Below are 144,179 nucleotides of genomic sequence, written 5' to 3' on the forward strand. Positions count from 1 at the left end.
TATTCCTGATTTGGTTGTCTTTTCTAATACCATAAGAAAACTCCGTAAGTCCATACCTGACTTTTTCCTCCTGCCTTCTTTTACAGGGGTTCTTAGCTATGTTACATCAAATATTCTATGCCCCAAACTTGACAAAAGGCATTTTAATTATTCTCTATTTGGAATTCTTCAATTGATCTTGATATTGTTTATACCAACTATTGCCTTTCTTCTTTATTTAATTTATATCCTCAGTCATGACAGAAGACAAAGAGAAAATACCTTGCCACAGTTTTTCATAGGATCTAAGCAGGGGAGGCGGGTATGGTAACTTACGTTGACCAGTTAAAGAGTTTTAAATGATTTTGAAAGCAGATCGGCTTTATCATTTAGGGCTCTCTTGACCATCCTTTACAACTAGCACCATTCCTTAAAAGGTTGCCCAAGGAAGGTTTCCTTTAGGAAGGGAAACTGACACAGGAATAAGTACCCTGGTTAAAACCATGGGTGATAGAAGCAAGAGCAGAAGATTTATCTCGTCCTCCTGGCCATATTGCCTCCATCTGTCTCCAGGGAGAACACGCAGTACACTCTAACATGGGCAGTCTTCACCTAACGGATCCAGAAGAGCTGCGGGGTCAGTGCACACAGTTGCCGAAGCAGCTAACTTAGATCAAGACCCCACAAGGCACAAGGACAGAGGTGTAACAACAGTGTATTTTGGGGAGGGTGCAGAGCAGACAGATCTATAATAACGGTTGTTCACCGCAGCAACCGGGGCCACACAGATGGAGCAGAATAGCCCGAATCTCAGCTTTGATTCAGCAACATGCTCTAACCATGATGCCGTCATTTTTTCCTTCTGAGAAAAAGTGTAATCTAATGGGCTACCCTCTCACAACAGCGCCGGGATACTCAGGCTTTGACCCCTTCAGAGCAGAGGTCTTCCGAAAAATTAGGGGAGCTAGCCCGGCTGTGAAGCGACGTGAGGTCCTGGACAGAGGTTCCCTCTGTGGGCACCAGGCAGCGATGCCTGAGCCAGGCTGGGCTGGGCCGGATGTGAAAGGAGACCCCTGCACCCCCGGCGCATCAGCGGGACTCCTGCACTTCGCAGAGGGCGGAGGAGAGCGCAGTCCTGGGTGGGGGCTGCTCTCCTGCGAGGGGAGAGAGCCGGCCATGGCCCAGGCGGTGCAGACTCAGAGGTGGAGAGAAGGGACCAGAAAGCGGGGTGGAACTGCGTCCCGAAGGTGTGAGGAGGTGGCCTTGAAGGTTGAGGGCTAGGCCGGGACCTGGGCAGCAGGGAAGAGTGAGGGAAAGACCGGCTCTTCAATTCGTTTCTGTCAAAAGATGGCCAAATTCCACGCTGCCCTTCCCCCTCCGCGCCTTTCCTGGCCCCCCCACCCCCCCGGTTGCTCCCAGGGCTGCGCGAGGCGGCGGGAAGGTCCGGGAGAGTGCGCGCGTGGGGAGGAGGGGACGGGAAGAGGAGACCCTCCCGTGCCGAACCTCCCGCCCCGCCGGCCCCTCGGGAGGCTCTGGAGTTGGGGACTAGAGCTCTGCCGCTTTAAGCTGGGGAGTGGGCGTCCCCTCCGGCCGGGTGACGGTCCGGGGCGGGCCCTGGCGGGCGTGCCTATGCAAACCAGGAGGTGGTGCCGGCGGTGGGCGGGCCCGTAGCAAAATACCGGGGGCGGGGCGGCGGGAGGTGCGGCGGCCTGGTGGGCGGGGCCCTGCGGGAAGCTGGGGGCGGGAGGAGGCCGCGGCGGGTTGGTACCATCGCGCGCATCTGGGGAGGGGGACGAGCGACTTTCCCTGGAGGGGCACGAGCGACTTTCCCTGGAGGGGCGGGCCCTTGCCGGTCGCGGGGCCGGACGCTGAGGCGGGGCGGGGCGGTCCCGGTTCCCCGCGGGCGGGACGTCGGGCCGGGGGGGAGGGGGCACCCTCCGCTCGCGTCCGAGGCGGGGCCGGCTGTACCTTTCGTGGCGCGGTGCGGCGGGGGAGGGCCGAAGGGAGGGAAGGGGCGGGACCGGGAGGGGGGAGCCGGAAAGGGGGAGGCGCCGGCGGACAATGGAGCCTATGTGTGCTTGCCGGAGTGGGACGGCGCCGCTGCCGCCGCTGCCGCCGCCGGGGGGAGACGCTGCGCCGCCGCTGCCGCTGGCCCCGGCCCCGGCCCCCCGGGGCTGAGAGCCGCCCCGGACCCAAGCCTCTTTCCCTGCTCCGCACCTCCTCTCCCCTCCCCCACTCCTGCCTCCGGGGTAAGTGGCACCTGGGGGAGGGGGAGGGGAAGGACCGGAGCCGGGGGTAGTGGGGGCCAGGTCCGCGTCCGCGTGTTTTGAGCCGGTTTGGGGGCAGGGGTAGCCACAGCCGCGAAGAGCGGGGTGGAGGGGGGCAGAAAAGGGGCGGGGGCCAGGGTTGCGGATTTAGTGAGGCGAGTCTGGAGGAACCTGTGGGGGGAGGTGGGGGTGCTTCACGGGCGGTGGAGAGAGAGGGCATCTCTTCTTTTTTTCAAAGGTTGTGTCCCAAGCAGTGCTTGGAGAGGTTAAACCAGGAGAGTGAGGACAGTCCCAGGGTCCTGGGATGCAGGAGTGTTGGAGGGGCGAGATGGAGAGCTAAATAAGGGAATTGGGATTGAGTTTGATGGGGTCTGTAAGACCCCTGAGATGGATAGAGGTAAAGGGGACTTTGCAGGCCAGTGACTTGTTGAAGGGTAGGGGGAGGTGGAAGCTAGGAAGAATGTATGAGTAGTTAAGGGCCCAAGCAGGTGAGTTGGTGATGTCTAGGTCACTGAGTCATTGTGGGGGTCTTGGGACACACCAGTGATTTCCAAAGTGGAGCCGGAGTCACTGGCCTTTGAAAGTTGCAAAGACTATTAAGATGTCACTGATGAGTGCTGGGTGAGCCTGGTGAAGTGGAGATATCCTAAGTAAAACAACAGCAGGGTTGGTTATTATGTCCAGAGGGAAGGAGAGGGAGGGGCCAGAGGCCTGTAATAGTATTGCTGGGGGCCTTATGGGAAGGCTACCAAGCATGAAGGAGGAGGCCAGAAATCTGTCCTCCAAGAGGTCTGAAGGAGGGGGAAGGAAAAATGGGTTTTTAGTGATAGGAGAGACTTAGAGCCTAGATTGGAGTCCAGCTGGGGACTAATAAAGTTACTAGATAAGTTAGAGAAATGGACATAACTATCTCTTAGTGGAGAGTCTGTAAGATGGGATAGAATTGATGCAAAATTTGACTTTGATTACAGCAAACATAGGTAAATCCCTGGCAGTGATTTCAGTGGGGAAATGATTTTCTATGTAAAGAGTTACATTTTGGTCAATGATGGGTATTGGAGTATTAGTTAGCACTTGATATATTCAGGAATTAAATGTTCGTTTTGGGGCAGAGATTTGGATTTGTGCACTGAGCAAAGTGATGAATTAGAACTAACAGACAGTAAGGATAAATTGTAAAATCATTGAGAGATGGGAGGAGGGGGCAAAAGGATGTTGGAGGTAAGACTCATGTGGGTTTAGAACCTTTGTGGAAATTGTGCAACATGATTGTCCTGTTTTGTGTTTTCTACTGAATACTAGTGATTGGAAAGCTTTAGCAAGGAAGAGATGTTTGCGTGAATAGTGTGAAGGCCCTACATAAAAATTTAAGAAAGACATCCTTATTCACTATTGAAAAACACCCAAACTATTAAAGACACAGATGGGTTTATAAGAGGAGCTGTTAGTTAAATGGCATAAGGATGCTTTGAGCAATGAAGGTTCCATTAGTTGTTTGAGGGCTTGGATAAAAAGAGAAATTGTATTTTATTTTATTTATTTATATTTTTATTTATTTATTTTTTGAGACGGAGTCTCGCTCTGTTGCCCAGGCTGAAGTTCAGTGGTGCAATATCGGCTCACTGCAACCTCCGCCTCCCAGGTTCAAGCTATTCTCCTGCCTCAGCCTCCCAAGTAGCTGGGATTACAGGCACGTGCCACCACGTCCAGCTAATTTATGTACTTTTAGTAGAGATGGGGTTTCACCATGTTGGCCAGGGTGGTCTCGAGCTCCTGACTTCCGGTGATCCACCCACCTCAGCCTCCCAAAGTGCTGAGATTAACAGGTGTTAGCCACTGCGCCCAGCTAGAAGAGAAATTTTTTTTTTTTTTGAGACGGAGTCTCACTCTGTAGCCCAGGCTGGAGTGCAGTGGCACAATCTCGGCTCACTGCAACCTCCGCCTCCCCATCCCAGTTCAAGTAATTCTCCTGCCTTAGCCTCCACAGTAGCTGGGATTACAGGCACGCACCACCATGCCCAGCTAATTTTTGTATTTTTAGTAGATACAGGGTTTCACCATGTTGGCCAGGCTGGTCTGGAACTCCTGACCTCGTGATCCGCCTGCCTCCGCCTCCCAAAGTGTTGGGATTACAGGTGTGAGCCACTGCGCATGGCCTAGAAGAGAAATTTTAATGTAAATTTGAGAAAAGTTGATATGAGGAATGGGAGTATGAGATTTGGAAGTTTTATGACTTAGAGATTTGGAATTGAACCATTAAAACATTTTGTTAATAACCATGTTGAATATAAGATGATAATGGTTTCAAAAGAGATGGTAGATAGACAGGGAGGTCATTGGCTAAAAGATAAAAGAACAATTTCCATAGAGTTCTCATTGTATAAGGCAAGTGTATGTCACTTGCTTCCTCAGAAGTGTCTGCTCCTGTGAATAAAAGAAAATGCTCTCTTGTTTGTGGGGGGAAAAGAATACAGATGTTTCACAAGCATTATAATAAACTAAATATTTGTTCATGGTGACTTGGTACAGTAGTTAGAGCCTTGGATGTAGAATCAGGAAGTTCGTTCTCCCATTGACTTATGTGTGACTTTGAACAAATCCCTTATATTTCTCCAGTTTTCCCATCTACAAAGTAGTAAAACCACCTGCCCTAACCACTCATAATGGCGTTTCTGCCTAACAGGTTAATGCCTAACTGCAAAGTGCTCTGAACATCTCTTAGAATGAGAGATTATGTAGCCCAACTCTTCCAATTTCTGTAAAACTACAGTCTTACTAACAGACCAAATTCAGCTTTGGTAATGTGCTTGATCAAGGAACAAAAAGGAGTATCTTGTACATCTGTCTTGTTCTGTTGTTTGGGTTTTTGTTTTATATTAGTTTTGAAAGGTAATGCCTCTCTCCCTTTAGTGGCAAGACAGTAATAGTGATGACAATTGTAGAAATGTAAGCAAAGGTCCCCATGGAGATGGAAGATAGATGCTGTTGAGTACTAACCTGGGCTACGCCAACCCCAAATGTCTGAGGCCTTGGATATGTTTCCTGGCTTCCTGGCAGCTTAATTTTCTTCAGCTATGAAATAGTGTTGGCAGAATAACTTCTCTGTCTGCCTTGGTGAAGATTACTTGCTCTAGATCAGGGTTTTTTGTTTTGGTTTTTTTAAATTGAGACAGAGTCTTGCTCTGTTGCCCAGGCTGGAGTGCAGTGGCACAATCTCAGCTCACTGCAACCTCCACCTCCTGGGTTCAAGCAATTCCCCTGCCTCAGCCTCCCAAGTAGCTGGGATTACAGGTACACGCTACCATGCCCAGCTAATTTTTGTAAATTTTTTTTTTTAGTGGAGATGGGGTTTTCACCATGTTGGCCAGGCTGGTCTCGAACTCCTGACCTTGTGATCTGCCTGCCTCATCCTCCCAAAGTGTTGGGATTGCAGGCTTGAGCCACCGTGCCCGGCCAGATCAGGGTTCTTAACCTTATAATGTCCCATGTGCTCCTTTGGCAATCTAGTGAAACAGAGGACCCCCTTCTGAGAATGTTTTTTAAATGCACAAAATAAAATACATTGAATTATAAATCAAATGGAAACAGTCATCAAAATATTAATTGTAACAGTATGTTTATAACACATTAAATAATAAAATATAGCTGCAGGTCTAATGAGACTGTAATTTTTGAAGTAGTGTATATGTTATGCCAAGATATCTGCAACAACTATGTGACATGAAAATGTCTTGTGGTTTCTGTTGGTGACAAGGTCACAGAATTGCTAATAATACCAGGGATGGTTACTTCCATTCGCCATTGAAGGCCATGCAAATTTTTACTTAGAGGTTGGTCAAAATGAACATCTGAGCTTTCCCCAGGAGGTTCACAAACATTTTCCCGTCCCCCAGGTCTATCCACAGACCTCTTGGGAGTCCGTGGGATCCCAAGTTAAGAACTCTTACCCTAGACCAACTGATTTTTGAAGGTTATATTATCTCATGGCCACTTGCATTTTAGGCTTTGCAGTATTTTTTAGCATCTCCACCATGCTAAGAACAGGAGCATAGAGAAGACATGAAACAAAAGTCCATTTCACAACCTGTGATGACTGTTTTTGATTGTGGAAAATGTTAAAAACAATGATTAAAATGAGGCTTTTGTATCTGGTGGCTTTTGCTTTTCTAAATTCCCAGTCATCCATTAGCATGGTTAGGCCTCAGTGGGATGGATTTGGGCTGCAGTGACCCTATCTTGGACTTCTTGTATTTTGAGTTTTAGTGGTTTTGCCTTCCTTCTCCCTTTTTGACCTAATTGTTTTCTTACTGTTTCTTCTTCCAAAGATTGCTTTGGCTGCAGAGCACTGGGGAATGGGTGGTTTTCCTTGGAATCAGCATGAATTGGAGTATGAACTTTTCTTTTTCCTTATCCGTATAGGACTGAATGTGGGCCCAGTTGGCGTCATTCTGCTTTGACCTAAACATTCCCATCTGATTGGGTGGCAGAGATCATTTTTGGAAAGTTCTTCCGTGTCCCGATGTAGAAGAAATAGCAAATTGGACATATTGAAAGGTAAAGAACATCCTGATAAGTCAGTTCCTTTTGTGATTCAATCTGAATATGTTGGATTTTTGTTTCTGTTTCTATAGGGCCTCTTGTAAGTTAAAACTACGTTTATTCATTATTCTAAGAATTCTCAAGGCAAAAGTCATCAAACTAAATGCAAGTCAAAAATATAAGAGCAGTTACACCTTTCTGTGAGCAGGGACTTGTACAATAACTCATTTCATAGGGCCAAGGATAAAGGCAGGTGGTGAGAAGTTAAACAGGTATTTATCATATCATCGTTGTGTGTGAATGCAAGGTAAAGGTAGCAATACACAAGCCCCAAGCTCATTATAATACATGGATCAAACAGCATTGATTGAGTTTCTACCAGGTATCAGGTGCTGAGAGGAGGAATGACAGTGCCCTCAGAGAGTTCCGTGTCTACACATACAGTTTTGTGTTATAATAGTTTGTGATTATAATGCCGGGGGCCATGGAGGACATACAGAGGAGAGTTGGTAATCAAGGAGAATTTCACAGAGAAGGGACATCTGTGCTGAAATAATATTTTGGGTAGCCATTATTCCAGATGGTGATAGTTGAAATTCATTTTGAATGCTTGAATTTTGTCAAAAATCTTTAGCTTGATATAAAATTTAATTTGCTTAAAGTTAGCTATTAAAAGGTGACAGAGGTATTTTTACCCCATGAGTACTAAAATGTACATTAATATTTTGCTTGGACCAAGGTTTTCTCTACATGCCCATTGCATAGTTTACTTTCTCCACATGTTGGGGAAAGATTGGTTTTTCCTATTGTGTACTTTTTCTGAGAGGAAGTCTTTTAGTAGTCGGTATGCCAGAAGTTAAGAATGAGCTAGGAATGGAATCCTGAGGCTTTTTAGTTCCACATTCTAAGTTTGATACTATGCCTTTTATGGAGTAGTCATAACATAGAAATGAAATTTGTTAAACATGACATCGTTCTAATAAACTGGACTTCTTAGAGCAGGGAAATGGGAAAGCATCATTGGAAGAGTTGAAATTGGAATCATAGAGGTGATTCTGAGCTTGGTTAGATTAATTTGTGAATTTAACAACTTGATGGCATGCTTCTCTAGGAATCCTTCTAAAGATTCCTAAATAATTTAGCCCTAAGACAGTCTGCAACTTGCTTCTCCCTTGCCACTTCAAAACTATAAATTCTGGGCAAAGAGGGAGGCTCAGTGTCATAATTCTAGTTTACAAGGACTAATGGTGGAAATTGTTCTGCTTGGCCAGTACTTAGTGTTTTATTGACTTAGCCAGCTCAATTCAGTACCGCACTTTGCACACAGTAGGCACTGAATAAAAGGAAGTCATCTGGCCACATTATTCAGCTCTTAAGTTCCCCACAAGTATATGAAAATAAATGTTCTTGCTGGATGTAGAGTTATGGTGGAGAGCAGGGAGAACTGTGAATGATCTTCACTTTGTAAATTCAGAGACATATCTGGAATTTTGTCTCTTCTCACCTTTACAGTCAGCTTTCAAATCTCTATACTAATAAGGAATGGAAAGAAGCAAAATTATGAGGAGTTTCTTTCTACTAAATTCCCAGAATTCTAAAAAGTAGAAAACTTGATTTGCAGTTTATATTTCTCCAGCCTCTGAAAATAAAATGTGCAGTTGGGAAGGAGGAAAAGCCACAAGAGCCTTGAACTGGCTACAGATCAGATATGATCCTTCAAAAATTGGGAGTTGATTCTATTTGTGTGGGGGATGACAGCTTCCTCTTAAACTGATATTCTGGAATAAATAAGAAACCTGTTTTTCTCTTAAGATATTCATTGACAAATTGATGTTGTTGATTTTTTTAAAAATCTGCTTAGGACTTCTTTTTTTTCTCGTCTACACAAGGGTCATCTTTGAGAAGGGGGTTCCTGGACTCCTCACCTCCAGGATGAGCACTGCAGTGTCGTGACCCTTGGGGTTTTGGTGAGTACACTGATGGCTGATAGCACTGGAGCACACGCCTGGCTTAGAAGAATGAGCTTAGGGAAAAGCTTCAGCTTTTATTTAACGATTTTTTTTTCTTTACATCACCCAACCCTCCCGCTGCCTCCCCATCCAGCTCCTGCCCTTGGTCACCACCATTTTACTGTCTGCTTCTACTACCAACTTTTTTAGATTCCACGTATAAATGAGATCATGTGTTATTTGTGTTTCTGTGCCTGGCTCATTTCACTTGACATACTATCTCCAAGTTCATGTACATTGTTGCAGATGACAGGATTTCCTTCTTTTTAAAGAATAGTATTGCATTGTGCATATATACCACCTTTTCTTTATCCATTCCTCTGTTGATGGATACTTAGTTGATCCCCTGTCTTAGTTACTGTAAATAATGCTGCAGTGAACATGGGAGGGCAAATATCACTTCCATATACTGATTTCATTTCCTTTGATTAACAACGAAAATTTTTTAAAGCAAATACTATGTGCTAGGCACTATAGTAATTGCTGTGTATACAGAGACGAGTAAGTCAGTTGTGGTCCCTACCTTCATGGAGCTTATGGTCTAGTGGGAGAGATGAATGTTACACAGATGATCACATAAATTGCATATGTAATTACAAAGCATGAAAAATGTTGAAAAACCCTAGATGCTTTAAAAAGAATGTAATAGAAAATTTTATGTAGATTGATGGCATTAAGGGATTCTTCTCCTCTGAAAAAGAAACACTTAAGCCAAGACTTCATTCATTCAACAAAACTATTCAAACTTGATATGGGAAAGTTGAAGTTTAGGGAGAGAGGTGTCAAGAATTACTTCCAAATTTCTGGCATGAGCAACTGGGTGGATAAAGGAGCCATTTATTAAGATATGGAAAACTGAAGGAAAAAGGTTTCAGGAGGAAGGCTATACACAGAATTGAAGAATTCATGTTTGATCCTGTTAAGTTTGAGACATCCAGGGAGATGTCAAGCAGGTAGATGTGTATACAGATCTGCTGGACTGGACCTGCAAATTTGGGAGTTGTTGGCATGGAGAGAACTTGCAGCATGAGAAGAGAAGATGACTCAGAGTAGAGTCCAGAGGAACTCTAAAGTTGAGAGATCAGGTAAAAAAGGGACCTGCAAAGGAAGCAGATAAAGAAGGCCTGGAGAGGTGGGAGGAAAGCTAGGAAAATGAGGTGTTATGGAAACCAGGAGAAGAGTTAACAAGAATGAAGTGAGCAACTGGCAGAATCTAAGAGATGGAGTAAGATGAGATTAGCAAAGTGGCCAGTGGTGACCTTAACAAAAATAGTGGTCACTATGATCTGGGGGTGGAAGTTGGTTTAAAATGATTAAAGGTCGAATGGCAAGTGAGGAAGTGAACCCTGTGTCTCGTCAACTCTGTGGAGAAATTTGGCTCTAAGGGGTAATAGAATGCTAGACCTGGGTTTTGTTTTGCTTTTTTTTTTTTTTTTTTTTTTTTTAGCACTGAAAGATTCTACAGCCTGTCTGAATGCTGATTGGAAAGATCCAACAGACAGAGGGGATGGCCAGAGGGGAGAATGAGAGCTCTCAGAAGGCTGGAAGGGATAGGCTTAGTCCACCCGTGGCTGGATTGACTTTTGGGAGAAAGTGGGCTATTTTTTGTTTCAGTAATAGAAAAGAAAGAGGAGATAGATATTGATGAAAATTGGTTTGTGTATTTAGCAGTTAAGAACTTTCTGCCTGGCAACATCTCTTCCTATTAAGTACTGGGCAAGTCCAGGTATTGGGAGTGGGAAGGAAGGGAGGAAACGGGGTACCTAGGAGACGTAGAAGGTATTTTGAAATGGCTTCTGGCATGATAAGCCAGCGTGCTTGCTAGAGAGTGTAGTAGTCATAGTAATACTTAACACTGGAGTGCTTACATTATACTGCTGAGCACTTTATATGAACTAGCTCACCTTGCCCACCAAGGCTCTACTTTAACAGGCACTACAGTGATGAAGAGCATAGACTTTGGGGCCGGAGTGGCCAGAGTGCTGGTTAAATGCCCACTCTACCACTTACTAGGGTGTGAGCTTGGGCAAGTTACTTAACATTGCAGAGCCCGTTTTCCCATCTCTAAAATAGAAATAGTGGTGGCACCTGCCTCCTGGGGTTGTTGTGACTGGGTTAACATGTTTGTATAGTACTCAGAACAATGCATGGCACATAGTAAAAATTTTAAGTACTAATTTAAGAAGAGAAGAGAAAAACATTGTATAAGTAGATCTAAGGTGTTAGGAGATGTAGTTATGTTGGGGGAAAAAAAATCTCTCTGGCTATAATGATTCTGTGGAAGATCCTTTCCAGTCCTTAAAGGTGGTTAAACAATTGAACTCTAACCTCCTGAAGAGCCTAATTTTATTCTTTGGAACTATAGAAGATGTTTGGCAGACTTTTTGCTCAGTCGTTTTTATCATCAGAAAGGCTAAAAGTAGGGACAACTTATTTCCTTGGACTAGGGATTGAAAAACCTAGATTTTGATCCCAGTCACTGGGTGAGCCCACATGCTTATTTCAACCTCTGTGCTGTCTCTCCCTCCATAAAGTAATGGGAAGGAAGATGGCTTCAAGGAAAGAGCCAGGGTCTGAGAGCAGTGATTGGAAACCTGGAAGAAGCCATTCACACCCCATGTGCTCCATTCATTCATCTCTAAAATGCCTGTCAATCAAAGTCAGGCAAATTGTGAGAAAATGAAACTGTATGTAGAAGTACTTCGAAAATAAAAGTGTTTTATGTTCACAGCATTATTATTAGAAATAATCTTTGCTACCAGCTCATCATAAATGCTTGGCAGATTAATGAGGTGATTTGATAATTGTAATGTTTTGAGTTTCTTTGGAAGACGTGTGTAACACAAATGCCAGGTGTTTCTGTTATGGGAGAACTTGAATAAGTCACAGAGGATCTAACTACATGCTTAGTACATCATGCTGAGTATTATAGAAAAACAAAAGAACTTTAAAACAAGGTTCTTGGCTTCTAAGAATATAGTTTTCACAGGGTGATAAAATATACACCTAGTATTATTCAGTACGACATGTGATTGAGTGCTAGAATACGTGATGCAGACAGAAAGTACTAGAAGAAGTTGTGGAGGGGGACTATATAGGTGGTAACTGCTTTTCTTTTCCTGAGGTAAATGTTTTCTGATGGCTTTGTCCATGCAGGATTCATTTTCTACTTCTATTTTCCCAGTGATTTCTAATGTTCATTGAGAGGTTACAAAATGGTTTATGATTATATATGTCCAACTTGACAACCACAATCCATTTCTTAGTCTAAACCAAAAAAAAAAAAAAGCTGGAAGCTGATGGGGATAAAAATAGAACCTTAAATATAATCAAGACCAAAATGTTTTTTAACATGCTGTCTCCTGAGGTCAGCATAGAAACATTCATAATGTTTTTATTCTAGTTCTTTTTCCTGACTTTTTTATTTGAAAAGGAAAAAATTTAATTGAGTGTACTCAGAACTTCCATAAATTTCTTTCACTGTCCCAGGTAAAATAGCTGAGACTATTGCAGATTTCTAAATGAAGAAATAGACCTTTAACATGTGACAGTGATCATAGTGCTACAACCTAGGATATAATTGATCCTCCCAATTTTAGCCCAGTCTCCATTCTCTCAAAGTACATGTAAGCTGCAACACCTGAGCTGTTTCTAACTCCCTTTGGTTCTGTAGTCACTAGTCCTGCACCTAATATTCTCCTCCTTCATTCCTATACTTTGTCAGTAAGATACTAGAAGCTGGAAGGGGGTTGATAAGAGGATAGTGGTTACAAGAAAACCATAATGGAATTACCCTGGGAGGGAGCAGAGACTTAAAAGTATGTCTTGGTTTTACCTGAATTTGTCTAGGCTTCCCTGAATAAAGGACTTTCTCATTTGTTCTCTAGCTAGGTTTGGGAATATTTTCTTGACCTTTATGCTTCAAATTAGCCTTGCAAATTGGCTCAAAAAATATCTTAGCCTTCAAAGATGTTCTTTTACTTTCAGAATTATGGATCATTCCCATGCTTACCCATGCCTGCAGTCCCTGTCATTAAGCAGTGAGAACACTAGACACATACTTGGCATAATTTAATAGAAAGATCATGGAAATCAGGGGGCAGAACTGATTGTATTTGGTGTTGGTTCAATATTTGATTTCAGAAGTACCTCCTTTAAAGTCCCCCCACCCCCAAGGCCCTGAGAGTGTAAACATAGATTAATTTGCATCATGGTTTGAAATTGAGGGGGTTGTTTCATTTCAGTGCTGTTGTTTGCATCAGAACTGAAACACCAGATAGTTACTATGGATCTGCGGTACCTAGGGGTTTCAAAGCATTGTTTTGAAAAAAGAAAGACACAAGTTTTTGAGGGTTTTGTATTCAAAACTACAGAAATGTAAGGGAGAATACATAGCTAAAGAGAAAACTGCCTTTCTCACCTGCTCACCCTTGCCTGGTCCATGCTGCTTGCGGGGGAGGCTTGCATGCTTGGCAGGAAGTCCTAGTCACCCTCCAGCTGGTGTGGCCCCTGAGCCTTTGTCCACAATGGGAGCATCACCCTTTCCTTTCACCCTGATGGAAGTGGAGGCATGGTCTAGCTGCTTCGCTGAGTTGGCTAGTGCTTTCACCTTGATCCTGTTGTGAGGGTGTTTTATGTCTCTGTTTTTGCTCCCAACTTTTTTTGGGTGGCCTTTTCCTGTAGTATGCCCTGGAGATGCGAGATTTTCCTCTGGCAGCAGGAGGCACGCACCCAGAGAATGCTGGAGCTGCAAGGGGAAAGGACCCACTTCCACAGCAGAGAAAAACAAAGAGGAAAAAGGCATACAGGCAGCGAGCGCTAAGGGACGCACCCAGCAAGCAGTGGGCCAGTGCCACTGCCCCCAGCAGCTGTTTCTGCTGCAACCCGAGAGGAACTCGGTGAGCCTGTCCCGTTTGTGACTGCAAGCTCAGGATTTCAATCAATGCATTCCAGTAACCCTAAAGTGAGGAGCTCTCCATCAGGAAACACACAGAGGTAAGGGCTGGGGCCTCTTCCTGCAGCCCCTTGGGGATGCCATAGGCACACCATGAACACTCATTGGTGAAACAGTATGTTGAATTAGAAGTAAATGAAACCCAAATGGGAAAGGAAGAGAAAATAGACTAGTAAATAGTAATATAACAGTAAGCAGGATACAGTGTAATCAAAGCTTATGTTAGAGTTTTCCTTTGTTATTCTTTTGTCCATCATTCCCTGACCTCTCCACGCACCTCCCTGCCAAAGCACAAACGAAAGGACCATAGAGACCAACCAGTACAGTTTGCCCAAGTTGGCAAACAAGGAAACTGAGGCCTGGAATGGTGAGGAAGCCTAATGTCGTAGAACTAAAACGTTATTCCCCGGACTCCCACTATGCTACTTTTTCCTCGGTTTCACAGTAGTTAAATTGTTACTTTAAAAGAATTTTGTCCTCACTCCCTGAGGGCAGTGGTTGGTTTATCTGCTTTGGTGTAATACTGCTTGTTGGGAGGGATTAGTATCCTGGAGGATTTCCCTAACCTGACAGTCACCAGCTCGCGTGCTCTTTGGGACCAGCTTGCATTTTCCAACAGGGAAGTGAGGCTCTCCTACAGCTGTTCCTTGTCATCAGCCTGGGGGTGGGTAGTATTTTGATCTTAACGATGCCTGTTTGTTTACTCTGAGCTAGTCTTAGTGTAAGAGTCACCTCTCTATGTACATAGAAACCGTTGTCCTTTATTGACAGAAGCCCTGGAGATGGGTCCCCATGTGACTCTAGGGTTCCTGAAACCTGGCAGGCCACTCTGCTTGATCCTCCTCTCTGTTGATAGCTCTGAGATGGGATCGGGGTGGCGGGAGCAAGCAAATGGCTGAGGTGAATCATGGGGTGGTTATTTTAGTCCTAAGGGTCTCCTTGACCCCCAATAGAAACTGCCTCTCCCTAATTTGTGCTGACCAGCTGTATCTGGTGTCTGATCTTCCTTTGTTATTTGTTTCTTTTAGTAGCCCTAAGTCAAAGCAGGAGGTGATGGTCCGTCCCCCTACAGTGATGTCCCCATCTGGAAACCCCCAGCTGGATTCCAAATTCTCCAATCAGGGTAAACAGGGGGGCTCAGCCAGCCAATCCCAGCCATCCCCCTGTGACTCCAAGAGTGGGGGCCATACCCCTAAAGCACTCCCTGGCCCAGGTGGGAGCATGGGGCTGAAGAATGGGGCTGGAAATGGTGCCAAGGGCAAGGGGAAAAGGGAGCGAAGTATTTCCGCCGACTCCTTTGATCAGAGAGATCCTGGGACTCCAAACGATGACTCTGACATTAAAGGTATGTCTATAAGATCTTTGAGACTCAGAGGGAAGTAGGTGTTCCTGAGGGAAGGCCTCTGACATTCGACAGAGGCCAGAGAGCCTAATATCAGACAAGTGGGGAGAGTAGGTATCAGATTCATGAGTTCTCACAGTTTATGATGGAACTATTTCTTCTCATTTTGTTACTAACTGAAGAATTGTTTGGAACCTCCTAGTTGAGGAGTTCTTGCCCTTAAGGATGTAACGGTTTAGGGGTTATGGTAGGATGTTTCACAGGCCTATCCCTGTTCGTACACGTTTCTGGCCTCTATGCTGTTTGTACTTTAGTTTCAAGCCAGTCGCTCTAGTTTGTCTGTGCCAGTGGCCCCCACTGGGGCAGTTTTTCTGGTATCCCCTTCTCTTCTCCATCAGAGCAATCCTCCAAGGCTTGGGTCTTGTGTTCTCTAGTTGCCATTTTGCCAGACTTCAGACACAAGAGGAAGCCTTAATGGCCCTGGCAGTAGTCCAGATTTGTTACAGCTGATTTTAGTGTAGCAGGAATGAGTGGCTACCAGATGTGTAGAGATTTGGCAGGCACCAAAATGCAGTGAGCCAAGAAGGGTATGGGACCAACAGCTGTGGTTTTAGGCTTTTTCCTCCTAGTGTAAGACCAAAAGTCTTAACTGTAGGCCAGAACATGAAGTTAGTATTCAAGGAATGGAAGTATGATTTTCCAACCCAAATTAGAAATGGAAACTTGGGTGATTGTTTCTCCCCTCCTTCCTCCCCTCCTCCCTCAAGTATTTTGGCAGGCCTGCTATGAGTGCCAGCACTATGCTGGGGGGCCATGGTCAGCAAGATAGATACAGCTGTTGTCCTCAAAGATTTGAATGCACCTAGAAAGCTGATTATTAGACAGTTACAGTAAAATATGATAAATGCTGAAATAAGAGAAATTAGAGGGCTGTGAGATCCATCCCCAGTTAAGTCTAGGAGGTTTCAAAAAGGTTACCAGAAGAAGGGACATTTACACTAATATATGAAGGAGGTGTAATAGAGAGGTAAGGAAGCTGGGGAAGACTGCTTTATGGTTAGTCATTTGAGAGAGAAGAGTATTTGAAATTTTATAAGTAGAAGAGGTTTCCTCTTAGCAAGGTGGTACTTCCTTGAAATTCTCAAGGTGGGTTTGTGTTGTGATGCTATATATGCTGGCAGAAGAAAGGAAATTTTATTCTTTCTATGACGAGTCATTTTATTCTTTTAGAATGTAATTCTGCTGACCACATAAAGTCCCAGGATTCCCAGCACACACCACACTCGATGACCCCATCAAATGCTACAGCCCCCAGGTCTTCTACCCCCTCCCATGGCCAAACTACTGCCACAGAGCCCACACCTGCTCAGAAGACTCCAGCCAAAGTGGTGTACGTGTTTTCTACTGAGATGGCCAATAAGTAAGTTGATGGCTGTGTCTTGCTGTTGGGCAGGGCTTGTCTGGGGACCTAAGTTCTTATTCCCATTGCAGATTGATCTTTTATTATCACCTAAAGTTAACAGTACAGATAAAACATAAAACCTCCCCAACCCAAACTCCCCCAGAGGCAACCACTGATAATACATCCTTTGCTTCCCTTTCAGAAATTTTTCGTGCTTGTACAAATATACATATATATCTCTTTTTCTTTTTTTTTTTTTTTTTGAGATGGTGTCTGTCTCTGTCGCCTAGGCTGGAGTGCAGTGGCAGATCTCGGCTCACTGCAACCTCCACCTCCTGGGATCAAGCAATTCATCTGCCTCAGCCTCTTGATTAGCTGGGATTATAGGAACCCGTCACTACACCCAGCTAATTTTTTGTATTTTTTAGTAGAGATGGGGTTTCACCATGTTGGCGAGGCTGGTCTTGAACTCCTGGCCTCAGGTGATCTGCCTGCCTCAGCCTCCCAAAATGATGGGATTACAGGCATGAGCCACCACGCCTGGCCATATATACCTCTTTTAAACAGAAGAAATTGATTGCACAATACACACTTTTCTGCAACCTACCTATTATTATTTTCTAAACAGCACAAGTAACAAATGTCCATTCTAGAATAATTAGAAAGTATAACTAAAAATTAATATCTCTGGAATTCACAGAGATAACTACTGTAAACATTTTTATATATAAATTTTTAGTGGATGGATGCATCAATTTTTATTTATCAGAATTGTGATTATACCCTACATATATGGTTTTCTGACTTTTTTTCCACTTAAGATAAAAAGTGAATCTTAACAGCCTTAAACTATCACTAGGTATTGTACGATCTCATCTTCCCCCTTCTTGGGTTGGGATTTTGAACTCGGATTCTCTATAAAACACCTACCACGGCGGATTGGTTTCAGGAGAAAATCTTGGTTTTTGTCTTTTAATGCCTCTTTTGGGATTTGCTAATGGCTGTCTTTTAATTTTAGAAGTTTGATGATAAGTGGTAAATATAAATAATGAAACATGTTTGTCTTGATTTCTTCTTCAACATTTCTGGTGGTTCTTTCTATTCCTTCCTCTCCCTTACAAGTTTATTGTGTGGTTAAAGTGCTTTGGAATTACAGTTAGTGAAATAGAAACAAGTTCTAGTGTGTGCTGTCTCTTCCATCTTTGCAGAGCTGCAGAAGCTGTTTTGAAGGGCCAGGTTGAAACTATCGTCTCTTTCCACATCCAGAACATTTCTAACAACAAGACAGAGAGAAGCACAGCGCCTCTGGTATGTTGTTTCAGAAACTGAGTAATGGTTTAATGATTCTACAGTGACTGCAAAGGAAAGGAGGTGGTGAATTTAATTGATAGGAAGGTAGTCTTGATGGCATGAGTTGCGTTCTTGGCATTTAACCTAATTCTGGCATTGTGGGGCATTAGGCATATCATACTATACTAGCCTTTTCTACGAGAAAGCTGGTAGATTGATGAATTACTAGGGGGAAGAAGATGCAAACTAAAAGAGGAGCTATACAGATATCTTTGGATTTCCTTCATGTAATCGTCTCTGGGAAAATCTAAATTCAGACCCTGTGTACAGAGCAGGTTTTTAAAAAATAACACTCTTGAGCTAGTTGAATAACAAAGAAAGAACAGAAAAAAAGCAACAATTAAAACTTCTAGAGTACATGATGACAGTATCATAATCAGAGCCTCATCGACTTTCAGAGTGATTCATATTTATTTCAAAGTGATAAGACCATTGAATGCTTTTAATTCCTTGATATTTGTAAAATTGTAATAAATGTTAGTCTGTTTTCTATCTGGATCTTAAGCACCTGCTATAAACTCCATTAGAAAAAGCATACAGTGGCCGGGCGTGGTGGCTCATGCCTGTAATCCCAGCACTTCAGGAGGCCAAGGCAGGCGGATCACAAGGTCAGGAGATTGAGACCATCCTGGCTAACCCAGTGAAACCCCGACTCTACTAAAAATACAAAAAATTAGCCGGGCATGCTGGCGGGTGCCTGTAGTCCCAGCTACTTGGGAGGCTGAGGCAGGAGAATGGCCTGAACCTGGGAGGCGGAGCTTGCAGTGAGCCGAGATTGTGCTACTGCACTCCAGCCTGGGTGATAGAGTGAGACTCTGTCTCAAAAAAAAAAAAAAAAAAAAAAGGCATACAGTGGATGTTTTAATGCATGTAGTTTACCAAATTGAACCAAAAGATACTTCTTGTATCTGGCATCGTCAAGCCATTGCACCAAATGCTATGGGGGATACTAAGAAGTTCAAGACACAGTCCCTGCTTTCAGGGAGCATGAAATCTAATACTGGGATGAGTTTTAAACATGGGAAAAGTTAATTGACAATAAATGATCAAAGTGACAATTCAAGATAAAACAGGTGACATCTTTCCAATTTTGTGTATCAGAAAAGTCTCCATCTTTGTAGACATAAGCAGAGCTTAGGCCTTCCTAAACTTAGAAAAGGAATTTCACATTCCCCATGCATCTTGACTACTCAAGGGTAGAAGATGCATACAATTATATTTAAAATGCTTATTGTCCTGGAATGAATATGGTACAGTGTAACTGAAACCAACCTTTTATTGACTTAATGGCAGTTCTTAATACCTACACCTTAATACCTACACCTACACCTTCTCTGTTACTAAAATCAGGAAAGGAGTTAAGGAAGGAATTGAGAATAATCCATTGTTCCACATCTAAATGTTTTCTGCCGTCATGGTTTCGTTATATGAAATCAGTATCCACCCACAACAAACAAAACCTGACCAACAAAACCAAACTTAAAATGGCACTAGAAGGAAAATCAAGGTGACCTCTACACTCCAGTTAGGAGTGTGGATATGAAATATACTTTTAACTGTACAGAATCATACAAGATTCAGCTGATCTTACCCACACAACTCGATACCTATAGGCAGAAGTGCATGGATACCTCAAAATCCAACATTTATATATATATTCACAGAATATAAGTGCTCAAAGATATGTTTTCATGTGTGTACAACACAAATTGTTCATATGCAGAGATACACGTAATTATTTGTTTACATATTTGCACACAGGTAAACATTCCAGAGAGTAGGTGAGGAGGTAAGAGCCTGAAGGGTTTGGAAATACAGACTGGATTAAGCGAACAAGTAGGAGCAAATGAACACGAGAAAAGGGTCTGGAGAAAGGCCTTTGGTGAAAGGTCTCTGAGACAGGGTTTGTAGATCAAGCCCTTCTGTTCATCAGTGCCCTCTTACATTTCAGCAGTGCTCTTGGTTTAGACCCAGAACATACACATCTCTCTTCCAAACATTCAAGGTGTCCATGTCACCTATTGTAGGTGAGTGTGCTTCTACCCTGGACTTAGTATAGCAGTGGTACTTAATAAACAATAATAAGGCAATCATCCAGCATATTAAAAAAGGGCAGTCTACTGCCTGTTGGAAAGAACAGTTCAAGAGACACCATGAGCTAGATAGCCTCAGATTTCTCCACAGAAGCTTCCTGCCTGCAGATTATCTCACTACAGTTAATGTACAAATTCTTATCAAATGTGGAATCAGTGATCACCAACCAAAAACAGAAACCAGAGATGTCAGGCCTCCTGGAAACTCCAGGAGGGGAGTGCCTCAGTAGTCACCCTGCCAGAGGAGACGTTGAAATGGAGCAGCTGCTTCCTCGGCTGGTAGAATAGAGAGCTGCAAGTGACTTACGCTTTCTCTCTCAAGATGGCAACATCAGGCCTTTTGATTGACAATGAGAAGTCTACATACCCAGTTATACTTTCAGGGAAAAGAAAAAGGTGTTAGGTACAGCCTCCCACGTACCAAGAAACTAATCTCTCTCTGAATCAGAAACACATAGTAGACATGTGATATCAAACCTGTTCCTCAAAATAGATACTGAAATGTATTCACTTTGGCAGAGTGGCTCTCCCCTGGCATACTTTTAAAGTTATTGAAACCTAATCTTCAGCAAGGGAAAGAGGATACCATTTGACAGTAAGTTTAAAAAAAAAAAAAATCAAAATGTCTCCATGCCCAAAAGAGGGTTGTACGTGAGCAATTTCTACAGCCAGTGTCAGTTAGATTTATGTGCCTGGGGACAATTCCTTTATAACATATCTTTCTCTTTTAATTGCCCTTCTGTTCAGTTTACTAATGATTTTTAAACTATTTGTTTGTCTTCAGAACACACAGATATCTGCCCTTCGGAATGATCCGAAACCTCTCCCACAACAGCCCCCAGCTCCGGCCAACCAGGACCAGAATTCTTCCCAGAATACCAGACTGCAGCCAACTCCACCCATTCCGGCACCAGCACCCAAGCCTGCCGCACCCCCACGTCCCCTGGACCGGGAGAGTCCTGGGGTAGAAAACAAACTGATTCCTTCTGTAGGAAGTCCTGCCAGCTCCACTCCACTGCCCCCAGATGGTACTGGGCCCAACTCAACTCCCAACAATAGGGCAGTGACCCCTGTCTCCCAGGGGAGCAATAGCTCTTCAGCAGATCCCAAAGCCCCTCCGCCTCCACCAGTGTCCAGTGGCGAGCCCCCCACACTGGGAGAGAATCCCGATGGCCTATCTCAGGAGCAGCTGGAGCACCGGGAGCGCTCCTTACAAACTCTCAGAGATATCCAGCGCATGCTTTTTCCTGATGAGAAAGAATTCACAGGAGCACAAAGTGGGGGACCCCAGCAGAATCCTGGGGTATTAGATGGGCCTCAGAAAAAACCAGAAGGGCCAATACAGGCCATGATGGCCCAATCCCAAAGCCTAGGTAAGGGACCTGGGCCCCGGACAGACGTGGGAGCTCCATTTGGCCCTCAAGGACATAGAGATGTACCCTTTTCTCCAGATGAAATGGTTCCACCTTCTATGAACTCCCAGTCTGGGACCATAGGACCCGACCACCTTGACCATATGACTCCCGAGCAGATAGCGTGGCTGAAACTGCAGCAGGAGTTTTATGAAGAAAAGAGGAGGAAGCAGGAACAAGTGGTTGTCCAGCAGTGTTCCCTCCAGGACATGATGGTCCATCAGCACGGGCCTCGGGGAGTGGTCCGAGGACCCCCCCCTCCATACCAGATGACCCCTAGTGAAGGCTGGGCACCTGGGGGTACAGAGCCATTTTCTGATGGTATCAACATGCCACATTCTCTGCCCCCGAGGGGCATGGCTCCCCACCCCAACATGCCAGGGAGCCAGATGCGCCTCCCTGGATTTGCAGGCATGATAAACTCTGAAATGGAAGGGCCGAATGTCCCCAACCCTGCATCTAGACCAGGTCTTTCTGGAGTCAGTTGGCCAGATGATGTGCCAAAAATCCCAGATGGTCGAAATTTTCCTCCTGGCCAGGGCGTTTTCAGCGGTCCTGGCCGAGGGGAACGCTTCCCAAACCCCCAAGGATTGTCTGAAGAGATGTTTCAGCAGCAGCTGGCAGAGAAACAGCTGGGTCTTCCCCCAGGGATGGCCATGGAAGGCATCAGGCCCAGCATGGAGATGAACAGGATGATTCCAGGCTCCCAGCGCCACATGGAGCCTGGGAATAACCCCATTTTCCCTCGAATACCAGTTGAGGGCCCTCTGAGTCCTTCTAGGGGTGACTTTCCAAAAGGAATTCCCCCACAGATGGGCCCTGGTCGGGAACTTGAGTTTGGGATGGTTCCTAGTGGGATGAAGGGAGATGTCAATCTAAATGTCAACATGGGATCCAACTCTCAGATGATACCTCAGAAGATGAGAGAGGCTGGGGCGGGCCCTGAGGAGATGCTGAAATTACGCCCAGGTGGCTCAGACATACTGCCTGCTCAGCAGAAGATGGTGCCACTGCCATTTGGTGAGCACCCCCAGCAGGAGTATGGCATGGGCCCCAGACCATTCCTTCCCATGTCTCAGGGTCCAGGCAGCAACAGTGGCTTGCGGAATCTCAGAGAACCAATTGGGCCCGACCAGAGGACTAACAGCCGGCTCAGTCATATGCCACCACTACCTCTCAACCCTTCCAGTAACCCCACCAGCCTCAACACAGCTCCTCCAGTTCAGCGCGGCCTGGGGCGGAAGCCCTTGGATATATCTGTGGCAGGCAGCCAGGTGCATTCCCCAGGCATTAACCCTCTGAAGTCTCCCACGATGCACCAAGTCCAGTCACCAATGCTGGGCTCGCCCTCGGGGAACCTCAAGTCCCCCCAGACTCCATCGCAGCTGGCAGGCATGCTGGCGGGCCCAGCTGCTGCTGCTTCCATTAAGTCCCCCCCTGTTTTGGGGTCTGCTGCTGCTTCACCTGTCCACCTCAAGTCTCCATCACTTCCTGCCCCGTCACCGGGATGGACCTCTTCTCCAAAACCTCCCCTTCAGAGTCCTGGGATCCCTCCAAACCATAAAGCACCCCTCACCATGGCCTCCCCAGCCATGCTGGGAAATGTAGAGTCAGGTCAGTATGCTTGCATCCTCACAGTTGCACCTAGTAGCTGGAGACTGCTAGACCTGATAGTTACTTTAAGAAAACTGGTGTCTTGAGTACACAGACAGAGGAGGCAGTCTTTGTTGAAATGGCCATATTTGTGGCAAGGTGCATAATCAGTGCTTCCATGGGGTTATGCAGAAGTGTCCAATCTCAGCAAAAAATACGTATGTCAGAGAGACTGTTAAAAGGAAGAGGGGAAATGGGGAATATGTGTTGGGTTCACAGAATAATTTACATTCGCACAATGAACAAATGCAATAAAATGTCTTAACAGTGGATGAATGTGGCTTCTTTAAATACTGGACCCACTGCAAGGGGCTGCCCTTGAATCGAGATTCTGGGTATAATCCTAAGCAGAGAGAGGGGAAGCTGCTGTAAGACTTGTGTGGTTCTTGTAAATACCTGTTGACCACAGAAACAGTTACCAAAACCTTCTCCTTGATAGACCACTGTTTTCACAGATCAGCTACAATTTAGGAGGATTTTCTTCCTGGGAGAGATTCTTGCTGATGATGATGGTTTTGTGAGTGGGACTAGAGGTGGTCAGTGGAAGTAGTGCCAAGGTGTAAATACTAGGTTGGTGCTGTCTCCACCTGAGAAAGACTAGAATCAGAGCAAGATAGAAGATTTATCCTACCAGCCTAAAGTGCCTCTCTGTGGGGTAGCAGTTCACTGAAGCAGTACAGTGGAACAGCCCCCTCAGACCTTCTTGGTTCAAACATCTTGGTTGTGGAAATTAATCAAGAATGCGTGTAGGGTGATGTCGTTAGTACCTGGGATCATATCACTAGTCTGGCTTCATAGCATACTAATACCTGAGTCGAATTCTAAACTGTGATTGGCAAGGGAAAGAGATCCACTTATTTCACATTCTATTCAGTGAAATGGTTGTCTGTAAACCATATTTTCCCCAAGCTTGAACTAATATTTCTAACACATTCCTGGTGTGTTTGTCTTCACATCTGCTGATCGGTCATGTCACCTCCATATCACACCGCAGTCTCCCTCTGCACTCACACAGAGCTTGACTAGAAGATTGATGATTTGTGTCTGGGATCTAATAACACTGTCCTGTTCATCTGTCTCATTCCTGGCCTTGCTAGTTCATAATCATAGGGCCCAATACCCTTCAAAAGGAATCTAATTCCCTGCCCGTTTTGTTTTATTTTGCTTCCTTTTAGGTGGCCCCCCACCTCCTACAGCCAGCCAGCCTGCCTCTGTGAATATCCCTGGAAGTCTTCCCTCTAGTACACCTTATACCATGCCTCCAGAGCCAACCCTTTCCCAGAACCCACTCTCTATTATGATGTCTCGAATGTCCAAGTTTGCAATGCCCAGTTCCACCCCGTTATACCATGATGCTATCAAGACTGTGGCCAGCTCAGATGACGACTCCCCTCCAGCTCGTTCTCCCAACTTGCCATCAATGAATAATATGCCAGGTAAGAAATCAGAAAGGCAGGTTGTGGAGTGAGTGCTAGACCAAAGAGAAACCTCTTGAAGCGTTTTCTCAATGGCTATACACCTGAATAGGTGGAAGTTCAACAAGTAGAAAAAATCTTCCATCTAAGGTAGTTTCAGTGGAATGAAAGTGTCTTGACTAGAGGAAGATAATTTCTTATTAGCTTGATTCCTTATTTGTTTGTAAGAAAGCAGGTTTCTTTATAGTTCTGATGCTTCTGTGTACCTGGATGGTTTTGAGGGTTTGTTATTTTTGTTTTTCTCTTTGGGTCCTCATGTAGCAATATAGAGAGCAGTTTCTAACAGGCTGGTTGGAATGTCTTTAGTTCTCAAGTATTTTTTTCTGGAAGAACAGCCTCAAACCACAAGCAGCCACAGGATTTCAGACAGTGGAAAGCCCCTGTTTCCTAGACAAGCCTTTTTTTTTTTTTTAGGACTAGGGAGATAGTAAAATCCTTCCCTTCCCTACACATTTGGTACACCTTCATTCCTATACCCACCCCTCACCTCGACTCCTGCCACCTGACTAACAGAAAATGATCAGGATGGTGAAAGCAATCAGCAAAGAGACCATGACTTTTCAGCCATGAGTTTCTGGTTCCAGTTCTATTCTGATTGTTACAAATGCTCTTTATTTATCAGTAACTCTAATTAACTGGGTTAGTACATGTACCAGGAACAGCATAAGCCCCCTGCCACACTCGGTGGTAATTCCACAGAGACACCAAATACTTCAATGTCCCAGGGACTGTATTAGAATATGTTACTTTCCTTTTCTATTAAAAGTTATTTCTTGAACATTTCATGGAATCTCGAGTTTTAAATACTTTCTCTATAAGGCACTTATAAAATAATGCCAAATGCCAATTGAAAAATTACCTGTTTAGTTTCTTTGTTATGATTCCTGATCATTGGGATTGTAGTACTGATTTCTCCAAAAGGACCGTACTTGAGTCATTCAGGTAAATTGTTTTCTTCTGTATTAAATATCTCCAATGAGGAAGGCGAAACTCATTTGTGTGCTAATTTATAACTTTTCACACATGACAATTTCTCCCTTGCTATCTTCTACACACAGTTTAAGACTCAATAATATATTGTCCTGTAGAGCTCTTGGTTTGTATGTCCCCAGATGTATTATGATCTTATTGATGGCAGGGATTGTGTGTTGTATGTTTTCCCAGCATTATACTATGCACATTGGATGCACAATAGTTTTTTTGTTAATTTATTATAGTTTTTCTGAGTTGATTTTTGGTTAAGTTGATTCCTTTGATATCTTTATTTTTCTAGGAATGGGCATTAATACACAGAATCCTCGAATTTCAGGTCCAAACCCCGTGGTTCCGATGCCAACCCTCAGCCCAATGGGAATGACCCAGCCACTTTCTCACTCCAATCAGATGCCCTCTCCAAATGCCATGGGACCCAACATACCTCCTCATGGGGTCCCAATGGGGCCTGGCTTGATGTCACACAATCCTATCATGGGGCATGGGTCCCAGGAGCCACCGATGGTACCTCAAGGACGGATGGGCTTCCCCCAGGGCTTCCCTCCAGTACAGTCTCCCCCACAGCAGGTTCCATTCCCTCACAATGGCCCCAGTGGGGGGCAGGGCAGCTTCCCAGGAGGGATGGGTTTCCCAGGAGAAGGCCCCCTTGGCCGCCCCAGCAACCTGCCCCAAAGTTCAGCAGATGCAGCACTTTGCAAGCCTGGAGGCCCCGGGGGTCCTGACTCCTTCACTGTCCTGGGGAACAGCATGCCTTCGGTGTTTACAGACCCAGATCTGCAGGAGGTCATCCGACCTGGAGCCACCGGAATACCTGAGTTTGATCTATCCCGCATTATTCCATCTGAGAAGCCCAGCCAGACGCTGCAATATTTCCCTCGAGGGGAAGTTCCAGGCCGTAAACAGCCCCAGGGTCCTGGACCTGGGTTTTCACACATGCAGGGGATGATGGGCGAACAAGCCCCCAGAATGGGACTAGCATTACCTGGCATGGGAGGTCCAGGGCCAGTGGGAACTCCGGACATCCCTCTTGGTACAGCTCCATCCATGCCAGGCCACAACCCCATGAGACCACCAGCCTTTCTCCAACAAGGCATGATGGGACCTCACCATCGGATGATGTCACCAGCACAATCTACAATGCCCGGCCAGCCCACCCTGATGAGCAATCCAGCTGCTGCCGTGGGCATGATTCCTGGCAAGGATCGGGGGCCTGCCGGGCTCTACACCCACCCTGGGCCTGTGGGCTCTCCAGGCATGATGATGTCCATGCAGGGCATGATGGGACCCCAACAGAACATCATGATCCCCCCACAGATGAGGCCCCGGGGCATGGCTGCTGACGTGGGCATGGGTGGATTTAGCCAAGGACCTGGCAACCCAGGAAACATGATGTTTTAAGCTGCTAAGATTGGATGTGCCGATCCTTGTCAAGATGAGATTCCAGGTCCTGAGAGCTGCTTTGAGGGAGTTCCAGGAGTACTTACTATTGGTCATGCAATAGGAGAACAGAGACCCGAGGGCTGCTTTGGGGGAGGGGGGAACTCGAGAATGTATGGATTTACCTGAAAACAAATTATTCATTTAATCAACAGGTGTGTTTTTTTTAAGATTTATTTTTTAAAAATTATTTTTGTGGACTTGGGTATCCATGATGGCACCTACTTTTGGGAATCTGTAGCTGTGCTTTGAGAATTGCCATCGGTCATGTGTTGCACCGTTCTCTGTATGTTTACGTCCTTTGGACTGGCTTCTCCCAGGATTCTTTTCTGTTTTTGTTTTTTTGATTTGGGCTTTATTTTTTTCTGTGTACTGTACTATATTGTAAAAGGGATTTTAGCAGAGACTTTAGTCTTTGGGGCAAGAGGAGAACAGGAATGCTGGGCTGTTTACTTTAGGTGGAGAATCCATCTTCAGACCTTTGGACTATTTTCTTTCAACTGCAGTGTATAGAAAAACCAAACTACGACCTCAGAGCAGAGTATTAATGAAAAGCACAAAAAAAGGAACTAAGTTCAGCGAGGGGTGGGGGGAGGGGGGAGATTTTTCTTTTGAAAAATAATGACTCTTAGGACATTTGTTTTTCAGTTCAAGTGCTCTTCAGCACTGTCTTGTCTCCCAATATACCAACCCACTGGCACATTTTTCTCTTGTTTTCTCTCTCCGATTTTGCTCTGTCTCCTCAGTTAAGTGTTTCCTTCCTTTGTGCCCCCCGCTGGTGACCCTCTGCTTCCCTCTGTCTTTCCCTTTGGCAGCTGCAATACACAGTGTTATTTTGGGGAAATAAATCTAGCAAAGCCTCGCCTTCCATGCCGAGCGTCCTCTTGGCTCTGAGAGGGAAAGGTCTGTCCTTGGGATGCTCTCTGGTCTTTTTTTCCCCTAAGTCTTTCTCTTTCCCATCATACCCTTCCCTGCCCACCTTGTTTTCTGTTCTCCTTTTATTAGGAATTCCCAAGTGAATTTTATTAATGTGGGAGTGGAACAGATGCTAAAAGCTATCCAGGATTTTGTTTCTGTTTGTTATAAATTTTGTGGTTCCTTCCCTTTCCTCCCCCTCCCATGCGTAAGACGTTCTGTGTAACCTCCATTAAATTTGGTACAAAACCACTCGCCAGAGCTGTGGTGTCAGAAAAATAAAATATATTGTTTCTTACAAAATTGAACTGCCTTTTTTGTTCATTTGGATTCCTGATTGTTTAGTATTGGGCATGCCGGTTGCCATGTGACCCAGAAGCGTAGACTCTTTGTATTGGAGTTGATCAGTAAGGTGATGGTTAGGGAAACCAAATAAAAGTACCTTCTCAAAGCACATTCCATGCTGTTAGGGAATAACTACTCATGTAGGTTTATTCTGTACTGTTCCTATCTCAGTCATGAAATCCTAGTTATAAGCAGAAGAGCAACCCTGGTCCCATTGCTGAACTTTACCTTTAGGGCAATTAATGGTCTTTATTAGGAATGTTTGTGAGAGCCAGTTTAGTGGTATGAAGTAATTAAGAAGGCCAAAGGTTGTATGTTTAGTTATTTGAATAAGCTATGAGATGTCCCTTGGTCTTGTTAAGGTAGAATATTATTACTATACCTGCAAATTATGGGTTTCCACAGTCCGTGGGTTTCTGTGGTCCTTTCTGGCTCCCCACCTCCCCCCTACCCCATCACCTCTGCTAACACTGCTCAGTCTTTGTGCACGGTTCACTTCTCACCACACACATCTTCAGCAGATCAGTGTGTATCCTGCAAGGTATGTGTCTAATGGACTTGCTGTTGTGCTTCTGTGCAGTTAATTCTGTTCTGGTGTGTGTATTTCTTTGAGTTGTAGGTGTTTTTAGCTCAGTGAGTGGGCGTCTGTGTGTGTTCTTAGGTGAGAGAATCTAAGCGAGGAGCGGCAGGTGCAGAGTCATCTGCAGACAAACTTGTACAAATTGGGCTCTGCTGGTGTTTCACAGTCTGAGCTTTTCTCTCCGACAATTGTTTTGGAGAGCCATTTTCTCTTCCTTTTCAGCAGCCCTGTCTTCTCAGTAACACAAGTGCCCCAGACAACAAAAAATGTGGAGATGAACATTTGAGTACCTACTCTACCAGTCGCCTCCCTGCACTTTATCTTGCTGATTTTTAAGGGGCCCTGTGAAGTGAGTGGTAATGATCTCATTTGCAGATGAGAAAACTGAGCTCACAAGTTTAAGAATTCTGATTCAATCTGATGTATTCTGTTGGTGCTGGGTAGTGAAACTTTCATGTTGTAGAGAAATTAGGATAGTAAAATGAAGATTTTGTTTCACAAACTTAGCCATGTTTCTGGGTTCTCTGGCTTTAAAGTATATAGATGAGAACAGACTAACAGCCAAGCATGGGCAGCACAAGATGAGAACCTGAAGGAAGGGTCCCACCTGGCATTTGTCTACTGGTCTGGCTTCTTGGGTTGCTCCCCTCCTTGCTGTACCCAACAGTGTTGCAGTCACTAATGGTGTGTGGTCCTGTTGTTACTCTCACAGGCAGGGAGTCAAGGCATAAAAGGTACCCACATAGGAGAGCAGGTACTCACTTAGAGGGCTAGCAAGAGACCGGTGGGTCTGGCTGCTGTGGGCAGCTGGATGTGTGGCACTCCTCTCGCAGCCCCCTGCTGGAGAACTTGGGGCAGTGCAGATCAACTTCCCCACCTGAGTTTTTAAAATACCCCATCATACAACTTCATTCACTTTATCAGCACATGCCATTTCATCACGATAATGTCTGACAAGCCAAATTTAGGGTCTAAATACAACAATTTATCATTTACTAAGATTGTTATAAAATAAAATTACCTTTAGAGAGACTGGATGCTACTGCATGGAGAACTGATGCAAGATTTTTAAAAAATCAGTGGAAGAGTGATGAAAGGTGATGTTTCATATTAACATATTCCTGTGAAAGCCCAGCCAATCTTCTCTCTTTCCTCTCCTGAAGTTTGGGACTGAATGGAGAAAATGCAGTAGTGACTTGTTCACTTCAGGGGAAAGTGGTGGAGTGTGTGTGGCTCATAGCATTTGTTAAGGACTAACCAGAAGTATGTAGCATTTTCCCTGAAACAATGTAAAATAAAATAATTTACTTTAGAAACGATTCTGCACTTATACATGAAAACAGACATAATTATAGGGGTCTTATGAAGGAGGTGGCATGAGAAAATAAATTGAAAACAATTTTACATATTTAAAGCTACTCCTTAAAAAATGGATCCAACATTTCTCCCAGCCTCCCTGCGCTCTATACTTCTTGATATTATCATCACAACGCAACTGTGGTCATCTGTGCCACCTGTGCAGTTGGACAGGACTCCGGCTTGGTTTAATGCTCCACTGTCACTGTTTGGAGTTCTTAATTATTGAATAGGGGCTCCACATTTCCATTTCGCCCTGGGTCCCACAGATTGCTTAGCCAGGCTGTTGTAAACAGAAATCACAACAGCTCCACAGAGGTGCTGGGACCTCAGTCTCCCTATTTATTCTTTCTCCTTAACTAGTGGCCAGGAGCACCTCAGGCAGGGTACTTGCTGTGTTCCGCTTAAACTGTCTACACTTCAGTCATTTCCTTTTCCTTTTCTGAGTAATTTCAGGGTGTTGAAAGGAGACGGAAGTTGCATTTTAACCCGAGGACTCATTATTTAGCAAATATTTACAGAGCACCTACTGTGTATCAAGAACTGTGCAAAGGCTGGGATGTGGAAACAGGTGTGTAAACCAGTTATTGCGATGTAATATGATGATTGCTACAGTGAAGGTGTGGACAGGGTGCGATGGGCCAGAAAGGAAAATTCAATGAATCCTCAAAGGAAAGGTGATTTTTTGAACTGACTCTTAAAGGAGAGAGCATTCCTGGAGGATGGTGGTGAGCACTGAAGCAGAGGAAATGGGAACAGCAAGGGCTTGCTGATGGGATGGCCTCTTTAAGGGAGGAAGAGGTAAAGAATTAAGAAATAAGCCTAGGCCGGGCGCGGTGGCGCACGCCTGGAATCCCAGCACTTTGGGAGGCCGAGGCGGGCGGATCATGAGGTCAGGAGATCGAGACCATCCTGGCTAACATAGTGAAACCCCATCTCTACTAAAAATACAAAAAATTAGCCGGGCGTGGTGGCGGGCGCCTGTAGTCCCAGCTACTCGGGAGGCTGAGGCAGGAGAATGGTGTGAACCTGGGAGGCGGAGCTTGCAGTGAGCCGAGATTGCGCCACTGTACTCCAGCCTGGGTGACAGAGCAAGACTCCGTCTCAAAAAAAAAAGAAAAAGAAAAAGAAAAAAAAGAAAAGAAATAAGCCTAGAGAGAGAGTGGGTCACAGAGAGCCCAGTGTGGCCCACTAAAGAGTTTGAACTTCAAAGTTTTAAGCAAAGGATCAGGTGATCAGATTGTGGAAGATAGCCTGGGGGCGGGGTGAGAGAACCACAGGAAGATCACTTGCAAAAATTTGCTTATTCTACAAAATCCTCAGACTCATCTCTTTTGCTTGAAATAACATTAAATTGTATCATATTTCCCATGCTGTTTAGGCAACTTGAGCCTCACTGCCACTTTCTTTTCTCTAACTCAGACCTGTAATTTTTTTCAAAGTCACAAACCCTTACATTTAAGAAAAGTCATGGAATCCTAATTTGGTGGTAAGATTTTAATAACACATTTAAAGCAATAAGTATATAAAGCACAAAACCAGTGGGTGGCCAAACATTTCCTATTGGAGGGAGCTAAATCATAAAAATAATGTTAAAAGGAAGGTATGCTATAAGGATTGTAATAAAAGTTGTCTCTATTTAACATGGCTTCTTATTTGGGTTACTGTTAAACAGACACGAATCTATTTTCTGCCTATAGGTGACCCCGCTTCAGCTGTTAACTTTCTGTCTCAGTGCTTAATTGTGCTTGGTAATCAATACTGTCAGAGGAAGACGGTGAGTGTATGTATGACCACAGAAAGAGAAAATAAACAGAAGAACCAGAAATTATTTCCTCACACATAGTTAAAGCATGGGAAAATTCAGTTATTTCACCAAACACGAAAGAAACCAGATTTCTCTTGCAAAATACCTGCTTAGTGTCCACGAACAATTATGTGGGTACCCTGGGGTTCCAAAGAACAGGTTAAAGAGACCCAGCCCTAGGAAACTGCATGTCTTCACCGGGGCCAGCTGGGCGTGTTGCTGTGTGGCTCTGGGCGGCTGGGTTTCTCATACCTCAGCACCTGCACCTAGACCAGCAACTCCCTCTCATGAGGGGCTGACCCGCAGCTCTGTGCTAGCCACACTCTTCCATTCTCCAGAGGCTGGAGCCAGGGTCAAGGGCAGAAACAGCTTACAAATCTCAGTTATATCCAGTGTCCAATTAATTAGTGTTGAGGGTGAATTTAGTTTTCAATAATCTTTTTGTTTTCTACAGCCAAAGTTCTCTTTATTAAAGACCCCAGGAGCTCATGTTTGTTTCTCATCTTTACCAAGCTTCCAGGAGCTTTCATTTTCCTCACTTCCCACATAGAAGCTCAACAGCTACCCCATGAGCTGTTTTCCCTGGAGACTCCTGCCCGTCCCCATGAATCAATCTGTGATCTAAGGCCACGCTTTTGGCGGTGCTTTACGGGCTCTGGAGTACTGGCTTCTGGCTGCTCGGTTCTCAGCGTCAAATGAAGACAAGGGCTGCGTCTGGCACCTTGCTAGAAACTGAGTCATTGTTATTGGGTTCAGTCAAAATGTATTTGATTACAGGGGATGGTGGATTACTGTGATTTATTTTGTTCTCCAAACTGCAGAAGATCTCCTGGGCTTTGGTAAAATTCTCTAGGATAGCTGTGAGTAGTCGAGCTATTGAAAACTTTTATACACACATATACGCATACAGATTTACTTATACACATGTATATGTACCTTTAATATATGAAAGTATGTAAATAATTAAATGCCAGTTTTGAAATGTCAACACTGCAATGAAGAGTAGTTTGCTTTTTCCTTGTCAATGAGGCTGGAAAAGCCCTAGAATTTTCTTCATTCCTGTTATGCTTGGTACCTGCAAGTCCTTTAAAATAAAATCATCATTATTTAAAAGTGTGATAATACCAATGAGGAAATACAAGGATCACTTCCATACAAAGGAAGAACCAGGCCCAGGAGAGAAATTATCTGACAGGCACCTCAAACTTAACATGTCTTAAACTTAACCTCTGAATTTCTCTCACATCTTATCTCCATACCCCACTTCCCCATCACAGTAAATGACATTATATCCATCCCCTAGTTTTCATATCAGACACCTGGGACTCATTCCTAATTCTTTACTCCTCATGTAAAACCATCAGCAAATCCTTTCATGCCAATTTCCAAAACATATCTTAAATCCATGCACTTTTCTTCATCACTCTAGATGAAGTTACTATCTTTCACCTCATTTATTACGTGTTTGTTGTTTTTTAACCAGTATTTTCACTCTAGCTCTTCAGTCTATTCTCCACAATATAAACAAAGTAACCTTAAAAAGTATGAATTGGCTGGGCACTGTGGCTCACGCCTGTAATCCCTGCACTTTGGGAGGCCGAGGTGGGTGGGTCACAAGGTCAAGAGATCGAGACCATCCTGGCCAACATGGTGAAACCCCGTCTCTACTAAAAATACAAAAATTAGCGGGGCTTGGTGGCACGCACCGGCAGTCCCAGCTACTCAGGAGGCTAAGGCAGGAGAATCGCTTGAACCCAGGAGGCGGAGGCTGCAGTGAGCTGAGATCGTGCCACTGCACTCCAGCCTGGGCGACAGAGTGAGACTCTGTCTTAAAACAACAACAACAACAAAAAAAAAACCAGTATGAATCACACCACTTTCTTCCTTAAGACCCTTTCATGGCTTCCTTATGTAATTAGTATGAAACCCAAGATTTTTGGCAGGACTGCCAGGCCCCAGCGCCTCTCCAGTTTTGCTTCATGCCCTTCCCCCACCCACTGTGCTCCAGCCGAACCACGCTAATTTCAGTATCTCCAGCATGCCAAGGCCTTCTTGCCACAGGACCTTACCCACACCAGTTCTTTGGCCTGGCATACTTGACTCCAGGCTTTCCCAATGGCTGGCTTCTCCATGCCCCTCAGGTCTCAGCTTATTTGTCATCTCCTCAGAGAGGTCTTCTCTGAGTACCCTGTCAAATACCTACCTATGCCCAACACACACACACACACACACACACACACACACCATCATTTTATATCACAACTCTGTTTGTATCCTTCATAGCAATTATGTATTTTATCTTGCCCACTGTGTGAAGTCAGGAGCCAAATTTTTCTTGCTCATCACTTGTTCACCAGCATCTGGCATAGTGTCTGCACTCTATCAAAGATCAGTAAATAGCTGTTAAATAAATGAGAGGGAAGAAGGATCCATATGAGCTTGGGTGGCCAGGAAAGATTTCATGCTGGTTGTGGTACATGAGGTGGACCCTATAATGAGGCTGGGGGTGGAGGACACACAGAGAACAACACGAATGAGGAAATGGCAGTGGGAATGGACGGATAAAGAAAAGCAGGCCAGATGACAGTGAAGGGAACAGCTTAAACAAAATTGATCATGTGCACAATAGAATGTGAAACTGAAAAGGGAGGGAAGAATGAATAGCCCCAAAAGCCAAGAAAAGGAATTTCATCTTGATATGGGAAACAATTGGGACCCACTCTTTGGTCTTAATCAGAGGACTTACATGCTAAGTGTTTTATCAAGTGAGTGGCAGGGGCAAGCAGGATGGATTGAAGCAAGGACAGGCGGGAAGAGCTGACTGGAAGCACGCACCTATTCTGGGGTTGAGGAGGTGAGGCTCCTGGCGATTCAGTGGAGAGTAAAGGGTGAAGCAAAGACAGCTGTGAAGGAAGAACCCCTAAGACTTCATTGGATAATGGGGACAATCACTGGAGAAGAGGTAGGAATCAAACACGATGTGGTGATTTTGAGACTGAGAAGCTGAAAGAAAGGTAGAATCGTGGTGTTGGAAGGGGCCATCCTACTGCCCTAAGTATCCCTGACAGGTGGCCAGCACCTCCACTTGAGCCGTCCGATAATGGGAGCCCATTCTATTGAACATCATTAGCTCTAATATTTAGAAAATTCTGCTGCCTAATCAATCAGGCTTCTTTTAGTTTTTTGCCCATTCATCCCAATTCTGACTGTAGGAGTAAATACAGAATAAGAGCAGTCCTTCTTTCTCATCCCAGCCCTTCAGATAGTTGAAAACAGTTATTACTTCCCTCCTAATTTTCTTTTTCCCAAGCTAAATGCCCTGGTCCATCAATTAAGACCAAGGAGATCAGGTTTTGAGTTCCCTAACTGCCCTCATAGTTTTATCTTGTTTTATCACAGTTTACACATACCTTGAAAGAAGAAATAAAGTGTTTGGTGCCCCAGTACTATCTGATCAGCAGAGAGCACAGTGAGACTATTACTTTCTTTTATCTGAGCACAGTTTCACTAATAGGCAAAAGTTTCTTCTTTTTTTTTTTTTTAACTGCTATGGAGTTATATTGGAATTTTAGGAAATGAAAACCCCAAGATCTTTTTCATGTAAAAAAGTCATCACTCCTAATCCTGTGCATTATTTTGCTTATTTTTATCCTATATTCAGAATTCGTTATTCCTATTTAATTTCAATATTCATTCTGATCTGTTGTTCCACAGTCTGAAAGTCCTTAGAAACTTATTCTAACAATCTTTATATTGGTTCTAACTTTTCTATCAAAAGCAAAGCTGGTAATATTTTCATCAAAGTGATACAAGAACCCAGGATAAAAACCTGGAGCTCATAACTGAGGTGCTTTTTTCACCCATTTAAAAAAATTGTGGTAAAAAATACAGCAAAAAATTGACCATTTTAACCATTTTTAAGTATACATTAATGTGTTATGGCTTTAAGTACATTCACATTGTTGTGCAATCATAATCGCCATCCATCTCCACAACTTTTTCATCATGTAAAATTCTAACTTTGTACCCATTAAACAATAACCCCATTTCTCCCTCTGAAGTTTTTGAGGAATTGCCATACTGTTGTCCACAAGTGCCGCACCATTTTGCATTCCCACTAAGAATGTACAAGGGTTCCAATTTCTCTACATTCTTATCAACATTTATTATTTTTGTTTGTTTTCTCATTGTGGTTTTGGTTTGCATTTCTCTGATGAGTGACGTTGAGCATCTTTTCATGCGCTTACTGGCCATTTGTGTATCCTCCATGGAGAAATGTGTATTCAAGTCCTTGGCCCGTTTTTTGATGAGGATTTTTGGTGGTGGTTGTGTTGTAGGAGTTCTTTAAATCTTCTGGATATTAATTCCTCATCAGATAAATGATTTTCAAATATTTTCTCCCATTCCATGGGGTGCCTTTTCACTCTGTTGATTGTGTCCTTTGATGCCTAAAAGTTTTTTTTTTAATTTTGATAAAATCCAACTTATCTATATTTTCTTTCCTTGCCTGGGCTTTTGGTATCATATCCAAGAAATCACTGTGAAATATAATGTCATAAAGCTTTTCCCCTGTGTTGTCTTCTAAGATTTTATAGTTAGAGCTAATCTTTAGAGTGACATCAATTCAGAAATTTTTAAATGTTTTAAATATACTTGTGTAATCACTTATAATTCTACCTCTTATCATCTAGCTCACATTCTCCATCTACCTATTGAGTAATTGGCTCTTTGATTGATTCATCAGTCTCTACAAGGCTAGGAACTGTGGATGCAGCAGTGAACTGGTCAGGAGTGGTCCCACCCTGAGCTCATCAAACCCAGAGTCTATTGAAGAAGTCGAACACTGAATAAGCAATTATAAGCACAGTCATGGCATGAAAGAAAAGGAAGCTGCCCACATTGAAGACAGGGAAGTGCAACCTAAAATATTTTATCAAATTTCCTGAGAATCTTCTATCTACTGGTCTGTTAACCCAAAGGAGAAAGGAAATAGTTCAGCCAAGTACTAATAATGATTGCTGCTTTCTTTCCTAAGTGCTCCACAGACTTTTCCTTTGTTTAAAAGTCCACTCTAGACCAAGGAGCTCTCCAGTCCTTAAATTCTGGAGTCTATCATTTTATGGGTTTTAAAAACTAGGGCCACATTTGCCTTTGTATTTTGGTTCTTTGAGACTAGAAATCTGAGAGTATCTTCATTTCTCATAGATTACTGTCTGAAGTGACATCTATAACTTAACTTTATCTACTCCAGGGTATTACCTACCAAATAGGAAGATCCGAACTCATTGACATCAACCAGGTGCTGTCCTCACTGCTCTAAGATTTCAATCCCTCCCAGCAATCTTGGGCCATTTGTGGCTTAAAGGTAGATTCTGTTGTTAGGAAAGACTTACTAGGAAAGAGAGGGATTTGGATTTAACTGCTTTCATTTTCTCTCTCTCCTCTATTAAATCTTCTCCCCCAGACGCTGAGCCTATCTTTTACTTCTTCATTACTTTTTTTCTCAGAATACAGCTTAAGAGCCCTTAGCTTCCTCTTCCTGTCCCAATCTTGCCCAAGCTTCTAGTATTATCATGAGTAAAAATTGGGGAAGTTGGGGAGAAGTCCTTGTTGGGGTTGAGGGAGTGTTGAGTATGAAATGATGAAGTGGTGTCTATGTGTGGACAGTTGGAAATAAGAGACAGGGATGAATGAGCAGTTTGGACTAGATATGGAGATGTGAATTCCTCCACATGGAGATGAATATAGATTATTTCTCTATGGGAGTGAGAGAAAAGAGAGCCAAGTGGAGGGCCAAGAACTCAGTCATGAGGGATTGGCACAGTCCGCAGGCAGGAAGAAGTTCCAGCAAAAGAAACGGAAATTCACAGAATAGGAAGAAAACAGAAATGATCTAGCCCACCTCTCCCATCTAACTGATGAGGAAATGGTTGTCCAGATAAAAATGAATCAGTGACTAAGGCAGCTATGAAAATATAGAGTTGCATAAGTCCTGAGGGGTTGGGGGAGTGGCTTTCGAGAAATAGGAGGTGGTCCACAGGGCCAAATACTTCTGATCAATCAAAAAAGGTGAGGAAACTAACGATGGTACTTGAAATTGATTAATGTATTGGTCTCCCAGAGTGTAGCTGTGGTAAAGCAGAAGAAAGAGAAACCTAAGCATGTGGGGGAAAGGGTGTAAGTGTGAAAGAGGCAAAGAGATACTGAGTTATACATGCTCAGTAGGTTTGGCAGTACCAGGCAAGAGAAATAGGATGGTTAGATAGAAGAAAAATATAAACAAGCGAAGTTTAAGACAACAGAAGTACTACTAATTTAAGACAGAAAGGAAGGAACCAATTGAGTGGGAAGGATTGAGGACACAAAAGAAGTCCTGCCATCTTTGGCAGGAAGATCACAAGAAGCAGGACAGGAACTGAAGCACAGGTAGCGGTAAGCTTTGGGGAAAGAAAGATACCAGAAGTGAAAGGAGAAAGGTGCCATGTGTGATGAAGCAGATAAAGCAAAGAGACAAAGGGACACATCCTGGAAGCCAGATGTGCAGATATGGAAGGAAAACATGCTGATCCTCAGGTCAAAGGTGAAAGTTTGAGTCCTGCCTCTGCCTCTCCCTGGATATTTGACTTTGATCTCTTTGAGCTGGCTGCTTCACATTTGGATGTCATAGGCTTTTTGTGAAACTGTTATCGGACAACATGTGTGTATGCCTAGTATGAGTTATCAGAGCATTTTTGAGAGATGCCTTAGGCTGTAATGCAAAAAGATATGAAATGGCTGCTCTGGTAAATTAGAAAGCTCACAAGATACACCAGCTGGGCAGTAAGAGGGTTCTAGCTGAAGCAGAAAATCATGATTCTTCTTTCAGAAGGGACACCCAGGGACCCCTCTTGCTGCCCTCCTGGGCACTGAAAGGTAGCACAGAAAAGCCATAGAGAAAGAAGCACCACAGTGGAAATTCCATGATGGGATGGTGGTGGCCACAGCAGGAAGGCATTTTCAAGAGCTACTGGAGTCCCCAGGCCCAGCCAGCCCAAGGTGGGGATAACAGCAACACTTTAATAGGGTTACACTGGGGTCACCAGATTCTCAAGCACTTCTCTCCTCCTGCTTTTAAAGTTCAGAATCATCCAATTAGAGGACCAAACTCCATCCCTGACCACATGAAAAGCAAAATGAGGCCTGACTCTGACTCAAACTGTTCACAGAGAATGAAGGATGCTGTGGAATCCTAGAACTTCAGATTCTCATGGTAGGCAGGGACTGGCCCGTGTGTGACCCTCTACAATACTTTGGCTAATGCCAGTGTAAGCTTATAAAAGAACCCTCTAAGGTAGCCCAATTCATCCATGGTCAGCTCTGATTATTTCAAAGGTTTTCCTTATGTTGATCTCAAGTCTATACATCCCTGCAACTCACACAATACTGTTCTGCGTGTGGTCCTCAGTGCCCACATAAATCAAATATTTGATATGCCCTCTGTCTCTTTGATCCCTTCCTCTTGATGGTCTTTCTCCAATTGACAAGCTTGTCTAGCTCTGCTACCAAGTCTGGCTCTCAGATCTGAGCACAGTTCCCTGGCTGTGCTCTGAACTGTGCAGGGTGGAACATCACTTCCTTCATTCCAGTACCAGGATAGCCATTGCACATTTAGGATTTGAGGAACACATCATACTATGGATTCACACTGAACAAATCCCTCACTAAAACCCCTCTTCAGTTGTGGGCAACTGATTTTGAGGCCCCAAGATCAGAACTCTGCATTTGTCTCCATTAAGTTCCATCTTAAAATATTTGGCCTAGGATCTAAAACTGATATCAGCACAAACATATCTAAGACATCTATCATTTATTCATTCATTCTATTAGTCATCCAGTAAGTGATTTTCCCCAGTTGTATGTCTTCAGTAAATGTGGCCAGTTCTGCACCCTGTATCTTTACTCAGTTGTATTTTATGCAAATCTTTGAAAAAAACGTGTCCAACAGGGCAAAGGCCTATCATACAACATGGAGCACTTCCCTGAAGAACAGCTGACCACTGAATTAGTTTCTTTATTAATTCAGCAAATTCATTCAGTAAGTACAAATTGAGTCCCTACTACATGCCAGGTTATGATCTACAGATAGCATCCAGCATGTTCACTGCATACAGCAGTGAACCAACCAGACAAGGTTCCTGCTTTTTGCAGAGAAGGTTACAAGGGATAATAAACACTTAAAAACAAATAATCACTAATATTTTTTAGCTTGCCTATGTGCCAGCCATTGTTCTAAATGCTTTATGTGTTTATTCCTCACAAAGCCTTATGAGGTAAATACTCTTCTTGTTCCCATTTTATAGATTAAAATGCAGAGAAGTTGTCACTTGCTCAAGGTCATATGGATCCTAAAGGATGGAGCATCAACCTGGGTAGTCTATCTGTAGAGCCTGTGTGTTTAACCACTGGGCTTCTACTCTGTCTCTGTAGAAATAAACACTCAATTAAATATATACGTATATACATATATTCCCATGTGAGAGAGGGTGATATTTAAGCTGAGATCTAAAATGACAAGAGGCAGCCAACTCCTTGAGATCTAGCGGGAGAGCAAAAGGGAGTGTGGTGGAGGATGAGGCTGGAGAGGTGGGCAGGGGGCCTATTCCATGAGGCCTTGTATACCAGGGATTGGGGCTCCAGTAATTTAACCAGTGGTGAACATGCCTAGTTGCTTCAGTATCCAGCCCATACATACCCATCTTGTCCATAAATATAACGCGAACAATTTCCTTTCCTGATCCCCATACATGATCAAAGGACATTCCCTTTATACTCCAAACCATTACCTTCCAGTCTTCACCATCAGTGTGGCACAGAAAAATACACTGGTTTTTGCTTTTGTTTTTGTTTTTTTGAGACAGAGTCTTGCTCTGCCACCCAGGCGAGAGTGCAGTGGCACGAACACGGGCCACCACAGCCTTGACTTCCCATGCCCAAGCGATCCTCCCACCTCAGCCTCATGAGTAGCTGAGACTACAGGCACTTGCCACCATGTAAAGCTAAATTTTAAATTTTTTGTAGAGATGAGGTTTTGCCATGTTGCTCAGGCTAGCCTCGAACTCCTGGGCTCAAGCGATCCTCTGACCTCAGCCTCTCAGAGTGCTAGGATTACAGGTGTGAGCCACCTGGCCAAGATGTACAATCGCAGTTCAGAATCCCTTAAATCTCCATGGTGCTATATGACCTTGGCCAAGCCACAGGCGCTCTGATCTTCAGTTTCCAGGGATATTTCCCCATTGTTCCATAATGTTACCTTACTCCTAGAACTGAACCCCTGAGGTATTCAGCATTTTGGAATTTTTGACCTAGAGAACAACCATTCCTTCAACCTTTCCCCTTCCTGATCTCTTCCATTCTTCTCTGTGCAAGGCCCAGGTAAGCTGTGCCTACCTTTATGCAGCTGGCTTCAGTTACTAACAGCTCCAGGGACTGCTCTCTCATCTCCCAAAAGCCCTGCTGGTTTGACCCCATCAAGTTCTACTTACCCAAGTGTTATACAACCCTCCCCTTAATTACACACTCAATCAGTTCCTCCCAAGCTCAGCAATTTGTGGTCTCTGGGCATCCCCCAGCTGCTTTTCCGGAGGTAGCTCCCAGGCTGGGTCCTGGCAAGCCTCTGAAGCACTGCTTGGGTTTTTAAGGCCATGGTACCCAGAGTTGAAAGCCTTGCTGTTATTTCACACTCTATTTCCTTCCAAATTAATTCTCTGATGAATACTGTCCTTTGCAGTGATTCAGTGCAGGCCATTTCCTTACATCTCTCCCCTACCTTTGAGACTTTTAATCTCTCTCAAATCCAGATTTTCCTTTGTGAAAGGCTTGCCTCAGAGAAAAATGCCCTGCTTTCCTACCAATATAAACAGCTCTACCAACACTGGCCCCAGCCTCCCGGCACACTCCCTTTACTGCTTGACTTAGCTATACCTTTGATTTCAAAGCACACATACTTGCCTTCTCTAAAAATCTCTGTACAACACAGAGCGACTCAAACTTCTTGGCTTACAGTAAGCTGCTGGACCCTAGTTTCCTTAAGCCCCAAATACAAGAAGATGCAGGTTCAAAATTTGTATCTGAGGAGGTAGCACCTTCCATACCCTTTCACATGGTTATTTTGCTTACATCCCCCTCCCCTAACCCCAGCAGATAGTATCACCATCCTTCCATGTGGATAAACAGAAACTCTGCCATGCTAAAGGAGTTGCCCAAGGTCACAGGGCCCAGGAAAGTGGTAAAACTGGAATCCAAATCCCTGGCTCTTATCTCCAAGGTAGGTGCTTCTTTCAGCATCCTTCATGTGGCTTAAACACCCCTGAAACAGCCTAGTCTTCAGCCACCAAGATCTTACCACCCAGGGGCAAGCCATCTAGGTCCCCAGGCACCCACTGCCCACAGCCCTGAGGAATGCTCCGGAGGAGCCACAAAGAGGCTCCTCTGGCATAGCAGGAGCAATGGCTTATATTTGTATAACACTTTTCATATTAGGAAGTGCTTTCCATACCTAATCTGTGATTCCTAGGATAATTCCATGAGGGAGATGCTATATTAGAGTCCCATTGCACAAATAAAGATATACAGGCTTATCAACAGGAAATTAATGGACTTGCCCAAAGTCACACAGGTAGTAGGTACAGAGCAGGACTTGAAGTCAGAGCACATGACTCCAAGATCAGTGGTCTCTTGAGTTCTCAGACATGGTGACTGTGGGCCACTGCCCCCCTCCCAATTTCTTCAGGAAAAGGTACATTTTATTTAAAGGCCAAACGGAGAGCGGAATCCTGAGAAGACCAGCTTTTTGCTGGGGAAAGTGTTTTTCAGTTCTCTCCAGCCAGCCTTAGACAGGGGTCAGGTTTCTAGAGGCTGGCAGGGTGGACTGGGAGGGGCCGGGCTGCAAAGTCCCCTTGGCCACTAGAGGGCAGGGTCTGAAGAGAGCACACAGCCATCTCCCCGGGGAATTCCCCACCCAGCAGAAGAGACTCATCGCTGCCTAGCAGCCCCAGGACACGCTCTAGCCCAAAGCCGAAGAATGATCCCTTCCTGGCATGTAGTAGACAGGGTAGGTGCCCTTAGCCCACCCCTCCCCCCACAGCCCGCCCAGCCTCCTCTGCAGGTAGATGGCGGTGCCCTAGAGGATTCCAGCTGAGGAAAAGGGGTGCCAGGTGCCACTGACGAAGACCTGAGTTTCCTACAATGAAAATAAACAGGTCAGCACTCCAGGTCCCGGTGCTTCGAGGACTAGGGGAGGGTGGGACGGGAACTCTCTCCTCCTCCCTCTTCAGTTGGGCCCTTCAGGGTTTCTGTCCCCTTGCTGTAGTTTTTAACGATCCACGTGGAACTAACTGTTACAGGGGAATAGGCACATGGCAGTGAAGGGTCTTGTCTAATGACAGTCCTTCATCCCAGGGCCTGCCAGAGCCAAGAGCTCTGTAAGATAAGCCACGAGGCCCTCGGGAAGAGCTATCAGGGGAGCCGCAGATGAAGTCGGCCTTCCCTGGCAAGCCTGGCTCTCCTCCGTCCTGGGAAGCCTTTCACTTTGCCATACACGGGTGAGAGCCTCCTGTGGGAATTCTTTAAACCTCAACAGCACTCTGAGGCCCCTTAGAGAAAGGAGTCAAGGCAGGGACAGGTTAGGAATTTATGAAGAGCTTTTCACACCCTATTTTCCATCCTCAGGACAAATCATCAGGTAGATAAACATTAACTTCCCCGCTTTATAGTTGGGAAAATGGAAGCTCAGAGAAATTAAGTGACATGCCCACAGTCACACAACTGGTGAGTGAGGGAGCCAGGGTTCTGTACAAATCTCCTGCACACACAGGCACAGTGCCCCGGGAAGGGCAGGCAGAGGCGGGGCGCTGCCTGCAGAGGAGCATCCCCAAAGGCTCCCTTGGCTTGCGAAACCTACCACAGTTAAGAATCTCGTGGGAAGTGAGATGAAAGAGAAAAGGGAAAATAAGAATACTTGAAGGCACTTATACGTTTCCTTAATTGATTCTCACAACAACCCTAATTAGTACGTATCATTATGCCCATTTTTACATGAGAGGAAAAACAGGCTCAGAAACACCCGTCCAAGCGTTGCAAGGAAATAAATACGCTGTCAGAATTTGAACCCAGCGAAAGCCTTGGTGTTTTCCTTTACTCCATGCTTCCCCCTAGTGGTGAGTGGAAGGAGAGTGCATAGAAGCCACCTGGGTGCCAACAGAAGAGTTAAGTCAGCGTTCTGAACTCATTTATTCATTCAGTAAATCTTTGCTGAGGTCCACTTTGTACAGTCTCTGCACTTGGTTCTAGAAATACAATAAAAGACAAGACAAACAACCTTCTATTGAAGGACAAACAGAAACACGGGAGGCCTAGAGATAATTGGATTACACAGGAAAAGGGAGTGTGGGTCAGGGGTCAGGTGATGGAAAAATGTGTGCCAAGGTAAAGAGGCCAGAGGAGTGCGATTTCCTTTTTTTTTTTAAACATACTATAGGTCTGGCTAGGGAGATATGTGAGGGGTGAAGCTGGAGAGGTAGGCAGGGGCCAGGTCTCGGGGGTGATGGAAAGCAAGTGAGGGTATGGCCCATTAGGAAGCCACTGTGGTAACCTAGGAGGGTGGCCTTGGGCCCCGGAGAGAAGTGACAGAGGGGATATGTCATTCAAATGTCCAAGTGTCTGAGCACTGGCATGCACTAGGCACTATTCCAGGTGCTGGGGACACATCAGTGAACAAGAGGAAATCTGCCTTCATGGAGCTTCCATTTTAGTCAGGGAAATAAGCATATAGATACACAAATATGTAATATCCAGCACTGATAAATATCGCAGGGCGGGGGAAAGACAAGACAAAGTGTATTCATTTGCTAGGGCCTGCCGTAGCAACGTATCACAGACTAGGTGGCTTAAACAACAGAAATTTATTTCCTCACAGTGCTAGAGGCTAGAAGTCCAAGATCGTGGTGTCAGCAGCATTGGTTTCTTCTGAGGCCTCTCTCCTTGACTTGTAGATAGTCATCTTCCCTCTGTGTCTGTGTCCTCATTTCCTCTTCTTATAAGGATTCCAGTCATATTGGATTACAGCCTACCCATATGACCTCATTTACTTTACCTCTTAAAAGGCCCTATCTCCAAATACATTACACCTGAGGTACATTCAGTCCTCAACATCATTGATAGGTTCTTGGAAACTGTAGCTTTAAGTAAAACAACATATTAGAGAACCAACTGTTTTGCTCATCAGTGTTACAAGGCAACGATGTTGAACAAAACACAATGTTATTCAAGGACCTGCTATATGTCCTTTCACTGAAAGCCGACATTTCCAAGAGCCTATTGATAGCATCAAGTGAGGACTTACTGTACTAGGGGTTAAGATGTCAACATATGGATTTAGGGGGGACACAATTCAGCCCATGACAGAAGGTGGCAGAGTATACCTAAGGCAGGAGGTAGAAGGAGGGCAAGGAGGGCCTCTCTGAGATGACAATGAGCTGAGATCTGAATGAAAAGAGGGAGCTAGCCACGCAAATGTCTAGGAGAGCATTCCAGGCACAGGAACAACAGGTGCTCACCCCGAGGTGAGGACATGGCTCAGGGCTACTTGGCATACTCCATCTTCAACGATAGTAAGAATGGGATGGGATGATGGGAAAAAGGGAGATGTTAGTCAAAATGTACAAAGTTTCAGTTAAACAGTAGAAATAAGTTTTTGTGATCTAGTGCACAGCATGGTGACCATAGTTCATAACAGTATACTGTTGTCTTAGTCCATTTTGTGTTGCTATAACAGAATACCACAGATGGGGTAATTTGTAATGAACAGAAATTTATTCTCTCACAGTTCTGGAAGCTGAGAAGTCCAAGATCAAGGCACCAGAAGGTTAGGGCCTGGTCTCTCTGCTTCAAAGATGGTGCCTGTTGCTGCATCCTCCAGAGAGGAGGAACACTTTGTCATCATATGGCAGAAAAGCAAAAGAGAAGGAACCCATTCCTGCAAGCCCTTTTTATAATGGCATTAATCCATTAAACATCCCCATTAGGCTCCACCTCCCAGTAACATTGTACTGGGCACTAAGTGTCAACATCAAATTTAGAGAAGACAAAAGCACTCAAACCACAGCGACTGTACACCTGAAAACTACTAAAGAGTATATCTGAAACATTTTCACCACAAGAAAGTGATGAGTAGATGAAGTGATGAATATGTTAATTAGCTTGATTTAATCATTCCCTCATGCATACATATATCAAAACATCACATTGTACTCCATAAATATACGCAATTATTATCTGTCAACTAAAAAGAAAGTAAAAAGTTTTTATTACAAAAAAGAAGAAGAATGGTAAGATGGCGAGTATGGCTAGGGTGCAGTGAGATGTCATAGGACCGTGAGGGCATTATGACTGGCCCTTAGTTTGAGATGAGAAACCAATGGGGAATTTAGAGCAGAAGAGTGGCACGATCTTACTTTGTTTTAAAAGCAACACTGTGTTAAGAATAGATGGGCAGAGAAGGGAAGGGCAGAAACAGGAAGACTAGTTACGAGGCCTTTACAATAATCCAGGTAAAAGATGACACTGGGACTAAGACAGTAGCAATGGAAGTATTGGGACATGGTCAATTCTGGATATAGTTTGAAGAGAGATACAACAGGAGTTACTGATGTAGCAGAGGTAGGATATGAGAAAAAGAGGGGAGTCAAGGGCAGTTCTAAAGTTCTTGGCCAAAGCAACAGGGCGAATGGTGGTGTCATTTACCTAGATGGGAAAGCCTGTGGAAGGAGTAAGTTTGAAAAGGCACAGAAATTGAGAGTTTATTGTGGACAATGGGAAGTTTGATACCTATTGTATATCTTAAACATCCAAATAGAGACATTGATTAGACTGTTGGAAATGAGACTGGGATTCACAGGGAAAGGTCTAGGTTGAAGGTATAAACTTAGGAGACATTGTGTAAATATTTAAAACTGGAAATTCTTTTTTTTTTTTTTTTTTTGAGATGTTATTTCTCTCTTGTTGCCCAGGCTGGAGTGCAATGGCACGATCTTGGCTCACCACAACCTCTGCCTCCTAGGTTGAAGTGATTCTCCTGCCTCAGCCTCCCAAGTAGCTGGGATTACAGGCACATTGCACTCCATAAATAGACACATACAGCCTTCTGAGTAGCTGGGATTACATCACATTGTACCCCATAAATATAATAATTTTATAAAATTATAATAATTTTATAAAATTATAATAATTTTATAAAATTATAATAATTTTATAAAAATATAATAATTTTTGTATTTTTAGTAGAGGCAGGTTTAGTGGAGACAGGGTTTTGCCATGTTGGCCAGGCTGGTCTCGAACTCCTGGCCTCAGGTGATCTGCCTGCCTTGGCCTCCCAAAGTGCTGGGATTACAGGCGTGAGCCACCGCGCCCGGCCTCAAACTGGAAATTCTTGAGATCACCTAGTGGGTGAGTGTAGGGGAAAAGGTGGAAAAAAGGTCCAAGGAGTAAGCCCTGGGACACCCCAACACTTACAGATTAGAAAAAGGTAGATTCAGCAGGAACAAAGTCGAGAAATTGGAGGAAAACCAAGAAAGCATTTGTCGAAGCCAGTGAAGGAAATAGTCTAGGAATACTGATGAGAAGCTTAGTAAGAAGAATGAAAACTGGCTATTGGATTCACCACACAAAGGCTATTGATGATTTTGACAAGAGCAGTTTCCATGGAGTGGTGGGGGTGAATACTTAATTGTAGCTGGTTCATGAGAGAACTGGAAGGGAAGAATCAGAGGTAGCAACTCTTTTGAGGAGTTCTGCTATAAAGGGGGAAGGAAAAGAGAACAACAGTTCAAAGATGCAGAGAAAAAAGTTTAAGAGATTTTACAGCATATTTGTATTGCTAATAGAATAATTGGTCAGGAAAAAAATTGACAATCCAGAAAAAAGACACTAGGAGTCAATGTAAAGCTAGAGGGTTGGGCTTTGATAGGAATAGTGTTGGTTCATTCTTAGTAAGAGGGAGGAAGGAAGGCTATAAAAGCACCAATGCAACTGGGTTAGCAGATTTGGTGGTTGGGTGTTGGGGGATGTGGAAGTTTTCTTCTGATCTCTTTTAGATTCTTAGTAAAATAAGAAATACAGTAACCAGCAGACTGAGGATGGGAAGGGGATGCTGAAGATTGAGGATAAAGATATGTGAATAGATTAAAGAAATAAACAGGTAGTATTGATAAAAATTAACTGATTAGACATAGGAAAATGTGAGACAAAGAAAACAAAGACAGATTTCTGATTTGGCAACTGGGTGGAGAGTGGAGGTGTCTTTCATTCAGATAGGGAAGTGTGTGGGAGAAGCAGGTCTGGGAGGAGAGGGGTTTGATTCTAACATGGAAAGTTTTGTGCCAGTGAAATCCAAGTGGATAAAAGTGTCTGAAGCTCAGAAGAGAAACCTGAGCTTGAGATATCTCAGCTCCCTGATCTGGAAGTTGTCAATATTAAGATAGTAGGAAGTGGAGAGGCTTTTGTGGTTGCTGTTTTCTCTGAGAGGTAAAGGGACTGGTGGTTTGAAATCAGAGAAGGGTTGAAATAGATTCTGGAGAAGAACAGCAACATTGACAAGGAGATAGGGGGATCATCAGGTACTCTTAGGGGGCACAGTTAAAGGTGGAGCTCTTATGTTGAGTAGTTCCAGCCTTACCATTGCAGAGCCCTGGGGCCCACATTTGTTTCTGGAACTAAAACCACCAGGGGCCCAGTGTCCTTCCTGCTTCTTCCTGCTGAGCCTCCACATCAGGGTTCCATCTCACCACCCAGCAACGTTCCCTGACCTTGAAGCCTATCCTTTACCTAAACGCAACACGCTTTCGTCCTTGCTTTCCTGGTTAACTCCTACCCACCTTTCTCTACTCAGATCAGGCCAGGACTTTTTCAGAAGCCTTCCTTGACTGTTCCCCACATCCCCTGCCATATGAGCAGGAAGTTTCTTCTCTATACCCAAATAGCCCCTCAAATACCTATGACAGCATAAAACACACAGCACTGTATCACTGATTTACTCGGCTGCCTCTCCCACTGGACTGCAACAACTTAAGGGCAGAATGTTTTCACCTTTATAATGATCACTACTTAGTAGGTAGCTCAATACATGTGAAATTAATATAGGAGAAAAGAACTAAAGTCCAAAACCAACACAATTCTACAGGGTCATGATGTCCCCAGCCCGTGTCACACAAAGATGCTTCTAACCTTAGAAACCAACTCACAAAATAGAGAAATATCCTTTTGGTCTCAATATTATACCCCTTTTCCATTCAGGAAGAAATCTTAGTAAACCCACAGAAAGGAAATACCCTTACCTTATATTAAAGTACATTACCCCTTGCTCTCTCCTCTTCCCAAACACACAAAGCAGGAGGCATTGTATAAAGGCACTTTATTTTAAAATCAACACATCCTGCTTTTATAAATCAGTTACTCTTCATTTCCAACTTCCATCACCTGAGTTTGAGAGCAGAGTGCGTGGTATTTTTCTGGGCTTAAGGTATAAACTGACATGGCATTCAAGAACATGTCCAGCGGGCAGAGCCCATCAGGGCAACCTCTCGGCACCTGCTCCTGCAGAAGAAACATAACTCAGCAGGTCCGCCGAGGAACCTGCCCTTCTGCTATTTCCAGCTAAGCCCAGAGATCTGAGAGGCTCTGATCCATGTGGTATACATGTGCATACATATTACAGACAGGAAGGCCCCACTACCCGGTGAGTTTCCAGAATAAAAGCACTATGCTCTGCTTGTAAAAGTCACTCAAAAAGTGTTGAATTGACTGGGAAGAAAGAGTCGAGTTACATCCCCGAGCTGGGAGAGCCAACAGGCTCATCCCTGGGGCGTGCTCTGGCCTCTGCCCTGGACCCCAGCCCTGATGAAGCAGCCAACACCATGAGTGCTAACAGCAGCACACATCACCTCCCAAAGATACCACCAACAATCTCCAAAACAGGTCTCACAGCCAGGAGGCGACATCCTGACAGGGACGCTCAGGAGAAGAGGAGGGGGACCCTGTTCCTAGGAGTCTGTAACAGAACTGGGATAAGGCTCAAGCCCCATCCTGCCACCATCTGTCAAGTTCTGCCTGACCCCTGGGCCATAGCCAGGAGTTGCCCTATAGGATTCAGAGAGCTGACTGTGCCAAGAGAGACTCCACTGGGCCTGAGGAGGGAGACTTGGTGCTAACTCAGGTAGGTGGGTTTTGCAGGAGGGTGCCTCACCACCACCCAACCCCACCTCAGGGGTATTACCTTCCCGTGGTAATAGAGCTGCACAAACCACTCCTTAGATTCCAGGTGCTGGTAAAGTTCCATGGTCAGGTCAACAGCAAACGGTGGCCATTTGTGGTCAAAAATCCCCAGGGTCATTAAGAGCGGTATGAAGGTCACATCATGAGCCGCATAGAGATACAGCTTTCTGCAAGAGGAAACAGCTCTCCACAATTCTCTGCCTCAGGACTCTGAAGGTCAGGATGTGGCCTGCCTCCTTTACTAAGACACACTTGCCTCAGAAACTAGGTGACATCTAGAAATCAGCTGAGCCTGGTATAAAAGTCCTTTGCAGTAGATCGTGGGAAGAACCCTTGTTCCCACTCCCCGTGTCTTCATGAGGAGGGTCCCCACCAGAGAAATTCTCCTGGCCTCCTTGCCACCTACTCACTCCTCCCTGGTGAGTTTCAAAGAAGAAACTGAGCGTGTGTGGCTTAGACCCTACCTCTCTTCTCTCTTTGGGTCCTGCCAGCCAACATGAATGCCCTTCCTACTCTCAGCCATGGGATGAGTTTAGTAGGGCTCCTTGTTGGGGAAGCTTGAAGTTTTGGGGTATTAAGTTTATTTCAAAATAATATTCACAAGCCCATTTGGCCCTCAGCACATTCTCCAAATGGCTTTAATCTGTAATAAGAATGCCATTTTAATCTACATCTGCCTGACACCAGTATCCATCTCTTAGGAAAGACCAAGGATTTTATTTATGGACCCCCATCCTAGAAGACTAGCATTGGATCCTGTGGTGTTCTAAAGATCCAAGGCAGAAGGTGGCAAGGTGGCAAAAGCCAGAAAAAATGTACTGTCATTGCAGGTACTGTGAAGGATAGGAAATGGTATTCACAAGATTTGCTATTACAAATCTTGGCCCAAAATTCCTGTTTCAACTCACTGTCCCCTATTCCTCTTACGCCATCATGAGTTTCTAGCTGTAATACCACAACAGTGCTTCTCCAAAATTCAGGTGACTATCAATCACCTGGGGATCTTGTTAAACTGCAGATGCTGATTCAGTAGATCAGGCTGGAGCCTGAGAACCAGATGAGTTCTTGGGCAACGGTGAAGCTGTTTTCCTGCAGAACGCACTTAGCAAGTGCCTAGGACACATAGTATTCCACAGCCGTAGTCCCAACCTTGGATTCAAGGCTCCAAAAGTGGCAATGGAGGCTCATGAGCTACTTCCAACATTTTTTTTTTTTTTTTTTTTGAGACAGAGCCTGGCTCTGTCACCAGGCTGGAGTACAGTGGTGTGATCTTGGCTAACTGCAACCTCCGCCTCCTGGGTTCAAGCAACTCTCCTGACTCAACCTCCCGAGTAGCTGAGACTAAAGGTGTGTGCCACCATGCCCGGATAATTTTTGTATTTTTAGTAGAGCAGGGTTTCACCATGTTGGCCAGGATGTTTTCAATCTCCTGACCTCGTGATCCACTCACCTTGGCCTCCCAAAGTGCTGGGATTACAGGTGTGAGCCACTGCACCTGGCCACTTCCAATATTTTTAAATGCCTTATGGATATCATACCTTCTTTACACTCAATGAAAGTGGTTCAAACTACACAATCCATTAAGCAATTTATCTTTGTTTTGGACTATTATCATATCAAATCAGTGTGACATCATAATTGGCTACTGTTTGACATATCTTCAATTAATAAAAAAAAGAGAGAGAAAGCAAAAATAAAATTTTCAAAACATGGTAGGAGGGGTGCAGCAGGAAGAAAGGTTAAAAGATTGTGAACCTCTTTGAGACTTGAGGCCTGTTAAACATCTACCTTCGGTCACTGACAGCCTGGTTCTTGCCTCACTAAGATTTGGGTTCCCTCCCTACAGCCAGAAGTTCCCACGGCCCTTAGCTTCACAAAGCAGAGTTGCTGTGCCAGGTACCTGATCTTGTCGGGGGCAGTGGCAGAGTCCATGGCTTTCAGCAGGTTGCTCTCTAGGATGTGGAGGAATGGGCCTACTGCCATCTGAAGACTTTCCCTGTGAAAAGTGAACAACATTTAAGCACCTAGAGGGCACTCAGCATTCAGGGGACACAGACTGATTCTGCCCCCAGGACCTCATGAGTCCAGACAGAGCTGAGAAAAAGGCAAGTAATGCATAAGGGCCAGCAACGGGCCAGAAGGAGAGAAATGGCACCGAGTCCGGTTTTGGGGTCCTCTGCGAATAAAGACTCCCAACAACACAGGCACCAGCACACAGACCTGTTGTGAACACAACTGAGATGGGAGGGGCTGAGGGAGCAGGAGAGTGGTAACCTGGATAAGCCGTGACCAACTAGGCCTTGGGGAATCAAAGAACAAAGCTGACAAGCTGGGAAGAAGAAGGGGTAATAATTTCCAGGAATTCTAGAAGGCCCTTAGAAAAATAATCAGAAGGAACAAGAACATCCTTAATTTTGTTTCCTATGTGCCAGCCTTCCTTCTTTCGGAGTTTGGGCCATAAGGACATTTCTTATTTATGTCTTATTTATTTTACAGAAGAAGTTCAGTGGTCGTGCTCCCAGGCTTGGCTGTGTGGCTCCACCACTTTCATTCTCAGGCCTGTCACATCACGGCCACAGGTGACTACTGCAGCTTAAAGCATGTTCACTCACAGTAGTGAACAAAGTCCACTTACTATAGAAGAAAGAAATGTTTCTCATCTACTCATCCTAGCAGCTGATCAGCTTCCATGGAGACTTCAGAGACTGGTCTTCTCCTTGTTTTTGTGCTTCTCACTTTTTATCAAAGAGAAAAAAACACCCCTCCTAGAATTCCCAGAACCCAGTCACTGACAAATGAAAACAAGGTTGCCATGATTGGCTTAGACAAATCCTTATTTGTGGTGATTGGGTAAATGACCATCTTTATAAGTCAAGGAATGTTGCAGCAATGGATGAAGAGCAGGCAACCAACACTGTATGCAACACATACTTTTCAGAAGAATGTATACAGGCAAAGCCAAGTTGGATGGCCTTGTGAGGTTGTAACCATTTGTCCTTGAAGAAATGTTAGTTTTACAAAACCAGGGCTAATTGGAATGGAATAGACAAGGTCCTGTTTAAAATGATTTACACCAGAATAAAGCAAACTATACCATTGGCCAAATCTGACCAGTTTTGGTAAATAAATTTTACTGGCACACAGCCATGTCTATTTGTTTGCATATTGTCTTTGGTTGCTTCATGTTACAAGGGCAGAGATGAGTAGTTGTAACAGAAATTGCATGATCCTGACAGCTTAAAATATTTACTAGATATGTGTTTGTGTGTTGATAAAGGAGAGGGAAGTAAGTAACAATTTAGGTACGGTGGCACCCCTTCACAAGCAGAAAAGGGAAGCTGGCAAGTCCCAGGGAGTGGCAGCAAGCTGTGTGGCTTGGCAGGAACCTTCTAGATGCCCTAGGCTTGCACAGAAGTGGACACACTGACCCTGAGTGGAAGGAATGCAGTCAGGGGCTCTTATCCTTGGGCACCCAACCGTGCAAATTCTTGAACTGTTAGATGCCTTTTCCCCCTACTCATCTTTCCCAGGGCTACTTCCTACCTCCCCTCCTCTATCAAGTCACCTATTTTTAGTGCAAGTTGAATGCTCTCAACCAATCAGAAAAAAAGGTGTCTTCTGAAATTTGGTGAGAGAAAAACTTTCCATTCTGGTAGTCAGGAAACAGACCTAGAAACAGAACCCTAACTGCTAGTAATATAGCGAAAACACAGAATAGGCAGTCAGTGGATCTGGGTCCAAGTTCTGGCTCCATCACTTGCTAGCTGGGCCTAGACCAGGTAGGCAATATCTCCCAGCCTCAGTTTCTTTATCTATAAAGCCAGGGAGAAAGGTATCTCTCTCACCTCACAGTGAGAATGTGAAGATGGTTTGCAAATTGTAACATGATGACTAAAGACAGAAATGAATATTCTTTCTTCAGCTCCCCCCACCCAAATCCTTTAAACCTTAAAGCAAAAGGAAAAGGCAAGTGATAAAGTCATGAGGGTGGTGGCTCCTGGTTCTGCATAACAGGGAACAGAAGCACTAGGCCACCAGTCCCAGCTGTAGAAGTGCGAGGACCTAGGGCCTACTGGTAGGTGGGCAGAATGGGGTTCAGCCTCCTTACACGAGGAGACATCAGCTGTCAGGTGTGAGTGGGCCTGATGAGCTCCTCTTCCCCATACACTTGGATGTCTGACCAAGCGTGACTTCATGCCAGCAGTGAGAGCCCCTCACCTGTCTTCCTTGGGCAGTATGTACAAGGATGTGTCCACAGCTCTCTGTTCGATCATCCGTGCAAATCTCTTCAGCATGGGGCAGCTTGGGAGGCTGTGTGCCTGAAAGGGCCACATGTAGTTTTAGAAAAAAATGCTTCTCACCTACTGATTTTGGCAGCTGATCAGCTTCCATGGAACCTGCAGGAGCCCATCTTCTCCTGGGGAAGAGAAGACGGGCTCAAGAACAGCTATGTCTGTTAACAGGTCAAGAAGCTATGTCTCTAAAGCTCTTCCAAAGCTATTACTAGATACCTGAAGGCCAGGAAAAAAAAAAAAAAAAGAAAGGGTTTCTTCCCTTTCTGATGACTCCCCATCCACTCAAAAATGAAAAGCATTTTTGTTGTTTTTTTGGGTTTTTTTGAGACGGAGTCCCGCTCTGTCGCCCAGGCTGGAGTGCAGTGGCACGATCTCGGCTCACTGCAAGCTCCGCCTCCCGGGTTCACGCCATTTTCCTGTCTCAGCCTCCTGAGTAGCTGGGACTACAGGTGCCCGCCACCACGCCCGGCTAATTTTTTTTGTATTTTTAGTAGAGACGGGGTTTCACCGTGTTAGCCAGGATGGTCTCGATCTCCTGACCTCGTGATCCACCCTTCTCGGCCTCCCAAATTGCTGGGATTACAGGTGTGAGCCACCGCGCCCGGCCTGTTTTACTGGTTTTTTTTTTTTTGAGATGGAGTCTTGCCCTGTCGCCCAGGTTGGAATGCAGTGGCGTGATCTCGGCTCACTGCAACCCCTGCCTCCCAGGTTCAAGCAAGTATTCTGCCTCAGCCTCCTGAGTGGCTGGGACTACAGACGTGCACCACCACACCCGGCTAAATTTTGTATTTTTAGTAGAGACAGGGTTTCTCCATATTGGCCAGGCTGGTCTCGAACTCCTGACCTTGTGATCCTCCCACCTCAGCCTCCCAAAGTGCTGGGATTACAGGCATGAGCCGCCATGCCTGGCCTGTATTTTTTAACTTAAAAAAAAAAAAAGATGAATAAAATACAAAGCAAGGAATTCATAAATTCCTACTTGATCTTCATTTTCCCAAAATGACGTCTAAAAAATACGCCATACAAATACATGATATGAACTCTTGCCTTCTAACCTTAAACCTATTTTACACATAAAAGCAAGGTGCGTTTCTGCCTTTAGGGTACACTGTCATTTTATTTTCACAAGAGTGGGGAGGATCCTATATAACTTTGGATGTCCAACTTTTAAATCTAGAGAAACCTTTCCCATTGTTAGTCTTCTTTATGTATTTATTACAGAAAAAAAGATCCTATGGCTAAATAAGCTTAAGGAAAACAGATTTAAAGATTAACCAGCTTTCTTTATGAAGGGCATCTCAGATTTTTTTAATATGCTGATGTACATATAGTACTCTCAAGAAGTGATGCAATAAATAAGGATTCCAAAATTTTTAGACCCTACTCATCCCTCCCTACCCATTGCCCCCGCCTGCCCAAACACACACTGCATATTGGGTGTTCTGGGGAACATGCCTCAAGAAGCTCTGGTCTAGAGTTCAGTGTCTGTGTTCCTACCTGGGTAAGGAGTCTTCCTCGATTGCTCCCTATCCCTCAGTCCCCACATCCATTCTATCTGTAGGTCTTATCACAGTTGCCTTCAAACCAGGTGGCCTCCACCCACTTCTCTCCACCCGGTTCTAACTCCGGAGCCAGCCCACCAAGGCTATTATCCCAGGCTCCCCAACCCCAGGACTCACCTGCTCGGCAGCCACGTTGTCCAGGAGGATGAAGAAGTCCACTTTATCACTACTGTCAATGCCCATCCTGTCCTTCACCTTTTTCAAATCCTCTGAGATTCCTGGCTGTAAAGAGGCAGTCTGCCTCCGGCCTCTGACAAAAAATAAAAAGTAATGCCTTATATTCTATAGTGATTAACAGTTTACAAAGTGTGCTTCACACTTGGGTTATCATTTGGGATATCATTTAATCCCCACAACCCAATGGGGTTAGCTGGTATTATCCCAATTTTATAGATGAATAAACTAAGGCTCTATAAGGTCAAATGACTTATAACGTTAAGTTAGCAAGTACCAGGGTTAGGATAACAGGATGAAATTTTCCAAATCTCACTCTAGCATTTGCATTGCATCAAAAATGATGCAAGCATGGCCCAGGTCTGTCTGAAAACAGCATTTTCTTTTCTTTACGGAATAAATACCATATAGTCTTAGTGCAGCCTAGAGATACCTGAAAAGTGTCATCAGCCCAAACCGATCTATCTTACATAGAAACATATTGGTAAGAGAAGAAAAATCTGTGTCTTGTTGGGCTTGTACAACTGGATTTGCCGGTTAAAGACAGTCTCAATCATCTTTTATTTAACCTGTTGGTTTTCTCATTTGCCCCACCTGAGAGACCGGGGTTGTCAGAAGGATCATACTTTGTAAATGGCAAAGGCCATTGTGGCTGTATGTATCATCTCGCTAGCCCAGTGTGCGGCTCTTCCCAGAATTCCTGGCCTTCACCATGGGTCTGTCATTGTGAACAAGACTTCTTCGCTTCCTAGACAGCTGATGTCACACTTAAGTGTAATTTAAACCTTCCCATCCATTATTCGCCAGTAGGGTAAGCCTGGACAGGCCCTCAGTACAGACAGAGTTCTGCCAGCAAAGGTTGTAAAAGGTTGTCCCCAACTGGTGAGCAAGAACCCAGGGGCAGTTACCTGGTTCTCTGCCTCAGGCTCCAGCAGCTTTGGTAGTTGGGATACAAGACTTCTGAATCTGCTTCATCAGTGTGGATGATGATGGGTCCTGGAAGAAAGGTAGGAAGCACAGGCAGGCAGAGGCTTCAGCTTGTTCTTCTCAGCATCTCCACCCCCTTCTCTTTGTCTACAGAGATGGAGCAGAGATCTGCTCTGAGAGGCAGATCATCAAGGTTACTCCTTAAGGACAGAAAATGCCTTCAACATGCCCTGGCCCTGCCAAAGGAGGCTCTCCTATAATCTGAGCAATGAAAAAAGTTAGTGGCAGCAGCCTTGTTCTGTCTAGCGCAAGCCCTCCTATTGGGCCACAAATAGACTAGAGCAGGTAATAGACCTGAAACAGACTGGCAACTCCCTGACGCCTTCCAAAAAGTCCCTGCTGTAAAGCACTACCAGCATTTGGGCATTCTAATAAAGAATAGCGTTATCAGAACTAAGTTGCTTCCTGAAGCCTGATCCTATAGGCCACTGTGGTGACTTATCACATAACAAACTGAGAAAAGTGGACACAAGGCCACAGATCCTCTCAGAGACCCCATAGCCTTGCCCAAAATAAAAAGCCAGGCTTTTAGATGAATTGCTGGTCTAACCAAAGATCTAACCAAAGAAACTACAAACAATGTTTCTCATATATCTCATGGCAGCTCACTGCTATTCAGACCCCCTCAGTACCATTGTCCCCTCCCGTCAATGCCCAAAGAAAGTGTCCTAACGCCTTCCCATGCTTTGCTCTGTGCCAGAGATGGCAAGTGCCATCTCTGTGTGGTAGGTTCTTTTTCCACACTGCTCAAGCCTGATGGCAAAAGAAGGAGCTCCCCAGCAGCAATTTGGGATTCACTGAGGTCCATCTACAGAGTGATCAGCTGAATCAAAGTCCCAAAGGGGTATTTATTCCCAAATTATTGATAGTCAGAACCAAGGACTTTAAAAATAGCCTATAACTTTACTAGAATATCAGAATTCACACACACATCGTTGGTCTGGACAGAAGAAGAAACCACACTGAAAGTCATGAGTTTAGTCTTCAGTCCAGAACTAACCAGCAGTTGTCCTGGGAAGTCACTACCATTCTCTGGGGTTCATCTGTAAATCGAAGGGGTAGGACTATATCAGCCACAGAACCTCCTCCAACCTACGGCTATTATGTAAAGTATAATAATAAAAGAAGAGGTGCTGATGGCTGCAAGGTGGAGATCGAAAGCATAGTCCACTTGCATGTCCCATCCCCTCCTTTTCTGTGCTTCCTCAGACCCCTCTGAAGAATCCTGGGGTTCTGCAAGATTTGTTGTGAAAAGGACAAACCAAATGATCCGATGCCGCCTCCAGATATACATGTCCTCAAATAAACAGTTGAGCATAAAAGGAAAAAGTAGGATTCTGAACCAAGACTGCCAGAGTTTGAATCCTAATTCCACCATTTACCAGTTTTGTGTCCCTGGGCAAGTCATTGAGCCTCTCTGTGTCTTGGTTCTCTTATCTGTAAAAGGGGATAATGACACCTATCTTATAGGGTTACTACAAGAATTAAACAAGTTAATATGTGCGAAGTTCTTAGAACAAAGTTTGCTGCATACAATTGGTCCTCCATGTCCTTGGATTCTACATCTATGGATTCAATCAACCATGGATTAACAATATTTGAGTAAAAAAGAACAATACAAAATAACACAATAAAAATAACATAAATTAGAAAATAGTACAGGATAATACACAGCATTTACATTGTATTGGGTATTATGTCATCTACAGATGATTTGAAGTACATGGGAGGATGGGCATAGGTTATATGCAAAGCTATGCCATTTTATAAAAGGGACTTGAGCATCTGTAGATTTTGGTATCTGCCCGGGGAGAGGGTTGTCCTGGAATCAATCCCTTTTGGATACTGTGGAATGACTGTACTAAGTCCTTTATGTGTTAGAATAACTATGACTTAAACTTATAATATATAACACTAATAATATTATAAACCTCTAATATTTCCATCTGGAGCCTGATATTGGTGTCTGGATTTTGGACCCACAGTTTATGATAAATAAGGCACACTTGAGTAGACAAATGTACATTGAGCAAATGACTTGGCCAGTGGGCAGACCAACAATCTCCAGCTTTCCCCACAGCCTGATTCTCTGTAGCCTATACGTAACCTCTGGGATTTTTCTAGGATTTTACTCCTAAAGCAATATCCCAAAGTTGCACCATTTCCATCAACAGTGCCACCTTCTGGGATTCTTTTTTTGTTTGTTTGTTTTTTGAGATGGAGTCTCGCTGTCACTCAGGCTGGAGTGCAGTGGTGCGATCTCGGCTCACTGCAACCTCCGCCTCCCGAGTTCAAACGATTCTCCTGCCTCAGCCTTCTGAATAGCTGGGATTACAGGCGCCCACCACCACGCCTGGCTAATTTTTGTATTTTTAGTAGAGATGGGGTTTCACCATCTTGGCCAGGCTGGTCTTGAACTCCTGATCTCATGATCCACCCGCCTCGGCCTCCCAAAGTGCTAGGATTACAAGCGTGAACCACTGTGCCTGGCCCCTTCTGGGATTCTTTGTTCAAGTCCCTTCATATAGGAAAGGCATGGAAGTAGCTACAAAAGAAGCCAATCTGGAGTCCCAACAACTGTGGGTCCAGCGCAGGGAGCTGCTACCCAGACACCTGCACCTGAGGCTAGTGATTTCCTTCCTTGATGGAAACCTGGGACATTCCCAGCCTGGGACCTGCCTAAAGAGAATGTTGCCACCAATAAACATCTTTCCTTCTCAGTACCACTTCTGATGTTTCTGAGAAGATCTTTGCCTTTTAGAAGCTGAGCAGTTGAGAGCTTTCAGAAGATCAGGTGCTGTGGATCATTCCTAAACTCAAGGCTTCCCAAGAAGTAAGGGGCAGCCCATCCTGCTTTATGTGACCTAGACACGTACTGTTTGTGTGCAGCAGCCAACTACAGCCAGAACTAGCAGCAGTATCCAACCCAGTTGGGGGCAAGACCAGATTCCTCTTTCCTGAAGGTTCCATTATTTTACATATTTCTTAAAAAATGTGATGGAAATTTTGTTTCTATTTGAGATACTGCCAAAAAGCTAAACAAAGTAACAAGAACCTTTGCTTTTTGGCACCTTTTTAGTAAGGTCATGATGATCTGAAACTCAGACCAGTAATTAAATGTAAATTTGAGCCAATAACAAATGACAAAATGCAGCTTCATGTGATGGCCAAAGGCTCTCAACACATGGGATCCATGAGGGAAAATAATTAATGCAGTCCTTGGGGATGAAAAGGTTGGGAACCACTGACTGCAACCATTCAGGGGCTGAATGTATCAAAACCCAAACTCGATGGACTTTCTCAACTAGGAAAGGCTAGACGGAACAGTGTTCATGCTGTGGATTATCACCAAGATTAGGGCAGTAGCAGCAGTGTTGGGTCCCAGTGTCCTTCCTTTCCAGCAATGTCTCACCTAAATAAAAAGCCCCCTCGATTGTTCACAAAACATGGTTAGGACTGCCTTGTGCAGCTTGTGTAGAAGCTTGAGGGGAGAAGCCAGGAGCCAGAGGCAGATCACAGCAGCTGCTGCACTGCTGCTGCTGTGGAGGTCAGGCTGGCAGGGGCACCATAAGGCCAGACAGGGAAAGACCCACTGGACTAGGTACACACTGGAAGTCACACATGCAGGAGAAAAAAAGTGAAGGGAACAGGCACCAAGAAAGAGATAGGGGCTTCGGAAGTGAGAAGCAAGACCCCTCAGGGACAGGGACTGACTGGGACCCCAAATACGAACCTTCTTTCTGACACTGGAAAAGCCCAGCCAGCAAACAACGGGTGGACTCCAGATTCCGAAAAATGTTAGTGGAACGAATACTGAAAAAAATGAGAAAATAGTGACACTCATAAAAGGAATATTTAATTATATACACTCTATTTTATTCCACATAGGCTCCAGGGGTCTTTCAAGAGTACATAAGGAGAGCTATGGAACTAGGAAGAATGCTTCACTTTTCTGTGGGATGTCAGCCCCCGAGAGACTCGAAGTGCAATGAATGCGACCTCCAGGAATGACCTGTTCACCAGATCCTGTGACATAAGGGTATGCAGCATGACAAGTTGTCCCCCAAACTACCTTGGGTGACAGTGGGAACCATCTTGGGGAGTCAGGACAGGTATCCTCATGCTCAAGACCTTAAATTAAGTGCAACATCCCCTTTCAAGTGACTCACAAGACCTCCTGTGGGTTGAAGGTTGGTGAAAGAAAGGGAATGTCTTCCACATAGTTCTTCCTCAGTCTCTCTCCCAAGGCAAACATTTGCTGCATGCCCACCTTGGTCAGCTGCCCAGCAAACATGCCCCCCTAAAGTAGGGAAGAAAGAGAAAGAAGAATGAAAACACCTGACAGCCTGCTGAACTCAGCCCAGAGAAAACAACCCAACCTTTGCAGTGGGGCTCCCCAGAGCAAGGAAGCATTGCTTACCTTCAGGGTGGTCTCATGGTATTGAGAGTCGTAAGAAGAATATGGTTTCGGACCACCAGCTAGATTGGTGACTGTGTAATCAAACTGAGTTTGGGGTGGGACCTCTAATAGCTGGGGGTTCCACTCTACCTGTTAGTACAAAAAAAACACACCACATTGTTTAAAAATGGTTCTTGAAATGTACAGCATTAACATCTCAAGCACTGAGAACACATGGCTGGAATCACTGACACTAGGCCTGCAACCTTCCTATGGGATGGAAGGAAAGAAATGTTAGCTAAAATTAAGGGAAGAAAAGATGGTGATTTATTATTCCAGGTGTCCTTAGCCTATGTCCTGTTATTGCTACACTAGTAATGACTGCTAAGGGGCTGCTCTGGCACTTAGCCCACACTGAAGTGAAGGGGAGAAGTGACCAGAATGCCTGGCATGCGGATACGTGGTGAATGAATGAATAGATGGATGAAAGAAATAAGATGTCAGTGACCATATGTAAGAATTTATAAGGAATTAATCTGGAGGTTTATATGCCCTATCCCAGCTTAAGGATTCTACTTAATGTCCCTTGTAACTAATATACTTTTTTCCTCCTTTCATGCAATTCGTGAAACAAGCAGCTGCCATCTCAGAAGATGTTGCTTTTTCATCATCTTCCATTATTCCTTGCAATCTGGCTCCTGCCCCAACTGTGCTGTAATGATTTCAAAACATCACTAGTGGCCACAGGTCTCATAGCTCCAACTGTCCATAAAACTCTGACACTCATTGAGTCAGATGTGAATACTTCAATTTTAAAAACAAGTCTAATCCCATGGACCAGTTCCCCTTCCCAATCTACTATGTCCCTCTCAATGTTACCACAGTTCTCCTAGGCCCCAAACCTCAAACCTTTGGCTCCCTGTGGATCCACTATCCCCACACCAAGCCCTGTTGATCACTGCCTAGAAGAAAAGTCCCTCCCAATGGTCCTTCCATTATCTTATTGTAGAATGTAAACCTTATTACTGCCTGTGACAAACTCCTCCCTTTGACCTGCACAATCCATCCATCCATAGCCAACTAATTAATCTTTTTGGAAAAAATATTTTTATTGCATTTAAATATTTTGTTTTATTTTTAATTGACAAATAATTGTATATTGTATATATTTATGGAGTACAATGTGACGTTTTCATATATATTTACATTTGATATATGATTAACTAATGTAAACAAAATCCATCAGCTCACATACTTTCATCTTTACGTGATGCAAATAAGTAAAGTTAACCTTTTAGTAACATAGGCATACATCATTTTATTGCTCTTTACAGAGATTGCATTTTTCACAAATTGAAGGTTTGGAGAACTCTGCATTGAGCAAGTCTATCAGTACCACTTTTCCAACAGCATGTGCTCATTCATGTCTCTGTGTAAAATCTGGTAATTCTCATAATATTCCAAACTTTTTCATTACTATTAAATCTGTCAAGGTGATCTATGATTTATGATTTGTTTTTCTTTTTGAAATGGGGTCTGGCTCTGTTGCCCAGGCTGGAGTACAGTGGCATGATCTTGGCTCACTGAAACCTCTGCCTCCTGGAGTGCAGTGGCATTACCTTGGCTCATCCTCCCACCTCAGCCTCCCGAGCAGCTGGGACTACAGGCATATACCATCATGCCCAGCTAATTTTTTTTTTTTTTTTGAGAGACAGGGTTTTGCCATGTTTCCCAGGCTGATCCTGAACTCTGTGATCTTTGATGTTACTATTTTAACTATTTGGGAGCGCCACAAACCGCCCCCATATAAGATGGCAAACTTAATCAATAAATGTTGTGTGTTTTCTGAGTGCTCTGCTGACTGGTATTTCCCCCATCTCTCTCCCTCTCCTTGAGCCTCCTTATTTCCTGAGACACAACAATATTAAAATTAGTCCAGTTAATAACCCTACAATGGCCTCTAAGTGTTCAAGTGAAAGGAAAAGTTTCAAGTTTCTCACTTTAAATCCAAAGCTAGAAATGATTAAGCTTAGTAAGGAAGGCATGTAGAAAGCTAAGATAAGCCAAAACCTATGCCTCTTGCACCAAACAGCCAAGTTATGAATGCAAAGGAAAAGTTCTTGGAGGAAACTAAAAGTACTACTCTGGTGAACACACAAACAATGAGAAAGTGAAACAACCTTATTGATAACATGGAGATATTCAATGCAGAAGAAACAGCCTATATAGGAAGAAGATCCCAGCTAAGACTTTCATAGCTAGAGAGAAAGTCAATGCCTGGCTTCAAAGCTTCAAAGGACAGGCTGATTCTCATTAGGGATTAATGCAGCTGGTTTCCTTAAGGTGAAGCCAAGGCTCATTTACTATTCTGCAAATCCTACAGCCCTTAAGAATTATGCTAAATGTACTCTGACTGTGCTGTATAAATGGAACAACAAAGCCTGCATGGCAGGACATCTGTTTACAGCATGGTCTACTTAATATTTTAAGCCCACTGTTGAGACCTACTGCTCAAAAGAAAAAATTGATTCCTTTCCAAATATTACTGCTCATTGACAATGCACCTAGTCACCCAAAGGCGCTAATGGAGATGTACAAAATTAATATTGTTTTTTTTTTCCTTTTTTTTATTATACTTTAAGTTTTAGGGTACATGTGCACATTGTGCAGGTTAGTTACATATGTATACATGTGCCATACTGGTGCACTGCACCCACTAACTCGTCATCTAGCATTAGGTATATCTCCCAGTGCTATCCCTCCCCCCTCCCCCCACCCCACCACAGTCCCCAGAGTGTGATATTCCCCTTCCTGTGTCCATGTGATCTCATTGTTCAATTCCCACCTATGAGTGAGAATATGCGGTGTTTGGTTTTTTGTTCTTGCGATAGTTTACTGAGAATGATGATTTCCAATTTCATCCATGTCCCTACAAAGGACATGAACTCATCATTTTTTATGGCTGCATAGTATTCCATGGTGTATATGTGCCACATTTTCTTAATCCAGTCTATCATTGTTGGACATTTGGGTTGGTTCCAAGTCTTTGCTATTGTGAATAATGCCGCAATAAACATACGTGTGCATGTCTCTTTATAGCAGCATGATTTATAGTCATTTGGGTATATACACAGTAATGGGATGGCTGGGTCAAATGGTATTTCTAGTTCTAGATCCCTGAGGAATCGCCACACTGACTTCCACAATGGTTGAACTAGTTTACAGTCCCACCAACAGTGTAAAAGTGTTCCTGTTTCTCCACATCCTCTCCAGCACCTGTTGTTTCCTGACTTTTTAATGATTGCCATTCTAACTGGTGTGAGATGGTATCTCATAGTGGTTTTGATTTGCATTTCTCTGATGGCCAGTGATGATGAGCATTTTTTCATGTGTTTTTTGGCTACATAAATGTCTTCTTTTGAGAAGTGTCTGTTCATGTCCTTCGCCCACTTTTTGATGGGGTCGTTTGTTTTTTTCTTGTAAATTTGTTTGAGTTCATTGTAGATTCTGGATATTAGCCCTTTGTCAGATGAGTAGGTTGTGAAAATTTTCTCCCATTTTGTAGGTTGCCTGTTCACTCTGATGGTAGTTTCTTTTGCTGTGCAGAAGCTCTTTAGTTTAATTAGATCCCATTTGTCAATTTTGGCTTTTGTTGCCATTGCTTTTGGTGTTTTAGACATGAAGTCCTTGCCCATGCCTATGTCCTGAATGGTAATGCCTAGGTTTTCTTCTAGGGTTTTTATGGTTTTAGGTCTAACGTTTAAATCTTTAATCCATCTTGAATTGATTTTTGTATAAGGTGTAAGGAAGGGATCCAGTTTCAGCTTTCTACATATGGCTAGCCAGTTTTCCCAGCACCATTTATTAAATAGGGAATCCTTTCCCCATCGCTTGTTTTTCTCAGGTTTGTCAAAGATCAGACAGTTGTAGGTATGCGGCGTTATTTCTGAGGGCTCTGTTCTGTTCCATTGGTCTATATCTCTGTTTTGGTACCAGTACCATGCTGTTTTGGTTACTGTATACTTGTAGTATAGTTTGAAGTCAGGTAGTGTGATGCCTCCAGCTTTGTTCTTTTGGCTTAGGATTGACTTGGCGATGCGGGCTCTTTTTTGGTTCCATATGAACTTTAAAGTAGTTTTTTCCAATTCTGTGAAGAAAGTCATTGGTAGCTTGATGGGGATGGCATTGAATCTGTAAATTACCTTGGGCAGTATGGCCATTTTCACGATATTGATTCTTCCTACCCATGAGCATGGAATGTTCTTCCATTTGTTTGTATCCTCTTTTATTTCCTTGAGCAGTGGTTTGTAGTTCTCCTTGAAGAGGTCCTTAATTCTACCAGAGGTACAAGGAGGAACTGGTACCATTCCTTCTGAAACTATTCCAATCAATAGAAAAAGAGGGAATCCTCCCTAACTCATTTTATGAGGCCAGCATCTTTCTGATACCAAAGCCAGGCAGAGACACAACAAAAAAAGAGAATTTTAGACCAATATCCTTGATGAACATTGATGCAAAAATCCTCAATAAAATACTGGCAAACCGAATCCAGCAGCACATCAAAAAGCTTATCCACCATGATCAAGTGGGCTTCATCCCTGGGATGCAAGGCTGGTTCAATATACGCAAATCAATAAATGTAATCCAGCATATAAACAGAGCCAAAGACAAAAACCACATGATTATCTCAATAGATGCAGAAAAAGCCTTTGACAAAATTCAACAACCTTCATGTTAAAAACTCTCAATAAATTAGGTATTGATGGGACGTATTTCAAAATAATAAGAGCTATCTATGACAAACCCACAGCCAATATCATACTGAATGGGCAAAAACTGGAAGCATTCCCTTTGAAAAATGGCACAAGACAGGGATGCCCTCTCTCACCACTCCTATTCAACATAGTGTTGGAAGTTCTGGCCAGGGCAATTAGGCAGGAGAAGGAAATAAAGGGTATTCAATTAGGAAAAGAGGAAGTCAAATTGTCCCTGTTTGCAGACGACATGATTGTATATCTAGAAAACCCCATCGTCTCAGCCCAAAATCTCCTTAAGCTGATAAGCAACTTCAGCAAAGTCTCAGGATACAAAATCAATGTACAAAAATCACAAGCATTCTTATACACCAACAACAGACAAACAGAGAGCCAAATCATGAGTGAACTCCCATTCACAATTGCTTCAAAGAGAATAAAATACCTAGGAATCCAACTTACAAGGGATGTGAAGGACCTCTTCAAAATTAATATTGTTTTTGTGCCTGCTAACACATGTCTTTCTGCAGCCCATGCCCCAAGGAGTAATTTTGACTTTCAAGTCTTTATTATTTAAGAAATACATTTTGTAATGCTATTGTTGCCCTAGATAGTGATTCCTCTGATGAATCTGGGCAAAGTAAATTGAAAACCTTATGGAAAGAATTCACCATTCTAGATGTCATTAAGAACATTTATAAGGAGGAGGTCAAAATAGCAACATTAAGAGAAGTTTGGAAGATTTGACTCCAACCCTCATGGATGACTTTGAAGATTCAAGGCTTCCGTGGAAGAAGTAACTGCAGATGTGATGGAAATAGCAAGAGAACTAGAATTAGATGTGGAACCTTAAGTTCTGACTGAATTGCTGCAATCTCATGATAAAACTTGAATGCATGAGAAGTTACTACAAGAAGTGGTTCCTTGAGAGGGAATCTAGTCCTGGTGAAGATAGTGTGAATACTGTTGAAATTACAACAATGGATTTATTACATAAACTTAATTGATAAAGCAGTGGCAGAGTTTGAGAAGATTGACTCCAATTTCAAAAGATGTTCTATTGTGGGTAAAATGCTATTAAACTGTGTCATAAGCTACAGAGAAATCTTTCATGAAAGGAAGAGTCTATCAATGTGGCAAACTTTACTGTTGTCTTATTTTTAGAAATTGCCACAGCCACCCCAACCTTTAGCAACTACTACCCTGATCAGTCAGCAGCCATCAACATCAAGGCAAGACCCTCTACTGGCAAAAAGATCATGACTCACTGAAGGCTCAGGTAATCACTAGCACTTTTTAGGAATAAAGCATTTTTAAATTAAGGTATGTACATTTTTAGACATGCTATTGCATAATAGGATACAGAAGAGTGTAAACACAACTTTTATATGCACTGGGAAACAAAAAACAATTGTGGGTCTCACTTTATTGCGATATTTGCTTTATTGTGGTGGTCTAGACCTGAATCTGCAATATCTTCAAGGTATGCTTGTATGTGTAGAATCTAAAGAGGTCAAACTCACAGAATTAGAGAGTAGAGTGATGGTTATCAGAGGCTGGGGGGGTGCAGTAAACGGGGAAAGAGAGATTTTTATCAATGGGTACAAAATTTCAGTTACACAGGAAGAATAAGCTTTAGTGATCTATTGTACAGGATGGTGACTACAATAAATAATAATGCATTGTATGTTTCAAAATCACCTAATTAATCTTGCTAAGCCAGTGTCATCATATCAGTAGCTTTTTCCTAATGTCTCAGAGGAAAGCATCTGTCCTTCAAGGACTTCTACATCATGGCTGGGTGCAGTGGCTCATACCTGTAATCCTAGCACTTTGGGAGGCTGAGGTGGGAGCATCACTTGAGGCCAGGAGTTCAAGATCAGCCTGGGCAACACAGCAAGACCCCATCTCTTAAAAAAATTTAAAAAAAGGACTTCTACCCCCTTTGTCCAGCCCCTGTACTCAGCTTCACTGCCTCTTTCCTCCCCTCCAACCTAGACCCTGCCCACTGTTTCTGCATCTTCTTCCAGCTTGCTTCTCTTGCTTGGAGGGACTCCTGTTCCTATCTGCCCATCACCTTGTCTTCAATGTTCAAGGATAGCTCAAGTCTTACTTCCCTATCACTGACCACTCTGGCTTTTGATGGTTATCTTTTAAATCTGAATTCCTATAACATTGATAACAAAAAAAATATTTAACTCAATTTCCTACTACTTTGTTTAGTTTTAAAACTAACATTTGGAAACCTACTATGTCACATATCGTCATATTTATCTTCTACCCTCCCCGAACTATCCCAGGAGAATGGTACTGGGAGCCTCAGATTCTCTTTACATCTAGGGAGCCCTCCATTCTTCCCAAAGGCATGTGTCAGTCCCACTGGCACCTGGTCTCCAACACCTGAACCTCCTTCTGACACATCAGAGGACCAGGTGTTCACAGAGAGGCCTTCTTCCTTCTTTCACAGTTAATCACTGCTCCCTCTTTCTGACCCTCTAACCCCTCTGGATAAAAAAAAACCCTTCGAGGGTTCATGGCTCATGTGGCCCCACCTCCTCTCTAGCAGCCCCCTTACCACTTCTTCCCTATTCTACACACTTACTCACTAGCCACGCAACTTCCTTTCCTTTCTCATATTTCATGGCCTTTCAGTATCATGTTTCTTATGCCTGGAATTTTCTCTCCTCATTCATTTAGAAAGACTTTTGTTCATTCCTTAAGACTCAGCTTAAGTGTTCCCAGAAACCTTGGTCATGGCCTTATGCTTTCACAGTAGCTTCAGTGGCTCTCTTTAGTAGCCTTTACCAAAGTGTATTAAACGAGCTCCTTTACTGGTCTGTCCTGTTCAGTAGACTTGGCTTCCTGAGAACAGAGACTCGGTCATCTATTGACTTCTGTTTCCCAGCAAAGGGCCTCACACACAGTAGGTACAATTAATAGCTCCAACAATTTGCCAGCTCCTGTGGAAGATACCCATCTTGAGAAAACTTGACCCTGCCTTTCCTGGGTGTTCAAGTTAGTCAAGAAAAAAGGCCAGCTGTGAATGTAAATGACAGCAATACCATAATAGAAGCTGACATGTGCTGCAAGAAACCATATGAAGGCCATAGCAGTTTAAAGGCAAGACAGACCTTCTCTTCTGGCTGGGGATTCAGGAGAAGTTTCATTGAGGGAATAGCATTTTAAATGAATAGTATTTAGACAGGCAAATACCTGTACTTATAAAGGGTGACATTCAGAATTCCAAAAATAACTAGAAAGCTTGCGCAAAGCAGAGATGGTAAAGAATGTGTATGGCAAAGAAGTGGTTTGGTTTGCCTCAACCTGGGAATGGTTTTCCAATTTTTAAATCAGAAAATACCACATAAAGTTTAACTTTAGATTTGTACGTATAAAGGCAAAAACTCGAATTTCTCTAGTTGAAGTAGGAGGGAATCCCACAGCTCCAGCCGCTCAACATCCTCTTAGCCCACAGGCTCCACAGAATAAATCTGAAACCTGGCAGCATACATCACAATTGGAATGGGAAGACTAGATGCAGAAAAGCCCATTTTGAGATGTTAGCAATAGTCCACATGAGAGCCTAAGGCCTCATCTAAGCCAGTAACAATAGAAGAGGTAGATGTAAGACATTTGAGTTAGACTTGGCAAGTGAGTAAATAAAAGCTTTATGTGGGGACTGTGTTGGGAGGTAAACACAGAAGAACAAAAAAGAGACTACTTTGATTTTTGAGCCTTGTAATGGAGATATTCCTTGACTAAAACTAAGACCAAGACAGAAAAACAGGTGGAAAGCTGATTTCAGTTTTGGACATTTGGAGACACCTCCTTTGTGTTCCCAGTGCTCCCAGCATATTGCCTTAATTGATATCTGTTGTCTCTGCTTTATCACATTGAAACTCCTTTAAAGGCAAGACTGAATTATCCATCCTTGTAGTTCCAGTGTCCACCACAGGGCCTGACACAAAGCTCCACAGGGCCATTCAGCCTCACTAAGAAATCTGTTAGGCACATTCACCAAGAGAGGACCCTTGGCATCTCCTAGGAGACTGGAGTCCAGGTCACGTCAAGTCTAAAGTACAGTTTTCAGATTTTTAAGAATGGATGATACATCAGTTTCATATAATAGTGTCCACCCCACATACACACTCTCATTCTCATTCCTGCTCTTAAGCTTCCCAGTTAGTGGCAAAGACTAACTTGATAATTTTACTTATTTTGTGTATACCCCTCTTCAAGGGGTAATAAAGTAGATATAGCAAAAATTAAAATATAGTAAGACAACCAATTCAAAGTAGGCAAGAAAGACAAAAGCAAACAAATGTAGGGACAAAGAAATGGATGCAGTAACACGGTTACTAAAATATGTACACCATGAAGATCTGTTTACTTACTATAGGTGGGCCACAGACTTGGCACCCAGCTTCCTGACTTTTACATAAAGAAACAAACTTGATCAGCTAGACTAGTTTAAAGAAAAAAGCAAGCCAATTGTTCAGGAGAAGCACACCATTCCTAATGCTAACAGACAGATTCCTCCCAAGGGTCCTCATAAAGAGGATAGAGTAATATAATGAACATCTTTTCAGCAGTCACAGCAATGAGTTCTGTGGGATTGTTTCTCCTAGTTCTCTCAACACAGAAAGATAACCTCTTACCAAAGCACATTTCAGCGAAGGCAATTCTGTACTGGGATTGATATACTACATTCCAGGTAAAAGAACAAATCTACATAAAAGTAAACAAAAACCTTCCAGGTGTAGATTTTAAAATAAAGCAATCATATTAAACCTTGTCTGTACACTGGTATTACCCGGACATTTTTTAAAAGTTACTGATGCCTGAGTCCCAACCTGGGATAACCGCATTTGGATTATCCCCCAAAAAAGTGGGGCCTCCACTTTTTTAATGCTCTTCAGTCCAGATAATTCTCAAGCTTCACCAGAGAGTCTTTTACATTATCTGGATACCCTGGAACAATTAAATTAGAATCCTTCGGAGGGAGACCCTGGCATGTGTATTTTTTAAAGCTTCCCAGTTGACTCCAATGTTCCACCACGGTTAAGAACCATCGATCCTGAAGAATGGGTGGACCTCATGTAATGCTTCTTGAATACCGCTTCTTTTAGCTGAGTTTTGGAAAGGTACTAAGCAATAACAGATTCTTACATTATGCTTCCCAGCTCATCTATATTGTCAAATAAATAGGGACCCAAATGTCTTAATCAACAGTGAAGCTGGGGTAGGTTGGACTTTATTTTATAAAAACTGAGGAATCTCCCTGGGTGGAGGCCATCTTGACACCCAGGGGAGTTGAGGGAAGCCTGGAAGCAGTGCCAAATCTTTTCTTTTGATAGTGCGTTTGGATCTGCTCTAATGATCAGGAAAAAAAATGGCCAATCAAGTTCTATATTTTTATTTCCAAAGCACAATCTTTTAGCAAAACAGGTTAAACCAACAGCCATTCAAGCCATAAGAAAACAACCCAATAAAACATCTAGTTTTTTGTTTTTTGTTTTTGAGATGGAGTCTTGCTCTATCACCCAGGGTAGAGTGCAGTGACTCAATCTTGGCTCACTGCAACCTCCGCCTCCCGGGTTCAAGCAATTCTCCTGCCTCAGCCTCCCGAGTAGCTGGAATTACAGGCGCCCACCACCACACCGGGCTAATTTTTGTATTTTTAGTAGAGATGGGGTTTCACCATCTTGGCCGGGCTGATCTCGAACTCCTGACCTCTTGATCCACCTGCCTCAGCCTCCCAAAGTGCTGAGATTACAGGCATGAGCCACCACACCCAGCCAAAACATCTAGTTTTAAATCATGCTACTTTCTGAGAATTTGTGAGATGGCTGAATGAAGTGACTTGTCACATATATTAATCTATAAACCAGTCAGAAATCAGGAAACATGTACCAAAGACAAAAAATTTTTGCCAGGCAGTCCCTTCTGACTATAAGTAATAGAAGAACCAAGAAGATTAAAAAATCCCAATAACGGCCGGGTGCTGGCTCACGCCTGTAATCCCAGCACTTTGGGAGACTTGAAGCAGGCGGATGGATCATGAGATCAAGATATCGAGACCATCCTGGCCAACATGATGAAACCTCGTCTCTAGTAAAAATACAAAAATTAGTCGGGCCTGGTGGTGTGCACCTATAGTCCCAGCTACTCGGGAGGCTGAGGCAAGAGAATTGCTTAAACCCGAGAGGCAGAGGTTGCAGTGAGCCGAGATCGCGTCACTGCACTCCAGCCTTGCAACAGAACAAGATTCTGTCTCAAAAAAAAAAAAAATCCCAATAACAACCTCTATCAAATTGGATCTTGAAATGAACACTGGACAGAGACTATCCAGAAACAAGTTTTAAGAGGCTAATATTTGCTCATAGCCTAAATTGAAAGAGAGTTGGTTCACCCCTGATTTTCATGCACACAACTTTATACTAGAGAGCCGAAGATGTTTAAAGCATCTGTCTAAAGTCTGGAGAATATGAGCAGAAAGGAGAGGTAATATGCCTTCTCTAATTGCAAAGTCAGGCCATGGATTCAGATGCTATTTTGTGGCTACACAGATTGAAGATGAATGAAGCTGGTCTCCTAAGCTACAACGGACCTTTCAACCATAAAGGCAGAAGATATCCATCACACACCCACTCTCCCTTAGGGATAAAGCCCTAAAAGAATCTAAATCTTTTCCTAGGGCCTTCAGGAGATATATATATATATATATATATATATGGTACATACTAGGTCTAGGCCTACACATTCAAAGTTTTACTCTCCATTACCACTGATAATTTTTTGTCTTCTACGTGAATATAATATATATTCCTACATGTGATTCCCCAGTCCTTCTGTACCAAGAATAAATAGAGAAGAATTGGGGGAAGGGGAGCATCAGAGATGGGCTGCATACAAAATCATAAGGAAAATTTAGTGATCTAATATAAAAAGGCAAAGTAAGAGACTGAAAAAAAAATCAAAGAATCAAAATGAAAGAAGAAATCCCGGTTCCAGAGAGCAAGTGGTAAAGCCAGAGTAAGGCTAACTAGAAACCTGGTAATAGAATTAAGTGCCTTCCAAATGTATTTATTTATGTGGAAAATGCTTTAGAAGTTTAATTTCATGTGCGGCCAACCTTGAAAAATGGGTTTCCAGTTGTACAATGTAAAGACACAATCCTGAAGGTTTCTAGAAAGCAACTGTTATTATGAAGAGTATACCTAACATCAATTTTGGACAATCTTTTCGACCTCCTCCAACATCAACCTGGAAGACCAACGATACAAAAGCACTCCACAGGTGTAATACCTGGGAGTTTGGGGATTTCAGGTTGCCTGTTCCTCTTCACTAGGCCTTTCTGCTATAAAAAGTCACATCCAGGAAAGATAATCATTTTTTTAAAACTATTTGTGCTTTAGTCATAATTATCCTGACAAAACCAGACAGATTTTTAAAACATTACTGCCACAGACTAGCCCATTTTAAATTTGTTCCGACCTCAAATCCCTCCCACTATAGGTTTAGTAACCTTAAATAGAAAAGGAGAACCCTAGAATACAACACTTGTTACAAAAAAAAAAAACTTCAGGAGATCTCAAATGGCCTCCAGCAAACCCTGAGAAAAAGCAGTTATAAAGTTTGTTTCCAAAGGCAACGACCTCTTATCCACTGTAATCTCAGTTAAGAGTGGTTCCTATCACTAAAGTCCCTTCAGCCCTTCAGCTCTGACAAACCACCTTCAAAATGGTCACACAGAAGTGCACTGCACCCTTGTATTCAAGTTCACCTAGACCCTTAATAGAAATGCTGACCTGGGGCACTACTCCACACCTGCTGAATCAGAATCTGCAACGTAGCAGGATCCCCAGGCGACTCCCATGCGTCTTAAGCAGCGCTTACTGATGGCTGCGCCATCAGGGCAAAACTGGAAGTTCCGGTGCTGTCCTAACCCCAGCAGGTCCTTTGCTCAAGAGCCTGGGGAGTCACTGGCTACTGCTGTTTTCCCTTCTTCTGGACCCAACCCGAGCCCCGCTCCGCGCGAGTAAAGCTCTGAAGATGTGTGTCAGGGCGAGACTCCTGGCCTGGCACACGGTCCTCGCCCCATCAGCCCCAGCCCGGGCCGACCTCTCACCTGCTCCTCCAGCGGGAGCGGCTTGAGAGGACTCCGAGCCCCGTGTCGAAACACGACCTGCACCATTTTCAACTTCAGCAGGCTGCGGTCGACCGGACGCTGGCCATCGGCCTCCTGCAGCTCGGCCAGGGCCACCCGCCGCTGGTGCAGGCAGTACGCCAGCGAGGTCAGGACGCCCACTGGGGTCCACAAGCGCATGCTGAACACACCAGTGATCATGGTGGTAGGCCCTCGCTGCCCTCCGGGTTGAGGCTGCAGGAGGCAAACACAAGTCTTCTGCGGGCGCCGGGGCTCAGCGGGCGCCCCCAAGTCCGCGGGAACCTGCGGATGCGTACATCCAGCCCCTCAGCAAGCAGGGACCGCTGTGCCTCCCGGCCCTGAGGGAGACCCCGAGTGGGAACGGGGAAGAGAACAAGAGGTGGCAGCAGCGAAGAGTCCCTGGGAGTTTTAACCCGGGTCGGGGTTGGTCGCTCCTGCTGCACACCGGGCCGGGGGAGATCGGATCCTTATCTTTTGCCCGATGAGGAACATTAAACTTGTATTTCAAGTTTGGCCTCCAGCACTCTTGAAGGAACAGGAGCCGGCCCTGAGTTCCCTGGCGGCAGCGGCTCCACCAGCAAGGACTACTCGATTCCACTTTTCTATAAGCAAGCTCCTACCCACCTTCTCACCTACTCAGGGACCCGTCCCAAGTGGACCCGCGCACAGGAGCACGGGAAAACGAGTCCTGTAGTGACACCTCGCCTGGAGACTCAGAGCTGCGGAAACTACAACTCCCACAAGGCTGCGCGTACCGCGGCTCCCAAGAAGTGGCTTGTACCCGCCCCCCTCGCCTGCGGGCCTCGCCCCTCCGGCCCAGCCAGCCGTTTTCCAGGCGTGGATGGCCCACGGACGTGCCTGGTCCGGTAGTGGAGTGGTAGTGAATCTGTCGGGCCATGGAGTTTGCCAGGCAGGAGGATCGCGAGCGCAGGAGTAGAATTGGGTGGTGGAGGGGAGTAGTTTGAGTCTAGTTTTGAATGTAGAAGACTTCCTTCCAGTCCTGGAAGCCTGGTTGCTGCAGCGAGGAGCTGAGACACCTGCCGAGTGATTGCCATTTGCGAAACACAGCACTAGGTGCTTTATATTTAGTCATTTACTACTCCCTTCTCTGTTTTTAAAAAAATTCTCAAGCTTAAGTCATTGTAATCATGTAGAACTTTAAGCTCACTGATGTGTTTACTTCCATCCAGAATACTTCTTGTGGAAAAAGCCAGGCCTTGCCTGTGGGTGTCCCAGTGATTAAGAACCTAAGAGGCGCCATGGCTCACGCCTGTAATCCCAGCACTTTGGGAGGCCGAGGCGGGCAGATCATGAGGTCAGGAGATCGAGACCATCCTGGCTAACACGGTGAAACCACGTCTCTACTAAAAATACAAAAAAAAAAAAAAAAAAAAAAAAAAAAAATTAGCCAGGCGTGGTGGCGGGCACCTGTAGTCCCAGCTACTCGGGAGGCTGAGGCAGGAGAACGGCGTGAACCCGGGAGGCGGAGCTTGCAGTGAGCCGAGATCGCGCCACACGACTCCAGCTTGGGCAACAGCGCAAGACTCCGTCTCAAAAAAAAAAAAAAAAAAAAAAAACACCTAGGAACACAGAACAATGCCAGCCTTACCACCTGCTAGTCTGGTTTCTGTTGATATACAGGTATCCCAAGCCTGTGTTTCCAGATCTTTGCAACAGGACACAATCTGGGACCCACTATGTGTCTATCTCCAAAGATCAAACTGGGCCAGATGTAAAGACAACATACTTACAGAGCATGGCTCCTGGCCTGAGAACAAATTCTGTTCACCAAGCTGGAAGGTTCTGAGTGCTCCCTGATGCAGGGAGGAGGGTCATTTTGGAACACTACATATTGTCACAATTTTCTCCCTAGCCCAGCCAAGGGACTCACTTTTCAGAGTCTTATTGTGTGTGCTGATGTGATTAAAAATCGAATACTGTTTGCTATGGACTCAGTTGTGTCCCCCGCCAAATTCGTACCCACTAAGTGACTGCATTTGGACATAGGACTTTTAGAAGGTGATTCTGTCAGAGGCATTTGAACCATAGTGACTCCATCTTGAATAGCGGCTGGGTAAAATGAGGCTGAGACCTACTGGGCTGCATTCCCAGGAGGTTAGGCATTCTCAGTCACAGGATGAGCGGGGAGGTCAGCAGGACTGGTATCACAAGAAACCAGTCAAAAAGACCCTGCTGATAAAACAGGAAGTGGTAAAGAAGCTGGCCAACACCAACCAAATGCATGATGTTGATGGAAGTGACCTATGGTCAAACTTACTGCTCATTTTACGTTAATTATAATGCATTAGCATGCTAAAAGACACTCCCATCAGCACTATGACAATTTACGAATGTCGGGGCCAGCAGTTACCCTATATGACCTAAAGTGGGGAGGAACCCTCAGTTCCAGGAAATCCCACTCCTTTCCCAGAAAATTCATGAATAATCCACCCCTTGTTTGGCATATAATTAAGAAATAACCATAAGTATTTTCAGTTGAGCAGCCCATGCCCCTGCTCTGTCTATGGAGTAGCCATTCTTTTGTTTCTCTTTTTCTCTAATAAACTTGCTTTCACTTTATGGACTCACCCCAAATTCTTTCTTGCCCGAGGTCCAAGAACTCTCTCTTGGAGTCTGGATCAGGACCCCTTTCCAGTAGCAATTTTGGTTAAGTGAAGATATAAATGTGAGGTCCTAATCCAGTAGGATTGATGGCTGTATAAGAAGAGAAAGAAGGATCTCTCTCTCCACACAGGAGATCTGATGGTTTTATAAGTTTTTGGAAATTCCTCCTTCTTTCTCCTCTCTGGTCTGCCAACTTGTGAAAAAGGTGCCTGCTTCCCCTTCTGCCATGATTATAAGTTTCCTGAGGCCTCCCCCTGTCCCCAGCCATGCAGAACTGTGAGTAAATTTACTCCTTTGTTTATAAATTGTAGTATCTTTATAGCAGTGTGAAAACGGACTAATACAGCAATGGTCCTGTCAGGGCTCACGTGTTCTGTTGGAGGGGGAGTGTGGGGAAGTGTGGGGAACAACTTAGCAGCAGATCTCCAAAAGAAACCAGAGTGAGGGTGGAAAATAGCAGATTTCATGTGGTTGTTAAAAGCACTGTTTGTCAACACATGTGAGACAAACCATGGGGAGTCCAGACGTATCTTGTGTGTGATAGTAGTGGCAGTGAGCTGCAATTTAAAAGAGGCTGGGCCGGGCGCGGTGGCTCACGCCTGTAATCCCAGCACTTTGGGAGGCTAAGGCAGGCAGATCACCTGAGGTCAGGAGTTTGAAACCACCCTGGGCAACATGGTGAAACGCTGTCTCTACCAAAAATACAAAAATTAGCCAGGTGTGGTGGCACACATCTGTAATCCCAGCTACTCGAGAGGCTGAGGCAGGAGAATCGCTTGAACCTGGGGGCAGAGGTTGTAGTGAGCCGAGATTGCACCACTGCCCTCCAGCCTGGGCGGCAAAGTGAGATTCCATCTCAAAAAAAAAAAAAAAAAAAAAAAAGAGAGAGAGAAAGAGAGAGACTGGAAGTCCTGACCCAGGGTAGGACCGTGTGGGTGGGGGTGTTAGGGTGGTTGCAGGAAGCAGGGGAACACTGAGTAGCTGTTATTTTGACCCTGGTTTTAAACTACCAGGCAGGGATGGCTCGGGAAATAAGCCCTTTCCCAGCCAAATTGTCTTCAGAGGATTGCATTTAATATTATGTAAAAACTCATTTTTAATAATGAGATTAGATAAGAAACAACCACATTCATATTTTTTTCCCCAGTGGTGAGCACAGTGCCTGGCTTGTAGTAAGTACTCCATAAATACTTGCCAAATGAAATTATAGGATATATCATAGGAATGTTGTTGAGCCATTGCTCATTACATCATTTATTGCTTCCTTTATAAATCTCCTCCTGAGAAATTTGGTTTAGAGTGTTAGAATTAGAACAAGCATTAAGAAGTATGAAGATTACTTTTCCTTCAATTTTGTCTTGGTTGTCAGGAAGCTTGGTGCCTAATTTTCAAACTTACCTATAGCAAATATTTAGAATCTAGTGGCCAGTATAACTATGATCTTTCCCTCCAGAGTATTACTCTGGATTGGATGGGAGCAAAACTGGAGAAAGGACCGTTAGGAGCTGTTGCAGCAATCCAGCTATGAAACATGTAAGAGGTAGTTAACAAGTGAGAAGGAGGAAGGAGTCAAGGATGACTACGTTTCTGGCTTGGACAACCTGCAGATGATGCCATGCACCTGGGAAGGAGGTTAAGCAGAAATTACCAAGTTAATTTTGAATATGTAGATCATAAGGTACTTAGGTATCAAGGAAGCCAAGAGAAAAAAGGTTTTTTTAAAAAAGAGAATGGACAATAGTGTCAAATGGAACTGAGAAGCCAAGTAATGTAAGGTCCAGTGTCCAATGGATTTAACAACAAAGTAATCTTCTGTTAGTTAAGTGAGAGCAGTCTCAGTGAAATAGTGGAATCCTAATCCAATAATGGGGCAGAAATGGAATGCAAGTGGGAAGTAAGTGTAGACATCTTTAAGAAGCTTAGCTGAGAAGAGGGAATGAAAAAATGCAGTAGCTGGAGGTGTTTGATTCATGAAATTAAGGGAGAATTGTCTTTTGAAGATGAGAGAAGCTTGTATATATGTTTAAATGTTGATAGAAATAAGTTTCCAGATAAGGAGAGACAGGATAATAGATCTGATTAAGTGCTTAGGAGGGCAGGATAAAATCAGAAATGAGCTTAAGTGGCATAATTAGCTTCAGAAAGAAAAAGTATGTATTTTCCATGTTTATAGGAGGGAAATAAGAAAGAATAGGCATGGGTGAAATACATTCATGGCATGGAGATTCATGGGGCTTTTTTCTTTTTTTTTTTTTTTTTCTGCAAAATCAGAGTATGAGTTAGAGGGGTGGTGATTGGTGCTCTTGACAATTTGAGGAATGTGAGAAAGTAAGATACCCACAGTATACACAAGAGAGAGGGTCACAGCTAGGTAACCAGAGGTTTGCCAGGTACCATGGAGAGCCCAATAGAGAACAGTTTTCTCCAACTTTATGGTACATCATAATCACTTGGCTTATTTGTTAGAATGTAGGTACAGAAGCACCAATATGTCTTACTATAGCCGAGTGGAGTCTGGAACTCTGTGTTTTAAACAAGCATCCAGGTGATTCTGATACAGAAGCTCTTCAGATCACACATTGAAAACTATGGATACAGAGTCAAAGAGGGGTTAGTTTTAGTTTTAGTATGGAGGTGTTTTTTATAAAATGGGTGCTATAGTTTGGATGTTTGTCCCCTCTAAACCTCATGCTGAGATTTGATCCAGTGTTAGAAGTGGGGCCTAATGGGAAGTGTTGGGTCATGGCAGTAGATCCCTCATGAGTAATAGATTGATGCCCTCCCTCAGAAGTGAATAAATTCTCACTCTCCAAAAGCTAGTTGTTAAAAAGAACCTGGCACCTCCCCACCTCCTTGCTTCATTTCTCATCATGTTATCTCTGCACTCACTGGCTCTCCTTCATCTTCCACCATGAGTGGAAGCAGCCTGTAGCCATCACCTAATGCATATGCCCAACCTTGAATTTTCCAGCCATCCAGAATTATGAGCCAAATAAACTTGTTTCTTTATAAATTATCCAGCTTCAGATATTCCCTTATAGCAACACAAAATGAACTAAGACAATGAGGACAATTCCCAATGGAGGGGAAACAAGAAGACAAAAAGAAATAATTGGTAGAGAAAAATTCCTAAGGAGTTGAGAGAATGTGTGATAAAGAAGAAAATAGGAAGGGTCACCCTCGGACAGGAGAGAAGGGTTGCATCTTTCATTAAGGGTCGTCACTTCTATTAAAATGAAGAGGAGGAGGTAAAGATAGATGGTGAAGCAGGGAAGATTGGTAGTTTCACCTCCAACAAATTATTTCCCCCAGTTATATCTCCAGGAAGCTTGGAAAAAGGAAAAACATCAATAATAGTAATTGAATTAAGTGCTTACCATAACCATATACATGGCATTATGTAATGTGACATTTAATCCTTATAGTAACTCCAGTTGTAGGTACTATCACCATTTTGTAAAGGAAGAAATTGAAATTAGAGAACAGAGAAGTAACTTGCCCAGGAATGCACAGATCTTAAGTGGCAGAAACTGAGTAAACTAAATTTGAACCCATGTTTGTCTGGCATCTGGGCCCACACTATGAGTCACAGATATTACAGATATTATAATGCTTAACTTATATTACGGAGGGGATAGCAATTTGTGTGATATTTAGCATGGATAATACCCCTGTAAGATGAGAGATTAAAACTTTCCTTTGTGACTTCTCTCCAATAGGTCTCTTTTTTCCTACCATTTCCTCAATCCTGATGGATGGCTTCCTGTTTTTTCCTTAATATCACTTAGGTTCTTTCTGTTGCAAGTGGCAGAAGACCTGATTCAAGCTGGTTTAACAGGAAAAAAGACAAAAGAATTGATTAGCCCACACAATTGAAAATTTCAGGAGAACTGCCTTCAGGCTTAGCTGGATAGAAGCTCAGTTAATATTGATTTTTTATTTCTTTTGTAGCCTCCAGCTCCATCTTCTACTGTTTTGCCTTTGTCCTCAAACTTTTTCTGGTGACTCAGAGCTCACCCCTTCATTACACAATGACTCAAGCAGTCTAACTGGAAATAAAGAGCTCTTTTCCCCACACAAGCAGAAATTCTGGGCCTCAGAATTTTTTGCCAGATTTGAGATATATGCTTAATGCTTGAACCAGTCATTTCCAACCATCCCTGAAGTTGAAGGGGAAGTCAAACCCACCCAAACTAAATGAGCTACTAGGGGGTACAGGCGATTCTTCAAAAGAGGTTCAGATAACTGTTTTTACTTTAAAAAGAGTGAATGAATGATGAGGGGAGAATAATAGATGTCTTTCATGCCTTTCTCCAATCTCTTCTTTCCTCATTAATCAACTTCCTGTATGCATTGTTGGTGACTCATGCTGAAGTTGATGACCTTTCGACAGAGGGACAGAGGGAGGTGGGCTTAATACTCTCTACAACTCCTACAACTCTAACAGAGTACGTCTGTGTCTATACATCTTTGTGACTTCCTTGTTTAAACATCTTTATTGGCTCCCCATTGCCCACAGAAGAGTGACTTACAATACCAGTTTTCAATGTTCCACCACTCTGATATTCCATGCTGTTTTCAAAGGTACTAGAATACTGGTATTTCTGTTGGTATGATACTGTTAGTTTGAAGTTTAAAAAAATCTGAAATCTGAAACATTTATGTTCTGAGACATACCAGAGACACGTTTCATTAAAATTTGGGAATCATGTATAGGTGACTGTATTTAGAAAGCTGTCTTATATGCCTTTATAATCCTCAAGAAAAAAGAAAACAAAGCAAAGCTTCTAATACAAGAATAATTATTATCTATCACAAAGACTTTCCAACACATGGACATGAATGGAATACTATTGGTATTAACAAGGTGTCTGTATTAGAATCTTCATTTATGGAAGATGAGATGGAAAAATAAAGACAAACCAGAAATACTTTCTTTGAAGCAAAAAAAAAAAAAAGTTTGTTACTGTCTTAGTCCATTCAGGATGCTGTAACAAAATATCTAAGACTAGATAATTTATAAATAATAGAAATTTACTTTTCACAGTTCTGAAGTCTGGGTTATCAAAGATCAAGGTGCCAGCAGATTTCTCATCTGGTGAAAGTTTGCTCTCTGCTCCACAGATGGTCCTGTTGTTGCATGATCATATGATGAAAGGGCAGAAGGGCAATAAAGGGCTAAATAGGGAGAACTCACTCCCTCAAGCCCTTTTTTATGGGCACTAATCCCACCCATGAGAGTGGAGCCCTCCTGAACTAATCACCTTCTAAAGACCCCACCTCTTAATACTGTTGCACTGTGTTAGAAATGCTTGTTTCCCGGTGCCATAAAGAAATAGCACTTGAACATAAATTTAATTTTCTCAGCAAGGCCATTTTTACTTTCTGCAGAAAGGGTACACTCACCAGCAGTTTTGCCATGAGAGTACACCAAACAAAGGAGACAAGGTTATTTATAACCTCATGCGTCCACCCTACTGCTGTGTCTGGTTTCCATTGGTTGGAACAGGACCTCACATTCTGTATTTGTCCCAATTGGCTTGCAACTTAGAACTTTTTAAAAGAGGCAAAGGCAGTGGAGAACAAAGGAAGGAGGAGGTAACTTGTGGAATGCTGAGAAAGGTAAAAAACACCTCCAAATAAAGAAGAGGAACAGGCGATGACCTAACGCTTGCTTGGACCAGTATAAGCATGCCAGGGCAAATATTTAGGCTAAATTGTGGGAGCGAAGAACACAAAGTACATTGATTTCTTTATTACGGCTAGCAGATATCTAAGAATGTTAGCACAGGTCTTTGAATAAATTTGCTTCTAAGTGAAATCACTATTTATTCCTAATTAGATGGGGAGGAAAGTCTTTTTGAAGAGGAACCTTTACTTTACTTTTTACAATTGGAATTATGTTTCAACACGAATTTTTCAGGGATACAAACATTCAAACCATAGCAGTTAGAAATTAAAAAAACTGTTCTTGCAAAGAAATGTAACCTTGGCCCCTGAAAAAAATCTCCTCAAAGTTGTTAACCAAGAGATAGGATTGTTGGTAGATAATGGGTGTCTTAGTCTATTTTGTACTGCTACAGCATTAATACCTGAGACCGGGTCATTTATAATGAACAGAAATGTATTGGCTCACAGTTCTGGAGGTTGAGAAGTCCAAGATTGAGGCACTGGCATCTGGTGAAGGCCTTCTTGCTGCATCATCCCATGGCAGAAGGCACAGGGGTGAGAGAGAGAAAAGGGGGCTGAACTTGTCCTTTTATAAGGAACAGGTTCCTGCAATAATGGCATTCATCATTCATGAGAATGGTGCTCTCATGGCCTAATCACCTCTTAAAGGTCCCACCTGTCAACATACTTGCACTGAGGATTAAGATTCCAATGCATGAACTTTGGGGGACACATTAAAACCATGGCAGTGGATTAGAGAAAAATATTTAAGAGCAGTTTATAACAAGATCTTTATCATTCTCTTAACTAGCATAGATTCAGAAAGAGGTTTTCAGCACTGGAAAGCTTTACACAGCTCAGTGATGACATCATTGATGGACTAAGTACACATTAAAAATTATAATTCTATTTTATTTTTAAGCTCAAACTTTATGTAGTATGTGGCCAGGTGTGGTGGTTCACGCCTGTAATCCCAGCACTTTGGGAGGCCGAGGCGGGTGGATCATGAGGTCAGGAGATCGAGACCATCCTGGCTAACACGGTGAAACCCCGTCTCTACTAAAAAATACAAAAAATTAGCCGGGCGCGGTGGCAGGCACCTGTAGTCCCAGCTACTCGGGAGGCTGAGGCAGGAGAATGGCGTGAACCCAGCAGGTGGAGCTTGCAGTGAGCCGAGATCGCACCACTACACTCCAGCCTGGGCGACAGACTGAGACTCCACCTCAAAAAAAAAAAAAAAAAAAAAAAAGTTCAAGTATATTTACATTTTACTTATGGTTATTAATTTTTGTATTTGAAAAGTGTTGTGTCTTAATCAGCAAGATGGCAGAAAATAACTTTCCAGTGCTAGTCTCTCCACAGAAACATCAATTTGAAAAACTATCCATGCATAAAAATACCTTCACAAGAGTGAAGAAAACCAAATGAGAGATTACAGCACCTGAGTGTAGCACAGAAATAAGAAAAGACACATTGAAGAGGATAGGAAGGACAACTTTACATTACCCACATCACCCTTACCTCCATACCAGGCAGCACAGTCCACAGAGAGATACCTTTCACTTCGGGGAAGATGAGGAAAATAAGTACCAGACTTTGCCTCAAACCCCAATACTGGGCCCACCAATAAAACCCAGCACTGGGAAGGCCCCCACAGCCCCAGATTCTAGGCCCATGATGTGTCCAGAATTGGTGGGTTCTTGGTCTCACTGACTTCAAGAATGAAGCTGCGGACCCTGCGGTGAGTGTTACAGCTCTTAAGGTGGCGCGTCTGGAGTTTGTTCCTTCTGACATTCGGATGTGTTCGCAGTTTCTTCCTTCTGGTGGGGTTCGCCGTCTCCCCGGCTCAGGAGGGAAGCTGCGGACCTTCGCGGTGAGTGTTACAGCTCTTAAGGCGGCGCATCTGGAGTTGTTCTTTCCTCCCAGTGGGCTCGTGGTCTCGCTGGCTTCAGGAGTGAAGCTGCAGATCTTCGCGGTGAGTGTTACAACTCATAAAAGCAGTGTGGACCCAAAGAGTGAGCAGTAGCAAGATTTATTGCAAAGAGCTAAAGAACAAAGCTTCCACAGTTGTGGAAGGGGACTGGAGCGGGTTGCCACTGCTGGCTTGGGCAGCCTGCTTTTATTCTCTTATCTGGCCCCACCCACATCCTGCTGATTGGTAGAGCTGAGTGGTCTGTTTTGACAGGGCACTGATTGGTGCATTTACAATCCCTGAGCTAGACACAAAGGTTCTCCACTTCCCCACCAGATTAGCTAGATACAGATTGTCAACACAAAGGTTCTCCAAGTCCCCACCAGAGTAGCTAGATACAGCGTGTCAACACAAAGGTTCTCCAAATCTCCACCAGAGTAGCTAGATACAGAGTGTCAATTGGTGCATTCACAAACCCTGAGCTAGATACAGGGTGCTAATTGGTGTGTTTACAAACCTTGAGCTAGACACAGAGTGCCAATTGGTGTATTTACAATCCCTGAGCTAGACATAAAGGTTCTCCACCTCCCCACCAGACTCAGGAGCCCAGCCGGCTTCACCCAGTGGATCCCACACCAGGGCTGCAGGTGGAGCTGCCTGCCAGTCCCGCGCCATGCGCCGGCACTCCTCACCTCTTGGGTGGTCGATGGGACTGGGCGCCATGGAGCAGGGGGCGGCACTCATCGGGGAGGCTCGGGCCCCACAGGAGTCCACGGAGGGGGTGGGAGGCTCAGGCATGGCGAGCTGCAGGTCCCGAGCCCTGCCCCGCGGGAAGGCAGCTAAGGCCCGGCGAGAAATCAAGCGCAGCGCCAGTGGGCTGGCACTACTGGGGGACCCAGTACACCCTCCGCAGCTGCTGGACCGGGTGCTAAGCCCGTCATTGCCCGGGGCCGGCAGGGCCAGCCGGCTGCTCCGAGTGTGGGGCCTGCCAAGCCCACGCCCACCCAGAACTCCAGCTGGCCTGCAAGCGTGGCGCGCAGCACCGGTTCCCGCTGGCACCTCTCTCTCCACACCTCCCTGCAAGCTGAGGGAGCCGGCTCCGGCCTTGGCCAGCCCAGAAAGGGGCTCCCACAGTGCAGCGGTGCGCTGAAGGGCTCCTCAAGTGCCGCCAAAGTGGGAGCCCAGGCAGAGGAGGCACTGAGAGCAAGAGAGGGCTGTGAGGACTGCCAGCATGCTGTCACCTCTCACTGACACCAGGCCAGATCCTACATTCCCAGGCTCCAGGTCTGCTCCCCAGTCTCAATCTCCAAGCCAACCCTAACATCCCTATGCTCCAGTCTGACCCCAGCATCTAGCTGGCCCCCATGCCTCAGGCTTTGAGCTCACTATAGTGCCAGGCCAGCCCTCACAGATCAGGCTCCAGGCCTACCCTGAAGATTCCATCTTCAGGTTTACTCCAGGGTCAGACCAGTCCCAGTGGTCTCAGGCTCTGGATGCCCCCCAACCCAGCATCAGGCTGGGCCCCATAGCATCAGGCTTCATGCCTATCTCAGAACTAGGCCAACCCCTACAGCCCTAATCATCAGGCCAGCACTCAGCCTTCAGGCTGGCCTGCAGATATAGGTTCCAGGCCTGCTCAAGATAAGGCTAGCTCCTGCAGCTCCAAGCTACAGGCCCGCCCTAGTTTAAGATCAGCCCAAAGCCACATCAGCCCACACAGCCTGATGCCTTAGGCCCATCTCAGTGCCAGGTCAGTACATCTCAGGCACAAGGCTGATACCACAGACACAGGTTTCAGTCCTGCCTAGTGCCAGGCTGATCCCTGTGGCCCCACACTCCAGGCTGGCCCCTGCAGTCCCATGTTCCAGCAGATGTAAGGGCCAGATTTGTCCCAGCTGACCTCAGTGCTAAGCTGACCCTCATGGACCTAGGTTCCAGGACTACTCCTAAATACCCAGGTTCTAGGCCAGCCCCCATAGACCCAAAACTCCATGAACTCAGGATACAGGTCTACCCCAGTGTCAGGTCAGTCCCCATGGACACAGGCTCTGGGCTTATCCTAGTGGACCCAGTCTCTGACCCATTCCAGGGCCTAGCCAGCCCCTACAGACTCAGGCTTAAGGCTCAACCTAGTTTCAGATCAGCTACTATGGAACCAGGCTTCAGGCCACCCCCAATGGATATAGGCTCTAGATCTGCCCTTGGACCTAGGCTCCAGGCTCACCTCTGCAGACCCAATCAATACATCTACCTCAGTGGATCCAGGATCCAAGCTCAACCTTATGAACCCAGGCACCAGGTCTTCCCACTTGCTAACCCAGGCACAAGGCCCACTCACCCAAGGACTCCAGCAGCAAGTACGCCAACAGGCCACGCTAGATGGACTGCCCAGAATCTCTGGACATGCTGACTGGTGAAGGATTTCCCAAACAAACCTAGTTTGCAAAGACTGGAATAAGTCTCCACTTCTTAAAATAAGCAGACACCAGCAAATGGCCACAAAGATCAAGAATAATCAGGGAAACATGTCATCACCAATGGAAGAAAATAAAACATGAGTAACTGACACTAAAGAAATGGAGATATATAAACTGCCTGATAAATAATTCAAAATAATAGTTGTATAGCAAACTTCAATAAAATACAGAGAAATAATTCATTGAAATCAAGAAAACAATAAATGACCAAAACAAGAAATTTAACAGAGATTGACATTATGAAAAAGTAACCAAATTCTGGAGCTGGAAAATACAATGAATTAAATTATAAAATGCAATAGAAAGCATTGACAGCAGAATTGATAGACAGAAGAAAGAACCTGCAAACTCAAAGACAATTATTTGAAAATATGCAACAAGAAGAGAAAAAGGAAAAAAGAATGAAAAGGAATGATGAAAGCTTATGGGATTTATGGAACAGTATCAAAAAAGCAAATGTTCAAGTTATAGGAGTTAAAGTAGAAGAAAGAGAGAGAGAAATTTATGTTTATTTAAAGAAATAATAACAGAAAATAAATTAAATCTGAGAAAGAAATATCCAGGTACAGGAAGGTCAAAGGACTCTGATTAGACTCAAGCCAAACAAGACTGCAAGACATATTACAATCAAACTGTCAAAAATCAAAAATAAAAAGAAGACACTGAAAACAGGAAGAGGAAAGAAGCAAATCATCTATAAAGGAATTCCTAAAAGGCTATCAGTGGATTCCTCAGCAGAAACGCTGCAGGCCAAGAAATATTGGGATAATATATTAAATGTGCTGAAGGGAAAAAAACCCTATCAACCAAAAATACTATACACAGCAAAGCTGTCCTTCAGAAATAAAAGAATGATGAAAACTTTTCCAGATAAACAAAAGCTGAGTGAGTTCATTCCACATGGTCTGTCTTACAGGAAATGCTAAAGGGAATTCTTCATGCAGAGCAAAAAGGATGCTAATTATTAATAGTAACACAACATATGAAAGAATAAAGCTTCCTGGTAAAATTAAGTACACAGTCAAATTCAGAACACTATAAAACTGTGATGGTGGTATGTAAATCACTTATATCTTTAGTATGAATGTTAAAAAACAAGTATTAAAAATAATAATAGTCACAATAATTTTTAAGGGATATACAGTATAAAAAATGTAAATTGTGACCTCAAAAACAGAATGTGGGAGTGGATAAAGTAAAAGTGTAGTTATTTTATGTAGTTAATATTAACTTCTTATTAGCTTAAAATTGCCTGTTACGACTATAAGATGTTTTATGTAAGCCTCTTGGTAGCCACAAAGCAAAAAATTATAGTAGATACATAAAAGATAAAAAGGAATCAAAGCATACCATTGGAGAAAATCATCTAATCACAAAAGAAGACATCAAGGGAGAAAAAAGAAACAAAGGATCTATAAAACAACCAGAAAACAATTAACAAAATGGAAGTAGTAAGTTTTTACCTATTGTTAATTACCTTGAATGTAAATGGAGTAAATTACCCAATCAAAAGACATAGAGTGGCTGAATGGATAAGAAAAGAAGACCAAATATACACACCCTACAAGAAACTCACTTCACCTGTAAGGACACACATGAATTGAAAGTAAAGGGATGGAAAAAAATATTCCATGCAAATGGAAGCCAAAAGAGAGTGAGAGTAGCTATACTTATATCAGATAAAATAGACTTTAAGTCAAAAGCTGTAAAAGGAGACAATGAAAGTCAATATACAATAATAAAAGGGTCATCAAATATGTAACAATTGTAAATATGTATGTTCCAACATTGGAGCACCTAAATATATAAGGCAAATATATTAATAAATCTGAAGAGAGAGATGGATTGCAATACAGTAATAGCAGGGGACTTAAATACCCTACTTTCAACAATGGATAGATCATCCAGGCAGAAAATCAATAAGGAAACATTGAACTTGAACTACACTTTAGACCAAATGGACCTAATAGACATTTATAGAATATTCCATACAATAGCAGCAGAACACACATTCTTCTCAAGTGCATTGCAATATTCTCCAGGATAGATCATATGTTTGGCTATAAAACATGTCTTAGCAAATTTAAGAGGATAGAAGCATATCAAGTAGCTTTTCCAGTGACAATGGTATGAAACTAGAAATCAGTAAGAGAAGAAATTTCAGAAAATTCACAAATATGTGGAAATTAAGCAACATGCTTCTAAATAACCAATTGGTCAAAGGAGAAATTAAAATAGAAATTGAAAAATATCTCGAGACAAATGAAAATGGACATGCAATATACCAAAATTTATAGATGCAGCAAAAGCAGTTCAAAGAGGGACTTTTATGGCAATAAATGCCTACATCAAAAAAGAAGAAATACATAACCTAATGTTACACCTCAAGGAACTACAAAGAAAAAGAATAAACCAATCCCAAAATTAGTAAAAGGAAGGAAATGATCAGATCAGAAATAAATGAAATAGAGACTAGAAAACAATGGAAAAGATAAACTAAGAGCTGGTTTTTTGCAAACAGAAAAGAAACTAACAAACCATTAGCTAGACTAGCTAAGATAAAAAGACTCAAATAAATAGAATTAGGAATAAAAGAGGAGACATTACAATTGATATTATACCATAGAAATGCACAGTATCATAAGAGACTGCTATGTGCAATTATATGCCTACAAATGGTATAACCTAGAAAAAATTGATAATTATTGGACATATATAACCTATTAAGACTAAATCTTGAGGAAATAGAAAATCTGAACAGAATAATGAGTAAGGAGATTGAATCAGTAATAAAAAGTCTTCCATTAAAGAAAAGCCCAAAACCTGATGGCTTCATTGCTGAATTTTACTTAACATTTATAGAAGAACTAATAACAATCCTTTTCAAACTCGTCCAAAAAATTAAATAGAAGGGTGCTATGGTCTGAATGTTGGCTTCCCTGAAAATTTATACCTTTAAATGTAATCCCAATGTGATAGTATTAAGAGGTAGGGCCTTTGGGGACGTGGTTAAGTCATGAGGGCTCTGCTCTTGTGAGTGGAAGTAGTGCCCTTATAAAAGAGATGAAGGGATCATGTTTGCCCCTTCTGCCATATGAGAATGTGACAAAAGGCACCATCTTTAAAGCAGAGCAAGTTCTTACCAGACATCAAGTCTGCTGACATCTTGATTTTGGACTTCCTAGCATCCAGAACTATAAGCAATACATTTCTATTGTTTATTAATCACCCAGTCTAAGGTATTTTGCTATAGGAGCCTGAACAGACTATGACAGAGGGACAACTTCCAGAGTCATTTTACAAGGCCAGCAATACCCTGATACCAAAGTCAGACAAGACCACCACGAGAAAAAAAGTTACAAGCCAATATCCCTGCTGAGCATAGTTATAAAAGTTCTCAACAAAATACTGGCAAACTGAATTCAGCAGCATGTTAAAAGGATCATTAATCACTTTGGGAGGCCAAAGCTGGTGGATCACCCGAGGTCAGGAGTTTGAGACCAGACTGGCCAACATGTTAAAACCCTGTCTCTACTAAAAATACAAAAAAGTAGCTGGGCGTGGTGGCCCATGCCTGTACTCCCAGCTACTTGGGAGGCTGAGGCAGAAGAATCACTTGAACCTGGGAGAGGGAGGTTGCAGTGAGCCAAGATCGCGCCACTGCACTCCAGCCTGGGTGACAGAGCAAGACTCTATCTCAAATAAATAAATAAATAAAAGGATCATTTACCATGATCAAGTGGGATTTATCCCTGGGATGCAGGAAGGGTTCAACATATATGAATCAATAACAGATGAAGGATAAAAACCATAATGATCATCTCAATAGATGCAGAAAAGGAATTTGACAAAATTCAATATTGCTTTATGATAAAAAACATTCAACAAATTAGAAATAGAAGGAATGTACCTCAATACAATAAAGATCATATACAATAATCCTGTAGATAACATATTCAATGGTGAGAAGTTGAAAGCTTTTTCTCTGAGATCAGGACTAAGACAGGGATGCCCACTCTCACCACTTTTATTCAATATGGTACTAGAAGTCCTAGTCAGAGCAACTAGGCAAGAAAAAGAAATAAAATGTATCCAAATTGGGAAAAAATAAGTTAAATTGTCTCTGTTTACATGTGATATGATCTTATATAAAGAAAACCTTGAAGACTACTAAAAACTGTTAGAACTAGTAAACAAATTCAATAAAGTTGCAGGATACAAAATCAACATACAAAAGTCAGCAGGTTTCTATATACTAATAACAAACTATTCAAAAAAAGAAATCAAGAAAACAATCCCATTTACAATAGCTAGAAAAGATAAAATACTTTGGAATGAATTTAACTAAGGAGGTGAAATACCTGTACACTGAAAATTATATAACATTGATGAAAGAAACAGAAGAAAACACAAATAAATGAAAAGATATTCTGTGTTCATGGATTGGAAGAATTAATATTATTAATTCTATACTGCCTGCTAGAGTTTGAGTGTTTGTCTCCTCCAAATCTCATGTTGAAATTTAATCCCCAAAGATGGAGGTGGGGCCTAATGGGAGGTGTTTGGGTCATGAGGGTAGATCCCTCAGGAATAGATTAATGCCCTCCCTATGGGGATATAAGATCATGTTATAGGCAAACAGTGAGTGCATTCTCACTCTGTTAGTTCCCATAAGAGCTAATTGTGAAAAAGAGGCTGTCGCCTCCTGCCTCTCTCTCTTGCTTCCTCTCTTGCCATGTGATCTCTGCACACACTGGCTCCTCTTCACCTTCAACCATGAATGAAAGCATCCGGATGCCCTCATCAGAAGCAGATGTTATCACTATGCTTCTTGTACAGCCTGCAGAACTATGAGCCAAATAAACCTCTTTTCTTCATAAATTACCAGCCTCAGGTATTCCTTTATAGCAACACAAATGGATGAAGACACCACCCAAAGCAATCCACAGATTCAGTGCAGTCTCTATTAAAATTTTAATGACATTTTTCACAGAAATAGGAAAAAAACCTAAAATGTATTTGGAACCATAAAAGACCCCAAGACCCCAAGACCCCAAATAGCCAAACCAATTCTGAGTGAAACGAACAAAGCCAGAGGCATCACACTACTTGCTTTGAAAATTTACTACCAAACTAGAAGAATCAAAAGTGTATTGTGCTGGTATAAAAACAGACACATAGACCAATGAAATGGAATAGAGAGCTCAAAAATAAATCCATGCATTTATAGTCAATTGATTTTTGACAAAGTTGCCAAGAACACAAAATGGAGAAAGAATATCTTCTTCGATAAATGGTGCTAGGGAAACTGGATATCCACATGCAGAAGAATAAAATTAGATCCTCATCTCACACCATATATTTATACAAAATTAACTCAAAATGAATTAAAATCTTAAATGTAAAACTTGAGACTGTAAAATCAGCAGACCAAAATCTCCATGACATTGGTCTGGGCAAAGATTATTTTGATATGACCCCAAAAGCAAAAGCAACAAAAGTGAAAGTAGACAGATGAAATTACATCAAACTAAAAAACTTCTACATAGCAAAGGAAACAATCAACAGAGTGAAGAGACAACATATAGAATGACAGAATATATTTGCAAGCCATACATCCAATAAGAGGTACAAAATATAAAATATAAAAGCAACAAATACAAAGCAAAAAAATACAAAATATAAAAGCAAAAAAATACAAAATATAAAAGCAACTCAAACAACTCAATAGTAAGAAAACAAATAACTCAAATAAAAAATGGGCAAGGGACCTGAATAGACATTTTTCAAAAGAAGACATATAGATATCCAATAGTATATGAAAAAATGCTCAATAACACTAATCAGGCTGGGCGTGGTGGCTCACGCCTGTAATCCCAACACTTTGGGAGTCTGAGGCGGGTGGATCACAAGGTCAGGAGCTTGAGACCAGTGTGGCCAATACGGTGAAACCCAGTCTCTACTAAAAATACAAAAATTAGCTGGGTGTGGTGGCGGGCACCTGTAGTCCCAGCTACTCGGGAGACTGAAGCAGAAGAATCCCTTGAACCCAGGAGGCAGAGGTTGCAGTGAGCCAAGATCACACCACTGCACTCCAGCCTGGGTGACAGACCGAGACTCCGTCTCAAGAAAAAAAAAAACAAAAAACAAAAACCACTAATCACCAGGGAAACGCAAATCAAAACCACAATGAGATATATCACACTTGTTAGAATGACTACTATCAAAAAAGATGAAAGATAAGTGTTGAGGATGTGAAGAAAAGGAAACCCTTGTACACTGTTGGTGGGCATGTAAATTGGTACAGCCATTACAGAAAGCAGTATGAAGCTTCCTCAAAAAATTAAAAATTGGACTACAGTACCATATGATCCTGCAATCCCACTCCTGGGTCTATATCCAAAAGAAATAAAATCTGTATGTTGAAGGGACACCTACAATCCCATGTTCACTGTAGCATTATTCACAATGTTCAAGATATGGAACAACCTAAGTGTCCATCAAAGGATGACTGGATAAAGAAAATGTGTTATATATACATAATGGAATACTAATCAGCCTTAGAAAATAAAAAAAAATCCTCTCATTTATGACAACATGGATGAACTTGGAGGACATTTTGTTAAGTGAAATAAGTCGGGCACAGAATGACAAATACCACATAATCTCGTATGTGGAGTATTTAAAAACTCAAACTTAGCCAGTGGTTAAGTGGCACATGCCTGTAGTCCATCTACTCCAGGGGCTGAGGCAGGATGATTGCTTAAGTCCAGGAGTTCTGGGCTGTAGTGTGCTATGCCAATAGGGTGTCTACACTAAGTTCAGCATCAGTAGTAGGTGACCTTTTTGAGAGCAGGGGACCGCTAGGTTTTCTAAGGAGGGGTGAACCAGCCCAGGTCAGAAATGGAGCAGGTCAAATATCCCATGCTTATCAGTGGTAGGATAAGCACTCCAGCCTGGGCAACATAGTGAGATCCCATCTCTTTAAAAAAAAAAACAAAAAAACCTCAAACTTAACAGAAATAAGGAATAAAGTGGTACTTACCAGAGGCTGAGGGATGGGAGGATTGGGGAGATATTAGTCAAATGACACAAAATTTCAGGTAGACAGGAGGAGTAAGTTCAGAAGATATATTGTTCACTTTGTTGACTATAGTTAATGACAATATATTATATATTTGAAAATTGCTGAGAGTAGATTTTAAATATTCTCACCATAAAAAAGTATCTTAGATTATAGACATTTAGATGATGGTTAATTAGCTTGATTTATCCATTTCACAATGTATACACATATTAAAACATCATGTTGTTGTATACCACAAATACATACAATTTTTACTGGTCAATTAAAGTAAAGAAATAAATAATTACAAGTATTGAATACTTAGTTTTACTGATCTCAAGTACTGAAAATATGTCAATACAAAACATACTGAAATACCAAAATATACTGAAATTATACTCCAGTATTTAAATGACCCTTCAGTTTGGTACTGGAGGCCCTTTCAATCAGCTTCCCGTCTACATTTTCCACTATTTCCATCCCAGAGATAGATGTTTTTCTCTATGTGTCCTTTTCCAAATAGACCTTGGATCTGGCTACCTCGATTCCTTTTATCAAGACCCATTTTCCTATTTCTATCTGTAATGTTTATATGAAACGAACACAACTGGTAGAATGGAATCTTAAAGCAAATTCATTTTTGACTGTCTCTTTACATCTCCACTGAGGGGCTGTTCTCCTTGACCCTAGGAAAAAACAGAGGTTGCCCCTCAGAGATATTAAAGGTACTCAGCCATTTTTAAAGTCACAAAACATGATGGAAATCAGGAATTAAAATGGCAGTCATAGGTAAGAATGATAATTCTTAACCTTGAAGTTTCTCCTCCTCTCCTCCAGTTTGTACTGGCCACAGGCTAGAAGTCTGAAATTTGAAAGTGGGGTAGGGGATAATCTCATGATTCTTCTCCTTTTACCATCTTTCTAAAGCTGATTCTGACCACTCTAGGATCTGGAGCTTAGGAAGGGAGATCAATGAAGGAGTACTAGCAAAGTTCTTAGTTGACTGGTGCTGTGCAGGTGATCAAGTTGGTGCTCTCTGGCCTTTGCAGATGTTTAAAGCTGATTGCTCTTTTAAGGGATTTTCATGGGTTGCTCTGAGACTCTTCCGTTTCCCCACTTTTCTGCAGCCTTAGGTATCCAGCAGCAGTTCATCTCCAGCTTTCCTGTATTGAGGCTCCTCACTCCTGCAGGAGGTCATTATAAACAGGGGCTAAGCAACACCACACAACTCCCTTTCCCTCATGGGCCACATCTGGTCCATAGGAAACATGTTTGTCCAGGAAAACTCTGGGAATGCAGCCCCTTCCCCACAACTCAGCACTCTGGATTTAGATTTCTCAAGCGTGAACCAGTCAGAAGTCCCCTGTGTCCCTCAAACTTTAGAAGACACATATTAAGCTCCACGGATGGTTCCATAAAAGTTCTGTCCTTTGGTTTGATTTAAGGAGCAGATATCCCTCCTTCCCACCCCCACCCTCTTTCTCCCCCTTTCTCCTCTCCTCTCCTCTCCTGTCCTTTCCTCTCTTCTTCTCTCCCCTTTTTCCCCCATAATGAGAAGGATAGAATTCTTGGAACCCAATACTTCCCTCCAAAGAAATCCTTTTCAAAAGTCTTCCTGATCTCCAATTCAGCATCCCTTTACGCCATCAGTGTGGGTAATCATTTAAGAGTTACCAACCCAGGGCTAGGCACGGTGGCTCACGCCTGTAATCCCAGCACTTTGGGGGATCAAGGCTGGCAGATCATGAGGTCAAGAGATCGAGATCATCCTGGCCAACATGGTGAAACCCCGTCTCTACTGAAAATACAAAAATTAGCCAGGTGTGGTGGCACGCGCCTGTAGTCTCAGCTACTTGGAAGCTGAGGCAGGAGAATCGCTTGAACCCAGGAGATGGAGGTTGCATGGAGCTGAGACCACGCCACTACACTCCAGTCTGATGACAGAGAGGGACTCCATCTCAGAGAAAAAAATAATAAAAAAAGAGTTACCAACCCTTCCACCCCTTTTTACCACCTACTTTGAAAGTGTTTGCGTTTTGGTCCAACACATAGCTCTAGAATGTGCCTTAGCTGAAGCTTTCCTTTTAACATCTTGTTACATCCCTAAAGCTCACTTTTATACAACTATCTTTTAAAAAAATCTTCCCCATCACACTCAGGTAGTAATTTTTACTTCTTTGAACTATTAGGTGTCGATCATTATGCCGTTTACATAGCAGTTATTTTCTTCCTTGCTTTGTAGGTATTTAAGTCTACTTATTTTTGTCAAAAATATATAAGTTCCTCAAAGGTAGAGACTATGCCTCTTTCATTTTTATATCACAAAAAACTTACACACAGTTTATATGTACTATTTATTATATTTATAAATAGATTGCTCAGTATTACTGCAGATTGTAAAAGTCTTGGAAAATATCTTCAATTCAACATATATTTATTGAATATGTGCTGAATTTCAAGCACTGTGCCCATTTGAGGATACGGACATAGACAAGACATAATCCTGCTTCTGAAGAGCTTACTATTATCAGAGGAGGCTGGCATACATGAAAAATTGCATTAGTCCACAATGAAAGTGTGCTCTAAAGGTTGTGCACAGGAGGGACTGGTTAGTTCTAACCACGAGGCTCAGGGATATCTTCATGAAGTTGGATCTGTCTGAATTGTTTTGTATGTTAAATGAGCTAAAATTCATGTACCATAAAATTCACCCTTTTGAAGACTACAATTCACTGATTTTTAGTATGTTCACAAAATTGCACAATCATCACCACTATCTAATTCCAGAACTCATTTATTACCCCAAGCCCATTTGCAGTCACTCTTTATTCTTCCCTCCCCTGAACCCCTAGCAACCAGTAACCTACTTTCTGTCGCTATGGATTCCCTAATTCTAGGCATTTCATATAAATGGAATCATCCAATATATGCATTTTGTGTCTGACTTCTTTCATTTAGCATAATGTTTTTAAGCTTTATTTGTGTTGTAGCATGAATCAGTGCTTCATTTTTATGACAGAGTAATATTCCACAGTATAATATACATTTTATTTATCCATTTATCTGTTGATAGACATTGTGAATAATGTGCTATGTGAATAATGCTATTCACGTAACACATTATTCTATGCTATTCACATAGCATTCACATAGCATTATATAATGCTATGTGAATAAAGGCTATTATGAATAATGCTGCTATGAACATCTGTGTACAAGTCTTTTAGGAACATGTTTTCAGTTCTCTTGGGTACATACCTAGGAGTAGAATTGGCAGGTCATATGGTACTGAATTGATTTTTGAGGGATCCATAGTTTGCTGGTAACTAGACTAATAAGAGAAAATGGCAGCATTATTACATCAAGACACTCAGACTCTCAGTCCAAGTATTTCTAAGTTCAGGAGCCCTCTCTACCTTCCTGTCAGCTAATGTTATTTTAGTACCTTGTGGTTTTAAATCCATGAAATCACTCTACCTCTTTGGTAGGAAATATGGCTTTTTCCTTAATGAAATACTCTTTCTGCAGCTATGGCTCATTCAAGGTGAGATGTGGTGGTTTTAAGGATCCAATCCACTGTTACTCATCTAACCCCACAGTCACTGCTTCATGGACAAGCCCAGAGCTTTTGGCAGGATAAACCAATGGGACATTGGTCTTGGAAAGGCTAGTTCTCCCTGAGCCCTAGAAACAGCTGTGTTATAGCTATGTGCTCAGGATCCCTTAAATTACCTGGAAAGCAATCCATATCCCTCCTCCAACTGCAGAGCTTAGTTTATTAAACTATTTTTCAAATAATTACAAGCGACATACTTTGATATGATTTTTTAACTAACATTATGTTGTTTGTTATAGGGGAAGATTTTTTTTTTCCCCAAAAGAGGAAGTGGGTAGAATTGGTGGAAAAAACAAACTAAAATAAACTAATGCCTAATTTCTCAAGCCCCTTTCAGAGGCTAATTTATATAGGAGTGCTAAATGAGCCCACTCTCCTGCAATCCTAAAACAGGACAGGCTATATCTGCTCATAGGTATTCTTTTCCTAGACAATGTTAGTGTATGTGCATACTCATTTTCGAGACCCAGCTCATTTTCGAGGCCACCTTTCCTGAGAAATGCCTTTCCTGGTCCCATAGGCAGAGTGACAGACTTCCATTTACTACACTCCAATCCTTTAGGTGCTGTCTTGTTCTCCTTTAGGTTGGTATTACAGAATGCCACATACTGGTTAATTTATAAAGACAGGGAATTTATTTCTCACAGTTGTGTAGGCTGGGAAGTCCAGTATCAAGACACTGGCATCTGGGAAGAGCCTTTGTGCTGCATCATCCCCTGGTGGAAGGCTGAAGGGCAAGAGAGAGCAGGAGAGGAAAGTTCCTTTATATCAGGAACCTACTCCTAATGACATTAATCTGTCAGTTAGAGCAAAGCACTCATGACTTAATCACCTCTTAAAGATCTCATCTCTCAACATAGTTCAACTGGGGATTAAGTTGCAATATGTGAACTTTGAATGATACATTCAAACCATGGCAGGTGATCGTCTCTAATAAACCTTATCTTGTGTTTGATTCCATTTGTCTGTTTGTGTTCACCGTTCTTTTCATCAGTGCTTTGCTCATAGTAAGCACTAAATAAGTGTTCAATTTAATTATTCTGAAGTGATGACCCTATACTGGTAGAGTGTTAGTCTGCCAGCACATCATGCCAGTTTCAGCTTCGTGAAAGAAGGAACTCACTACCCAGGGAAGCACAATGCTTTGCTAGGTTTATGCTCATACTCTGAGTTTGCACAATGCAGGTAAGATACACAATTCCCAATTTTGTGTTCTCGTCCAGCAAAATTTGTTGGGCACTTACCGTGTTCTGGGTGGGATTCAGAGGTGAATAGGACAGAGTACAATGTGCCAGGCTGCTGTATAATTATTACATTTACTTCCTCCAGTAACAAAGAAAGGTAAGTGTGTTAGTCAGGATTTTTCTGGTTGCAAAAGATAAAAAGACAACTTAATGATATAAAACAAACAAAAAATCAAATGTATTGGCTCATATATCCAAAATATACAGATGTGGACTTCAGGTGCTGCTGGATCCAGGAACTAGATGATCCTATCTTGATGCTATCTCACTCTCCATCTCTTGGCTCTATTTTTCCTGTGTCTTCTTTATTCTCTGGTAGGCTTTCCCTTCATAGTCATTAGTGGCTCCCAGTACCTCCACAATTACCTTCTATCTTGTTGGCAGCCCTTGTCAAAAGAGAAAAATTCTTTCTAGCTGCTCCAGCAAAAGTTTTGGGATTACCTCTGTTGAACTTTCTCAGATCTCAAGCCCATTCCCGAACCAATGGCTGTGCCCAGAGGGAGGAAATACACTGATTGACTAAACCTAGATCATATGTCCTCTTTACTTTTTAAAAAAAATTATTTATATATTTTTTGAGATGGAGTCTGTCACCAGGCTGGAGTGCAGTGGCGTGATCTTGGCTCACTGCAACCTCTGCCTCCCGGGTTCAAGTGATTCTCCTGCCGCAGCCTCCTGAGTAGCTGAGATTACAGGTGCACACCACCACACCTGGCTAATTTTTGTATTTTTAGTAGAGACAGGGTTTCAACATGTTGGTTATGCTGATCTTGAACTTCTGACCTCGTGATCCACTCACCTTGGCCTCCCAAAGTGCTGGGATTACAGGCGTGAGCCACTGTGCCCAGCTGCCCTCTTTAATTTCTAGAGTGGACTCAGACGATTAAACCTTATGGGCGAAGGGTGAAGAAAGGGTAGCTCTCTAGGGTGATTTGGCATCCTATTATGTGAAAGGAAAATGGATACTGGACAGACAGAGACCATTTTGATAGTTATAATAAACTCCACTTTAGAGATAAGGAAATTATGGCTTGGGAAGTTGGCATATGTTACTCAAATTCTCATTGCTAACATGTATTAGTAGAGAGAGGACTAGGACTCATGTCTGTCTGATTTCAAATTCTGGGTAACATGCCATGTAGCCCATGCTTTCAAAGAGCTTATACACCAATGGCCTTACAGCCTTGCCAGTCAGTGGGAATCACTTAAAAAAAATTGTGGTAAAATATACATAACATCAAATTTACCATTTTAACCATTTTTGAAAGTAAAGTTTTGTGATATTAAATACCTCCACCATGTTGTGCAACTGGCACCACCATCCATCTCCAGAAATTTCCATCATATCAAACAAGAACCACCGACTCCTTCCTCCCTCAGACCCTGGCAGCCACCTTTCTGTGTTCTGTCTTTATGAGTTTGACTACTCTAGGTATCTCATATAAGTGCAATCATATAATATTTGTCCTTTTGTGTTTAGATTATTTCATGTAGCAGAATGTCTTCAAGTTTCATCCATGCTGTAGCATGTATCAGAATTTATTTCCCTTTTAAGGCAGAATAATATTCTGCTGTGTGTACATATCACATTTTGTTGATGGACATTTGGGATTTTTTTCCTATCTTTTGGCTATTGTAAGTAATGTTGCTATGAACATGGGTGTACAAATGACTGAGTTCTTGTTTTCTATTCTTTTGGGTACATACCCAGAAGTGGGATTGCTGGATCATGTGGTAATTCTACGTTTAACTTTTTAAAGGAGCAACCATAATGTTTTCCACAGTGGCTACACCATTTCACATTCCCACCAGCAATGCACAAGGCCTCCAGTTATTCCACATCCTTGTCAACACTTGTTATTTTCTGTTTTTTTTTTTAATAACAGCCATCCTAATGGGTATGATGTGGTATCTCGTTGGCTTTGATTAGCTATTTTCCTAATGATTAGCGATGCTGAGCTTCTTTTCATGTGATTTTTGGCCATTTGTATATCTTTTTTGGAGAAATGTCTATTCAAGTCCCTTGCCCAGTGTTGAATTGGGTTGTGTGAGTGTTTTGTTGTTGAGTTGCAGGAGCTCTTTATATAGTCCAGGTATCAATCTCTTATCAAGTACTTTATGTATGACTTGCAAATATTTCTGCCATTCTGTGAGTTGCCTTTTCACTCTGTTAAAATAGTGTCCTTTGAGACACAAGTTTTTAATTTTGAAGTTCAATTCACCATTTTTTTCTTCTGTTGCCGGTGCTTTTGGTGTTATATCCAGAAATTACTTTTGAAAAGCAAAAAGGACATGTTTAAAAGAATAGCACATGGTCGTTAGTCATAGAACATGTATGCATAAATGTATTGGTCATTTTCTAATTTCAGCCAGTTGAAGTTTAGTTGTAGAAAAGAGAGTGAGCTACCTGAAGGAGCATTTGGGGTAGGATGCTACAATGAGCAAAGAGACTTTTACCAATATTAGAGCAATAACTGTCTGACAGGGAAAGGGAGAAGAGTTGCTAGGAGGGGGAGAGTGATATGTTGAGAAGAAGCAGCACAAATGTTACGTGTTTCACAATTTTAACTACACTGATGAAATGGTCTTACTGAAGTGTGGTGAAAGCAAATGTCATTAAAAATCTGTACAGTACTTTAAAAAAATAGCCTTCAGACTCCTTGGTTCAGTACTGTGAATTAGGGAAGCATGCCATACATGAAAGCATTATAAAAGTGCTACGTAAGATTATATTATTATTGCTAATGTGTTTGTTCAACAAATAAGCATATGAAATTGGAGCACAAGAACACGGACCTAGGAGGGAGGTAACAGACATGGAAAGGCCCCACTCAGATCTCCTTCCCAGGAAAGACTTATAGCCCCACCTGTGGGGAGTGTAATGAGCACACGTCCTCTAGCTGTAGCTCCCTCAGATTTGGTCTCATCACAGAAAGCACCTCACCTCAGGTCATGACCTTTTGAGTGCATTTGGTGTCTAAGTGAGGTGAGAATATAAAAGCCAGGCCATTTTGACCCAATGTAGGACACCCTTGTTGGTAGTGTTTGTTCTAAAGCTCCCTCAGGTCTGTACTGCAGTTTAACTTCTTCCTCTGCTTAATCCTCCCTCTGCCTTCTTCCTTTCACAGGTGTTGATCCTGAATAAACATCTTACACCCAAACTTCAACTCAATATCTGCCTCCAAAGAACCCAACCTGTGACAAGTGATTTTAGAGATTACCTAACCCAAACTCTTTCTGAAATAATAAAGTTTATTTTTTCCAAATTCAAAATTATTCTTCTTTTAGAATGAGGTGATTATTCAAGTAGAAAGAAAAACATCGCTAACAATGTTGGCAGCCATCTTTGGAGACCACTTGCCATAACTGTAAGTAACGGTTTTAACCTTTGGGTGTATCATAATATACTTATGCCTTGAACAATTAATACTTTTTCTAGTAGTTTTTTCTAGTTTTTCACTAGTTTAAGTAGTGCTCTGATAAATATCTTTGTGCAATAAAGGTTTTTATGTATTCTAAATTATTTTCTTAGGATAGATTCCCAGGTGTAGAATTCTGGTTTGCAGAGTATGATTTTTTTTTTTTTTTTTTTTTTTTTTTTTTTTTTGAGACGGAGTCTTGCTCTGTTGCTCAGGCTGGAGTGCAGTGGTGCGATCTCGGCTCACTGCAAGCTCCACCTCCCAGGTTCGTGCCATTCTCCTGCCTCAGCCTCCCGAGTAGCTGGGACTACAGGTGCCCGCCACCATGCCCTGCTAATTTTTTGTATTTTTAGTAGAGACGGGGTTTCACCATATTAGCCAGGATGGTCTCGATCTCCTGACCTCATGATCCGCCCACCTCAGCCTCCCAAAGTACTGGGATTACAGGTATGAGCCACCGCACCCGGCCCAGAGTTTGATTTTTTGTTGTTGTTGTTGTTGAGACGGTCTCACTCTGACACCCAGGCTGGGGTGCAGTAACATGATCATAGCTCACTGCAGCCTCATATTCCTTGGCTTAAGCAATCCTCCTGCCTGAGTCTCCCAAGTAGTTGGGACTACAGACACATGCCACCATGCCTGGCTAATTTTTTTTTCTTTTTCTAGAGGCAGAGTCTTGCTATGTTGCCCAGACTGGTCTCAAACTCCTGGGCTCAAGCAATTCTCCTGCCTCAGCCTCCCAAAGTGTTGAGATTACAGGCATGTGTAACTGTGCCCACCCAGGTATGCCATTTTCAGTGCTCTTGATGGATAGTTTTCCAAAGGCTTGAATCAGTTTTTACTGTCAACAGAGTACAGCAGGGCATCAGGAGGCCCATTTCAATACATTTTTCTATCATTTTATAGAAGAGATAATTACTGGTTAAATATTAATTTGTGACAGTGTTGAGTCTTTTGCTTCTTAGGTGAGATTAATTCCCTTTGGTCCATATGTGTAGAAAACCTGAAACTGTAAAGTGTAAAGCTCTTCTCATCAGCTTACCAGTATTCCTTACTCTCAGGCATGGAATGCCAACCCCCAAAGGATGCTTTTGTGAGGAAAAAAGTGAGCAGGTGGTGACGGTAAAAGATACAGAGATTCCTCCCTGGAGAGCAATAGAAATCAGGAGGCAGTGGTCTCGATGAAAACCAGCAGAAGTGAATAGGGACCCATGTACTAGTTGAATCCATGTATTTCCAACATGGTGCGATGTGTATGTGGTAGCAGTGGACCCAAACACCACAGAAAACTTGGGGCAGCCACACAATGGTGTTATTTCAGTCTATAACAATGTTCCATAACCACCTTTTTTTTTACTTAATATGTCATACATTTTCCATGTTATTAAATGTCTATGTGTGATTTAAATCATTTATATTATGTTAAATAAAGCATATAGATTCTGAGATAAGTACTAATACTTTCATTTTAAAGATGGGCAAACTGATGTGCAGAAAGTTTAAAAACGTCTACCATTCCCACAACTAGTAAGTGAGGGGCTCATATTGAAATCCAGTCGGGTCTGACTCCAAAAGCCAGGATTTTCTCACTACACTATGTTGATCCTCAGGGCAGAAAAAAACCAGGCCCAGCACATACCCTCTTCTTTTGATATCTGACAGAAGGCCTGGGGAGCGAGGTGTCTGTATGAGAAAGCAGAGTGGTCGAAATACAGCCCCTACCACCATCTTCTTGAAATTGTTCTATTATTTTGCAGTTAACAAGCTGATGGCAATTTAAATTCAGTTCAGGTGTTTAAATACTAGACACTGGGAACACACAGATAAACAGGGATGCCAGTTTAAACAGCTGTATCTGCTTCAACACATTTCAGAAGCAGGAGCAACAGGGAGACCAAATTAAGGCCTGGCACCTTGTGTGCTAGAGACAGATTCTCAGAGTGAGCCCGTGGAGCCCACCACACTCATACCCCACTGCTAGTTCTGCCATGTGCACTGCTTCTGCCACAGAAATGTAGCCTAATTTGAATGGCACAGTCTGTTAGAATCCTCTTGATACCAAAGGAAGCCTTCTCTCTGTCTTTTAGTGATGAAGACACCAGTTGCCCCGCTTTTCTTTTCTTTCCTTTTTTTTCCCCCCATTGGCATCATTTGCTAAGCCCCTCTAAGTACCCAATTCAGGCAGGACATTAGAATTTGCCTCTCAGAGAGGATGCCTCTGACTCCCTCTAGAGGGCACTTGCTGCCAGTTATGGGCTAAGTGCCATTGCTGGGAGGATTCTGTGATCAGCCGGCTGTCAGATTCACGGAAGGCTCCTGGCACTTGTTGGTTGGTTTGTTCTAGAGAAACAGTTGGAGAGTGTTTCCTTGGGCAGCTGGGAGAGGTGGGGGGACTCCCTGCCCACCTCAATCTCCTCAACACCCCTCCATCCCTCCCCTCCCTGACTGGGCCTTCACTCAGCAGGCCCTTCTAGAGGGCGGAGGCCAAAGGGTGTCACCCGCTTTCATGAACAATGCTGCCTGGAGCCTGTGGTGTTTAGAGGAGTAGATTTAACCACAGAGGGTTTGTGGGAACTCCTAGTTCAGAACACAAGGGAGGAGAGAACAGAACATTGAGATGCAAAGATTTATGAGGGAGAAAGACTCATGTAAGAAAAGGAAATTAGAAACCAAGCAAGCAGAATATTCCAAAGACAGCCACATACCATGCATAATAATGAAGTTTCCATGACTCTCTTTGGCTCAGATAGGTCTGCTTAATAATTAATATGGCAACTCTCCCTCTCTCTGCAAACAGGTGGCTGTACAGGGCTTGGCAAATATTTCCTTATTGCTCCCTTTACTTTCTCCGAGAGGAAGGTTGGGTGGTCCAGAGGATTTCCCAGATGGAGCAACAGGCTTCCCATGCCTGCCATTTGCATAAGGTAACAGAGTGAGACAAGAGCAGTTCTGGGACTGGCAGGCAGAGTTCCTTAGTGCCATGCGCACAGTGGCAAGATCCCTCAGGCACCTCAGGAGAGTGGGATCAAGGCCGAGAGGGTAGGCGAATGTCGGTACATGAATGGATTTTGAAATGGAGGCAGCACTTGTCATGTGCCAGCTTCCTTTGGAAAATGATGCTACAGAGATCCCATCACTGGTTGGGTCTTGTCCAGCTGCTTTGTGGAGGGAAGGATGAACAGGACATGCTCTCCTTTGTGCCACCACCCCAGTCAGGTTTGTTCCTCTCCATCTCTGGACTTGTTGCTAGTCTTCCCTGGCTTCACCTTCTCCTCTTCAGTCTAGACTGTACATACTGCTGCCAGAAATATCTTCCCAAAATACTGCTTCTGCCATGTCCCTCCCCAGATAGAAAACCTATGGAGGAAGTCACAAACAAGTCGTATCAGTCCTGTAGATATGCTTTGTTTCAAGTATGTGATGTTTTAAGAAATATTTTGAATTTGTTTCCAACACGGAAAAAAGGAAAATCTTAGATAAAAATCTGAATTTCTAACTTTTGGTGGGGGGAAAACTAGGTGATCTGGCAATTCTATACCTGTATTTCCACATTGCAGTTGACTGGAGTGAAGTAGCAACTGCTGCCTTCAGACAGGGCACTGATGATGTTGAGCATCTTTTCATGCACTTATTAGTCATTCATATATCTTCTTTGGTGAAATATCTGTTCAAATCTTTTGTCTATTTTTTAAAAAATGAATTATTTGTCTTCTTATCATTGAGTTATCAGAGCTCTCCTTCACTTTTTACTAGATAATTCTTCTTTACTCCAATTCTCTGTTATGGTGAATAATTCCTTATATTACACTTTCCCTGCTCATATTACTATGTGGTATCTCTCTTTATTGGATTCCAATTTATACACATGGCTACTAATATTTATACTCTGTTAAGCCAGCAAGAAATGCTCAGAACGTAAGTAAGAAAAAGTGTTTGAGCTAGACAGATTTGCGTTTGGATCCCAGTTTTGTCACCTCTATGTGGCTATAGACAAGACATTTCATCTTTCTGAACTTGCCTGTTATTACCTTTAAAATATGAAAATAATGGCCACCTCGCAGGATTTTCTTAAAGATTAGAGATAATATACGAAAGTAGCTTATCACAGAGATTGGCAGTTAGTAACAACTCAAAAAATGATAGCCAAAAATAGCAGCAGCAAGTGACCAAGAGCTGAAAATAAGTCTTAGGGTTTCTACAGGTGAGAGTAATATTCACTTAAGCTACATTTGATAACAAGGTCCTTGTTATTTAGCAAAAAGTACCCCTTAACTGGCACCTGTGTGCCACTATAGCTAAAGAGATGCCAAAGAGAAGCTGGATGATGATGGGCCCAGGAAGGTCCTCATGCCATGACCACGCTTTGGGAGCTCATCATAAATATGAAGACTGGTATTCAGCTTCATAGGATCCATTTTATCAGTACCCCAGGAGTGTCCAAGCTTTAGAAGGCTGATGTGTGTCAACTAAACTCACGTAGTTAGTCTTCAGGATAACTGGAGTGACTCTCTTTTAGGGATTGATTCATTATTCAGTTGCTGCCTATTATGAAAGTTAAAAAAAATTACTTATTCTTATATTCAACCCAACTATTTATGGAGACACAACCTCAAACTAAAATGATCAAGTTGCTATTGAAAAAAACATAAATTACAAGATACCACAGGCACTGTGATATCACTAAAATGCAATGACAATAATTATTTAGCTTACCAGCTGATTTGGACATTTTATATATTTAAGTTTTGTGCATGATTAGAACCAGAATCAGGAATAGACACAATGAAGGTGTCATAGAGTGGTAATTCATAGGTTTTCAAGTAGTGGCTTGATCTTTGCATGAATGGAGTGGGAAAACTGCCAACTAGAGGCCTGTAAACAGCATCTGCACTCAGATGAGGATACTGGAGTGTGTTAAGATCCTTCTCTTGTTTTGAGACCCTTTTGTTCTGAGAGAGTCTTGTAAGTGATCTCTTTGGTCAGGCAGATGTAAGGTAAGAATCCACTTGTCCTTGGGGAAACCTGCTAAGTATTCTATTTGGATCTATTATCTGGAGTGTGACCTCAGATTTAGGACATTTTTTTCTACACATGGATTTGAGCTGTGGTATTCTGAGCATTCTATGTGTATGAAATGCATAGGGGTTTTGCTCAAGCATTTGCACACTGAACGCAGGAGCCAAGGTTATGGCAGCTGTGATGCACAGGACTTATTGTCTCTTTACTGCACACAAGATAACAGACTGGAGAGGATGTGGACTGTTTGTTGTGCCACATGGTTTTATTTAGTACAGAATAGGCCATTTTTGTTACAGAATAGGGCCTCACTGTGCCCTGTAAGAGAATGGAAGACAATAGATGCTCTACAGAGACAGAGAAATGAGGTGGGCTTTGGACTGAAAATGAGGGAGATCTTTGGGTCTGGTGGAAATTAAGCCTAGATTCTGGGCATGGAGATATAATGGCATTTGTCAGCTACTCTCTGTTGTATGTCTTTGTTCCAAGGGCATTTATTGCACACCCAGATTAGATTCAGATTAGCCACATTTGGGGAGCTAAGGAACATGGCTATATGCATATTTAAGGCACTACATGTAGAGGGAGTTGGTATTCCTGGAGTTACAAGACAACAAGAGGTGAAAGCAGGAGCATGGCACCTCAATATTCTGGGGGGCAAGGGCTCGGACTGAGATGGCACGTGACAAGCAGAGAGGGTTTATGGAACCGGGGAGCTTTTCTCAGTGACCACTGGAGGTACTTGAGGAGGTGAACCTGATAAAAGGCACTTTCTGCAGCCCTAGAGGATGGTTGATAGGGATTTAGCTATTGTTATTTGTGTATTAAAAGGCCAGAGAATTTGAGTACTTCTGTGCTACATAAATATACATATTTTAACACCATAGGTATAACAAGATCACTGACACTATTAGAAGCAGAAGCTCAATTCTAGGACAATGTTATGAACTGGCTTTCCAAATCATTCCTAATAATGAGTAGCAACACAGAAAAGACCTTTTTTCCCCTCTATTTTCCTTCCTTTTCTCTTGCTGAGCTTGGAAATCTGGGTGAGGATCAAACAGTCCTTGCTTATGGTTCATACGGGGCTCTGCTCTCTGGAGCTCCTCCTAACAGCATATCATGCTTCATGACTCCTGCAACCGACTAGCTCTGATGCTCTGATCTGACAGGTTTCTATTCTTGATGTTTGTTTTGCTATGCATTATTCATTACCCCATGCTTATGAAGAACTGGCCATTCTATCTGACTTAGGCCTTCGTGGTTTCCTTGGACTTTTAGTAGTCTCTGACCTTCTTTACCTTCTTTTTTTCTTCTTTCCTCCTCTTCCTTATTCTAGAAAAGATTTTCCTTCCTGTAAGGGATAGCTTTAAAAAAATTTAAAGTGCTTATACAGATATAGTTAATCAAGATTAAATTAAAGGTAGATGAATAAAAGAAAGGAAAAACAAGGACGAGGAACAAGGGGGATACAAAAATGTATCCCTAATGATTCCAACTCTTGATTACTCGTGGGCCACCAATCGATGCCAAGCTTCCCGGAGATCACTTGAAAAGATGGGAGCTTATTAAGTGCCCAAGCCACAGGGGTCACGAGGTGAAAACCAGCATAACAACTTATTCCTAATATTAAAACCAGAAAGAAAATTATCTTAAGACACGCCATAAGGAAGATCTTGTGTAATATCATGAAAAGGGTCTTCAGTAACAACTCTTTACGGCAGGCACTGGGATGGAACTCATTAGGGGTAACCACACCAAAGCTCAAGAAAAGCAATTCTCTGCTAGGTGCAGTGGCTCACACCTGTAATCCCAGTACTTTGGGAGGCCAAGGTGGGCAGATCACTTGAGGTCAGGAGTTTGAGACCAGCCTGGCCAACGTGGTGAAGCCCTGTCTCTACCAAAAAATACAAAAATTAGCCGGGTGTGGTGGTATGCACCTGTAATCCCAGCTACTGGGAAAGCTGAGGTGGGAGAATTGCTTGAATCCGGGAGGTGGAGGTTGCAGTTAGTGGAGATCAAGCCACTGTACTCCAGCCTGGGCAACAGAGCAAGACCCTGTCTCAAAAAAAAAAAAAGAATTTTTTTTTCCTTTTTTTAAAATTATACTTTAAATTCTAGGGTACATGTGCACAACATGCAAGTTTTTACATAGGTATACATGTGCCATGTTGGTTTGCTGCACCCATTAACTCGTCATTTACGTTAGGTATTTCTCCTAACGCTATCCCTCCCCCTGCCCCCAACCCCACAACAGGCCCCTGGGTGTGATGCTCTCCGCCCTGTGTCCAAGTCTTCTCATTATTCAATTCCCACCTATGAGTGAGAACATGAGGTGTTTGGTTTTCTGTCCTTGTGACAGTTTGCTCAGAATGATGGTTTCCAGCCACATCCATGTCCCTGCAAAGGACATGGATGCATCCTTTTTTATGGCTGCATAGTATTCCATGGTGTATATGTGCCACATTTTCTTAATCCAGTCTATCATTGATGGACATTTGGGTTGGTTCCAAGTCTTTGCTATTGTGAATAGTGCTGCAATAAACATACGTGTGCATGTGTCTTTATAGCAGCATGATTTATAATCCTTTGGGTGTATACCCAATAATGAGATCGCTGGGTCAAGTGGGATTTCTAGTTCTAGATCCTTGAGGAATCACCACACTGTCTTCCACAATGGTTGAACTAGTTTACACTCCCACCAACAGTGTAAAAGCATCCCTATTTCTCCAAGTCCTCTCCAGCATCTGCTGTTTCTTGACTTTTTAATGATCGCCATTCTAACTGGTGTGAAATGGTATTTCATTGTGGTTTTGATTTGCATTTCTCTGATGACTGTGATGATGATCATTTTTTCATCTGTCTGTTGGCAGCATAAATGTCTTCTTTTGAGAAGTGTCTGTTCATATCCTTTGCCCGCTTTTTGATGGGGTTGTTTGTTTTTTTCTTGTAAATTTGTTTAAGTTCCTTGTAGATTCTGGATATTAGCCCTTTGTCAGATGGATAGATTGCAAAGATTTTCTCCCATGCTCTAGGTTGCCTGTTCACTCTGATGGTAGTTTCTTTTGCTGTGCAGAAGCTCTTTAGTTCAATTAGATTCCATTTGTCTATTTTGACTTTTGTTGCCATTGCTTTTGTTGTTTTAGACATGAAGTCCTTGCCCATGCCTATGTCCTGAATGGTATTGCCTAGGTTTTCTTCTAGGGTTTTTATGGTTTTAGGTCTAACATTTAAGTCTTTAATCCATCTTGAATTAATTTTTGTATAAGGTTTAAGGAAGGGATCCGGTTTCAGCTTTCTACATATGGCTAGCCCATTTCCCCAGCACCATTTATTAAATAGGGAATCCTTTCCCTATTTCTTGTTTTTGTCAGGTTTGTCAAAGATCAGACAGTTGTAGATGTGTGGTGTGGTGTTATTTCTGAGGCCTCTGTTCTGTTCCATTGATCTATATCTCTGTTTTGGTACGAGTACCATGCTGTTTTGGTTACTGTAGCCTTGAAGTATAGTTTGAAGTCAGGTAGCATGATGCCTCCAGCTTTGTTCTTTTTGCTTAGGATTTTCTGGGCAATGTGGGCTCTTTTTTGGCTCCATATGAACTTTAAAGTAGTTTTTCCCAATTCTGTGAAGAAAGTCATTGGTAGCTTTATGGGGATGGCATTGAATCTATAAATTACCTTGGGCAGTATGGCCATTTTCATGATATTGATTCTTCCTATCCATGAGCCTGGAATGTTCTTCCATTTGTTTGTGTCCTCTTTTATTTTGTTGAGCAGTGGTTTGTAGTTCTCCTTGAATGGTTCCTTCACATCCCTTGTAAGTTGGATTCCTAGGTATTTTATTCTCTTTGTAGCAACTGTGAATGGGAGTTCACTCATGATTTGACTCTCTGTTTGTCTGTTATTGGGGTATAGGAATGCTTGTGATTTTTGCACATTGATTTTGTATCCTGAGATTTTGCTGAAGTTGCTTATCAGCTTAAGGAGATTTTGGGCTGAGACGATGGGGTTTTGTAAATATACAATCATGTCATCTGCAAACAATTTGGGACAGTTTGACTTCTTCTTTTCCTAATTGGATACTCTTTATTTCTTTCTCTTGTCTGATTGCCCTGGCCAGAACTTCCAACACTATGTTGAATAGGAGTGGCGAAAGAGGGCATCCTTGTCTTGTGCCAGTTTTCAAAGGAAATGCTTCCAGTTTTTGCCCAATCAGTATTATATTGGCTGTGGCTTCATCATAAATAGCTCTTATTATTTTGAGATACATTCCATCAATACCTATTTTATTGAGAGTTTTTAGCATGAAGGGCTGTTGAATTTTGTCAAAGGCCTTTTCTGCATCTATTAAGATAATCATGTGGTTTTTGTTGTTTGTTCTGTTTCTGTGATGGATTATGTTTATTGATTTGCATATGTTGAACCAGCCTTGCACCCCAGGGAGGAAGCCAACTTGATCGTGGTGGATAAGCTTTTTGATGTGCTGCTGGATTCGGTTTGCCAGTATTTTATTGAGGATTTTCGCATCAATATTCATCAGGGATATTGTTCTAAAATTCTCTTATTTTGTTGTGTCTCTGCCAGGCTTTGGTATCAGGATGATGCTGGCCTCATAAAATGAGTTAGGGAAGATTTCCTCTTTTTCTGTTGATTTTCCGGAATAGTTTCAGAAGGAATGGTACCAGCTCCTCTTTGTACCTCTGGTAGAATTCAGCTGTGAATCTGTCAGGTCCTGGACTTTTTTTGGTTGGTAGGCTATTAATTATTGCCTCAATTTCAGAGCCTGTTATTAGTCTATTCAGAGATTCAAATTCTTCCTGATTTAGTCTTGGGAGGGTGTATGTGTCCAGGAATTTATCCATTTCTTCTACATTTTCTAGTTTATTTGCGTAGAGGTGTGTATACTTTCTCTGATGGTAGTTTGTATTCCTGTGGCATTGGTGGTGATATCCCCTTTATCCTTTTTTATTGCATCTATTTGATTCTTTTCTCTTTTCTTCTTTATTAGTCTTGCTAGAAGTCTATCAATTTTGTTGATCTTTTCAAAAAACCAGCTCCTGGATTCATTGATTTTTTTGAAGTGTTTTTTTGTGTCTCTGTCTCCTTCAGTTCTACTCTGATCTTAGTTATTTCTTGCTTTCTGCTAGCTTTTGAATTTGTTTGCTCTTACTTCTCTAGTTCTTTTCATTGTGATTCTAGGATGTTGATTTTAGATCTTTCCTGCTTTCTCTTGTGGGCATTTAGTGCTATAAATTTTCCTCTACACCCTGCTTTAAATGTGTCCCAGAGATTCTGGTACAATGTGTCTTTGTTCTCATTAGTTTCAAAGAACATCTTTATTTCTGCCTTCATTTCACTATTTACCCAGTAGTCATTCAGGAGCAGGTTGTTCAGTTTCCATGTAGTTGTGTGGTTTTGAGTGAGTTTCTTGATCCTGAGTTCTAATTTGATTGCACTGTGGACTGAGAGACAGTTTGTTGTGATTTCTGTTCTTTTACATTTGCTGAGGAGTTCTTTACTTCCAACTATGTGGTAAATTTTGGAATAAGTACGATGTGGTGCTGAGAAGAATGTTTATTCTGTTGATTTGGGATGGAGAGTTCTGTAGATGTCTATTAGGTCTGCTTTCCTGGATATCCTTGTTAACCTTCTGTCTTGTTGATCTGTCTAATATTGACAGTGGGGTGTTAAAGTCTCCCATTATGATTGTGTGGGAGTCTAAGTCTCTTTGTAGGTCTCTAAGGACTTGCTTTATGAATGTGGGTGCTCCTGTATTGGGTGCATATATATTTAGGATAGTTAGCTCTTCTTGTTGAATTGATCCCTTTACCATTATATAATGGCTTTCTTTGTCTCTTTTTATCTTTGTTGGTTTAAAGTCTGTTTTATCAGAGACTAAGATTGCAACCCCTGCCATTTTTTGTTTTCCATTTGCTTGGTAGATCTTCCTCCATCCCTTTATTTTGAGCCTATGTGTGTCTCTGCACGTGAGATGGGTCTCCTGAATACAGCCAACTGATGGGTCTTTATCCAATTTTCCAGTCTGTGTCTTTTAATTGGGGCATTTAGCCCATTTACATTTAAGGTTAATATTGTTATGTGTGAAATTGATCCTCTCATTATGATGTTAGTTGCTTATTTTGCTCATTAGTTGATGCAGTTTCTTCCTAGCATCGATGGTCTTTACAATTTGGCTTGTTTTTGCAGTGGCTGGTACCAGTTGTTCCTTTCCATGTTTAGTGCTTCCTTCAGGAGCTCTTGTAAGGCAGGACTCGTGTTGACAAATTCTCTCAGCATTTGCTTGTCTGTAAAAGATTTTATTTCTTCTTCACGTATGAAGCTTAGTTTGGCTGGATATGAAATTCCGGGTTAAAAATTCTTTTCTTTAAGAATGTTGAATATTGGCCCCCGCTCTCTTCTGGCTTATAGAGTTTCTGCTGAGAGATCTGCTGTTATAGAGTTTCTGCTGAGAGATGTGCTGTTAATCTGATGGGCTTCCCTTTGTAGGAAGGGGTGGCCTGCCCCTCCACACCTGTGGGTATTTCTAGTCGGGTGGGACAAGAGACTGAGAAAAGAAATAAGACACAGAGACAAAGTGTAGAGAAACAAGAGTGGGTCCAGGGGACCGGCGCTCAGCATACTAAGGACCTGCACCGGCACTGGTCTCTGAGTTCCCTCAGTTTTTATTGATAATTATTTTCATTATTTCAGCAAAAAGGAATGTAGTAGGAGAGCAGGGTGATAATAAGGAGAAGGTCAGCAAAAAACATGTGAGCAAAAGAATCTATGTCATAATGAAGTTCAAGAGAAGGTACTATGACTGGACGTGCACGTAAGCCAGATTTATGTTTCTCTCCACCCAAACATCTCAGCGGAGTAAAGAATAACAAGGCAACATTGCTGCAAACATGTCTCGCCTCCCACCATAGGGCGGTTTTTCTCCTATCTCAGAATTGAACAAATGTACAATCGGGTTTTATACCGAGACATTCAGTTCCCAGGCAGGCAGGAGACAGTGGTCTTCCTCTATCTCAACTGCAAGAGGCTTTCCTCTTTTACTAATCCACCTCAGCACAGACCTTTTATGGGTGTCGGGCTGGGGGACGGTCAGGTCTTTCTCATCCCACAAGGCCATATTTCAGACTATCACATGGGGAGAAACCTTGGACAATACCCTGCTTTCAAGGGCAGAAGTCCCTGTGGCTTTCCGCAGTGCATTGTACCCTGGTTTATTGAGACTAGAGAATGGCGATGACTTTTACCAAGCATACTGCTTGTAAACATTTTGTTAACAAGGCATGTCCTGCATAGCCCTAGATCCCTTAAACCTTGATTTCATACAACACATGTTTTTGTGAGTTCCAGATTGGAACAAAGTGGTTGGCTCAAAGTGGCTGGGGCAAAGCTACAAATTAACAATATCTCAGCAAAGCAGTTGTTCAAAGTACAGGTCTTTTTCAAAATGGAGTCTCTTATGTCTTTCCTTTCTACATAGACACAGTAACAGTCTGATCTCTCTTTCTTTTCCCTACAGTGGGTAACCTGACCTTTCTCTCTGGCTGCCCTTAACATTTTTTCCTTCATTTCAACCTTGGAGAATCTGATAATTATGTGTCTTGGGATTGCTCTTCTCAAGGAGTATCTTTGTGGTGGTCTCTGTATTTCCTGAATTTGAATGTTGGCCTGCCTTGCTAGGTTCGGGAAGTTCTACTGGATTATATCCTGAAGAGTGTTTTCCAACTTGGTTCCGTTCTCTCCATCACTTTCAGGTACACCCATCAAATGTAGGTTTGGTCTTTTCACATAGTCCCATATTTCTTGGAGGCTTTGTTCATTTCTTTTTACTCTTTTTTCTCTAAACTTCTCTTCTCACTTTATTTCATTAATTTGATCTTCAATCATTGATACCCTTTCTTCCACTTGATCGAATCAGCTATTGAAGCTTGTGCATGCGTCATGTAGTTCTCATGCTATGGTTTTCAGCTCCATGAGGTCATTTAAAATCTTCTCTACACTGTTTATTCTAGTTAGCCATTCGTCTAATCTTTTTTCAAGGATTTAGCTTCCCTGCGATGGGTTTGAACATCCTCCTTTAGCTCAGAGAAGTTTGTTATTACCAACCTTCTGAAGCCTACTTCTGTCAGCTCATCAAAGTCATTCTCCATCCAGCTTTGTTCCATTGCTGGCGAGGAGCTGCAGCCCTTTGGAGGAGAAGAGGTGCTATGGTTTTTAGAATTTTCAGCTTTTCTGCTCTGGTTTCTCCCCATCTTTGTGGTTTTATCTACCTTTGGTCTTTGATGTTGGTGACCTACAGATGGGGTTTTGGTGTGGATGTCCTTTTTGTTGATGTTGGTGCTTTTCCTTTCTGTTTGTTAGTTTTCCTTCTAACAGTCACATCCCTTAGCTGCAGGTCTATTGGAGTTTGCTGGAGGTCCACTCCAGACCCTGTCTGCCTGGGTATCACCAGCAGAGGCTGCAGAACAGCAAATATTGCTGCCTGATCCTTCCACTGGAAGCTTCATCACAGAGGGGCACCCGCCTGTATGAGGTGTCAGTTGGCCCCTACTGGGAGGGGGTCAGTCTACACGGGGGTCAGGGACCCACTTGATGAGGCAGTCTGTCCATTCTCCGAGCTCAACCGCTGTGCTGGAGAACCACTGCTCTCTTCAGAGCTCTCAGACAGAGACGTTTAAGTCTGCAGAAGTTTCTGCTGCCTTTTGTACAGCTATGCCCTGCCCTCAGAGGTGGAGTCTACAGAGACACAGGCCTTGCTGAACTGTGGTGGGCTCTGCCCAGTTCAAGCTTCCTGGCCACTTTGTTTACCTACTCAAGCCTCAGCAATGGCGGATGCCCCTCTCCCTGCTGGGCTGCTGCCTCGCAGGTGGATCTCAGACTGCTGCACTAGCAGTGAGCAAGGCTGTGTGGGTGTGGGACCACCGAGCCTGGGTAACCATAGTGAGACCTCATCTCTACAAAAAATAAATTTTAAAAAACTGGCCAGGTGTGGCACACACCTAAAGTCCTAGCTAATTGGGAGTCTGAGGCAGGAGGATTGCTTGAGCCCAGCAGTTCAAGGCTGCAGTGAGCCAAGATTGCACCACTGCACTCAAGCCTGGGTAACAGAGCAAGACCCTGTCTCTAAAGAGATGGGTGGGTTCTGTATCTGTATCATGTTTTGGAGAGTACATGAGAAATCATATGTGAATCCTCTAGCACAGTGTGCCTGGCAAATAGGAGGCAATTTATAAATCTTAGTTCTTCTCCATCCCTCTTTCTTCCCTTCTCCTTTAACACAATATGGTGTTTATACTTAAAGACTTGTTAAATCTGGTGCAGTACTTATTTCACATATGATTTCTCTTTATAAAGAGACTATTGTCTTCAACTCTTTAAGCCTCTCCTCTCAAATTATAGATCATAGTGCTTTGGACATAGTAGGAATGCAGTGCCTATGGGCTGAGTGATTCCAATTGGAATGTCATGAAAAGGAGGAGTAGAACAGGGTCCTCATGGCAGTCACTTAAAGTCGTGGCAGGACCCTGTTCCCAAGGGCCCCTCGTGCCATTCTCCAAAAGCTATTTCCCCTGTCAGAGTAGGACTGAGAGAGAGACAGAGAGAGTGAAGGTGACAGAAAGAGAGAGAGGGAGGGGGAGAGAGAAGCAAGGTAGTGGGTAGGAGGTAGGGGGAAGCTGGAACAGTCTTTTTTTCCTCCTCACTCAACTTCAGTAAATAACTCAAATATTTTAATAGCTTGATTTTCTCAGTTCTCTTATAATTTAATTTGAGGGCTTTGGTAACGCACAGTGTTAGTACAATAAGGATTTTTTCTTAAATAAAGAGAAGCTTTGTGTTTGAATGAAAATCACATACAGAAGGAATCTAATTTTTTAAGGAAATCTCTTTATTGTAGTACATTTCTCAAACATTAGTCAAAACACTCCCTCTGCCACTTTCTCCACCAACCTCCCCCAGTGCCACCTAAAGAGACTTGAAAATAACTCATGATGTTTAGGGAAAATCAGCAGGCTATTTAACTTTTCCTAGATGGGTCATAATAAAAAAAAAAAAGAGAGAGAAATAGTCTCCCCTCAGTTTATGGAACAAAGGGGAGGTAGGGAGAGCCTAGGGTGGAGGAGCTAAGTCAGCCTTCCTGTTTAGGGAGCTCAAGCATATCAAAGCATGTCGGAGTATGCAGGGTACCCCGCCACTGTTTCTGTTTGAATAGGGGTCTTATAAGCCTCAAGGGAGACGAGACCAATTGGAGCTAATGACTGCCTGCTGTAATAATTGTAGATAGTAAGAGAGATGCCATTTTTAAAAATTATACTTTAAGTTCTAGGGTACATGTGCACAACGTGCAGGTTTGTTACATATGTATGCATGTGCCATGTTATTGTGCTGCACCCATTAACTCATCATTTACATTAGGTATTTCTCCTAATGCTATCCCTCTCCCCTCCCCCCACCCCACAACAGGCCCTGGTGTGTGATGTTCCCCCACCCTGCGTCCAAGTGTTCTCATTATTCAGTTCCCACCTATGAGTGAGAACATGCAGTGTTTGGTTTTCTGTCCTTGCGGTCTTTTGCTAACCATCATTCTGAACCATCGTTCTGAGAGATGCCTTTTAAAGTTCCACACTGAAACATTTTACCTGGAGGAAAGGGATAGACACATGTACCAATTCAATTTAGGGACACTGGGTATAAGTGGAGGAATGATTTTGAATATAACATTGAGTGATGATATACAATATAGTATGCCCTCCTGGAAAAACCTCAAGGGATTCTCTGTCTTTGCTGGTTCTGACCACTTTGGGCGCCTTTGAACCACTTCGAAAGTTGTGTAAGGTCCATCCAATCCAGATCCCTCTCTATAAGAAAAGTATCTTTTTACCTTGGAACCTTATGAAGATGGCTGAATTAATTAAGACTAATTGAGCCCATATTCTGGAGTTAGAATTTTATATCTTTACCATATGGCTAAGTCACACATAAATGCATACACAAATTATAAAAGATATAAACTAGACATGCTAAAGAACTGATAAAAATCCTTAGGTCTGACAAGAGAATTACCAGTGTTCTGGTCAAATTCATAATTCTCTTATTCTAGTTCTATAGATTCCCTCCTGTGTGCCATGCCATTTTTTCTAAACAACAGGCTATGCTGAGGTACGTTTTTCCTCTCCTGGGACTTTTATTTTCTGTCTTTTTTATGTACTGGCTAGAAGTTCATTTTATGCACAGTTTTTATCAGTATATTGCCAGGAAAATCTTTGACTTCCTCCAATAAGCAAAGATAAATAATCAGACAAGAACTGCCATAGCCTCCTACCGCTACATCTACTCTCCTACAATATCTGTCCCATATACTCTTGCCTTTCTGCTTCTAACACAGATGAACCCTCTGTCTCCTCTTTAAGTCTGACTCTTCTGCTGCTGTCTTCAATCCCATCCCCTTTCACCTACTCAAGGATATTGCTTAGCAATTTTCCTTATCTTTGTCTCTTTATCATCTATCATCACTGCATCGTTCTCATTAGCTTGCCCACATGCTATTATTTCTCCCGTCTGAAAAATAAATCTTTTCTTGACCCCACTTTCTTCTGTAGCTGCATCTGATTTCTCTTTTCTTTACAGCAAAACTCCTTGAAAGAGTGGCTGCCTTCAATTCCTTTTTTCCATTATGTTGTAAACCCACTCCAAGCAGGCATTCTTCTCCTTCATTTCACTGAAACTACTTTTGTCAAGGTCAACAGTGACTTCTATGGAGCTCAATCCAATAGCCATTTCTCATGATTGGCCACTGTCCTTCCCCTCATGACCTCTTCAGACTCATCTCTGACTTTTCTCCCTCCTTTCTTCACTCCAGCACACTGTCCTTACTGTTCCTCAAATCTAGGCAGGCTGTCTCCTCAGGGCTTTGCACTGGCTTTTTCCTTTGCCTGGGATGCTTTCCCCCGGATATGGGCATGCCTAGCTCCCAGACCGCTATTAAATCTCTGCTCATGTCACCTTTTAAGTGAGGACCACTCTGATCATCCAATTTAAAATTTCACCCCCCACCTCACCTCGTTGTCACTCCTGGTCCCTTTTGTATTCATTAACTATTGCTGTATAACATATTACCCTCAAACTTAATAGCTTAAATAACAACAGACATTTATTATCTTGCACAGTTTCTGTGGGTTAGGAATTAGGGAGTGCTTTAGCTGAATGGTTCTGGCTCAGGATCTCCTATCAGGTTATAGTCACATGTCAGCCAGGAGAGAGGATTGGCTTCCAAGATGGCTTATTCACATGGCTGTTGGCAGAAGGCCTCAGTTCTCCCCACACAGACCTCTCCCAAGAATGCTTGAGTGTGCCTCATGACATGGCAGCTGGCTTTCCCCAGAACAAACAATCTAAGACAGCTAGGCAGAAGCTGCAATATCTTTTATAATCTAGCCTTGGAAGTCATATACCGTTACTTCTGCCATATCCTGTTGTTCTCACAGGCCAGCTCCATTAAATGTGGGAAGAAGTACAAGGTGTGTTTCCAGGAAGTGAGGAACTGGGGGCCATCTTGGAGGTTGGCTACCACATCTTTACTTGATTTTCTCCGTAGTACTTATCACCTTCTAATACATTATACAAGTTACTTATTTAAGATTGTAAACCAAAAATATCTGAGACAGGTCTCAATAAATTTAGAAAGTTTTCTTTGCCATGGTTAAGGATGTGTGCCTGGGAGGCAGCTCTGTGCCTTTCTCTGAAGATGACCTTGAGGGCTTCCATATTTAAAGGGGAACTGGCAGCTATTGGGGAAAGAGGAAGAAAATTCTTAAAGGTGTGGATAAATAAGAGACAAACAGTTGTGTTCTTTTGATTTTTGAGCAGCCTTTCACCGAATACAAAATTTACACATGATGAGGGTGGGGGTAGAAAAAGAGTCTAGCTCAGTAAATCTGCATTTTTACATCAGAGGAAGCAATCAGATATGCATTTGTCTCAGGTGAGCAGAGCGATGACTTAGAGTTCTGTCCTTCGTCCTACCTGTGAGGATAAGCTATCAATTTACATTGTCAGGGTAAAACTCAACAGAACCCTTTTAGGGTAAAGATCTTGAGGCTCACAAGGAATTTCGTAGTGGTCAAATCATGAAGGAAGTATGTGGCTTTTTTATCTTTGTAACTATCTTATTTAGGAATAAAATGGGAGGCAGGTTTGCCTGATGCAGTTCCCAGCTTGACTTTTCCCTTTGGCTTAGTGATCTTGGGATCCTGAGATTTATTTTTCCTTCACAAGATGTTTATTTTTAGTCTCCTTGTTCCTGGAAAGGGGTCCCAATCCAGACCCCAAGAGAGGGTTCTTGGATCTCACTCAAGAAAGAATTCGAGGCAAATCCATAGAGTAAGATGAAAGCAAGTTTATTAAGAAAGTAAAGAAATGAAGAATGGCTATTCCATAGGGAGAACAGTCCCAAGGGCTGCTGGTTGCCCATTTTTATGGTTATTTCTTGATTATATGCTAAACAAGGGATGGATTATTCATGAGTTTTCTGGGAAAGGGTTGGGCAATTCCTGTAGCTGAGGGTTCCTCCTCTTTTTAGACCATATAGGGTAACTTCTTGGTGTTGCCATGGCATCTGTAAACTGTCATGGCGCTGGTGGGAGTGTAGCAGTGGACTATCAGAAGTCACTCTTGTCACCCTTTTGATTTTGGTGGGTTTGGGCCGGCTTCTTTAATGCAGCCTGTTTTATCAGCAAGGTCTTTATGACCTGTATCTTGTGCCGACATCCTGTCTCATCCTGTGACTTAGAATGTCTTAACCTCCTGGGAATGCATCCTCGTAGATCTCAGCCCTATTTTATCCAGGGCCTATTCAAGATGGAATTGCTCTGGTTTAAACACCTCTGACATCATCATGCTAGGTGGTTAAGCTCCTCGAGGGCAGTGATTTTGTCTATTTTATTGACTGTTCTATGTTTAGTGTCCAGCACAGTATTTGACACATAGCAAGACTCAAATATTTGTTAAATAAATATTTGAATATAAACCTCTGCAAAATTCTGTCTACCTTCCCTGATTATTAATCTGGAGCAGCTTCTATCTCTTAAATTGCAAAGAGCTGCAGCTCCAGTCAACTATTTTCACTGCTCTGAGCCTTCAGTGACCCATATTTGTTTTCTGACTCAATATATATAGTGCATTTGCTGGAGTGAAGAACTTCCTGATTGAAATCTGATCTTGTAAGGTACCTGGATGTGCTCTGGTGAACAGTAGGCTGAGGCAGACATCCGGGCTAGAGTGACTCAGAGAGTTTAGGGTGCAGGCGCTTACTCCACCTGTTATATAACCTGTTTGTGTAAGCTCATACCTGGCTTGGAGCCACTGTTGTTTGAAAAGGTATAATTGTCCTGCTGATGCTGTACACAGGGGACATGGCTTGGCTCAGCTCTTGGGCATGGCTCAACATGGCTCAGCACACTGGCACCCAGAGAAAGAGAGAGAGAGCCAAAGATGTCTGTCTTGCAGGCAGGCAGGTGGGAGCCAGGAACCAGCTTTTGCCCAGAGAAAGAGTTAAGCTGCTGACCCTGAAAGCAAGGGAGAGTCAGCCGTGCAGCTCTGCATGGAAGTGGCCGGCTCAAGCAGCTGAAACAGAGCATACAGTGTAAGAGAGCTGCTGATGAGAGAGCTACTGAATAAAGCCATATTTCACCTACACATGGCCGCCCGAAGTGTTCTTTCAGCTATCCACCCACTCCCCTCAGACCTAAGCATGGGCTGGACCCTGACCCTGGATCTAACAATTGGTGACATCGGCAGGATGAGGTGTGGTACCCAGTGGCAGTGGTGCTGCTTGGATGGGCCCTAGTGGAAATGTGAGAGGCAATGGACAGGGCCCCCATGAGTATGGGGAAGGCCCTGAAGTACCTGGAGGTGCACAACACCAAGGAGGAACATGCCTTTGCCAGCAGAGTCAGATGGGCGTTCATGACTGTGCTGCAGGAAGTGCACACCCAATCCCTGTGAGATACAGTGCAGGGAGGAGGAAGAACTTCTGTTGCAGGCTTGCCCAGTGATCCGTCAGAAAATAGAGCATGGACAGCTGTTGGGCCCCAAGGGTGAGCCCAGGGACCCTCCCCAGTTGTGTTGAAACACATTTCCTATAGTCCCGGTGCCCCTACTGAGTTGTGGGAGTTAAGCAAGTAATGTCGGCAGTCATGTACAGACTTAGTGCAAGTCATTCAGGAGAAGGACGTTGCTGTGCAACCCAGTCCCACCCAAGTGCTCCGGTTCAAAAAATACCTGCTGCAGTCAGGCAAAAGTGTAAAGCCTTTTCTGTTTGATAAGAGAACTGGCCAAAGTGCCAGGATGGGTACATTCATGGGTAACAACCCCCCGGACTGGGAAAGTGGTTAGCAACTGCATATGCTGCCCTTCGGGCTCATAAGAGTGTGGCAGGATGGGCTACAGTCATCGTCTGGATGACTTACCCAATAGTGGGATGGGTGCATTCATGGGTAACTACCCCTGCCAGACAGGAATGGCACAGACATCCACTTTAGTGAAGTGGGGTGTCTACTTAGCAGTAGAGGTTTTAGGGCCTGTAGTCCTAATGCAAGATGAGGCCATGGGGCCTGAGGCACCCCTAGACCCTGAGCCATCACTGTTTAAGGCAGGGTGCCCTCCCATTCCTGATAGGGCATGGTACATAGCTAGGTCTAGCCAGGGTGCTACTGCTGCCTGGACTGCTGGTGCAGTCCAGCCTAGTTCTGACACCACATGGTTTGAAATCAGGTGTAGACAGAGTAGCTAATGAGCTGAACTCAGGGCAATGTAAATGGTAATCACCAAGGAGGTGACACCTAAGGTAGTCTGCACCAATAGCTGGGCAGTTTATCAGGGCCTATGTATGCAATGGGCCTGTGTGCCCAGAAGCCTATGTTTATGTATCAGGCCTGTGTGTCAGGCCTGTGTTCCCAGGCTTATGTATCAAGTCTATGTGTGTATATTGGGCCTGCATGCCCAAAGCCTATGTGCCAGGCTTATGTGTCAAGCATATGTGTATGTATCGGGCCTGTGGGCCGAAAGCTTATGTGTCAGATGTGTGAATCAGGGGCTTATGTGCCAAACCCGTGTATTGGACCTATGTGTCTAAAATCTAGGTCTCCCTCAGCTTAGGGGGTGGAGTGTAAAGTACATGGATGTGCTTTGGTCAACAATAGACTGAGGTGGACATCTGGACCAGAATGACTCAGCAAGTTTAGGGTGCAGGCGCATACTCCAGTTTTTATACAACCTGTTTGTGTAAGTTCGTACTTGCCTTGGAGCCACTATTGTTTGAAAAGGTATAACTGCCCTGCTGATGCTGTGCATGGGGAACATGGATCCGCTCAGCTTCTGGACATAGCTCGACATGCCTCAGCAAACTGGTGCTCAGAGAGAGAGAGAGAGAGCCAAAGCTGTCTGTCTTGCAAGCAGGCAGGGGAGAGCCAGGAACCAGCTTGTGCCCAGAGGAAAAAAGAGTTAAGCTACTGACCCTGGAGGCAAAGGAGAGCCGGCTACACAGCTGTGCATGGGAGTGGCTGGCTCAAGCAGCTGAAACAAAGCAAACAATGTAAGAGAGCTGCTGATGAGAGAGCTACTGAATAAAGCTGTATTTCACCTACCTATGGCCCCCACAAGTGTTCTTCCAGCTATCCACCCAGTCCCCTTGCATGGGCTGGACCCTGACCCTGGACCTAACAGATCTAAAAACAAGTTTCCCTCATTGGAACCACCACCACCAACACACACATAAAGTTAGAGTCATTTTTTGTTTGTGTTTTTTTGGATCATTTTATGCCCACTGCAGATACTCCAGTATATACAAAAATAATAGTGTCAGAGGTGTTTGAGCCAGAGCAACTCCATTTTGAATAGGGGCTGGGTAAAATAAGGCTGAGACCTACTGGGCTGCAGTCCCAGGAGGTTAAGGCATTCTTAGTTACACAATGAGATAGGAGGTTGGCACAAGATGTAGGTCACAAAGACCTTGCTGATAAAACAGTTTGCGGTAAAGAAGCCAGCCAAAATCCACCAAAACCAAGATGCTGATGAGCGTGACCTCTGGTCGTCCTCATTGCTCATTATATGCTAATTATAATGCATCAGCATGCTAAAAGACACTCCCACCAGCCCCGTGAGGGTTTACAAATACTGTGGCAATGTCAGGAAGTTACCCTCTATGGTCTAAAAAGGGGAGGAACCCTCAGTTCTGGGAATTGCCCACCCCTTTTCTAGAAAACTCACAAAAAATTTACCTTTTGTTTAGCATATAATCAAGAAGTAACAATAAGTATAAGTAGCTGAGTGGCCCATGCTGCTGCTCTGCCTATGGAGTATACATTTTTTCTTCCTTTACTTTCTTAATAAACTTGCTATCACTTTACTCTATGGACTCGCCCTGAATTCCTTCTTGTGTGAGATCCAAGAACCCTCTCTTGGGGTCTGGATCGGGACCCATTTCTGGTAACAACAGGGTCTCACCCACAGTGTCTTCTGGCCCTGCCAGGCCCTCCAGCTAAGCAGGGAATTATACTAAGCAAGAGGAGCAAGTCAGCGAAGGAGCTCTGGGCCTAGGGCGGCTGTAAGGGCTCTAGGGGCACATGGCGGCTCTATGCTGTGGCCTAAGAGAGGCATTTTTAACATCTGGGTGGTGACCCTGCTGCCATCAGAGTTCAGGAATTACTGAGAGGAGAAGCAGCACCTGTTCCCTGGGTCTCTGCAGTGGCAGCAGCTGAGATGGTAATAGGTGTGTTGATGCCTGAGGAAGTGGAATCCCAGCTGAGGGAGTGGTCAAGCGCTGGCAGCAGCTGCGAAGGGCAGGGGCCCAGCTGGTTAAGGAGAGAGCCCTGGCTTCTCTGCCTTCACAGTAATCCCTTCACCTGTGCTCTTGGGCCCATCCTGACTTTTCCTCACAGTCTCTTGCTTCAACCACTTCCCCCACTCATTTCAGGCTTCCTCCTATTCCATGGTCTTTCTCCCCTCAGCCTGCAAATATGCTTTGCTCTCCCCTTTTCTAAAAACCTCTTCTGTCTCCTGGGACCACTTCTCTTAGGTCTTAGCCATCCCTCAAAAAAACAAACACACAAAACCATACTCTTCTACCATTTAGTCCTGTTTCCAACCAACAGCTATAGTTGCATTTGTCTTTCCTTAGCAAACATGTTAAATGAGCTATCCATATACCTGGCCTTCCTCAGCAATTTACCCATTTATGAATTTACGCAATAGGCAATGTATTGAGGACCTACTATGAATAATAGACTGGGAATAGAGGATAGATTACGGTTTCTTCCCTCAGAGGAGTTCTCTGCCTAATAGAGGACATAAATGGGTTAAAAAATTTACAGTATAATGTGATAAGTACAGCAAAGAAGGGAAGTACAGTGTTCAGAGGTATAATAACACAAAAGAGAGAGTCATCGACTAGAGAGAAGACAGGCAGAGATCGAAGATGGTTTCCTGAGGGATGTGGAGTCTGAACTAGATTTCGAAGGACAACAGGAAAATGTAGGGGAAAACACAGTTCCTTGGAAGCTGAATAAGAGATATCAGTCACCTTCATCTACTGCCACAGAGAGATGACATAAAATGAGGGAAACACACAGATAAATTAGCAGCATGGAGGTCATTATGGGACTTTGCCGATACGATCAAAATAGAGAGGATTGCAGTGGGATGAGAAGCAAACAAGGTGTGAGAAGGTAGAGGTTTTGGCAGAAGCCTAGCTGAGATGGGAGAGCATTGTAAGGCAGCAGCTAGAGAGAAGTGCAGGGTGGGAGGAGAACTGCCAAGGTTGAGAGAGAGACATACCAGTTGCCAGCTTCTTAGGGATGTCGCAAGGAATCAGTGAGTTAATACATGTGGAGTGCTTACACAATGCCCAGCACACACTCCATAGGTGGTGTGGCCAGAATGCAAATTCTCATGCCTGGGTGCTAATCCCATGCTTATTTCATTGCATCAGGAAGGCCTGGGGGGAAATTTCCGCATTCAGAGAGTTCTTGGGTAATGGGGAGAGATGAGAGAGATTGGGTAGTGCCATTTGAGGCCAGTCAGAGGTCTTATGGCTCATTCAGGAGACACAAGGCTCTGAGCTTCCTATGTTCTGACAGGGTCAAAGTTTCCCTCACCAATTCTCCCCACATGGCTTCTTAGCCAGACTTCTTCAAAGAGGCTGATCGCAAACCACCTTACCTCATGACAGCCCCCCAGACATCCCTGCATGCCTCCCAGCAGAATATTTCAGGTGGGCAGCTTAGCCATCAGGGGAGGGGACTGCAGCTGCTGAGGACAGCTGAGCTCCAGTCCTTGCTGTTCTATTGGCTGCCCAGTGAGTGGAGAAGGTGATGGGGGCGGGGCGATGTCCTTAGGGAGGAGGGTTAGAGGAAGCTCCCAGATGGGACACCGCCACAGGAGGCTGTGATCACACTGACTGAAGGAAGTAGCAGGTCCCATTCAGTCCCTGACCTGGGGACAGTCTCAGAAGGGAACAGTCTCATGAGTCCAATTTTAAAGAATTGCTGAATTGTCTGAAATAATGGATTTGGAATTTTTTTTCCACTTGGGATAGTAAATTCCACCAAGAGAGGAAATAACTTATAAATGATTAACATTGGCATAAGTTAATATTTCTGATTGCAGGACCTTGTCAAATGGAAGGCCGCGTAGGATTTGGAGAGGGGAGAAAGGGAAAAGAGAAAAAATACTCTGAGTAGGGGACCCTGCTAATGAGAGAGCAAGCCTGTTGGGTGGTAAGGATTGAAGTGGGGATGATGGGATGAAATCTATGAGGGTTCAGGGGGCTCCTAGAATCCTACGAATATGGAGGATCTGAGGGGAAAGAGAATACATTGGTTGAGAACATACCATGTGCCAGGTACTCAGCTAAGCAGAGTAGATACAATGAGTAAATCTAAGTTTCTGACCTTTCAGAATCCACAGTCTGAGACTGAGGGGAAAAAGGTACATTTCAGTAGAAGGTGTGAACCACTATGGTGGTTACAAGCATGGCGCTGAACCAGCCTGCTTGGATCTGAATCCCAGTTCTGCCACTTATTAGTTGTATGGCTTTGGGCGAGAGTCTTAACCTCTCTGTTTCCATTTCTCCATCTATAAAATAGGGATAATAGTAGTAGCTACTCATAGGGTTGTTGTGAGGAAAGAATGAGTTAATACACATACAAAGTGCCTCAACCAGTACCTGGAATAAAATAAACACTATTGTAGGATCCTCCAACTCCCCCCACTTTTTCTCTGGTCCTGCCGGGAAACGTAGAACACCTGCACCACTCTCCCAGCCAGATATATGTTTTCTCCTGCAGGCTTGAACCCAAGTGGGGCCCTTGAACATTTCCAGGCACTGATAAAGGTGTTTACATTTTTGCCCAAAACCCTGAAAGAGACTAGCCCCAGCCCTGAGTCAAACTCCTTAAACCCTCTTATAAGCTCCATACCCTGACCTTCTCATTGCAGACATACCTAGGTAGGACATCCCTTGTCTTATTGTCCTTCGGGAGGATGCTCTCCAGCCCCCTCTGTAATACAGTTCACCTGATACAGTAAATGCTTTTAACTAATCACCTTGACATTTTAGTACTTCTTTCTTTGGAATCCCAACTGGCTCCATCCTGGAATCATTTGGGGCAGTCCCTTGCAGGAACTCCTCTGCCCCTGCTTTTGGGTGACTCCAGCTGTGGGTTCAGCCACAGAGGCTGACATCAGGTTTTGTCACAGAGGCAGGCATCAGGTACTATGGGAGAGGTGACCAGAGAAATCTCAAGAGGCAAGTTTGTCCCCTACACAACCGGGAATTTTTTGTGCCTTTGCCTTTGTTTCCCTTTTTCTTTCCTAGGTCTCTACCGAATCACTTGCTTCCTCACCCCACCCCGCAGGGCCAGTGATGTGCCATCACAAGCCAGTGCAGTAAGTGCCTGACACTCCCAATGCCCCTTTGATAAGGAAGGCTCTGCCTCCAGGAAACAGAAGCTGTCTTTATCTTTTATTCCTGTCCAGTGTGCTTTCCTTCAGCCATCTCCTTTAATCATCCACATTGTCCACCTGAGCCCCAGTTCTGAGGTCCTTTCCCTGGGACCCTTGAGGTTCTCACACAGTCTGGGCAGTGGGTGTCGCTGGTCTCCAGCTTTTCCTGCTCTTAGTGATCTGCAGTGGTCTCTTTCCTCCTAGGTGCAGCGTGCTCTGGTTCCCTGAGCCATCCAGGGATGTTAGGAAGATCAGGAACCAAAGACAAGTTCAGGGAAGGAAACAGAATGTCTTAGGGCTCTTCAGAAGCCCTAAGAGCACGAGCCTAGGAGATATGGATATGGCTCACCCTGACTGCCTCTAGCTTGTCAGGTGACCCAGCACCTCACTCCACCTCAGTTTCCTTTCCTAGATGTAAAGTGAGAGGGTTGGATGAGGTCAGTAGTTTGCAAACTTTTCTCTACCATGGAACTCTTTTACTATTTCTCTTTGCATGGACTTTATGTTTGAAAAGATTTGATCAGCTCAAAACACCCTGCCATTTAATAAATTATTTTTCCATTTTTAAAATTTATTTTTATTGTATATATTTAAGGTAAACCACATGATGTTTTGATGTACATATACGTAGTAAAATGATTATTACAGTCAAACAAATTAATACATCCACCACTCTCCATAGTTACCCCCATCCTTTTTTTGTGGTAAGAGCCCCTAAAATCTACTCTCTCAGTGAATTTTCAGTACACAGTACAATAATGCATTACTACTATAGTCCTCATGCTGTACATTAGGTCTCTTAGTCATTCTACCTAACTGCAAATTCCTACCCTTTGACCTGCTTCTCCCCATTTCCTCCCTCCCCACTCCTGGTAACCACTCATCTACTGTTTCTATTTTTTTAACTTAACATATTTTTTAGGTTCTATATATAAGTAAGGTTATACAGTATTTTTCTATGTCTGTCCTATTTCACTTAGCATAATGCCCTCCACATTTATCCATATTGTCACAAATGGCAATATCTTCTTTTTAAAGACAGAATAATACTCCATTGTGCATGTGTGTGTGTGTGTGTGCATATATATATCCATATACATATATATATCCATATACATATATACATATATATCCATATACATATATACATATATATCCATTTAAAAAATCCATTCATCCATCAATGAGCACTTAAGTTGTTTCCATATCTTGGCTCTTGTGAATTAATATGGGAGTGCAGCTATCCCTATGAGGTGCTGATTGCCTTTCCCTTGTATAGATACTCAACAGATAGATCATTTTCCATCCTTTATTACTCAAAGACTTAAATCAGCAAGAGAAAGGAATTTTGTAATACAGAATTGACAAAACCTTAACTAAAGCAAACATGAATAAGCCTGCCTTTTCAAAAGCTTTTGTATAATTGCTAGTAAACGCACAATTTCCACTAGACTTTTTTGAAATATTGAAAATAGCACTGGCTCTGCCATTGGCCCTTTAGTGTAAACCTGAGCATCTAAGGTCTCTGGGCTGGAAGAATTTCACTAGATGATTTCTCAAGTCCCTTCCACTGCGAAAATGTTCTAAATCTATGATCTCCCTGTGTCAATAGTGAGTTGATGCAAGCTGGAGGTTGGAGGTCCATACAAAAGGGGCATGTTAGGGCTGGCTGCAGCTCTGTGTTTAGTACAATCTTCCTCCATTTTGAGGCTATCATTCAAAATTGGGGTTACTTTCACCGGGGTTGGGTTGAAGTCTATCTTTACTGAGTTTATGAAACAAGTTTACCACAGTAAATATGTCAAAACTCCCAGTAGGCTGGATGTGGTAGCTCATGCCTGTAATCCCAGCACTTTGAGAGGCCGAGGTGAAAGGATCGCTTGAGCTCAGGAGTTCAAGACCAGCCTGGGCAACATAGTAAGACCCCATCTCTACAAAACAAACAACAACAACAAAAAGCAAAACTCTCAGTAGCTTGTGAGGGTTGTTGGTAATGACATGGGAAGCACAGCATTTCCTAGCATTTAACCTCTCCAGTCCCATGTATGTACCCATGAAAATGATATCCCAATAATGTATCATTTTTGCCATCTGAAATATTTTAACTTCCTTGGAAATTTTATAGCACTGACAAAACCACGTATTAATTGATCCAATCTATTTTGAGCCAGGAGCTGTGCTAGGCATTGCTGGGAGGGCTACTGAAGTATATAATAAGGTAAGCTTAACTGAATTTTTACAAAAATGTTTTTTAGCAGATAAGTCTTTGCAAATCATATGCATTACAGATGTTTTGTTCTCATTCTCACTCCTAGGGAAACACAAAAAGAGATGGAGCAGTAAACAGAGAATCAAAGGGATCTGGGGGAGGTAAAGTCTGCTTGCTGTTGCCACGGAAGCAGACCTAACAAAGAAGTTAGGACAAACGGCTTCTGCTGTGTGAGGTGGGGGTCCACTTCCTCTGTACTGGCTGGGCATCATTAGTTAGTAGAGATATAAAAAAATATGCTGAATGCAGACCAGAAATGATTCAATAAGTCCATGAAAGAAATATTTATTACACACCTACCATATGCCAAGCATGTGTAGGAATACAATTGCAAATATGTCATGGTCCTTGTCTTCAAGGAGTTCTGAAACCAAAGAAGTTACACAGGGAAATACGCACCCCTGGGTGAAAAGTGCCACAGGAGTACCAGGCAACACAGGGAAGGGAATGGCTAATTCCGTTGTGGGTTACTGGGGCCACCTCACAGAGGAAGTGACATTGAGGCTGGGCCTTGAAGTAAGTTTTAGCCTAATTACAAAGGGCTTCGAAGGCATAGAGAGCCATATGACAAACTTGTGAACACTCATTATCAGAGGTGGCTGGACTTGAGTGGGGGAAAGGTGAAAACGAAGAGAAACTAGTATTGGGCCAGAGTGAGAAAAATCTGGCACTGTTACAAGTCATCACTTTACTTAAAATAAAAATATTTATTTTCCCCAGGATTCAGGGGTGTGTGGTTCTCAGGAGACTATTTAGCCAATGATTGGACAGACATTCAGTAATCATGAAAAACAAGCTGTTATTTTAGATATTAATAGATAACAGGTAAGAAGTTCTATTTATAAGCATTTTTAATTTGTCTTAAAAAATAATTTTAGAATTTCTATAAATTACCCATTTTTAGTTATGTAAGGCACAAAAGTATTTTTTAAAATTGAATATGCTTTCAATATGCCACAGGAATAGGTTTGATTTGACAAACAGATTTGTCAAGTAGACAAAGGACAAATATTTTCATTTTATACTAACAATTTATGCTGTAAATATATCCATTATTGTGTTCATAACTATGTGTTGCTCTCTCAAGGCATTGGTCTTGTTAAGCATAGGGAAAAAACAAGATTAATTGTGTTTACAATAAAATATATGAATAAATAAATAAAATATTTGAAAGTTTTATGGATAACTATTACATTCTGATTAAAAGGTATATGTTGAGCTGTCTATAGGAAGTTAAAGTAAAGGAGACTACATTGTGGTATGTGGGATGTGAGAGTGTGTGTATATAGAAAAGGGAGGAAGTTGGACAGAGATACATTAAGAAGAGAGGCTGGGAATAGTTTCTGGGACATTATTTTGTGCAAGCAAATGACAATTAAAAAGTTAAACAAAGAAAGATATCAAAGAGTGAAGATTTTATGAGTTACATAAATGAAGAAAGGAAAGAAAATTTTAGTACTTTAGGAAAGAATGCAATTAAATATACATGAAGCATGCATAAGTGTGTGTCTATAGTACATGCAGTACACAAAATATACATTACTGAACGTGTGTACCTATGCCATAATTATTTATTAAGCACTTGCTATGTGCCAGGAACACACAAGGCTATTTCTTCCTTTCTTGGCATTTTTACTGGATTTCTATGCATTTGACAAAGAAAAGCTGTAGAATTTTCTACAATGATTTGAACTTTCTTTCACTATATAATAATTGCATGGGGGTATATTTTTAAATATATCAAGTCAGAGCCGAGGTGTAACTATGGGTGAGTTTTCCCAAAATAACCAATCGCTGTCAATTTTGTGAGTGCGTAGTGCCTTTTTCTTTTTTTTGTCTCAGTCCAGAGCACTCTCTCAGAGTTTAATTCTGAAAAATGCCATGTCATTTATTTATTCATTTTTAAGTTTCTACTAGACCTCAGGTTCTGTGAATTGAGTTGAGTACACTCCTCAGTTCATGGCTCCCTATGATTGTTGTCTTATTCGGGGACCTTTTACATTTTTATTCAGTTTTTCCCTTATCCCCTCTCGATCCTTCTCCCTTGCCTGTAGGTTCCTACTCCTGTGTTTTTAATGTATGTTCTTTTCATTCACTTTCCATAAATTTATTACATAGAGGGGGTCTAGGTTGGAGGAGCTGAACTGTAACCTCAAAGGAGGTCAGAACTGTGGACTCGCTGCCTTTTATCCCTTTTGAGGCTGGAGGATCAAAGGTTAGAGATAAAATTGTTTAGAGGAGTATCAAATGTTAGAGATAAAGGTGCTTTAGACACTCTCAGCCCTGTCTATATAGATTCCACCACCACCCAATAAGACAGCTGGGGTGGGATTGGGGTCAGGCCAGTGGAAAGGGGGTTGCAGTTTCACTTTGAAGCAAAAGGTTTGGTAATTGGCAATATTCTTATTTCTAGATATCTTCCCAGATTGTTATCATAATGGTCCCTGTTGGATGGGACGAAATAAACTTTTTTTTATTAATACATAATATTTACACATATTTATGGGGTACATGTGATATGTTCCAGCATGCATACAATGTGTAATGATCAAATTTGGGTATCCAGAACATCCATTACCTCCAACATTTGTCATTTCTTTGTGTTGGGAACATTTCGAGTCTTCTTTTCTAGCTACTATGAAATATACAATATACTATTTTCACCTATTGGCACTCCACTGTGCTATCAAACACTAGAACTTTCCTTCTATCTAACTGTATGTTTGTATCTCTTAACCAATCTTTCTTAATCTCCCTCCACCCCCCTACTCCCCAACCCCCACCCTCATCCCCCCAACCCCTGCTCCGCTTCCTAGCCTCTAGTATCTATCATTCTACTCTGTACCTCCATGAGACCAAATCAACTCTTTTAGCTCTCATATATGAGCAAGAACATGCAATATTTGTCTTTCTGTGCCTGGTTTATTTTGTTTAACATACTAACATCCAGCTGTATCCATGTTGCTGTAAATGACATGATTTCATTCTTTTTTGTGGCTACATAGTATTCAATTGTGCATACATACCACTTTTTTTATCCATTCATTCACTGATGAGCATTTAGGCTGATTTCATATTTTGGCTACTGGGAATAGTGCTGCAATAAACATCGGGGTGCAGATAATTTTTTAATATACTGATTTCCTTTCCTTTGGATAAATAACCAGTAGGAGTATTGCTGGATTGTATTGCAGTAGAGGATTGCTCTATTTTTAATATTTGAGAAATCTCCATACTGTTTTCCATAGTGGCTGTACTAATTTACATTCCCATCAACAGTGTATAAGGTTTCTCTTTTCTCCACATCCTTGCCAGCATCAGCTATTTCTTGTCTTTTTAATAATAGCTATTCTAACTGAGGTAAGATGATATGTCATTGTGGTTTGAATTTGCATTTCCCTGATGATTATTCATACTGAAAATTTTTCATATATCGGTTGACCATTTATTTTATTTCTTGGAGAAATATCTATTCATGTCCTTTACTGTTTAGTGGAACTATTTTTTTTAAACTGTTGAGTTGTTTCGGTTGCCAAATGAATAGTTTGTGAATATTTTTTCCCATTCAACAGATTGTCTCTTCACTCTGCTGGTTGTTTCCTTTGCTGTGCAGATGCTTTTTCAGTTAACATAGTCCCATTGTCTATTTTTGGTTTTGTTGCCTATGCTTTTGAGGTATTAGCCATAAAATCTTTGTCTAGACCAATGTCTTGAAGTGTTTCCCCTATGTTTCTTCTTGTAGTTTTATAGTTTTGGATCTTAAGTGTAAGTCTTTAATTCACTTAATGTTGTTTTTTTAATGTGGTGAGATATAGGGGTCTAGTTTCATTCTTCTGCATATAGATATCCAATTTTCCCAGCACCTTATTGAAGAGGGTCACATTTCCCCAATGTACATTCTTGTTGCCTTTGTAAAGAATCAGTTGGCTAAAAATATGTGGATTTACTTCTGGGATCTCTATTCTGTTTCACTGATCTATGTGTCTGTTTTCATACTAATACCATGCTGTTTTGGTTGCTATGTCTTTGTAATACATTTTGAAGTCAGGTGGTGTGATGCCTTCAACTTTGTTCTTTATGTTCAGAATTGCTTTGGCTATTCAGGCTCTTTTTTTTGGTTCCGTACACATTTTAAAATCATTTTTTCTATTTCTATGAAAAAATGGCATTGGTATTTTGATAGGGATTGCATTGAATCTGTAGATTGCTTTGGGTAGTATGGACATTTTAACAATATTAATTATTCTGACCCATGAGCATAAGATGTTTTTTCATTTGTTTGTGTCCCTTTCAATTTATTTCATCAGTGTTTTGTAATTTTCCTCTTAGAAATCTTTCATCTCTTTGGTTAAATTTATTCCTTGGTATTTTAAAAAAGCTATTGTAAATGAGATTGCCTTTTTTATTTCTTTCTCAGCTAGTTCATTATTGGTGTATAGAAATGCTACTGATTTTTGTATGTTGATTTTGTACCCCGAAACTTTACAGAATTTATTTATCAGATCTAAGAGTCTTTAGGTTTTTCTGAATGTAAGATCACATTATCTGCAAACAGGGACAATTTGACTTCTCTTTTTCCAACCTACATGTCTTTTGCTTCTTTCTCTTGCCTTAACTGCTCTGGCTAGGACTTTCAGTACTATGTTGCATAGGAGTAGTGAAAGTAAGCATCCTTCTCTTGTTCCAGTTCTTAGAGGAAAGGTTTTCAGCTTTTCCTCATTTAGTATGATGTTACCTGTGGGATTGTCATATATGGCCTTTATTGTGTTGAGGTGTGCTTATTCTATGCCTAGTTTGTTGAGAGTTTTTATAATGCAGGGATCTTGGATTTTATCAAATGTTTTTCAACATCTACTGAGATGATCATATGAAGGCTTTTGTCCTTCATTCTGTTTATGTACTGTATCACATTAATCGATTTGCATATGTTGAACCATCCTTGCATCCATAGAATAAACCCCATTTGATCATGGTGTACTATCTTTTTCATATGCTGTTGGATTTGGTTTGCTGGGGATTTTCACCCGTATGTTTATCAGGGATATTGGCCTATAGTTTTCTTTTTGTTGTGCCCCTGGCTGGTTTTGGTGTCAGGATAATGCTGGCCTCATAGAATAAGTTAGGGAAAATTCCCTCCTTTTAAATTTGTTTTGAATACCTTGAAGAGAATTGGTATTAGTTCTTCCTTTAAAGTTTGGCAGAATTCAGTGGTGAAGGCATCCAGTCCTGGGCTTTTTCTTTTTGGGGAGACTTTTTATTACTGATTCAATGCTTGTTATTGGTCTATTTAGGGTTTCTATTTCTTTCTGATTCAATCTTGGCGGGTTGTATCTGTCTAGGAATTTACGAATTTCCTCTAGGTTTTCCAGTTTTTCAGTGTATAGTTGTTTATAACAGTCTCTGATGATCTTTTGTAGTTCTGTGATATCATCAGTTGTAATGTCTCCTTTTTCATTTCTGATTTTGTTTGAGTCTTCTGTTTTCTTGGTTAGTCTAACTAGCAGTTTATTGATTTTGTTTATCTTTTCAAAAAACAGCTTTTTGTTTCATTAATTTTTGTTTTTTTTTTTTTAGTCTCATTTCATTTAATTCTGCTCTTTATTCTTTCTTTCTATCTACTGATTTTGGGTTTGATTTGTTCTTGCTTTTCTAGTACCTTGAAGTGCATGGTTAGATTGTTTATTTGAACTCTTTCTACTTTTTTGATGTAGGCATTTATTACTATAAACTTCTCTCTTAGCATTGCTTTTGCTGTGTTCCATACGTTTTGGTATGTTGTGCTTAAATTTTCATATATTTCAAGAAATTTTGTGATTTCCTCCCCAGTTTCTTCCTTGAACCAATGGTCATTCAGGAGCATGTTGTTTTGTTTCCATTTGTTTGTACAGTTTCCAAAGTTCCTTTTGTTATTAATTTATAGTTTTACTCTACTGTGGTACAGGCTGGTCTTGAACTCCTGAGCTCATGTGATCTGCCCACCTTGGCCTCCGAAAGTGCTGGGATTATAGGCATGAACCACCACGCCCAGCCAGATTTGCATTTCTCTAATGATCAATGATGTTGAGCTTTCTTTCATATGCTCATTGGATGCATGTCTGTCTTCTTTTGAAAAGTGTCTGTTCCTGTCCTTTGCCCACTTTTCAATGGGGTTTTTTGTTTTTTTCTTGTAAATTTGTTTAAGCTCCTTATAGATTCTGGATATTAGACCTTTGTCAGATGCATAGTTTGCAAAAATTTTCTCCCATTCTGTAGGTTGTCTGTTTATTGATAATTTCTTTTGCTGTGCAGAATCTCTTTAGTTTAATTAGGCCCCATTTGTCAATTTTTTCTGCAGAGTAAACGTTGCTCTTATCAGCACATGGAGCATTCTCCAGGATAAACCATAAGTCAGGACACAAAATGAGTTTCAACAAATTTTAAAATATTGAAATCACAGCCAGGCGTGGTGGCTCACGCCTGTAATCCCAGCACTTTGGGAGGCCGAGGTGGGCAGATTACCCGAGGTCAGCAGTTTGAGAACAGCCTGGCCAACATGGTGAAACCCCGTCTCTACTAAAAATACAAAAATTAGCCGGGCATGGTGGTGGGTGCCTGTAATCCCAGCTACTCGAGAGGCTGAGGCAGGAGAATCACTTGAACTTGGGGCTTCATACATCATTGGTGGGAGTGTAAATTAGTTCAACCATTGTGGAAAGCATTGTGGCAATTCCTCAAAGAGCTAAAAACAGAACTACTATTAAATCCAGGAATCTCATTACTGGGTATAAAGCCAAAGGAATATAAATCATTCTATCATAAAGGCATATGCATGCATAGGTTCACTGCAGCACTATTCACAATAGCAAAGACATGGAATCAACCTAATGCCTATCAAGAATACATTAGATAAAGAAAATGTGGTACATATGCACCTGGAATACTATGCAGCCATAAAAAAGAATGAGATTGTATCCTTTGCAGGAACATGGGTGGAGCTGGAAGCTCCAGGAACTTCCAGCAAACTAACAGGAACAGAAAATCAAATACCACATATTCTAACTTATAAGTGGGAGCTAAATGATGAGAACACATGGAAACATAGAGGGGAACAACAGACACTGTGCCTACTGGAGGGTGGAAGATGGGAGTAAGGAGGGGATCAGGAAAAATAACCAATGGGTACTAGCCTTAATACCTGGGTGACAAAATAATCTGTATAACAAACCCCCATGACACAGGTTTACCTACGTAACAAACCTGCATATGTACCCCTGCCCTTAAAAGTTAAAAAAATGTGTAATTGTCTGTTAGGTCCATTTGGCTTAAAGTGCAGTTTAAATCCAGTGTTTCTTCACTGATTTTCTGTCCAGATGATCTGTCCAATACTGAGAGTAGACCGTTGAAATTGACAACTATTACCATATTAGAGTCTATCTCTCCCTTTAGATCTAATAATATTTGCTTTATATATCTGGGTGCTCTGGTGTCATATATATTTAGAATGGTCTTTTTTTTTTTTTACTGTTTTTTTTTTAACATGTTCTGTGGAATACTCAATCTGTTTACTGTTTTGACTTAAAGTCTGTTTTATCTGATATAAGTATAGGTATTCTTGCTTGCTTTTGGTTTCTGAAGGGGTGGGTTGCCCCTCCACACCTGTGGGTGTTTCTCGTTAGGTGGAACGAGAGACTTGGAAAAGAAAAAGACACAGAGACAAAGTATAGAGAAAGAAATAAGGGGGCCCAGGGGACCAGCATTCAGCATACGGAGGATCCCGCCAGCCTCTGAGTTCCCTTAGTATTTATTGATCATTCTTGGGTGTTTCTCAGAGAGGGGGATGTGGCAGGGTCATAGGATAATAGTGGAGAGAAGGTCAGCAGATAAACACGTGAACAAAGGTCGCTGCATCATAGACAAGGTAAAGAATTAAGGGCTGTGCTTTAGATATGCATACACATAAACATCTCAATGCCTTACAGAGCAGTATTGTTGCCCACATGTCCCACCTCTAGCCCTAAGGCTGTTTTCCACTATCTCAGTAGATGGAACATACAATCAGGTTTTATACCGAGACATTCCATTGCCCAGGGACGGGCAGGAGAAGATGCCTTCCTCTTGTCTCAACTGCAAAGAGGCATTCCTTCCTCTTATACTAATCCTCCTCAGCACAGTCCCTTTACGGGTGTCAGGCTAGGGGACAGTCAGGTCTTTCCCTTCCCACAAGGCCTTATTTCAGACTATCACATGGGGAGAAACCTTGGACAATACCTGGCTTTCCTTGGCAGAGGTCCCTGTGGACTTCCACAGTGTTTGTGTCCCTGGGTACTTGAGATTAGGGAGTGGTGATGACTCTTAACAAGCATGCTGCCTTCAAGCATCTGTTTAACAAAGCACATTTTGCACAGCCCTTAATCCATTTAACCTTGAGTGGACACAGCACATGTTTCAGGGAACACAGGGTTGGGGGTAAGGTTATAGATTAACAGCATCTCAAGGCAGAAGAATTTTTCTTAGTACAGAACAAAATGGAGTCTCCTATGTCTACTTCTTTCTACACACAGTAACAATCTGATCTCTCTTTTCCCCACAGGTTTCCATTTACTTGGGATATATTTTCCTATCCCTTTACTTTCAGTCTGTATATATCTTTACAGGTGACATGAGTTTCTTGTAGGCAATATATGATTGGGTCATGAATTTTTACTCATTCATGGCAAGTTTTATCTTTCAATTTGTTAATTTAATCCATTTACATTTATGGTTATTATTGGCAGATAATGACTATCTCTGTCATTTTAATGATTGTTTTCTTACTGATTTGTATATCCTTTGTTTCTTTTTTTCTCTTATTGTTTGTCACTGTGGCTTGGTGGTTTTCTGGAGTGGTAACATTTGAGTCCTTTTTCTCATTTATGTGTCTGCTTTACCAGTGAATTTTATAATTTTGTGTTTTCATGATGATAGATATTGTTCTTTCATTTCCAGATGTAGAGCTCCCTTAAGCAGAAGATGAACTTTTATAGATTAGTATTTAATAAGACTCAAAGCTTGACTAAAGGCATGTGATCACCCCATAATCTGTGTAACATGAGCCTATGATCTCCTGGGCTTACTTGTGTATCTGCAACACATGTCTACTGAGATCCTTTCCAGAGAAGTTCTAAAGGACTATCACATTATTACTTCACATGTGTGGTGTCCTTACACTGCATATAACAGCTAGAACATGCACTGGATGAGATGGAAACAGAAGCAGAATGGGGGTAGGGCTGAGCAAGGCATAGTCTTTAAGCTCTGACTCAGTCAATTTTTTATCGAGTCATTTTTTAATCTGAGTTTTCAGCTCTATCAACATTCCAGGGGGCTCTGGGGACAGCCACTTTGACTCTTGGAAACTAGGCTGAGGGTGTGGTTGCTGTGGCAGCTGCTGTTGGAGTGTGACTGGATGGAGCACAGTCTCAGCTGTACTTGTGGTGACAGGGAGACAATCATGGCTCCCACCCACCTCCCTATACTGACTGCTCCCTACTCACTGAGCATACTAACAAAAAACCTTACATCAAAGCCTCCTGGAATAGGTGAGGGAGATGGAAGAAGCCACAGGAGGAGAGGGTGAAGAAGGGAGTAAGGTGGGTTTACATCTTACCTGCAAAATGTTACATGTGCTGCAATATCCAGTGCTGTTTCTGGCACTGAACCTACAAGTAGCCCATGCCTACAGACTAAATAGGCATCTATGAGAATAAATACAGAAGTGACTTGGGCAGGATGGTGCTCTTTGGAACCTTTCCATATATATATATATATGTATATATATATGTATATATATATGTATATATATGTGTATATATATGTATATATATATGTGTATATATATGTGTATATATATGTATATATATGTGTGTGTGTGTATATATATATATGTGTGTGTATATATATATATATATATATTTTTTTTTTTTTTTGAGACAGGGTCTCCCTGTGGTGTCCAGGCTGGTCTCGAACACCTGGGCTCGAAGGATCCTCCTGCCTCAGCCTCCAAAAGTGCTAGAATTACAGGTGTGAGCCACCACACCCATCCTTCCATAATTTCTTGTTGTTCAGAGTCATGTAATGCTGGGTAGGGGCCCAGCTTTGCCCTCTTGGGGTACCTCCGACTGTCCTACAGAACTTAGTAACCATCTATGGCCCGCTACATGCAAGGTCCTCTCTGTACCACAAGACTCATATCAGATCACAGTAAACGCCTTCCTGGCCTGAAACAACAGCTCAGAACATTTTTCCATTTTATTCACTGAGGAGCACTTTTTATCAACTATGCAATTAAGTGCACCTTTGTTTTTATTTTTATTTTTATTATACTTTAAATTCTGGGGTACATGTGCAGAACGTGCAGTTTTGTTACATAGGTATACACATGCCATGGTGGTTTGCTGCACCCATCAACCCGTCACCTACATTAGGCATTTCTCCTAATGCTATCCCTCCCCTAGGCCCCCACCCCCTGACAGGCCCCAGAGTGTGATGTTCCCCTCCCTGTGTCCATGTGTTCTCATTGTTCATCTCTCACTTATGAGTGAGAACATGCTGAAGTGCACCTTTATTTTTAAATCATTTTTAGAATTTCACATGCAAAATCCACTGACCTAGATTAATGTTACCAAATCCCACCTCTTCTGTTTACAAGCTATGGGACTGTGAGCAGGTCACTTAACTTAGCTAAGCCTCAGTTTCCTCATTTGTAAAATGCAAATATTTATAATATTAGTCAACCTACCTTAGAAGGTTGTTGTGAGGATTAAATGAAATTATTCAAGTGACATACTCAGTACTGGGCCTGATACATTCATTGCTTAATAAATGTTACCTCCCATTATGATTTTCACTCACAGCTGTTCGATGCTTTAAAACAGATGACACACTTGACACATGATTTTTCTGTCAGAGTGGTTGCTATTATGGGCAATCTTGTGAATGTCCTGTGCAGAAAGGTGTTGTAATCAGCTGGACCACAAGGAAAATCAACCAATCCGAACTCAGTAAGACCTTTCTTATAGGAAAGTGTGCCCAGATGTGTGGGCTCACACCAGCAATAGAATGCCATAGCTGAATAGTGGTAGTTGATAGGACATTTGTAAAAATGGCACCAAGTAATTGAAAAACAAATGACCCATCAATGGCAAACAATTGCAAGATATTTTTTAACTTATTGCAGAAATATCTGCAAGTGGGAGTAGGTGGAACATGTACATACAACCTAAACCAGCGTATTTGAAGGCACAAAGGTGGCACCCAGGGGAAAGCTCTTGTTTCAGGAGGGATTTCTGCTGAGAACCCCTGCTCTCTACAGCCTCCTACTGGGTGAGACCAAAGGGCTGCCAGCATTGCTCTGACACGCAACTGGGGACGTTTCTCGTGCTGTCCCATGCAAGCATGTCTTCTTTGAAGCTTGTAAACTTTTTCTAGGAGGCTGGCCCTCTCTTGCTTGAGTAAGAAGAGCAAGCATGTTTTCTGCTGCCCGTCCAAAGAGAAATATCAGCTTCAGGGGTAGAAAAAAAAAGGAAAAATGGGTCAAGTGTTAACAGGCCCCACAGCTTCTTAGGCTGGAGGGGCTAGTAGGATTTGGGCTATCTCGGGATCCTGCTATCACACATCCTGGCTCCTGTATTACTTCATTATACTACTAAGTTTGAAGACGGGAGTAAGAAGCAGTTGGGAACAGAAGAAGCAGAAGTAACTTCCATTTGCATGGCTTTTTGCAATTTATAAAGATTTCATAAGCATGTCCTCATTTGAACCTCCCAACAACCCTGGCAGCTGGGGAGACATGATCATTCCCACTAAACAAATGAAGAAACTGAACTCAGATGAAGTGACCTGCTCCATGGGAGATCTGGGTTCATAGCCTGGTCTTGCCACAATTTTTGTAAAGCCAGAGGCAAGTCTTTAGTGTCTATCTCCTCCTCTATAAAGTGTGCACCTTCGATTAGTTCACCTTAAATGATCTTTTCAGCTCTTATATTCTCCAATTCAACAAATTAAGTAAATAGACCCTTCCCAGCATACAAATCACGCTCAGTGAATGCCCATTCCACACAAATGACCATTCCAGCCAAGGACTCGCATCCCTGAAGCAAGGAAGCATTCAAACTCTCCTCTCCTCCTTGCTGCTGGGGACACTTAGGCACCCATTTCAAACACTAGAAACTTCAGGAACTCTCCTTCCCTGCCATTTATACTGGCTGAGGGCACATTCTGCCACTACATGGGCCCTGTGCAGGGGAGAGGACCTTCAAGCGTGTGGCCAGGGCTGTACTTGGAGGAAATGGCATTCATACTGGAATGCAAAATGACTTTTTCTGTTGGAATCAGATTTTAAAAGCTTCTTGAGTTCTATAATGTTAAGATACTATAGTTAGTTACATTATGAGTTAAATTGGCTCCTCTGGAATAGACTGGAAACCTCACTTTCCTATTCATAGGTTTCTCCAAAGTGAACATTTTAAGTTTCCTGTGGTTCAGGAGCACAATCTGTCTGTCTACTGCACATTATCCTGACTTGTACTTAACCATCTTTCTTACCTTTCAGGGTTGTATCACCCAGAGTCTCTGGTCCAGAGCCTGGCACATAAGTATACTCAATAAATTATCTCAGATGGCTGCTTTTCCCCCTGTATAACCACTTGCCTCCCTTGCTAAGTTCCTGCGTTCCTCCATTCCTCACAGACTAAGCAGTCATGTGTTCACCTCAGATGATAGATCGAGAGTCGAGTAAAGGGACTAAGGCAGTGTGGTGGATGATGTCCAAATGTTTTGATATTGACACCATACTCTGCCCCAAATCGCCAGCCTGGCTCCACGGTTAGACACAACACTGGGCTGAGAGGGGCGGGGAGGATTCTTGGCCTATCAGGGTGGCATTTCTTATCTAGTGATAACCTACCATAGAACAAGGAGTAGAAATTGTGGGGGTCTTGAAAGATCAGCATGTCCTAGGCTCAGGATGGTTGCTCTCAGTGTTTAGATATCTATAGAACTATTCCAAAAAGGTTTTTATAAACTCCAATACGAGAAACTCATCAAATATTTCTTTTGTCAATTCTATTTTTGCTTTCTAAGAGCATACAACATAATAGGAGAAACAGACATTTATAAATAACTCTGATACTGGGCAGACAGATAAGTGCTAGTGTAGATACATGATATACAAATACAGTGGCTTGAGAGACTATTTCAAACTAGAAGATCTTAAAAGGAGTTTTGAAGGACATGAGATTAGAACCAGGCCTTAAAGAATACCAGATCTTCAACAGAAGACCCTGG

The 144,179-nt window shown here is 42.7% G+C and overlaps 3 protein-coding genes and 1 long non-coding RNA gene across 9 annotated transcripts; 3 read left to right on the forward strand and 1 right to left on the reverse strand.

Annotated features, from left to right (window-relative positions):
• Nucleotides 1–3,771: 3,771 nt before the first annotated feature.
• On the reverse strand, nt 3,772–75,233 carry ACP6 (acid phosphatase 6, lysophosphatidic). 4 transcript variants are annotated; one of them, XR_010158833.1, is made up of 11 exons: nt 74,514–75,233; nt 61,650–61,778; nt 61,399–61,529; nt 60,963–61,042; nt 57,151–57,238; nt 56,186–56,318; nt 54,430–54,530; nt 52,112–52,207; nt 50,213–50,378; nt 29,767–30,024; nt 13,477–23,172 (listed from the first exon to the last, which is right to left on the reverse strand). XR_010158833.1 is itself a non-coding variant. In XM_054669728.2 (10 exons), exons 1-10 carry the CDS (start codon nt 74,730–74,732, stop codon nt 4,376–4,378), a joined length of 1,170 nt encoding a protein of 389 aa, XP_054525703.1. In that variant the 5' UTR covers nt 74,733–75,233; the 3' UTR covers nt 3,772–4,375. The 4 variants fall into 4 exon arrangements, 3 of the variants coding, with proteins under 3 accessions (XP_054525703.1, XP_009425827.1, XP_513753.3); XM_054669728.2 differs by lacking the exons at nt 13,477–23,172; nt 29,767–30,024 and adding an exon at nt 3,772–4,402; XM_009427552.4 differs by lacking the exons at nt 13,477–23,172; nt 29,767–30,024 and adding an exon at nt 31,200–32,992.
• LOC129137541 (uncharacterized) lies at nt 13,490–13,696 on the forward strand. Its single transcript, XM_055078628.1, has one exon. The coding sequence runs from the start codon at nt 13,490–13,492 to the stop codon at nt 13,694–13,696; it is 207 nt and encodes a 68-aa protein (XP_054934603.1).
• On the forward strand, nt 13,655–28,123 carry BCL9 (BCL9 transcription coactivator). Of its 3 annotated transcripts, none has more exons than XM_016924361.4 (7): nt 13,655–13,789; nt 14,777–15,093; nt 16,321–16,510; nt 17,701–17,800; nt 20,720–22,961; nt 24,176–24,436; nt 25,749–28,123. In XM_016924361.4, exons 1-7 carry the CDS (start codon nt 13,737–13,739, stop codon nt 26,864–26,866), a joined length of 4,281 nt encoding a protein of 1,426 aa, XP_016779850.1. In that variant the 5' UTR covers nt 13,655–13,736; the 3' UTR covers nt 26,867–28,123. The 3 variants fall into 3 exon arrangements, with proteins under 3 accessions (XP_016779850.1, XP_024210707.1, XP_024210709.1); XM_024354939.3 differs by having other exon boundaries at nt 25,785–28,123; XM_024354941.3 differs by having other exon boundaries at nt 14,777–14,871.
• Nucleotides 75,234–75,264: 31 nt separating the features above from the next.
• Nucleotides 75,265–76,494, forward strand: LOC129137564 (uncharacterized). The gene is made up of 2 exons (XR_008540241.1): nt 75,265–75,626; nt 75,743–76,494. It is a non-coding gene; the product is annotated as an uncharacterized LOC129137564 (long non-coding RNA).
• Nucleotides 76,495–144,179: the final 67,685 nt, after the last annotated feature.

Source organism: Pan troglodytes, chromosome 1, assembly GCF_028858775.2.
Source record: "Pan troglodytes isolate AG18354 chromosome 1, NHGRI_mPanTro3-v2.0_pri, whole genome shotgun sequence".
Classification (NCBI taxonomy): domain Eukaryota; kingdom Metazoa; phylum Chordata; class Mammalia; order Primates; family Hominidae; genus Pan; species Pan troglodytes.

Coding starts and splice junctions, on each gene's coding strand:
- BCL9 (XM_016924361.4), top strand. CDS start 13,737: ATGCATTCCAGTAACCCTAAAGTGAGGAGCTCTCCATCAGGAAACACA. Junction 16,511..17,700: donor TCTACTGAGATGGCCAATAA/GTAAGTTGATGG, acceptor CCATCTTTGCAG/AGCTGCAGAAGCTGTTTTGA. Junction 17,801..20,719: donor AGAGAAGCACAGCGCCTCTG/GTATGTTGTTTC, acceptor GTTTGTCTTCAG/AACACACAGATATCTGCCCT.
- ACP6 (XM_513753.7), bottom strand. CDS start 74,732: ATGATCACTGGTGTGTTCAGCATGCGCTTGTGGACCCCAGTGGGCGTC. Junction 61,779..74,513: donor CGCTCCCGCTGGAGGAGCAG/GTGAGAGGTCGG, acceptor TTGTACTAACAG/GTAGAGTGGAACCCCCAGCT. Junction 61,043..61,398: donor TTCAACCCACAGGAGGTCTT/GTGAGTCACTTG, acceptor CATTTTTTTCAG/TATTCGTTCCACTAACATTT.
- LOC129137541 (XM_055078628.1), top strand. CDS start 13,490: ATGCGAGATTTTCCTCTGGCAGCAGGAGGCACGCACCCAGAGAATGCT.